The 144,179-nt window shown below is 38.4% G+C and overlaps 2 protein-coding genes across 8 annotated transcripts in view; one reads left to right on the plus strand and one right to left on the minus strand.

Moving 5' to 3' along the window:
* Nucleotides 1-1,940: 1,940 nt before the first annotated feature.
* PRDM6 (PR/SET domain 6) lies at nt 1,941-74,843 on the plus strand. Its single transcript, XM_074932528.1, has 7 exons — nt 1,941-2,466; nt 11,713-12,020; nt 50,254-50,381; nt 54,061-54,185; nt 57,264-57,606; nt 66,977-67,153; nt 74,177-74,843. The coding sequence occupies exons 1-7, from the start codon at nt 1,941-1,943 to the stop codon at nt 74,289-74,291; spliced, it is 1,722 nt and encodes a 573-aa protein (XP_074788629.1). The 3' UTR covers nt 74,292-74,843.
* A 40,304-nt stretch (nt 74,844-115,147) lies between these two features.
* Nucleotides 115,148-144,179, minus strand: part of CEP120 (centrosomal protein 120) — a 41,951-nt gene continuing 12,919 nt past the window's right edge. The window contains exons 9-20 of one of the 7 annotated variants that reach the window (XM_074931377.1): nt 143,317-143,494; nt 140,450-140,599; nt 137,040-137,222; nt 134,695-134,791; nt 134,453-134,605; nt 133,709-133,798; nt 133,126-133,218; nt 131,315-131,476; nt 128,028-128,150; nt 126,155-126,253; nt 118,522-118,667; nt 115,148-117,853 (exon numbers count right to left, since the gene is read on the minus strand). In XM_074931377.1, the coding sequence (XP_074787478.1) occupies nt 117,616-117,853; nt 118,522-118,667; nt 126,155-126,253; nt 128,028-128,150; nt 131,315-131,476; nt 133,126-133,218; nt 133,709-133,798; nt 134,453-134,605; nt 134,695-134,791; nt 137,040-137,222; nt 140,450-140,599; nt 143,317-143,494 (1,712 nt within the window). In that variant the 3' untranslated portion in view covers nt 115,148-117,615. Of the gene's footprint in view, nt 117,854-118,521; nt 118,668-126,154; nt 126,254-128,027; nt 128,151-129,857; nt 130,128-131,314; nt 131,477-133,125; nt 133,219-133,708; nt 133,799-134,452; nt 134,606-134,694; nt 134,792-137,039; nt 137,223-140,449; nt 140,600-143,316; nt 143,495-144,179 lie in introns of those variants that run through there. The other 6 variants (XM_074931374.1, XM_074931375.1, XM_074931373.1 and 3 more) reach the window with 6 other exon arrangements.

A 144,179-nucleotide genomic window follows, 5' to 3' on the forward strand; every position in this document is an offset into this window, starting at 1 on the left:
TGTGTATGTATTTTGTCTTAAATGCATGAGACAGTATGTACATGCGATATACGTGAGAAATCACACTTCTCTAGTTTTTCATACGGTATAAGAAAGAGGCTAAAAAGAACTGTTACATACTCACTGATATGTGAGCTCAACAGTTGATTAGCAGGGCTAAAAAAGCCAATTTTTAAGCAAAGTGGAGAGAAAAAGTCTCTAGAGATGAGGAGTTTCTCGCCACAGGTTGCATCACCGTCTGTATACCTCTTGCTCTGTTCTGTAACCGAGCACGGAAAGCAGGAGAGAGGCGTGCTGGTGTTCGAGGGGACATGGGCTGACGAGGGAGAAGTTGCAGGGCGGTGAGTTCCCTCGTCTGTGCTGGGACGTCCGGGGGCAGATCCCAGGTAGCCGAGGGGAACGGGAGACGGGTCGTCCCAGGAAACAAGTAAAGTAGGTGGGAGAATATCAGGACAGCGAAACGGGACAGGAAGGTCTCTAAAATCCACCTCAGCCCCCGAGGGGCAAAAGGCAATGAGGCAAGGCTGGATCCCGGCGGGGTGAGAGGCGCTCGCTGGCTTGGGCCGGCGCCGGCCGGGAGCTCCCGCCGCCGACCCGCAGCCCGGCTCTGGGGACCGCGCAGCGGCACCGATCCTGCTCGGGACTGCGCCGGGCCATTGCTCCCTTCCGCCAGGATAAAAGCTCATCTCTTCCCGAGGCGCTGTGCGCCCGGAGCTGGGGGGGGGGGGGGGGGGAGGAAGGGAGGGAGGGAGGGAGGGAGGGAGGGAGGGAGGGAGGGAGGGAGGGAGGGAGGGAGGGAGGGAGGGAGGGAGGGAGGGAGGGAGGGAGGGAGGGAGGGAGGGAGGGAAAGAAAGAAAGAAAGAAAGGGACACCTTTAAAAGTTGAGCAAGGAACAAAGTGGGGGAAGTTGCCAAAAAAAGGGCCCCGCGTTCAGGCTCACTGGTAACTTCCCGCTCCCCCCCCCTCCCTCTCGTACACACCACACACGCTTGTATTTTGCGCTGTCGTAAAACCCACGTGTCTAGCTCGGAGTCTGCCAGAGCCGAGCAAAGAGCCCGGCCGCCACTGCGATGCACAGCCACGGCAGAGGGAGCCTAGCGGCTCGGAGCTAGCCGGCCGCGGCACCTGGAAGAGGATCACCCTGCTTCCCCGCGGACAAAGACCAGAGAAGTCTCTCCTCTCAGCCCTCCTCCGGCTCGAAGGCTCCCGGAGCTGCCCACACCTCCGCACGCCGACCACGCAGCAGCTGCCGCCTGGGCACACATCGCTCAGGTAAGGGAGCTCCCGGCGAGGGGCGGCCACGGTCCCCCCGCCTCGCCCGGCACAGCCGGCCCGCCGGGGCCGCCGCGGGGTACCTCCGCCCGGGGGCAGGGTCCTGCCGCGCCGCGTCCTCCTCTTGTAAGCGCTGGTGTGGGAAGCAGCAGCTGCTGGAGAGAGAGGACGCGCGCTCGTGTGCATGGGGCTGAAGTTTCCCCCCTCCTCGTCCCAGTTGTCAACTTTGGGAGCCACTTGCTCCCGAGGAGACAGGGAAGGGAATGAAAGGGAAAGGCTCTGCGTGCGCCTGGGACGGGGTGGGCCGTGCGCCTTTTGGGGCGGCCGACTGTCTGCCCGCCGCCGCTTTCGTCCTGTCCGCGCCCGGGGGGAGACGGCGGGCAAAGAAAGCCTTGTCTCCCCGGCCAGCGCGTTTCTCGCGTGTCTGCCCCGGGGCTCTTCGGGACGAGGTTTTCTTCTGCCGAGCCTGGCAGGGGCAGGGGAGCGGGACGGAGACGTTCCCGCCGCCTATCCCGGAGAGCCGGCGCGGGAAGCCCGCGCGTGGGCCGGTGTGTCCCACCGTGGAGTGTCTCCCGTGAAGAGCGCCGCAGGGTCGGGGCGGCCCGGCCGGGGCGGGGTGGGGGTCTCACGTCTGCTGTCCCCTTCCTCTCCGCTCCACAGGCAGCGCAATGCTGAAGCCCGGCGACCCCGGCGGATCCGCGTTCCTGAAGGTGGATCCCGCCTACCTGCAGCACTGGCAGCAGCTTTTCCCGCAGAGCAGCCAGCTCAAGAGCAGCGGGGCTCTCGCCCAGCTCCAGCCGCCCGAGAGAGCCGAGCCTCCGGCTGACAGCCTTCGCCAGCGCCCTGCCTCCCTCTCCTCCGCCTCTTCCTCCTCTTCCTCGTCCACTCCGTCTTCCTCGTCCACCTCCTCCTGCGTCGCCGCGGCGGCCGCTTCCCTGGCCGGGCTCACCTCCCTGCCTGTGACCCAGCTCCCGGTCTTTGGACCGTTGCAGAGCTCCGAGCCCCCGGCCGGGGGAGCGTCCGCTCCCCTGCAGGGCAAGGACTTGTGCGGGGCCGGTAGCGGCGGCAGCAAATGCGGCGAGCGCGCTGCCGCTCGGTTCCGGTGCACGGCCGAGGAGCTGGACTACTACCTGTACGGGCAGCAGCGCATGGAGATCATCCCCTTGAATCAGCACACCAGTGACCCCAACAACCGTACGTATCGTGCCCCTTCTCGCAGTCCCTGGCCCCCCATCCTCCGCCCCTTCTCGCACCGGGCCAGCCTAGGGACGCTCTGAGCGACGGGACTGCAGTCGGTGCCTGCACCTCTCTCTCCATGAGGAGCATCCTCCGCCCTGCCCTTTCCTTCCTTGAGCTGCTTTTGCATTGTTCCCAGTGCGTTTGAGGTAACCCCTCGGTAATAGCTTTTCTTGTCGGAGCCCCAGGTCCTAGCCCGGAAGGCACACTTCACCGGGAAGGTTGGTGTGGGAGTATATTTATCGCGGGGTGCTGCTTAGGAAAATGGATTCAGAAATGGTTCGGAGCAACTTCCTATAGATCTGGTCCTTTCTCGATTTTCTTGTCTCGCTCTGGCTGCCTGGAAAGCCCGGGCTTCGCCGAATAGCCAGAAATCAATTACTCCTCCGAACTGGGCAGGGGAAAAGTTGCAGTTTTCATCAGAAGGACTAGGGCAAAGTTTTCCTCCCTCTTATCTCGGAGTACAGTTTTCCTTGCAGACCTCGTTAGCACCTCGCTGGGTTTAGTTTTTACCCCCACGGAAAAGCATGACATAGTCATTGAATAAGAAAAGCTAGTTTTCCAGACGAAAAAGGTCGTCTGCTTGAGTGTCAGAATTCACTTAGGACTTGGTGTTTAGAATACGTTTAATACTGCTGTTGCCAATTACAGAAGGTTTGGTGGTTTGTTTGGGTTTTTTTGTTGTTGTTTTTTGGGGGGGTTTTGTGTTTGTTTCTTTTTTCGGGGGGGGGGGGGCGGGAGGAAGGCGCCCCTATTATTAAACATCTGTGTCGACTACAAGTTTGTGATTTTAGAAATTGGTTCTGCCTGATTGTTGTTCCTGTATCTGTCCATACTGCACAACCAAGGAAATTCCCGGGGTGAAAATAACTAGATGAACTATATTAATTCATCAGATTTATTACTAACATTCAGAGCACACAGATCTGTCCCTGTTAAAACACTGGAAAATGGCTTTAGCGTGTGCATTTTTTCACATTGCTTCAAACACCCTCTCTTGTCATAAGTTTTCTTAAAATTCTTTGGTTTTGTGGTCCTTCCTCCTCCCCCCAAAATGTCTATTTAAGGAAGGCTGTTGAACAGACAGACAATACGCCAAACCAGCGATTCGTAAGCACACACCCAAGTAAAATGCAGATTCGTTTAATTTCATTTCAGATGCGCAGTTTGTTTTGAAAGTCTCCACGAAACTCTGTTGTGTATTAACTAAACTGAGTGAATGCTAGCATAGCCTTGATCACTGTACGTACAGTGAGAGCGAGAGGAAAGTTGACTCTGAGTTGGTGGGGACTTTCCCCCCTTTCTTAACACTGCAAATATTTCTCTATTGGATACCGACTTTGTTTTGAGCGACTCCCTCATGCTTAGTTTTACCCTGCAGTGAAATGTGTTAGTGTATTTTCTACTCTTGTGTGCAGAAAGCGTGATCTCGTAAATTACATGCACTTAATGGAATCTGAAATGCACTTTTAATCTCCATCCGAACCGTTCAGACAATACATGTTTTACTTCACGGAGGAGCTCTGTAAATCTACAAGCTAAAGGTTTTAAAAAGAGAAAGGAAGATTAAAAAGCGATTCGGGGCTGGGGGGTGGGGGAGTATTTTTAAGGAGTGAGTGGAATAATAGCACGCTGCAGAGTCTCAGGCGAATCTTCCCAACCGCGATATTGAAGGTGACGTCGAGAAAGCGAACGGGTCGCTTGCAGAAAGTAGGCTTGTGAATCGCGTCCGGCCCGGACGGGGCAGCGCCCACCGTCTGAAGGATGGGGCAGGGTGCTGTCTGCACAGTCTCTCCCTTTTTTTTTTTTTTTTTTTTTTTTTTTTCTTCTTCTTTCAGAAACGTGTAAAAAGTGTGAAACACTGAATTTGTTTACGAGGCGACTTTCGCTCCAGCGGTTATTAGTCGTCTCCGAGCAAAACTTTTAATCCGAGTGTTTCAACCTTCTGGGACCAGGTGCATTCGCTTTGGGCAACTCGTTTTTGTTTTTGTTTTTGTTTTTGTTTTTTTTTTTAAAAAAAAGCGAACTCTAAGTGAAGAAGGAGTACGGGAATTGCCGTCGGTTCCGTGCTACGCATTCCGCTCACTCGCACGGTCAGGGGCGCCGCCAAGGAAGCTGCAGGGCACCGGCCTGGCTCCCCTTGCGCGGCTCTCGGAGTGTCTCGGGGGTCACGCAAGGAGTCCGCGGGCAGACGGGTCTTTCATCCGCTTTGACTCCATCCCTCGCTCGCCGTTCTGCCCCGGAGGTGCCCGCCTGAGGGAAAGGAGATCGGGGTTGCGGGTGAGGCGAGGATCGATCGACTTTAGTCTGAGTTATACGTGCTTGCTGCACTTCTAGCTTCGGACAGCCTACCGAAAACCCGAGGCGGACGAACGGGAGCCTTGCGAGCAAGGGGGTTCTCCCCGGCCTGGCGCAGGCGCCCCCCCCCGCGGGGCCCGATCCCTTCCCGAGCGCGGGGCTCAGGGACGCCGCCTCGGCCTTGCCCGGCTGCAGCCTGCCGGTTTGGGGTTGGCGGCAGGCCCCCGGCTGCCGCTGTTTCTCGAGTTCTAATTCAGACGCACCGCCTGAGCAAACCAAGGGAGTGCCCCGTCTCCCCTTCTTTCCCGAATACCCACCCCTCACCCCCGAGCATCCCCTTGTTCTCCGGGACAAGCCGCGTCCTCGCCGCTCCCCGGGGCGGGTTCACCCGCTCGGGAGAGGTGTCCGCGAACCTCCCCGCGCCCCGGGCCGCCCAGCGGCCGCTGCCGCCTCCGCGCCGGGAAAGCCCGAGAGGCTGCGTCGGTCCCGGCTTTCCGCCGCCCCGCTAGGCCCGGCTCCCCAGCGCCCGGCCCGGCACGGCGCCGGGCGGCCGCCGCGGGAAGAGGGCTGGGCGGCGGGTTCCCCGTAGACACACGTCTCGATCGACGAGTATCAATGAATGCGGCGCGATTTTGGGAGAGGGAGGGGCGAGGGCCGCCAAGGAGCTGTGGATTAGGTGTCTGTATGTAACGGTTTTAAATTGAAAGGGGTTTCGTTGGGGGCGGGGTGCGAGGTGATACGCGACGGAGAAACAAATCCGTGGTTAGGACCCTGCAGTCTTTACTCCCAGTGAAGTAAAGGGGATTACGCTAAAGCCCTGATAATGTGGCAGGCGGCGGGGGACCGGTTTCTTCCTAGCTCCGAACCTGGAAAGATGAGGGTATTTCTGGGCGCTGGGGGAGGGGCGCTTGCTCGGCGAGGAGGAGATCTCCTAGGGTGAGTTTGAGGGGCGCGGGACCCGCTTGCTCTCGTGTAGGCTTTGCCCCTCGCCGCTGGGGAGAGGCTTTCGCAGTGCGAAGTCCGCGACGCGTCTTACCTTCACTCGAAAGCGCCAACCTGCCACTGTAATAAATATGCTGTGTAAAACTAAAGTGTCACACAAGCAAGCAGTTTGCACGCCTCTTCCCATTCAATTTACAGGGACACAGTGTATATATAACATGTTGTGAAGTGGATCGGTGTGGAGAATATTTTGATTTTTTTTCTCTAGGCTGCTGGTAACCCGTATGATTTAGCTATTTTACATCATTAGTTACCCAGCACCCTTAAACATAGCAGATAGCCATACATTAGATTGAGGTTAGAGAAGGTGGTGACTGTTTATTTAGGGTGATAAAATGGTCCATCAGCAGTAATCTCCATCGATATGTGCCACCAGGAGATGAAGGATGAGGGGACAAGCCACAATTAATTGCCCTATAGTTTTGTAGGAGAGAGTGGAGCCGGTGCGGACTGAACTTCGATCTCCTCTCCCAGAACCTATTCATCATCTCTACATTGTATATGGGGGTCTCTCAGGGGCAGGGGGTGGCAAGGTTTATCTACACGCAATATTCTCCTACCCTTCTCATACCTGACGCGGAAATTTAATTCATTCATACCTTCAATCGAAGGCAGAGAAAATCAAATCCACCTCTTCCAGCCCGCCCCCCACCCGCCCCGCAGAAATATCCCGAAAGCGGCTCCGCAAGTGGGGCGGTCTCCCCGAACCCCCGTCCCGCCCCGCGGCGCCCAGGCGGGCCCTCTCACACCGTCTTCCTTGGAGGAGCTGTCGCGGGGCGGGCCTGACCCCCCGGCCGGGGGCTCGGACCCCGCGGCGGCCCCTGCGCCGGTGCGGGAGCAACGGCCCGGCGGGGCGCGGCGGCGGCTCCGCTGCGCCTCCCCCGCGCCGCGGCGGCGGCTCGGCCCGGGCAGAGCGGGGAGGCGAGGCCGGGCGAGGCGAGGCCGGGCGAGGCGAGGGGGTAGAAGCCCGAGGAGGGGGTCGGGCCGGGAAGGGTCAGGCAGAGCCGGGCGGGGGCGGCCGGGAGTCGGTGCCGGCCGTGGGTCGCCGCCCGGCGGCGGCCGCTCGCAGCCCCCGCCGCGACCCTGCCCCCGGGGCGGCAGGCTGGGCTCGGCCCCACTCGCTGCCGCGCGGGTCGAGGACACGCGAACGAACGAGCAAGCGGGGCCCGAGGTAGGGAGTGCATATGTCTCTCGTTCCCCCGAACGCCTGCCTCAGGTCGGGCAGTCTGCGAGAAACGGCGGTTAATTTCGCCAAGGGAGGTTGATGCCAGCTCGTCGATGAGGAAACTGAGGCCCGAGGAACCTGTGATCCCCAGGAAAGCTCCGGCCCTCAGGAAACGAACGCGTATTGTCTCACCCAGCCCACCCTCCCTCCTAGCTGGGCACCGGGGCCCAGCCGCAGTGATTTATACTCGCAAGTGAGTAATACCGTGTGAAATGATGGCCAGTTACACTGGATACCTGCATGTTTGTGGTGAATTATGAAGCAGCGGGTCAGAGGCCACCCTTCTTTAATACCAGCAAACTGCAGGTATCCAGTATAACTGCACCTTTGAAGCATATTATTGCCGAGACAAAAATGTATTTCTTTCATTTATTGTTACAGCTGGTTTGCTGGTTAAAACACTATGTTGGACCCTACCTTTCACTGACATGCTTTCTCCTCTCAGATTTCCTTTAAAATATGCAGTAGTAGTGTTATTTAGGTTGGAGAGTGTTTAGAATCATATTTTGGGGGCAATGGCATGTCCTCTCGCTTTTGCTTGGGTTTAGTACTTTTAAGGATACTCACATGGAGTTACAGTACTGGCATTACACTGTGTTCATTTTTATGGAGGCAGATAAACGATAACATATTGCACTCCTCCCAAAAGAGCCATACCAAACAGCTCCACTAGGAAATAGGTTTGGTTTTGGGTTGGTTGTTTTTTGGTTCTTTTTTTTTTTTTTTTTTTTTTTTTTTTTTTTCCCTCACTTCTTCCTTGCCTTAATCCTCCCATCTATAGATCATGAAGGTATAAAGTGAGAAACTGATCTCCTTCCAAAGAGTCTGGCTGCATCTGGGCCTGCAACAGAACATTCCCACTGACCTTATCTTCTAAATCTCCTGATTTTATCAGGGGACACTCTGCTCTGGCTGTACTCTTCCTTGCTTTTTTAATTTTCAGCACATCCCTCAATTTTCTCACATTTCTCGCTTCTTCTTGATTTGGGGCTTGATTGATTCTATTACAGCCAGTGGAAGTATTAATTTCAGCAGTCCTTTGATGAGTCCTGTACTCACACAGCTGCTCTCTGAGGCCAAAATAAGAGGAAGGGCACAGTATGTCTCTCCTTGTTACTCTGCGTGGCAGTCCTCTGGAAAGCTCACATTTGTCCCACCACGTCCCCTTTATATGAACCTCCTGCACCTGTGTGGTTCTTAATACTTGCTTTCTAGTTTGGAGAATCCAGTGATATCAGTGGACCATAGTCCACTCTCCCTGTCAACCCCCTCCTCTTTTCCACGTATTAAGCAAGTTGGTGCATCGTATTAACACCCTACTTGACAGTATCCGTGAAGATGATGCCATTGATCTTTTCTGTGAGGCAGGGTAGTATGCAGGTCTTGAAATTCTTGCTTTTCCCCCCTATCTGATATTAAGAACTTCCTTCCCTTGTCTTCTGAGGCAGAGGAACCCATTACTTTACAGTGACTATCTTTAAAGGGGTTGGTATAACATTACTGAAAGTGTGCTTCTGTCAAAGCCTTCCATGTATCATTACATGAAAGTTAGTCACAGAACAGGAAAAGATGCATGGTAAATTTTTACTCAAGGCCTGGTAAAATACGTCTAGTAGGGCTTCCACTCCTTATAACATTTATGAGGCATTTAAAAAAAATTATTTGTACAATTGCTTAGTATTAAAGATAGACCCCTTGCCTCTCATCAACATGCCATAAGCCAAAACAGTTTCAGAAGATGTCCCATTTTCCAAATTTTCAGCTTTGGCAGGACAAAAGGAAAGGAACACAGCAGGAGATCAGATACTGCTGCTGCCAAGCATTAAGACCTTACCAGTGGTTTTGGATTGTGGAAAATAAATATCACCATGTGTGACTTTCTGTAAAAGTAAATGACAGTGACACAGGGTTCATTTATACCTCTTCTCAATTTCTTCATTTCTTTTGCTTGAAGAGGTAGAAATAAAATGATTTGTCCACACTCACGCGCACATATTGTCAGGACAAAATGAAGAAATCCTTGTTCTAGGCAGGTACTAAAAGCTGTATGCATGAAAATTTATGCATATATATGGTGGCAGGATGCAGGAAATCGACACTGAAATTGCCTGGCTGGAGTCATGAAAATGCTGTAGCATGTTTAAGTAAGTTGCTACAGAGGCACTGTGTCTCTAAGAGTCATTAATAATCAGGTATTAGGGAGGAGAGTTATGCTTCTAGAGGACAGGCAAAAAGTGCAAACAGGTTGGATTCAAGGGCCTGCCCTGGGTGCTAATTAACATCATGTTAGACATCCTCTCTTTAAGCCCTCAGTTTTCCCCTCAGATGTTTTCTTCATAGCTTGCACGGTAAGATGCTGGATTTGTTTAAAGCATACTCACATGCTGCCCCATTTGGGCTTGTTTTTTATTTTTCTTTTTTCCTATGTGAGGTCCTTTCCCTTCTGATTTCCAATGCCAGACTCCAGTGAAGGCCCTGAAATCTCTGAATATGTCAAAACCACAGGGTTTCTTGATAACTGGTTTTGAAGAGGAAAGAAAATATGTTGTGGTGATACCTCATTTTCCAAACTAGATATGGAAAAAACAACAACAACAAAATACCCTCGGCATGTACTTGCTGCCTTTTATTCATCATGTCTGGGAATGGCTGTAGGAATATCTGCTGCATAATAATCTTCTCTCAGGACTAGCCAGAAACCTTTTCCCTGGGGTCCTGCAAATCTTATCCTCTAGCCACCTCTAATTTATGTGGCTGAGCGAGCAAAACTCCTCTGCAATTGCGGCTTAACCCAGCAAAAGAGTCATTCTGCGACAGGGATTATATTGTTAAGGGCGGATTTTAACCCGCCAGCCAAAAGGCATTTTCTGGGCCAATCTAAGCACGGTTCCCACTAGGGGGCTTTGTTCTTCGCGGCCCTCCCACTGCGCGGCGGTGCCGGCAAGGGACCCCCCCCTCCGGCCCTCCTGCCCCGGCGCGGCATGCAAGGGATGGTGAGGGGCGACCTGCGCACGCCGGCCACCTTCCGCTGGGGCACCCATCAGAGTGACGCCCATCGCAGGGCTGGCTGGCTTGCTTTCTGCTAAAATCTGTAATCGATGTCACGGGTGGAGTACTTGCACAGACGAGCACCAAGTAGGGACGCATGCATTTCCTTCAACACTCGAAGGTGTAATGATTTTGAGGGAAATTAGCTTTCACGTGTAACTTTCAAATATTTTCGTATTGCTGAAGGCGTCATTTTTGTATGGTGCAATTTAAATGAGGACAACAGGAAACAGTACTTAGTGTGTCTAAAGTTGGAGAATGCAAATAGAGGCCATATTGAAAATGCAGCTTTTGTTATCCTTTAGCAGCTTTTACTGAACGTTTTCCTTCGAAGGCTCTGTAGGAAAGAGGCCTGCATAATACATACTATAACCACCTCGGAAAGAAGAACAGCTGAGTCAGTCCCCCGGAGGATTGAAACTGTGGTTACAGGCAATCTAGCAAGTCTAAATCTGTGGGTTAGACCAAGAAGCTCCTGCTTCTGTAGTGAAAACTGTGCTTTATTTTTATAAGAATGGATGTAGGTTGTAGAAAAGTATTAGGGGAAAGACAGGACTTCTACTATGACATAGTTGTGTTTTTTCCTTTGTATTTCTGGAATGAATTTAAATGAAAACTTTTACTGTGCTACAAAAGTGAAATATGCAGAAGACGGTAACCTATTTCAATAGATTTATTGTTATGTTAACTCAACATACCTCCAGAGAAATGGATTTCCTAAAGCATGAAATAGATTCCTGGAAGTTGTACACTCATGGCATGTGCAATGGTGTGCAGTGGAAACATTCAATCAAAATTTTTTTTTCTCAAAAAAGAAGAATCACAGCAGGCTCTTCCCAAAATAGAGAAACATAATTGGTTATTAAGAACTATTAGGGAAATTAACGTTTTTACAAACTGGTCTTTTTCATGGCAGTTACTCACAAAACCAGACATGCTGGTTTTGTTATTAGCCTCAGCTACACGTAGCAGGCAAAGAACATGCATTCCCATTCAATAAAAAATTTTCAAATGTGTGCTATGAATCAGTAATATTTGCTGCATAATTTCAATATAAAAATTAGATTCAGCTATAAGAGAGCAAATTTCCATGCACGCTCCCATCTGTCATTCATGAGGTTCTGCTATTTTATTTTCTAAACAGGAAGGCATGAACAGACTTTAATGTGAAAAGTAGAGCAAATATTCATTTAAAATAAGGATGAAGTTAAATCCCGTTTCAATTAAATCCTTAGGCTGAGCTGTGGTAAGGCAAATGAGGGGGACTTCTAAGGCGTTATGACTGTGTTTTAAAATGTCTCACTGAAACGTTTTAAATGTGCTATTTATACTAGCAAAAAAAAAAAAAGAACCTTAAAAACTGTGTTAAAATAAATGAGTCTTGGCAGGTCTGTGAACACACCGGGCTTGCAAAAAGTCTGCAGGGTTTCTGCTCAGCCTTTGGGATTTCTTTGCTGAGATTAGGAAAACCATCCTCAGCAACATGCAGAAGCAGACAGTGGGGATGGGTGCTGAGCTGCCATGAAATAATAGGAAGGGTAGAGGGATCTGCATGTTCTTGCCCGTGGCAGTGATCATGGTGGTGGCCAGCAGCACCGCATTGATAGTGGTTTTCCCCCTTTGCCCCACAGGATGTGACATGTGTGCCGATAATCGCAATGGCGAGTGCCCCATGCACGGGCCCCTCCACTCCCTGCGCCGTCTGGTGGGCACCAGCAGCGCTGCCGCAGCAGCCCCGCCGCCCGAGATCCCGGAGTGGCTCCGGGACCTGCCCCGGGAGGTGTGCCTGTGCACTAGCACAGTGCCTGGCCTGGCCTACGGCATTTGTGCGGCGCAGCGGATCCAGCAGGGCACCTGGATTGGGCCCTTCCAGGGAATCCTGCTCTTGCCGGAGAAGGTTCAAGCAGGAGCCATCAGGAACACTCAGCATCTCTGGGAAGTAAGTTACCAACTTTCTTTCCTTGTCAGATTTGATGATTTTGAAAGAGACATTGAGTGTAATTGTACGTAGTACTAACATGGTTCACTAGATGTAAAAAAAACCCACAATTTCCGTAAGCTGACCCAGCAGATTTGAAAATGTAGCCTGTGCAAGCAAAAGCCTAGCTGCACTGGAGGTAGCCAGAAAACCAGTGGACACCTCAAAGCTCCAATTGGTTTTAATAGAAAGAGCAGATTGTTACAGGTGCTGTAATGCAGAATTGAGAGACATGGCCAGAGAAGACTGAAGGTTACAACACAACGTGCTCTTCATATTTTGACCAGAGTAACAAGAGCTGATGGAGCTCTCAGGGCACAGTACCAGCTATATCATCTTAGTCTGAGCAGAACATGTGGGTTGAGATTGCATATTGCACCATCACTGTGTCCTACAGACAGTCCACAAAAGCTGTTGAAGCAAGTGCGGGAGCCCGTTCTACCACCCTGCTATTTGCACAGTGAAGCTATTAGTGCTTGTTCACAATTTAGTTCAACTCTGGTCCTGCACTGACCATGCATTCCTCTAATGATGCTTTCAAGTGTTTTTGTGTGAAAGCCACTTTCAGTTCTCTGAAGATATTATTTTTTTGTATTTGTCACCATCTTAGAAAGGGTAACTGATAATTGATATGAAACATTCAGACTGTGATAGTTTGGTTTATTTTGCGATAAACACTGACTGTGCTTTGGCAAAACAGATTATAAACCAGTCATTGTATTCCTTTGGCTGTACAGGGACATCCATGGCTGTTACTGTTCATGACCCATGTACGTTTTCTCCAGTGAAGCACTGGAGTTCTGTGCTTAGGTATAGTTTGTACGCAGATGCTGCCAGAGCATCTTGTGTTGATTTAGAAGGAAAAGACAGTATATGCTCATTTTACACATAGACTTGATAATTAATAAGGAACACATATAATACTTTTGTGTGTCAGTACTTCTTATCTCCAGAAACAGCCTAGTATTTTGCCAATAATTTCTTATTTGATTTATGTTGAAAAGTGTAATTTCTTAGTTCTGCTTAGTCCTCAGTAGATGCAGCTTCTTCTCACCTCAAGACTAACTGCTCAGGAGAGTCAGTAGAAACGTGCCCGCACATCTGCAAGTGACATTTACTCATCTAGACCAAATCCAAATCTTTAGAATATAAGGGGGTGTGCTTGCTGGTTAGAATCCTGACGAGACCATGAAGATGCAAAGAGTGCTTTTGCTGTCTTCAGTGGGTATACAGTAAAAGTTAAAGGATTTTTAAAAGATATTTGGTGTTATGGAGCCAAGATGTGTATAGCACTTGTTCACAGAAAACCTGTGAATGTTTAGGTTGTCAGAGCCTCGGGTCTTTTAATCATTATGTTCTATTTCTGGATACTACCTAATATGTGTGACTTCCTTCTATGAGTAGGAGCTCCTATGCGTTTCCTATATGCAAACAAATAATAAATAACACATTTTTGTCTCAAAGCATTTTTGTCTCAAAGTATTTACCCCAAAGAGTCATTGTGGGAAGTGGGAGATTTTCAAATTAAAGAGTAAAAGATCAGCCTCAGAACACACCTAAATGTGCTCAGTAAAACTGGATGACTTGCAATCATTCAGAGTTTTGTTGCTGACTTCAGTGGGGATGGAATTTCTCTTGTATATCAGATATTAATAATCAGACTTAAATCTGTGCCTACCAAAGCCCAGTGATTATAATGAGATCATTTTGGGATATGTTATTAATAAAATATTTTTTTATGGAACACTCTATAATGATGTTGGAGACTTTATTTGCATTGTTAAGAGGCAGTTTGTGGTTTAGACTGTGCTAATTAACAGAATATAACATAATGAAATAAATAAGATTTCCAGATTGTCAAATTACATAAAACATTAAAATTTAGCTAAAATAAATAGAGAATTTTACATTATCCTTAAGTATTTACAATATTATTTTAAAAAAATTATTATGAATCAGATTTATGCAAGTTAAATTGTAAATATTGATAGTACCTTTTTTAAATAGACAAGAATTTTTTAGTCTAATTTCAGATTAACACGAAAATTGTTTTGCAGCAATGAAAAAAAGGATAGTTGTTGGGGGGAAAGCCAAAAGCAAAGAATCAAAACATGTTAAGTAAAAATAAGAAATAGTATAGATATATGTTCCAGATTCAAGCCACTGATGGCTGTCAGCTGAGTTTTTGTGTGGGTTTGCTCTTCTGTTCTTAACACACAACACAGATTTCCTGTTGGCTAGCAAAATGAGTGTGTGTATTTTAAGTGAATTATCTTAAAAATAATAAGTAAACTTGGGTTTTTTGGGGGAGGTATTGTGGGCAGCTCACAGTCTCGGATTATTTTGTTAATGGCAAAAATTGCTAGCAAAGAATTGCATAGTCTAAGCTCTAGCAAAAAGTTTTGGCTGTTTCTCATTTGTTCTGTCTTTCAATTTGGTATGTTTTATCTATCAGAGAACCAATATTTAATAAAGAAGAAGTATAGCAAAAGAAAGTACTTAGAAAGTGTGTGTGATTTTACAAGGCTGACCTATGGCAATAAATCAATTGAAAGTATGTATCTGAATAATCTGTATTTTAGTCTGCATGGTATCGGAGTGTGGATTAAATCACTGTTAACATTAAAGGAATGTCTCATCATTGTCCCTTTATAAAGTTGTGGCTTTAGTTAATTGTCCCACTGATCTTTTCAAGATAGCTGTGAATACAAATATGTCCACAGATCACTTATTCAGCATTAGGTCTTGATGGACCTTACAGAGAGAATGTCTTTTTCTTAGTACTGTAAATTGCATTCTAATGTTTTTTTTTCTCTCAGCACTGCAAAGTAAAGTTGATACATACTGTTTGTTGTTTTCAGTGTACATCAGCTAAATAGAAGGGCTGTTGCAAAGACTTAAGCATAGTTACTGATTTGGTGGCGCTTTTTTAATTGTCTTTGTTGTGGGAAACATCAGAAGCACTGCATTTGATGTATAGTTCAATGCTATGGAAATATGCTTCAGTCTGTCTGCACAAGTGTTCCCACCATGCACTCAATGTTTGCTTTGTATGTAATCCATACAGCATAATGTAGAGAGATTCAGAGTAAATTACATACCATTCCATTACCTCACAACAGGCCTTGACACCTATGGGTGTTCATGAGAAATTATAGAGTTCTCTCACAATCAGCCAAGATAATTTTTTATAACTTACAGAAAGATCAGCCCTTCAGAAAGCCAAAAATATTAGTCATATTCAGCTGTAGTTCTTTTTTTTCCCCTTTGGCCCACTTCTATCCAATCCAGAGTTTGCTTGTATTTTATAAAAATACAATAAACTCTGATTTGTTTAAAACAAAAACAGGACTGGGTGTATTAAGTAAACACTCTCTTTGGTAATACAGGCATTTATTCCAGCACTGCTTGATAATATTTCAGATCTTTTTTATCTTTTTTTTTTTTTTTCCATTTTGAAGTAATGAGAACAATCCTTTTGTTATTACAAAGAAAACAGAGACTTTCTCAGCAATTAGGTCTTACTGATGAGAATGAGATAATTTTCCCCTAATGTGTTTTCTAATGAAGAAGTGAAAAGGCACATTTGATTCCAACATATATGAAAACATTATCTCAATTATTAATGTGTCCTTACTCCCTGGAGATAAATTAATCTGGTTACACATGGTTTCCCCTTTCTGTTTAACATCAAAATTTAATAAGAGTTGACTTACGGAATGTATATGATATACTCTTAAATTCTATTAGAATAAAATACAGAAGTTTAGAAAGGCTTATGGATTTTAGTAGTCAAAGTTTTTCAGGCTCCAAACTTTGGTTCTGTGTGATTCTGGAAACAGCTAAATTGTAAATGGCCTTTTCCCTTGCAAATGGAGTTTAGATGAAGAAACTTTTACTGACAGATATGTCAAAGGATAGAATCTTAGAGTTTGCTTTTCTTCATTCACCTGAAAACCAGATTGCTGTCTTTCCTGATTTCTTTTCGTCAGAGGTCAAATAGATTTTTCTTTCTTTGAATAGCCCAATAATGTCAAATATATTATCTCACTTTTTTCTAACTTGACTTAATTTAAGTTTTGCTTTTCTGGAAGAAATGTTTTTTTATATGTTAGGGTTTTTTTACAGGGATGAGCAAAATGTACATATAACATGGCATCCATTAGTAATTCCAAAATGTTAAACCTGTGTTACTGATTTTCCCCTTAAATGGACAGGATTAATTGGCACTACTAGGAAGTGTGGATGTCACTTTAATAAAGTACCATTTGGGTCCTTATTGGCCTTTTCGTGCCTCAACTGAAGTAAAATAAAACATTGCCTTTGACTTCATCTGGACGAAGAACAGGCATTTTGCTGGGACACATGCTGGCCAGAGTCTATGCAGCAGTACTGTACATTTCTGTACAAATTAATATGCAGAGAGAATCCTTACCTTTCAAATGAAACACTCATTCCAGTTATGGTGATAGATTTGTATTCAGATTCTCAAGGCTGTAGTTTTGGACTAAATTCGCTGTTATAGCAAAACACTGGGGGATAGAATTATGTGCATGCTGTAGTTCTATTAAAGTGAAAATTATGTTTCTCAGCAATCCATCATCTAGTATTCTAGACTGCTTGTCAGCCCTGTTTCAAATATGTCATGTTCATGAAATTCAAATAATTTTGTCTTGAAAAAAACCCTTAGTTATATTACTATTATATCTTAAATTATGCAGAGTAACAGCTGGTGCCATTCTCTTGTTTTGCCTTTTCTGAGGATTTTGTATTGTGTACCACCCTTGGATTTATTTTCTACAAAAAAGCACAATACTTTTTATTTTTATATGAATTTGAAGTTCACAGAGTGCCTCCTGGAAATATCCCTAATGTTCTCTTCAGTAGCTTGCTAAGCTGAAGTTTAGTAAGAGCACATTGAGCAACACAGCTTCTTTAATTATGTACCTTAGAAGAAAATTGCACTAAGCTGCTATAAAGCAACTGGCTTTATTAATATTTCTGTATCACATTTTTCCAGATAACTTTTCTAAGTTATAGATTCCTTATTTAGGGTCAATTTAAAGTTATTTTGATCTCAAATACAAAAGGCGTTTTGTGTTTGATAATTCTTGTTCTTAGAAAAGCTAAACTAAACCTGGATCTTTCTTTTAGAAACTCTGTGATTATTATAAGATTTCTTCACACCTTATCTTCATGTATCTCTGAGTCTTTGGTATGATTATTCCATGTACACCAGGTATCGATTTTATGCCTGAGCAGATAAATAAGCCTAAGCACACATGCAACAAGATATTTGGGACGGGGACTGATTCTCTGCTTATTTAACAAGGTGAAGTTTGGAATAAACTTTGGTGGGGAGTTGGTTATGGCCCCAGAATCTCAACAATGCTACTGAAAACAATAATTCCGTGGACTGCATAGAACATGCATGTGTTCGAACATATGCTATTCTCAGAAAAAAAAAAAAAAATTTCTAAGTTGCCAGATCATGCAGGGACTGTCTGTTTTTCCATGACATGTAATCTCACCTTGGAGATTTTATTATATAATATGCAAAAAATACTGAAATGGAACACAATAAATATAAAAGCTCATTTCTGCCCTTATTTGACCACTACCTTTCCATATTGCTCAAAAGTGATCCAATCACCAATATTAGAAACACTTGACCTTTCTTTTTTATTAGTTAGTAAAAGCAATTTCCATTGTTGGATGAAATCTAGTTTGTAAGGCCTGAAGTTACTCTTAATTTATGATACCATTAACAGTGAATTATTTCTATTGACTTTTGATACAAAGTGGGTGAATAAAGGCAGTATTTTAATGAGATATATGGATATCCAAAATGTGTTGCATACCTGATGCCCATAATACATTGGTTCTAGATTTGATAAACTGAAACTGGAGCATACACGTATCAGGTGCAGTGATGGTCAATATTTTGTAGAGCTGTCTCAATCACTGCTTTATGCACTTTGGTCCCCAAAGTTTCATGGCATCAGACATGCATGGACTTTAAAACGCAGACTTTTAAGTAACCCCTTAACATAAAAGCTGGGAAATTCAGACCAGGCTTTACTTTCTTTACACTCGTTTGGCACCTTTTTCAGATAAGTTACAGAATTCCATTATCCAAATTGTTACACATGTGTGACAGAGGTTGACCTTTAGTCATGTCAATCCTTTTTGTGTAGGCCTTGGGCTCCAGCCTAATGGCTCAAAGCCTGATTCACTCACTGTAATAAGGGCAGGAGGTCGAGCAATTGTCAGCTTGCCTGCTCGTACTCGTCTCAGAGCCTAGTTGAAGGCTGTTAACACAAAGCATTTCAAAGTGAATTTACAACCACCACTACTGACAGAGGCCAATCAGTACACCATAAATGTCAGGTTAGTGAGATTGAGCAGTAAGTAAAGTACTGGCAGCCCACTATTGGCTGAAATCAATTGCTTAAGGTTTAACTGAGAATAGCAATCCATGTATAACGATGTCTGTAGAACCAGCTTAACAGTGGAGAGCAAGTTGAAGAGACGATTAGGCACAATTCCCCACCAGCAACAGCCATGGAACCAAGCATTTCATTTGTTCTTCTTCCATACGAATGGTGCCTGTACTCATGTGATTCATGGTCAAAAAGTTGTTGCACCTGCCTCTTAGTTATAGAAATCAGATTATTCTTTTTATATATCAGGGAAAAAAGAAGAAAAGTAAAACAGTATACTGTCTTACCGGGACAAAGAAGGCTAGGAAATTCTTTAATGTATTAGTTCAGTAATACTCAATTATTTTTAGTCCTCGGTTCCAGAGGCTTTTTCATAAGGAAACTGTGTCTTTTTGCTGTTGACTTGTAACTGCAAACTATCACAGAATTCACTAATGAGTGATTATGTGCCTGATGGTCTGAATATCCATGAGATGTAGTTACCCACAAGACTGAATGTTTTTATCATTTTGTGTAGTGACAGCTTGGACAACAATTCATTTGGCTTTGAAAGCATCAGCATTAAAATGTAGGAATCCATTAAAATGCTGTATGCCAGGATTTATAAATTAGGCAATTTCCTTGATTATTGCAATCATTTACAAAATTGATTGTCCCAGTGTGGTATAGGCAGATTTCAGCAATGATCATTGACAACAGGCACATCCTCTTATATCTATACTCATTGTTCCCTAAAAGAAAAGCTACTCTACTACGAGGTTATTCTCCATCTCAAGGTCAATTATGCACTGAAAAAGTCTAGTAAAGTAGAAGATCACACATCTTTAAAGGACTACATCAGCTATTTATAGACTGTAATGATAGCCAGAACACTTATTTTTTTCTTGTGTCGTAATTTGTTTGTGGCGGCCAAGGCATTCACTTGAGTCTGTAGTGCATATTCTCTTTGTGATCCATTATTGAAAGGTAAATAATTTTGGCAAATTGCAGCTGTGAATATTTATTTGATTGAGGATTTAGAAGTCAATAATGTGTTTTATTTGTTATATCTTAAAGTTCTAATTAACCAATAGATATAGTGTATAGTAACTAGATTTGGGTCAATTATTTCTGCAAGACATAATAAAGACATTATGTCACAAAGCAAATACATTCTAGAAGTTTTCCTATATTAAAACAAATACAATAAAGCCACGAAATGTTAGCCACCAACCACAAAACTACAGTGCTTTCTACTTGTGTGAAAATAAACAATATATACAGTAAAAACCTATAAATGCTAAACCTTAAAATGCAGGTGATTATAGGAGATTCTTTTTGCAAACTGTAGGTGAGGTCCAGTTATAACTGGAAGCAAGCTAATTTGTGGTAGGCCTCATGGAGTTCATGAGCTTCCAGGACTAATATCCTGCAATTGTTAGTCTTTTCTCAGACAAGATAGCCATTGATGTCACTAGGAACTTTGATTTAATGAGGTCTTCAGGCATGACTGAATAGCACAGTATCACTTTAATCACAATTCTTAAATCCATTTTTTTCCGAGATAGACCAATCGTTCTTTCAGAACCACAGATCCACCTGTATATTGTCTGCTACTGTGATACAACAAGAGTAACATGCAGTTAACGTAAAGATACCCTTGTACAAATGCATTAGTTTGACCTAAAGATAATATTTTACTGTGAAGAAAGGGAGGACTGCATTGCCAGTGACTGTGTAGTGTTGCATTGTATTTAGTTAGATAAATATTAGCATCAAAGAAAAACATTTTTTTTGGTATCTTATAAAAAATCTGTGACACAAATTTATTGTTTGTACTACATTACATATTTGTTGCCTGGATTTAGCAAGAGGTATATAAACAATTCCATATTTTAACAGTAATTCAACCTGGTACTTTCTGCGTAGAGACCTACTGGTGTATAAGCAAGCAAATTTAGTGACCCCGGGCATTTCGAAAGATGTTTTCATTTCATCTGTGGAACTACAAAGTAGAGAAAAGTGGTTTTTTGATGAGTACAAAAACCTCCTACTGAAATAGAGGCCATATGAAGGCTCTGTTCTTCATATTGTTCACCTGTAACAGAGCCCTGAATTTGGAAATAAAGTAATGGTCAGTATTCGTTACAGTCCTAAACTGGAAAAAAAAAAAATCTGCATTAAGTGAAGTGTCATGTATAAAGCAAATTAAATAAGCAAATGTAGGGTTCACTGTTTTACCTAGGCTTATCTTCTAGTTGTGTAAAGGTCAGTATTAATTTTTTTTAAATGGTTTGTATGTAGTTTTTGCCTGATGCCAGGTCAGCTTCACCGAGGAAAGTAGGGTATTAGTTTTTATCAATCTGTCAAAGGAACTTTTATAGGAGTACAGATTGGTGAGTGATACTATTTTTAGACCACCATTTTACAAAAAGAGCTTACCACTGAGGTAAAAAGAATTTTTAAAAAGTGTTCTATTTTCTATATTTTATTCTATTGCTGTTTCTATTTTAAGTTGGCTCAAATTGTCTCCCCATTTCCATTGCTCCAGTAAAAAGAGATGAAAGAGATGCACATTTACTCAGAGAAAAATAGGAAGGACTCAGGTATATTCTTTTGATAGTTGCTAATAAAGTACATGTTCATTTCCAATTGGAGATGTGAAGTTTTTCTGAGCTCTGGGTTTGTGTTAATTTTATTGTGACCAGCAAGATTTCAGTGACAGCTGTGGTAGCAAGGGGACATTTGTCCACCTCTAAAAAAAAAAGAGTTGTCTTTCGGAGCAAACTTTCTGAGCAGAATTTGACATTTGCTGGAAAAAAAAAAAAACAAAAAAACAACCAACTTTTAAAAAATTTTGATCCTCATTCATGACACAGGGCCATTCTCCATTTTAGAGCAGGAAAACTGGTGTATAGATTGGTTAGGTGTCTAGATGGCATGCATTTGGAAAGTTCAGGAATGGTCACTAACATTTAATAAAAATAAATGTTTCTTTGCAACTAATGTAAAAATAGAATACTTAAGAAAAACTGATATTATTCTTAACAAGATGTTTTTTCGTGCAGAAAGGTGGAGGTTTCAGATTAGTTTCTGACGACCTCTCACAGAAATGTGCAAAAAGTTACACCAACTTACAAATTTCACTTAAAGCTTCTGTAACCCTTTGGGGCAGTTGTTGAAGTGTACAAAGCTAAAACCTCAGCTGTGTTTTCGGTGGTGTTCTCTTTTCATGGTCCCAAACCTGCAGATTGCTGAGTACTGTACCCTGGCTCTGGCATTTTGCTGGTGAGAGGTGTGTCCTGAGAAACTGAGGTCTTGTTTCTGTGTTGGGACCAAAACTTTTCACCCAGCTGAACCTCTTCTATTGTTCATATACCAACACAGTAGAGTTTCATTTGCTATAAACCTTACAACACATTTCAGAATCTCAGGTAAGGACTTTAGGAAGCTCAATTTCTGATGCAATTTTATCACAAAGATAACCAAGGGGAAGATGAACATTGACATTTCCTTAGACTACACACTTATTTTGGACATTTAGGAAGAAAATGGGTACCGCATTGATGTTCAAATATTTTCATCAATGTTGTGTCATCTGAATTTTATTCTCTTTTCTCTTCTGATCAAACCAGGATCACAAGGATACTTAGGATAAAATGTAGTTTTTTAGAAATATTAACTTGCTTGCTTTTTTTTTTTTCCCCCAGAATAGTACCTATTGCATCCCCAGTCTAGGGATTTGGTGAATTTCCAACATGAGAGTTCTCCACGAGAAATGGCATGGCCTGGGCTCAGGGGTATCTCTAGCCCACCATACGGCGGAACACACATTAGAGCAGGCTATCTGTCTGAGCTTGGGTGGGCTCAGACGGTAACTCTGGCTGAGTAGCTATTTGACCTTGGGGTCTGCCATTCCCAACAAAAGATGGCCGAGGGTCAGGCTGAGGTCTGCAGCTTCCCTTTCTTCTGAAGGCCACATTTGTCTGTCTCTTTTCTTAACCTTTGTGGGTTTTTGTTTATTTAATAAGATGTTAATTTTTATGCCCTAATTACCTGAGTGACATGTCCCAGAGGCAGTAGTATTGCAGAAGCTTTACTTCATTGTTTGAAATAGATTTTTCCTTTACTTTTGAAAGGCTAATTTGTGTTCAATTTCATTGTTTGCTGCCAAGCCAAATCAGATGGCTTCTTTTTTAAAGATATAACAGCTGTCATGTTGGATCACTTTAAGGACATTGTAGTGTCAATCTGTTTAATCCTTCATTCTGAGTTTGTATCCATAAGTATTCCATACTTACCTCTTCTGAAATCTTACAGATCCACATACTATATACTTTATGCTATTCATTCCCACTCTATGGACTGCATGTTGTGGTGGCTATATTTATCATCAGAAATAGCTAACAATGTCTCTCAGGATGCTATCAATCATAATTTGAAATCACAGTGATGGCCACTGAAGAAATTTGCACAAGGCCTTCTCTCCTTTCTGAAGCTGAGCAGCACACTGCTCCCATACTGCACCCAGACACTGGTTGATGGGTAGTTCAGGAAAAATGCTCCTTTCTCTGTCACATTTGTCTTTCACATCATCTGTTTTAAGGGATGAGAAACATCAAGAATTTAAAATTGCTGCTGCATCCATGGAGAAAACAGCCAGCTACTGTGAGAGTTAAGCCAAGGCAATTCCATGTCTTGGCAATAATTTATGACTAGAGCCAACCTAGTGAAGGTACGGACCACTGTGGAGTTTGTTTTACTATTTTTTACCTTTTCTTACTTTTGTTTTATAATTTGTATCTTTTTTCTTTTTTATTACGTTTAACTTTTATTTTTATTTTTTATTTAATTCTTTTTTTTATTATTTATTACTGTAAAAATTGCTTTTTGTGATTTCTGAAAAGGTATGGATTTGTCTCAGTGCTTTCTACAACATGGGCAAACTTGCTGGCATTTCCTTTCTGTGTGGAAGGCCATTTAATATATTTGGAGAATTAGCAGTAAATTTGCTGTTGGGACCATCCATTTCTAGTTCTATCTATCATCCCACATTAACTGTGGAAAAAATGTTTTCTTTGTTACAGGCAAAGCTGGACTGGATGTACATTAGTATTTTGATAGTTAATTCCATTGCTTTATTTAAATAATGCTACAGTTAGTCATTGCAACTTGATATTAAGTTACCTGGTAAAAGGAGTAACACTGAGAAATTTCTATGTAAGAAAGACTATGTAGTGCAGCAATCAAGGATCAGATTGGCACAGACTGAAAGTCTGACTTAATTTCTCCCTCCTTTATACTCTTTGAAGGTCTCACCATAAAATCAGAGAGCCGGATATCTTATCTTCCACTTTTCCTCAGCAAATTCATGTATCTGTGGAGGCTGAAAAAACAGACCTTTAGATCATAGAGAAAATTGGGGCAATAGACAGATGCAGGCTGCAAAAACAATGTGTTTGAAGGAGATGGAGAATAGGACAGTAAGGCAATATAGTGCCAATGAGTTTGGAGAAAGAGCCAAGGCTCTCTCAGACTATGAGTCTTGCAGAAGATTACCGCCATTCTTTCTCTTTGTTCTCAAAGATTACAGGTAATTTTACCACTCTCTCACAAACCAGCCTAGATTTGTCTCATGAGCATTACAGTGCTGATCTATCATTCAGTTTTAGAGCTGGCACTATCTAATGATGAGTTGTGGATATCCCATGGAAATTCACAAGCAAAACATTAAGAAATTATAGCATTTGGAACTAATAATTTTCTCCCTCATGATTTTATGGTTTTCTGCCCTGGATTTTTCCCACTCTTTTGTTGATCAATTTAAATATTTTATCTAGTTTAAGTTTTCAAAAACTTGCAAGTGCTACAGAAGGTAGCTTTCTAAATATTCTTGAGCTTGCAAAGCTTTTCTTAGAGATCTTTTAGTGTGTCCTTAGCACTGCACTAGGAAATATGATATGCGGTATCAGATTTCCTAGTGTCTACAAGGATGGACCATGGACAGGTACAACTGAGCACAAGGTTGCTATGTCTGTGGTCTAAACTGACCAGACAGAAGCCTGCTGCAGACTGGAAGCCATGTGGGAGTGTGTCTGCAAGGGAACGAGTCCTAGCAAGGTTAATTGTCTTATGGGCTGAAATTGGATTGTGCCTAGACAGTGTTTGTTATGATTAGCATGAGCTGGATATCTGTGCCTTCTGACATGGCTTTATCCTGTGCCTGCTGGGGAAGATTTTTGTGACTATTTGACCAACACCTTACTAGATTTTCTGAAAAAGTAAAGACAAGATAGGCTTCCACTTTGACTCCAGGTGCTTTATCCTAGCAGTAATACTGACAGGGCTTCTTAGTAGCTCCAAGACAATCATGAGCAAACTGTACAATTGCAAATACCAGAGAAGGTCTTACATACATGTGCTTTATAATAGGGCAGTTTTGCGCATACACACAAGCCAAGTCAGTACCAACATTTGCTAAAACTTCTCACAAGTCATATGATTGAATAGTTTCATATTAATGACTTGAAAACTCTAGTAACTAAACTTCACGATTTAAACAAAACAAAACAAAACAAACTGCTATGCTTTACTATGATCAGCTGGGTAATCTCTTGCATGACAGCTATAAATAGCACAAATGGAGGCCTAGGTGCTGTAAGCAATGTCACTGCATGATTCTGAGCTTTCATTTACTCCCTTCAACTCTATTTGGAACAGGTGGTGTCGAAGAGCTTACAGAAAGCATGGAGGGGCTTCCAAGATCAGGACTCCTGAGCTTTGTTCCAGTGTTAGGTTGCATGATTTTTTAGGTCTTTTCATTCTATGTTTCATGGTGATGGTACTTGCTAGTGAATAAGAAGACTCCAATGTTACTCTCCATTCCAGAAAAACAAAAATGGTAGGAGTTTCAAAGAGGACAAATATTTTAAATTCATACATCAGTCTCTTAAATTTTCTATCCTGGAGGAGTCTGTTGGAAAGGCCCATGGGTGTTATGGCATTTATCTCTCCAGCAGAAAGGTTACTGTAGCTATAAGTTGTAAAAAATTAATACTATCGTGTGTCTGAAATACCTGTGAAGAGTTACCTTGTGTATAGAGCTGACAACCAAAGAACTGTGGGAAAAGAGAAGAAAGTGCAAGGTGACTGTGGAGGTGATCACCTTCTGGAAAAAAAGCACATTTGAATGGAATTATTAATGGAGCTGAATATATTGTCTTAATTACAGAAGAGTTTTGATTTGACTTCTTTGTATGGACACCTACAAATAGAAAGAACCAAAAACATGGCAGACGGGCATTTCTCGTCAAGTGGATGAAATGGGATGGACAAAATACCATGGCTAGAAGCTGAAGTTAGACAAAATGCCTCTCAGAAGAAAGTGTAATTATGTTTTGCAGTACTTAAACATAATAATATCTTACTAGAAGAGGCAGGTGCCTTACTTTGACTCTTTAAAAAGTCATTATAGGTGCTGAGTTCTGCATCTTTGGGTTGGATGATCTGAGCCTTTGCCTTCATGGTCTGTGAAACTCCAAGCCCTTTGCTTTACCACCTGGGCCACATATGAGGAAAGCAAGACTGCCTTCATGATCTGTGAACCTCCAAACCCTTTGCTTTACCTCCTAGGCCATACATGAGGAGAGAAAGACTGCCTGCATCTTCCTTGTAGCACTTTGTGTAAAGGTCTCATCTTTAGTGGGGCACTTACCGTGAATTTATTCCCTCAGCTGTCCAGATAGATTCTGCTTTCTCTTCGCCTTTTTTTGTGGGGCCAGAGAATTGCTACAGGGACCTGGGCCAGGCGCAATGTTTTGACGTGGTGGTCTTTTGTTTCACAATAGCATATTTTTTCCCTGGGCATTTCCTGCCACCAGTCTTTCAGGTTTGTCATGATCTCTGCAGCTTCAGAAGTGGCCATCCTGGCTTGCTGGTTCCTCTGTGCATTTCTTCCCTTAGCAATTCCCTGTCATTATGGAAGCATCAGGTACTCATGGCACACTGGTCCTCTCCCTTTTTTCTGCGCCTTTTCCTGGATGGAAGCTAATGGCCTATGAAGTATAGCCTGGAGCAGATGATTGAACAGTCCCTTCTGGCTTTAAAATCCATGAAGCTATGAAGCCAACCAAGAAAAAAAATTACTGTCTCTGTGTAAATCTTATCAAAACTGAGCTCTGCTCATTCTCCCAAGTAAGAGTTTCTGTGCTTACAAATTCCTCTCAGCCTCCTATTCTGACAGAGTGCAGCACATCAGAGGAATTGTCTGATAAAGATGGGGAGAGAGGAGAGGGATTATTATAAAAGCCAGCCATGTGGCTTCTGCCCGGAAGTCTGCATATTTCCCTTATACGTGAAGTGGCATATACAGACTGCAGCTTAACCCAGAGCTCCAGAGAAGTAGTAATATGGAAAAAAGAGCAACAGTAACTGGATTTTCTTCCAATGATCCTATTTCAACAACACTGAATGGACATGCAATCATATACCACAACCCCCACAGCTGTCACTTTGGCAAACCTTTTGATAAATTGGATCTTGATATTTACAGAATCTATTAAAATACAGCCCATCATGTGTTTGTTTATATGTTGACAAGATGATGTACACCCTGCAGGTCAAGGGTGATGTGAACTGTTTTGGTGTTCTTGTCAAAGCAGCTAAAAAAAGAGCATTTAAATAATTTTTGTAGAATAGTTGTCTAAGAATGTAAGAGCAACATAGAGAATTCTTACTTTGAAAAAAAAATCTCTACTGATCTGACACAAAAATCTGAGTTTGTTATCAATCAAAAAGACTTTCCTACTTCTTCTCTAATATGTTAGAAAATTGGCAGCTCAGATAGAAAAACAAATAGCAAAACTAAACAGAAAAGAATTGATTTAACTACTTGGGTGGTTTATCCAGTACCATATAAAATTTTTCACTTGGGACTGTCACTTATTAAATGTATTTTTTAAACAAATGAGGCTACACAGCACATACAAAATCTTGCAGTATTTTGCTATAAAAATTCTAAGTCAGAATTATCTTCATGAGGATATCATATATCTATATCTATATCTATATCTATATATATCTTTGAACACCATTCATATGTGTCTGATTTTTATTTGCAGTTATGAAGAAAAAGTACTGTCTGAAATTAATTTATATCAATCTAGTTGTCCTTACAGATATGCCTTGTAATTCCAAATGTGGCTATATCAAGGGTGTTACCTGTGTAAAACTGTAGCCCAAACCCATACGCTGAAGGATTCCAGAGAATTCTCCCAGCTTCGTTGTATTGTTATTAGATTATATTCTCATGAATTTGGCTAAGAGCTAAGACAACTTATTGTAGAAAAATCTCTTTCAATCTTACGTTTTTATTGGTTTTTTTGGTACCTTGAAGTCACGTGCCTCAGAAATAAATAATTCCTATCCCAGCATAAAGCTAGCACATGGTCATTTTGGTGCCATAAAAGAAATCATGGAAGAGAGAAGATAAAGAAAATGAGTTTCCAGGGAATAAAATTTGTATGGTTTTTGTGGATTTGTTATGTGCACGTTGTCAAATTGTTGAGTTATCCAATTGTTTCCCTGTTTTAGAAAGTGCATTTGAGTGCATTTGGAATGCAGAATGCAGCTAGGATGAAAAGCCTTGAGAGAGAAGAAGGGTGTGTGAAGGTGAAGAAGAAAGAACGGGCAGATAAAGTGATGGAAAGGAAGAACTGAATCTAGGCAGTGTGAGAAAGGAGGAATCAAGAGTGTTGTGGGTGAGGAACACAAGGTGACTACTAGACGTGAGCTGTCCTGATATGTTGTGCTGAAGAAGTGGTAGTGCTGGCCCTCATGTTCCCTTTTGAGAAGAGGCACCTAAGAACAGCTCATGTTACCTTCAGATTACCTCCTCCTAAAGAGAACAGGCTGTGCTGGTTCAGCTCTGGTGAAAGCTTATTCCTGGGCCCTGGGGTCCCTCAGAAAGCTGCCCCTTGGATCAGGTCTGGGAAAGGAAGCAGAGCAGCCTATTCTTTTATTCATATGGAAGGGATGTTCAGGGCTTTTCTGAGATGAAACACTGCTAGATTGTTGTGTTTGGGTTTTGGTTTTTTTTTCCTTCTTCTTTTGTTATATATTTCTAAGACTGTTCTGGTGAAGAAAAGTGCTTATAACTTTGCTTCAAAATGAAAGCCAAGAGCCTCCTTCACATATTTGGGAACTTCTCTCTTCCTTTTTATTCCTTTAACTGGCCATAACCTTGCTCCAAAAACATTACTTTAAATATTTCCACCCACAACTTTTTTTCTTTTTTTTGACTTTTCTGTTGAGAATGCCAACAGTGAACCAGTTAGAACTAGTTGTGAGATTGCAGTCTACAGACACTTGTCCAGATGGAGCTGAGCCAATACCAGCAAAAGCAAAGTCATGGTCATCAGATGCTAGTGCCCTTTAGTCACACAGGGTATATCTACCCTCTACAATCAGGTGTTGGCCTGAGTTGTTTTTAAATGAGCTATTGCACCTGCATAGCACAATACAGGTAAATGTTCAATATTGTTAGCCTGGATGCACCATTGCATTGTGCCCAGGTATGACTCATTAGGCTGCATTTCATAATGTTAGTGAGGTTTGAGATTCTACTCCTGGTGCTACCCAAATTAGTGATCAAGGCTCTGAGTAGAGCCCAGTGATTAGAGTGAATACAAGACATTAGTGTTCTAGGAAGGAAAAAAGGTGTCCCAATTTGCTTGTTGTGCTGAGCTGTCTATTATGATGGTCTCTAATTAGATGCCACCAGATCTTTCAGGCACATGGTATGTGCAAACTTCAAATAAGAAAATCTGAAACTGGATTACTTTTTTTTTTTTTTAAGCCTATTTTTGAGTGTTAAGATCACAGCAGAAACATAAAAATTCATTATCAAATCAGTGACAAAACTTGTGCTTAATTTTCTGGAAGTTTATGTTAAATTTTGATGTGTAACATTTAAAGCACTTAAGCAGTACAGTATAAAGCAAATGAAGGATATGAATATGATTTGAAACTGAAGGTATATGCTAAAAAATCTAATTCTGTTAAACTTTATTTTATTCTATTTTGTTCTATTTTATTTTTATTTATAAACAGCTAATAAATGTTGCAGTGTGGTTTATACCCCTGTACTGGTACATGAATTACAGAAAAGTGTCACACTTGTATTACATTTTCCAGAGTTGCCAAGTTTGTCAGACTTAATGCTCTTTGGACAATGTTTCTGACACTTTAATTAATTATAATGGAAATATAACAAAATGCTCATGCCTTTAACTGTATTCTTTGGCAAGTATTACACTTTATGAAGAACTTCATAGCTCCAAAAAGGAAAGAATGCAATATATTAGTTAAATTTAAAAATTTTTATTAGTGGTTTGTTTAATGTGCTTTCTTATGTGGGAAACAGACTTTCAAGCAAGAAGAATATAAATAAGAACCAAAGAAATGTCTCATTCAGTGTCGTCTAATGGGCTCTCATGAGCCTTATGAACAGATTAGCTCCCATTCAGTGAGTGTGCTTAGAAATAAGGAAGTATGGTACAGGATTTAATCGCTGGTTATAGATACATAATCCTTGGTGTTAGGGTCAGATGTTAAAAAAAGGAAAATGGCCAAGTTGCCTACTCATACCTATGATTGCTTCCACCAGAGGCTACTAAGCTGTTGTCCATGGCTCCCTGGTGGTCTGCAGGCCCTTGCAAAACGTTCTGCAGATTACATGAGGACTGAGTTCAAAGGAGTCTCACTAGGTGGTATAATCATGAGCTGTATTTCAGCACCATCATGACAGATGCTTTCCCTGACACAAGACAGGACCTGCACCATGCCCTAGCATTCCACTAGGATTTCCACATATGCAGTTAAGGATGTCCGTGTGCTCATCAGACACTTGTTTGCAAATGTCATATTTGTGTATGTGGGCACTCAGTTTGCCCATGAAATGTTGCCACAGCTGAACACCGAATATAGAGTATGGGCACACCTTACTCCAACAGGGTAAAAACTGGCCTTTCTTGTAGCTGGTTGCACTGTATGGATAACAAAATGATGGCAAGAGTGACTAGACGACACTGTTACATAGTTTCATGCAATATTTTTTCTTGGTGCTTGTGTTCAGTCTTTGAAGGTACACTGTACTGTCTCCTGTGTTTCAGTTCCTGTTTATACTGCTGCAAGTACCAGGACTATTTTCTGTCTGATTAAATCTTTCTGACTAAACTTTGCTGGGGGACAAATTTGGTCCTTCATTTTGGACAAGACTGAACATAATTTGTATCTCAAAGACCTGATTTTGACAGCAATGATTTCCTCTTTGTTAAGAAAGAGATCTTCAAAGACTTCTGCCTTCGAAGAACTCAGAAGATACTCATGTCCACCATGGGACAAGGCTATGGTGTCAAAGGGTCTTCTGGGTGATCTGGTGTGGTGCCTTTGGAGAGAGCAGGTCAGCAAGGGGAGCCACAGCTGCTTTACTGGAAACCCACCTGCCCTACCAGTTCAACCTGGTTCTGCTGTGGAGTGATGGACTGTTTGGAGCCACTATCATCTTTCATGTGGAAACTATGCTTTCCCTTGACTCTTCACCTGGTAGAGGGAGAAGAGCCTCTGGTCTTAAAGCCTTTTTTGTCCACCATCTGATAAGGTAGAAATAGGCTCATGAGGCTCTATTATTTTATGCTGTCATTTGCAACATCAGGATTTTGCTGCAATGCAAACAGTGGTATGAAATTATTGTCAGGCTCCAAACATACCCATATTCTTGCCACTTGCATATTATCTCGAGGCATCCCATCCAGTCAAATCTTGAAATTAAAATTGAGTGGAAGTGTCATGCTTTTAGGTGTTTGGGGTTTTTTTCACTTTTAAGCATGTGTCTGAAAAGCTTTCCTAACACAGTAGTTTTGTGAGCAATACGGCAAAAACTGTTCTTTTTTTTTTTTTTTTTCTTTTGAGTTGCCCTGCTGGAATCATTTACTGGGTAGGAAAGGTCATTTTAAGGAAGCAGCTTTCAGCAGCATTACAAGCACAGCTCTCCTAAAAGCTGCTGTTGCTGCTGTTTATTGTACAAAAAAAAAAAAAAAAAAAAAGAAAAAAAGAAAGTAAAAAAGATTTATATTCCTCGCATCATTTCTCCTGATTGGTTGACAACATGCTTTCATAGTCCAGTCATAATGGAGCATAAGAATTTTTAAGACTGATATGATGCTATATATTTATTTATAAATGTATTTGTATAAAGAAGCTATTCTTGTTTTGCTAGTCAAAACTACACTACAACAGTCACACTCAAATGTTAAGATAATAAAAATGATTTGTATAATTTTTGGGTTTTTTGCTGAAAGAGCATGAGGAAGTGATAAATATAAAAGCAATACAAAAATGTCTGACTTCTTTGAGCACTAGCCTCAGTGAACTCCATCCAGGGTGTGGCAATTTATAGCAGATCATATTTGCACACTCAGTCTGGATATTCAATACCAGCAAGTATCTGGTCTAAGTCAGTTAACCTTGCTTATGATGTATTGCTATCTGACGGTGCCTGTTTCTTTCCATTGTCTCTACAAGGACATTGCATAATAGGGTTAGTTTAAATACTTAACCTTAGTTGGAAAATGTTATGTGAAACGAATCCTACTTTCAGATGACTAAAAAACTTCATTTTACACTGCATGTAAACAAAGAAATAATCAATAGTGCCCCAGTATTTACCATGTTTCCCCTACTGTAAATTCACAAAGAACATGTTACATTGCAGTCAAAGATGTGTCTGCACCTCTGGGCAGATACAAGCCAACTAGCTTTAATCAAGGTAATTATTTCAGCCTTATAAATAATGTAACTCCAGCAATAGTGAGCTTACCATGGGACCCAAAACTCATAGTAAAGCATTGTAAATAGCCTTAAGTATATCCCACAGTGCTGTGATTGCCCTGCTGTTGTGACCCAGATAACTAATTTACACCTAGAGAACAGATTTGTCTGCATTGGTCCCAGTCACTTTGATTGCAGTGTAGACGTGCTCTAAATCAGTAGATTTAATTTAATTTAATCTGTGATTACACTTCATATTTGTGAAAGCAGAACTGAGCTGGTGTCTTTTTCCGTGCAATGCATCTGATACATCTAATAAAGCAAAGACTGCTTAATTTAAACATTCTCTGTTTTGCAAACACAGAGCCACCAATATTTTTCCTGCATAACATTTATTCCAAACTGTAGCTATCAGAAGGTCAGAAGAAGTTCAAAATGACATGGTGGAGTTTCCCTATTTGAAAAAATGATCTGGTTATTGCCATAGCAAGTTATATTAATTTGTTTTGGTTGTGTGTTATAGGATTTTTATATTAATGCCATATTTTAAATGTATTTATAAAACAGTTGAGCTTTAACTATTGTAGTTCATACCCATGTTGTTTTATAACTGAGATATTTGCAAATTTACAGTTAAAATTATTTTGTCGGGGACCAAACATAGATGAATTTTAAAGGAAAAACTCTGGATAATTGCATCATGATGGATCTTTTGAGTCCTGTTTATTTCTGCTCCCAAAGATATTAAATCAATACAAATCTCAGGACTGATTCTGCGCAATATGTGAATGATGTATTTGATGAGGTTTGGATTTTTTTCTCATTTATGTGTGTAGTATATGTAGATGTACCATTAAAGTTGACAGAGTGTTTAAGCAGAGTTACAATGTTTTATGGTTTATTTCAGGTGTAAAATGTGATTTGCAATACATATCTTTTGTAATATTGCAGGTGAAAAGTACTGCAATCATTTGTTTTAAGTGAGGTAAGGAGTTCCTGTTCTTTCTCTACCATCACCACAACCATTTAAAAATCTGCCAGCTGTCTGCATTGCTGCTGGTTACTATTGTACTGGTTTTTAGAGGACTTACACCATAATTAAGAGTCTGAAGCTCTGCACTGTGAAATGTGATGCCTTTTGACACTATTTGTAGTCCTTGCATGGAATTTTTTGTGTTAAGAATTGCTCATGTCACTATGATTTTGAGTCTGATTCAGATCTCATTTACAATATTAAAAACTGTATTACAAGCCAAGGGTTGGTTTTTTTTTTAAAGTATTTGATGATTTTGAACATATTTAGGGAAATCACATTTTAGATTGATAAAATGTCACCAAAATGACATTTAAATTTGATAAATATTAAATGTATTTACAGTTGAACTATGTTATTACTAATTATTTGCCTGTAGTGACTGGAATTGATCTAATTCATGGTCATAACTAAACTGCTAGGAAGACAGTAATCCCTCCTTCGTTTTCACTAAATTTGATGTAATAGGTATGTAAGTTAAATCTCCTGGAATTTGGAAGAAGTGTCAAAAAAGTAAATGACAACAGGAAGTGTCATTTTTTCCTTTCAGGACTGTCAGATATTCTGTATAACACAGGATATCCTGTATACATAGTGAAGTCAAATATGAAAAGCATACAGGCCACACTCTTTTCTGTACTGTCGTGACAACTGTGCTTTTCCAAACATGCAACAGCTTAAATTTCCAGAGATTCAGAAAAACATCAACTGCAGCTGGACCTATTCTCTGTGCAGTTGGTCCAACACATGAGGCTTGTTGAGTGTGAGCAAACTGTGAACCGTGACTTTTCTGTCCAGCATTGTTACAGATTTCAACTTCTTGCTACTTCACGTTTCATGATGTGAATTCTAAAAGTAGTTATATGCTTTTGGAATGATGTTGAGAAGATTGTTGGATATGCAGATGGATATTAATGGGGATCAGCAAAGGTCACTGACCCAATCTATATCTCACTGTCGAGCAAAAGTTACGGGTTTTTTTGTATTTTTTGTCACCACCATACCTCTTCTCTACTTACACATCACAGGGCCAGCTATCCCAGGACACCATTCCTCCTGCATCTGCAGTGAGAGACTCCATTGTACATTTTGCTCTTCCATGTGCTGAACTTGCAGTGCTATCAGTGGCAGTGTTAAGTATGTAATAACTGAAAAATATTTAGAAATCTGTGTTATACACTGGCATCACTGTAGAAGTGGAGATTATTACAGAGTCAAAGTTTTGGGGACAAAAGACACACATCTATACTAAATCCAGGCTTCATTAGTCCTGCTCACTGAGCAACTAGCCTTTAAATTATGGAATGCTCTTGAATGTACCTCATTATTAAGCCTCTGGTAAGTGTCTTTTCCACTCAGTCAGTTTGTTTATTCATCCTTGATTCCAAGGATTTGCTCAATTTTCTAGTAAGTATAATATATTTCCTACCCAGATGCCACATGGGATTACTAGACAATTTACTTATCTGGACAAAATAAATGTCTTTCCTTTGAAGCCTGGAGTAACTCACATCCTTCTCTGCTCTCTACTGAAGACTGAAAAGTCTTTGAGAAAAAGAAGCAAAATCTTCCACAGTGACATATTATCATATTCTGGTGGATGATCCTGGGTATTTTTTGACAGGATGACTCAGCAGAGGCTAGAAACACAGTGCATTAACCTCTCCCATCTCACTCTTCCCATACTCCCAGTTTCTTGGAGAGTTTTTAGACAAATTTGAACAGGCTAAGATGACAGTCCTGGGATTGCAGCAGCTGTTTGGGCTGTCTCCGTATAGTGTCTTATCTAAAGTTGGCCATGACTCTGTAATAGCAGTGACTCCCTAATACTAAGGTACTTTTTCATCTTCTCTCACCTTTTACTGTGATTTTTGGCTGAAAACATTGGCCTCTTTAGTTTACTGTTGTTAGGTGGAGTAAGTTCAAGATATTAAGCAACCGAGGAGTCTGAGTTTAGGAATGTTTTCAAAATAACTATAAAATATTAAATTTATGTTATCCACAATATGTTGGAGGTCAGTTTGCCCTCAAAACATAATGTCTGACAATTGTGCTTTCTTAGTGTGGGTTAGAAAAAGAATATAGTAGACTTAGGAAAACATCATAACTTAAGAAGTGACACATTTCAACAAAGACATAAAACTGTAGGCAGTACAGAAAAGAAGCAAAACCTTAGAAAACCATTACTTCATTAGGACAAATATTTTATGTCTTTTAAAAGACTCCTTATTAAAAAGGGTGAGCTCTAGGACACTCATGTTTGCATGAAATAATAAATCTGCCATTTGAGAACAAGAAGTGCTTCTTTCTATGGATAAATTGATTTTTATTACAGCTTCATCAAATTCTTTGAAAATAGTTAATCTGAGTGGACAGTTAAGAGTCAGCACACAGTTATTTTTAATGTTCTCTCATCTTACAAGTGTAGTGGTCAAGCCAGTTAGGAAAGTCAGCACCATACAGTAAGTATGCAGTCTGTGAGGCATAAAAAAGAAGCTGAACAAGGGCTCATTTGCTTGCTTATCTAGAATATATTCCTCTTGAGAAACTTCTTACACAAAATATACAAATGTAGTCCTTTATTTCACACATTGCTTAGGTTCTCCTTCCCTTTTTTTAGTATGCCCTCCCCTTTCCCTTTGTGCTCAAATGGATGGGCTAATATATATGGCTTAAAGTTACCTACCTTCCCTATGGACTGTCAGACAGAGGATACTAACAGGCCAAGAAAGGGCTTAGATTGTAACTTGTCTGCATGTAGATTCAGGGTTTAATTTCTCCATGAAAGGGAGGGAGCTGGTAGAGCTCTGTACCCCACTGAGAAACCCAAGGCTTTTCTCTTCTAGCAGAGGGGAAGTGCAGCAATTCGTACATAGCTTGGGAAAACTGTGAAGTTGCACTCCCTATTAATCTCTTCGTATTTAAGCAGAGAATTTTTGTGATTATGCGTGAGGAAGAAACAACAGGCAAGGAGTGGGGAAAAGTTAAGCTTTCGTCGCATTTTCTGGGTCTCCCAATTCATTTAGTCTTATCTGTGTCTTTTAGATTGCAAGTTCTTAGGTGTCATGACTGTTTTTATGTATGCCTTTAATAGCCTATCACTGGTGTACAACAGATAACTAGTTACAAATTGTTGGGGTTTTCCAAGGAAACAGGTTCTTTTCCAGAGAATGCTGAGAAACTGAAACTGTTCGCATAAAAATATCAGTTTCGGAGAAACTTCTGATGAAAAAAACTTTGGGGAAAAGGGTTCAAAATCATCTAAACATGTTGTTCTTACATTTTCTAAACTGAAAGTTTGTTTCTCAGTTCAGAAATCCTTTCAGACTTAAAGTTCAGGAAGTTCTTATAATGAAACATTTTATTATGGTTTATAAAATCTTGGAATAATCCAAATGACTTATTTTAAAAAAAAAATCACCTTGCTCCAAAACATTTTTGTTATTTTTTTTGCTTTACAAACATTGTAAGATTTTGGCTATATCCAGTAAAGTAATTTTGCGTGTGGCTCTGCTAAATAGTGATTAACTTCCTCTTTGTGCTAGACTTTGAGGATGGTGGGAAAATAATCAAAGTAAGAACAGGTTTATTTTGCTTTGTTTTTAGATTTTAGACTTGGGGAAAAAAATAAAACTCATTTTGGATGAAAAATTTTACTGTTAAAATTTTTGATGTGGGTTGTAATCACTGGTTCTATTGGTTTCTAACTAATACATCAGCTTTGAGTTCCTTTGTAAAAAAGTCAGCGTTTAAGGCAGCGCTTGTTGCTCAAACTACTCTCTTATTTCTGAAATATACCCACTGCATCTGTGTTGGCCTACATAAGCTGTCTAAATATTTTCACTTAAAATTGTTTGGGACAAAAAATATGCCCTTTACCTAAAATTATTTTGTCACAGACAAGAGAGTTGCAAAAGGCTGGAAGGATAAAGGTAAGCTGCATAGTGTTAAAGATGAAACAGAAAAAATCAGAATTAAGTAGAGAAAAAGATGAAAACAAACCTTTGCAGTCAGTCTTTGGTTTTCGCTCTAGTGAGGCATTCTTGAGTGTTTTTCTCCTGCCTTAATAAAATCAGGGACAGAAAAAAGGAGCATGATGAGACAGTGGCTGGTGGGAGACTAGAGTCAAGTAAAGAGAATTTTGAATAATGGTGATCAGATATAGAAAAGAAAGTTGGAATTAATAGTAAGAAAAATGTTTCTTAATCTAGAAACTATGACAGAGGAGAACCATAATAGCATAAATGATATTTTCGTAACAAGGTGCTATACGGTCATGGAACAACATAACACACAGATCCACATATAATCATTTATAGAGCATATATATGTGTTGTATATAATTTTAGGAGTGACAGTGTTTGATTCATTCCAGGAACAAGGGAAAAGGCCTCCTGTTGAATTGCCAAAACTGTTATTGTCAGCATCTCCGTGTTGCTTGGACATCTCCAGTCCCAGTACTGTTTTTGTTAGATACCAGATAGCTTCTGAGAACTGACTGAAGCCCTGCAGAATGTAGCTTGGCTCCATGCTCTCCTTTCTTGGAGAGAGGATAATTTATATTTATTTGTAAATCTGTATCATTCTACCATTTTAAAAACTGAGTTCATGAGTTACATGTAGTTCAAATAAAGAGCAGGCTACAGCTTCACTGCTTATGTCTAGATCAAATTTGTCTGGACTGTACTTTTTATTGTCATGAATCTAGAAGGTGGATACCTAAAGGGAAAATGCTTTATTTTTGTTATCATTCACATAATTTTCCAAAATAAGTGCTTCTATTCTCATCCATTGAGGCTCTCAGTCCGGTTTTGATTTTCACAGAGTGAAGATGTGATGAGTGCATAGGCGGTTACTCAGATTTGCTGGTCATAGTCTGAGATTAATTGCAAAACATATGTTTGCAACAACAGAATCTATCAAACATTGATCTTTTTGCATGGCAGCAAATACAGAAATGAAAAGGATGAAGGAAAGCTTGAGCTGAAGAGTAGTTGGCACCTCTTGTGTTTCGTCAACCTCAATAGATAGGCAAAACATTGTAATGATGAATCCACCCTTTATTTACAGTATACACAATTCGTGACAGTGGCTTTTATAACTAAAAATTACACTTAATAAATATGAGAAGATACAGGTTTTCTTGATTACTTAAACCTAAATGTTTATTCAAGTGTTCATGAGAAGTTTGTCTTAATTTAAACAGAGCTAGGGCTGCTGAACGGATGCCATTTTTTTGATGTGGACTCAGTACACATGAAACAAGTTTTAGTAACATCCACACTCATTTAACCAGTAAATGTATTCTGCACAGTCTTTGCTTCAGCATGGTTTGCCTGCTGCAACCAGAATGAAACTGAAGTCGACTTTTCATAGGTAGACTGTATTTAGGGTTTTTATCCTTCATTTCATGCAATAAAATGATTGCTGGTTTTAATTAAAACAAAGCAGAAGAAACGTGTGCAAACATTGCTGCTGTAGTTCAGAACATTACTTGTATTTTCCCATTTGGTGTTGATGTTATGGAGAAGTTGGAGACACTAACACATTGTGGATATTGCTGCTGAGGAGAAGGGAAAAAGATAGGCTTGAAACACAGCCTGCAAGATGGCATAAAGCCAACACACTGAAAAATGGCAAACGTCACATTTAACAGCTGGACGCAGAAATATTTCTCTTTAATTTGGAAGGAGAAAATTTTTTTCACAGCAGGGCACTCTCAAAAGAGCACAACATCAAAGAGGGTGGGTCTCCCCAGTCAAACATCATCTGGCTCCAGTGATGGAGCAAAATGAATGAACTGTCAGGACTTTTTTCCAGTGTGTATGTTTTTGCCAAGTGAAAAGTAAAAGGTTCAGTGGCTTGTTCTGATCACAGACCAAATCCTGATAATGGAAAGCTGATTCCCTAAAGTCTTCCTCTGATCAGCTGACAGGCAATGTCTGAAGAAGACCCCAGATTGATTGATGGTCCACTTTGTATTGATGGCCCCTGCCACCCTTAGAGATAAGTGAGATATGCCAAATGCTTAACAGCTCTGGAGGGCTCTTGTGATTGTGACTCAAGCAATGTTCTAATCTAATGTTATAATCCTCACAGAAACAAACTCTCTTCCAAAGAAACTTAACATGATACTTACCAATACCAGACCTGCACTCTGGCAAGAAAAAAAACCACTTCACATTCTCCACTATGCATCCACTAGCAAGACCAGTACTAGTCTTTAATGCACCCTTTTCATCTGCTTCTTTACTCTGACTTCAGCCCCAGAGCAGTTGCAAACTAACCATCACCATGCTGGTTTCCTGACAGTCCTATGATCAAACAGATTTGAAGGAATAATACAGCATAGGCATTTTTCCAATATAAAAACATAGTGACACAGTTTGTATAGCCATTACTCACTTGTTTTATGAGGAATCTCAGGCATAGTTTATCATATACTTTATTACTTGACCTTTTAATCATCATCTGGGGAACTCTGCATTCCAGACATTCCAAAATATTCCAAATGAAGATCAGTGTACCTTATTATTTAATACTCAGAAAGAAATTAAGTATATTTTCTAAAATATGTCATTTTTACTGAAATTCCTCATTTATAGTGAGCCTTAATGGCGTATTTAAAAAACGACTGAGAGAAATATCTGTACAGAGTACGTACTGTAGTAGTAATTGGGTGCTCTACTGATATAGATGTTCTACACATACACTGTAAAGACAGTCCCTGCCCATATTTACTTTGAACTCAGAGTAAAGATAAACAAATACTACATAAAAAAAAGTATCAAACCCCCTGTTTTCTACAGCCACAGGATCAAGACACACAGTTTAAGTACTTGCTGTAAGTCATGCGACAAACCTTTTTTGGAGCTGAACCCATGTGAACTCATGTCTGAATAGAGATGATCTAATGCCATTTTAAATCCTGGAAAGTGTCTAAAACATACAGACAGGGCTGACAGGTAAGGCACAGAACTTAAGGAGATATGCTTTCCATCTGGAGCAGCAGAATATTCAGGGCCAGGGGAAACTTAAGTTTAGACATCTGAATATAACTTTGCACCCTAGTCCAGTGCCAAACCCTTATCGGTGGGTCACAACCATTGTGCTAGGCAGCAATGGTTTTGTCAGTGTTCTTGACACTGCTTGAAAGTGAGGTTTCTTCTGGACAGGCTTTCATTTCAGAGGGGTTTTTTTACATGTAACTTGTTTCCGAATTATGGTGTGGGTTTTTTTTCTGTTCCTTTTTTCTCATAGAATGTCCATGGACTGTGAGTCAGGAATTTCAGAGTAGAGTTCATTACTATCTTGTTAGCTGACAAAATAATCTCCAGAGGTTCCTTCCAATCCCAGTGATCCCACAGTTCCCTGAGATGCCCCTGACACCAAATGAGACCATAGCTTCTCATGGCACATGCAAAGGAAATAGGAGAATTCCGCTTCTCAAGAGAAGAAGTCTTGCTTAGAAAGTTAGAGCAAATTATATATACTTTTACCTGCCTAAAAATCAGACAGGCATGTAGGGTTCCAAAGTGTCAAGGTAAGTCCTATTGACTTCAGTGGCAGTTTTAAGTCTAACCTGCTGAAGGATTTTTGCCTGTTCTACTGTAGTATTGGGCGTGTGTCTGGAAGCTCTGTGCTTGAGAAGATAAGTACCTTTCTAAACTGGTTCTTAAAATGCTTAGGTTGATCTGGTATTGGAGCTTTAAAAAATCCTAAAGAAAAGAATGAGAAGACTCAAGTGCTTTAAAGTGAAAACAAACAAAAGCCCTGTTCTAGCAAGCTTCATTTACAGAATAGCTGTGCCATTTATTCTGTGCCCTACTTTAACATGTCTGAAAGTATTACTAAGTATTGAGGCCGGGATTTTTAAGTCTAAAACCTGCTACCTTCCTGGAAGTGCTAATTCACACATAGACACAGTTTTCTGCACAAAGCTACGAAAACACAGGTAGAAACCATGTTTTGAAAATGTGCTCAACAGAAATTACAGGAGTCAGGGATAAAAAACTCTTCTCCCCTTGTGCCATCAGCTTCCTCTTGGTCAGTAGTAAGGTAAACCCCAAGTCACATTGGAACAACAGACCTTCCTTTCTCTTCCTGCAACTTCCTTCCTTCTCACATATTAGAATCAGGGCACTTTAGAATTGTTTCCATTTATTAGTGACTTTTGGTCCTGAGTGATTTCTCTAAGGTCATTGAGTTAACAGTAAGTAACCTTAGGAGCTATGTACTCACTCGTTTCAGCTGCATTGCCTAGCTTGATGCTGAGTGATGAAATCTGCCAAAACTTGTTTTTGTACATGCTGCTTTGGAGTGCTGTGCTCTGTCACATTATGTTTGTGGTTAGCTATTTCACCCTTTTAATTCTTTGTCCAGCTTGTTGGCTGTATTGACTATATGGAAATAGGCTGAAAGAACATCTCAGCTGAATGACAGAGGACCCTTCTGGAATATTTGTTTGCTATAAAAAAAATGAAAAAAAAAAATTGAAAGAAACACTTTTTAATTTCACTTTGTAATTTGTAAAGATTTTGGGAAGCTGCAAGAAAATGGCCAAAGCTCTGTCATTACCTTGCAAAAGAGTTAGTCATGTTTTCAGAGGCACTGGGGGCAACAAAGATCACAACTGTCTTGATTCTCTGGCTCAGAATATTATTTTAGGAGCTTTATTACTGAGTAAGTTCAGTGAGGCTTTCCAGATGAGTGAGAGTTTTCAGCATCAGACCCTTACAGTCTTCTTGTAACTCCCTCCCTGATACGCATACTGGGATATACGTCTACCAGCCAACTAGTGTGAGAGTCTTCTGTTTGGCTTATTTCAGCTTTGATCATTTGCCTCCCTGTTTTTAAACAATCTTTTCCTTTTTAGTCTGTTTTTTTCCTGGTCTCTGGATACTGAGCATACATTGGCAACAATTTTTCTCTTCATGCTATATGTCCCACATAAATGATACTGCAAAGAATAACTTCAGTCTGTTGCCTCCCCATGATGTTCTGCTACTAAGGCTGCATGGGAATGCAGTGTGGTGAGCAGGGTGGAAATACCAACGCCAAGCAAACATGTATTCATTGCATAATGACCTGTGGTTAGAGTGCCACTGCTTTTTCTGCCCTATCACCGGACCTGTCAGTAGAGTGCAAAAGCTCACACTGAAGGGGCTGTGTTATGCCAGTGCATACTGGAAGAGCACCAGTCCTTTACAGACCTGTTTGCATGTGTTCAAAGTTCCTTCATGTGTGTTTTTTCTGCTCTATGTCTTCCTCTTTTTGCCCTGTGTTGAGTAACACTGGTTTGTGTTATGTGTAATTCTTCCCTATATTCCAGGACCTCCATGGGCTAGTGTCGAAACAAACCATTGAGACTTGACTTGAAAAAAAAAAAAAAAAAAATTAATGAAGTCTACATAATCAACAGGGCATTGCTGTCATGACACTTTATGGAATAAGGCCCCAGTCCTCCAACCACTTACACAGATGCTTGATTTCAGACATGAGTAGTCCCATTGAGATCAATGGGACTACAACATGTGCGTAAGTGTTTGCTGGACTGGGGTCTAAGTGAGAGATGAAGCCTTTCACCTAGCACAGACAGTTCAAAACAATGTTTATAGTTTCGTATGCTATAATCCTTTGAGAAACATTAAAACTAAATAGCTTTTAATATTAGTTGGCAAGTATTCTCTTTTATAAAATTTGCTAGATGATGCCTGCTAGATTAAAGAGAAGAAACATTAAGTAGATATTATAAGATGTACACTCCATATTAGATATGGCTCATTGTAGAAAATGTCTTTGAATAGTGTGAGCAGTTAAAGACCATTGACTGTCAGGATATATTTCTGTGCATTTTCACAGAGGTGTTGCATCCCAGGGAGATTATTGCCAACAAATGTTGGAGAACATTTTAGTCTAATTTTAACCAGTGAGGCCTTCTGGCATTTCCTCCTTGCTCATTTATTTCAGATTTCTATCCTCTTAATAGTTTATAACAGTTCATAATGCTTTAGTGCATTTTAAAACATTTGGAAAACTTCATGTTAATTCAAAGTAGAAAGAAATTGACACTATTTGTCATGTACTACAAAAATTGCAAAAGCAAAAATAATTCTTTAAATGAACTGTTGCATTTTATACATGGCAACAAAATATTATCCAGTTATTTAAAAAATAGAAACACTTTGAAGTAAATAACTAGTTACTGATGTAGATTTATTTCACATATATGTAAAGACTGTAGTAATTAGCTTTCATTATTTACATAATAATAAAAATAAAGCATTCTTTTTTCATCATAAGCCAACAAGCTTAGATGCTATCTGTAGCATATTTATAATTTTAGTTCTGATATCTGTACATATAGAATCTGAAGGCATATTTTAGGTGGCAAAACAAATCAGTTAGTCTTATCAAGCAACAGTGGAATATATGAGAAGCATTTATAACCAATGTCTTTCAGAAATAACATCCATACAGATGAATAGGGAACTTGTCCAAATGTTTTGACTTATACTATAATGAGATTCCTGACATGTATACTATTAATTTTTGGATACCGGTTTTATGTGTGTAGTTGGTTATTACAGATTCACTAACATTTATTAGGCAACAAAGTTAGAGTTATCACAATGTGATAAATAGACATTTCTTTATACTGCTTAAGAAAAATTTGCCTCTTTACTGTATAGGTATTCTAAAAGATAGTATGCTATTTACAAATTATTTCAGTATTTGAGATGTGGTCTTTGTAAAGGATGTGATTATATAATGTTATTATTATCTATCAACGTCAGTGTTTCTTTTTAGTTAAGCTACATTCGGAGACTTTTCCATGCATTGCATTGTGTTTGAGAGTTACGTTATATTTCATATTTTCTTTTATGTAAGGACACTAAGGCTTCTTAAAATGGTTTCTGAACAGCCTGACTTGGTCACCAAGATAGTGAATGAAAGCAGAAATATGTGAGGGCTAAATGCATGATTGTTTCTACACAACTTTCTCATTCAGTGTGTAAGAGGATGGAGATGCATATTCAGAAGGGGCCTCCTCCTCTAAATCAGGTGCCCAGCTCCTAATATTAAAGACAATCGAATTCTAAAAGCATTCATTCTTTAAACAATAGTTATTATCAAATATGAACCCACCTGTAGTTTGATTTTCAGCCTAAATTATGCTCCTTAAATGTAATCTACTCAGGGTATTTTGTCAGTTGTCACCTCTCAGTTCCTGCAGCATCTCCTGAACATTTCAAACTTTCTAGATAATGAGGTCCTTTGGCAGTGTGTTGATTTCAGAGGGAGCTAGGCACCAATGTACTACACAGAATCCAACCTAAATGAGTAAGTTATCAAGTCATGCATACAATCCAGTTTGCTTTCAGTTTGCCAAGATTAGAAATGCTAACAAATAAATAATGAATACATGTCATAATAAACACTAGAATCCATTGGCATTTTGCTTAACAATCACTGCCTTAGGCAAGTTGAATCCCTGAGTTTTACTGTGCACTTACCTGTGGGAGTTTCAGACCTTTTCAGAAAAGTGAATGTTTGCTATTTCTTCTGCTTTACCAAGGAACTAACCTTCCTTGTCATTTATTAAGATGACTGTAGAGCTCTGTTCTACCAGTCCTGCCATTGAACACTATCTCCCAGTCTATAAAAGCATATATGTATTCAACTTTACTTACAGTGCTAGTTTATTCTAGGGGATGAATACAATGCTGCAAAGCAAAAAAAAAAAAAAAAGGGGGGGGGGGGCGGGGGTGTGTGTGTGTAAGATAAAGAAATGCGTTTCCTTCAAAGAAAATAATCAAATAGTGGAACCAGTCTAAAGAGAACCATAGCAGACACGCAGATCCTGGGCCTTTTTGCCTGAAACTTTCTTCTCCACATATCCAAATGAACAAAGGGACAGAGAAACACAGCCTGAGAGGCTGAAGAGTTACGGACCCTAGAGAGGAAACTGAACCCCAATGTTTAGGATGCATCAGAAAGATTCTGTCAGGCAGTGGGTCTTCCTGGCTCTGACAAAGCAGGGCTGCTCTCTCTAGCTTCAAGAGTAGACTTTATAGTTCTAGTCACAGACTGTAATCTTCCATAACTGTACACCTTTTACAGACTGTCAGCTAAGTACTCAGGTTTATAAACATTGTTCTTTCTGGCATTGTTTTCAACTTCTGTTTAGGATACAGTCACCTGTAGAGGATGTAGCATTGTTATGTCAAAAGCAAGGTTTCATAGTAGTGAGGTTTGCCGAATGTAGAGATTATTCTGTTCGATATACAAACCAGTGAAGGCAGAAGCTTTCAATGTTGCTGAGGCTTGTAGGGTCACACATTGTTATAAGAAAGAACGTAACTTGTATGAATGCTACTATATCTGACAATTCAGTCTGTTTCATCAGACCAGACTGTTACAACCTTTTTCTCTGTATTTCCAGTAGTTTAGAGTACATCTGTGTTTTTCAAATGCACAATTGGTGATCATTAAATGTTTACTCATCAGAAGTAGTCCTTGCTATCTTGACTCTTCCCACTGAAGTCAAGGGTAGAACTTCTTGTGGGAGGAGAAGGCTAATGCTGATGATTTGAAAAACCTATGACCTTATGCAAAGGAAGTTAATGACAATAGCAGCAAACAGTAAAAAGCAAGATTATCAACTAATGCTAAGAATTAATTAATGCATGTTTTGTGGTTTTCTTCACATCTCTTTTTGATGTTTTGCAACATGAAAAATGGCTCTAATAGCTACTTTTACAATACAAATGTACATGCAAAGAAAAATTCCACTTTCAGGACCAGACTTTTCTCCCTCTGTCTGGAAGGAGAATGAGAGGTCAATTAAATAGTATGCTAATACCTTTTTTATTTGACTAAACGGAAAAATAAAATGCAGGCAGATTTTCTAGACACAATCCTTTAGCAGGCCATGGAAAGAGAACAAAGGAAAGCAACAGATAGAGAGGAAGGAACTCCAACAAACTAACAAGTTTTGCTCTCCCTGTCTCTTCTGTGAAATTGTTTTTAATAGCTTCATATCTTGGCTTTCTCTGCAGCTGTGCTATTACATTTAGGCTCCTTTATTCTGAAATTCTGTGGCTTCTGTACCAGAAACTGGAACAACAGTCTATTACTGGAATTACATTTGCCCCCATCTATCCAAGTGAGCAATACTGACTATGTCAGTACTGAAGTAATTGAGAGTTCTCAGAAGGCTCTTTAGCGCTCTGCCTTATCTATTAATACTACTTAAATCTTACATGGTCCTACCTAGACTTGGTATGTTGCCAGAGTGACAGATGTTCCAGCAACTGCTGTTTATTTTACTTAGTAATGGTTGTTCATGGATTTTAGAACATCACTTATATGAGATGTTGTTGCCACTATGTGTTGCTATTATCATTGTCATTATAAATTTCAGTATCTAGAGCCTCCAAATAATTATCAATAACTAATCCAACAGGTAATAAATCCAGTCCTTCATATTTAATTTATATTTGCACACTGTTACAAGATGAACCTGATCCGTATTAGTACCGTATTGGTATCCTGCCTGCTTTTTCCTGTATTTCCCTGTTGGAATGCGCGTGTAGGTCATGAGTATCGGTGATACCCTGTAAGAAATTTCATCATATACCTCATGTCTTTCTGTATTTATGTCTTGGGTGTTTGTAAGGAAAGAAATATTAAAAAAGGAAAAGAAATGACTTGAATTGTGTTGGTTATACTTTGGAATTACTTTCTTGGAAAATGAAACTCTTTCTGTTGTATTCTGAAGTCAAAGGATGAAATTTGTAGAATAATAATACGCTTCACATTCTAGTCTCTTGTTATGTAACATACCAGTGAACTACTAGTAAATAGTCAAGAACCTCTTAAGAAGTTAATTAACTATATAGGAACTGCTAAGGAGGAACACAAGTCATCTTAAATGAGAAGGTGAGTGTGGTCCTCTTTTTATCAGATTCTGGTCTCTGCCAGCAGTCTGGTGCATTCCTCAAAATTGGAACAGACCATAAAAAAGAAATCTTAAAGCTTTGAAACATTTAAAGAAAAGAAAAAACCACTTAAAACTCAGCAAAACCCCAGTATTTTGTGTCAAAAGAGGGAAAAGATCCAGTGAGAAGTTTAGGTAACACTTCCATGTGTAACCAAAGTTCCACTGCTTAGACCAATGACTGTTGTGAGATACAGAAAAAAAATACATGCATTCTCCATAGGGATTTGGAGAAATGGTATTTTGCTTTGCCATGAGGTCTTGCAATGTGCTAAAAGTTATGCCAGTTTAGATGGATGTAGTGATCTATTGAGGTAGTCACAGATTTTCAGTTACATCAGTTTATCACAAGATTCTGCAGTAGTTTTTAAAATAATACTGTGTAGTAACAGATGCAGACAAGTATGTATATCCATATAGTTTGCTATAATGCCTGGGGTCACAATTTATGCTACATTCTTGCTTTTCCTCTCATGGTAGGTCATGGTTTGCTCCCTCATGATAGTTTCTTCAGGCAATTATATACTAGTTGCCAGATTTAGGCAACTGCAAAATGAATAAGAAATGGTGCATGATGGTAATAGGAATAATAAGAACCACATTGGTTAAGTTTTTTCAGATTTTAACCTGCATTATGCAATTTGACAAATTAACAGAATCAATGAAGTGTTGCTATTTCCCTTCTAAGGTTAGGTTTTCTGCTTCCTTACAGCTGGTTTTCATTCCTTTAAGAGCAGGGATGAGAATGCTGTGGGATGGATTCTGACTATGCAGCTTAATCTGCAATGTCAGTAATATCTCCCCAGGAAAGGAAAGCATAGTGTCACTGGTGTACTCATCAGTACTTTCAAGAATAAAGCATTTGAAAATGTTTAGTCTTGCTTGTAGAGCAGTCCTTCCTACTCCAGGCCAAGGCCCGAGAAGGTTCCAGTCCTGCATTTTCATGGCAGGTTTTAATTTCTCTTGTCAGCTCATGACCGTCCATATACACAAAGTTTTGAGCAGGTCCCTGTGTCTAGATCTGGCTATCAGTACTGATTATGGCGGTCTTCTTTGTCTTGCCTGTTTCATATCATCTGGGGATTAGGAAGCTATCAGCTCTTTATTTATGGGAATTGTGTTTGCCTCACGTTAAGCCATATATTTTTATGTTAGTAAGCACCACGTAAATGAATAGATAATAAACACTGTGCTGGGACTGTTTGGATAGATATTGCCAAAATGGTCCCAGACAAGCAAGCACTGTTAGTCATTAATTTTTCCTTCTCTTCCTTTCTGTAGGCTGATTTCCTATAAAACTTTTTAATTTCCATTTTAAATTTTTATTGTTTAGCATATGTTGCTCATATATTCAACATACATTAACATGTTTACATAAGAATAAGTCCTTGTTGATAATCAACAAGCTACTATATATAAAAAATAAATTAAATCCCTCATACTGGAGCATTTGTTTGCCTCTGAGGACCCCTTCTGATTTCTCTGACTTTATTCCATCAGTCAATGCATGTTGGTGTAGCATCTTGCTTCTCCAACACAGGAGCATCTGGTCAGGCTCCACCTAGTCCTTGTCACAGTCACTCGGGAACAAATGATAAATATCTTTGTGGACACTTCCATGTCTCTCATTCTTTAACAATGGATATATTGTTCCTGATTGCTCCCAGTCCCTCTTGGTCAAAAGCAAAAGCAAGGCTGTCTCCTGAATTTGAGACTCTGATGTGGTGGAGTAAAGAACTAGATTCTGATTCCTGTGTACGTTCTTTTGTGCATTGTAGGAAACAAATAAATCAGAAATATTGAAAATAGTCACATAATTTCTGTGATTATTCTCTTGATATTGAAACAAAAATGCAAGATTTTTAATTTGCTTGCTCTAGAAATGTTCATTTCAATGTAATAAATGTGCTTCCCCTTTAATTAGCAGAATTAGTACTTTCAAGAAGACACTGATTTAGGCTCATGCAGTTTCAAAAGGGATAATATTTTTGGGGTAAGATCATTAAAGCAGATGGTGTCTGTGGAGGGGCAAAAGATCTGAAGAACAGGTTTGCTTCAGATAAGCACCTAACTGTTCAGATGCATTTCTGAAGTTGAACAAAGTAATTGTGTAACAGGTAAAAATCTTGTTAGACCATGTGCTTTTACTAAGAATAACACTTCCTAGATAATATTTTTATTAAACATGTATCTTTTAAACATGCATTAAACATGTATCTTTTAACTTCAGAGCCTTCACAGCAATTTTATTCTTTGACTTCAGAGGGACCATCCCTGAATAGAGACATACTACTGTCTTTTTTTTTAAATTACTGTAACTGGCTCAGGACTGATCTCTCATTTACTACTGCAAAAGTTATATGTCTCAAGGGAGCTTCTAAAGGCATCTTCAACTCTGTTTTTCCTTCTAGTCTCATTTGTTTTGGTGTTATGAATCTTATAACTCCCTAATGTATCATGTGAGGTTGCTGAAGTACATGCTCTTGCTGCAACTGAGATGTGAGGAAAGGAATACTTGTTTAGAGGTTACTACTGCCCCTTACTCAGATGTTCCAGCCATTTCAATGCAGGCTTTACATCCAGATTTTCTTGTCTGTCTGGCAGTTCATTATTTAAGGCCAGCCTGTCAAAATACGTTAAATATTCTTTGGGAAACATGGTCACATCTTTGAGACACCACAAATATGTTTAATACAAAAAGATTGGCTTGATAAAAGAAGCATGACAAACTTGCATCCCTCAAAATACTCTTCTGCTGTTCTGTGTAGATTTTTAAGAGCCTCAGTACATATAATGACAAATCTCATGGCAATAAATTCCTGGAAAAGGCACAGAGAGACATCAGCAGAGCAGTGAAAATGATTGCTGATGATTTGTTCTAACTACTTGACCTTGTGACATCTCCCCCAGATATATGACCAAGATGGGACACTGCAGCACTTTATTGATGGTGGAGAACCCAGTAAGTCAAGCTGGATGAGGTATATCCGATGTGCAAGGCACTGCGGGGAACAGAACTTAACTGTTGTTCAGTACAGGTAAAGTACATTTTGATTTACTCAATGCAACAAACTGAAAATATTTTTAGTGAAAAGGCAGATCGTAGCTGTCACCAGTACTATTGCCTTTGATTGCAAAGACAGTAGCAGAGCTTTTGTGGATGTGGTTGGGGCAATACAAAAGCTGCAGAGTGTAGTGAAGATGGGTTTAAGTTTGGTTGCCCTGAGCTGAAGCCATTGTAGTAAGCATGCTGGACCTGGAGCTCCTGGGAACAAGTACGGCCCTAGGCTGCTCGTGTGACTTCCACACCGCACAGAGCCGTCTGCATATTTTCAAACAGTCCGATCAGAAGCAGGCCAACACAAGCAATCTTCTGCCCTTAAAGGTGCCATGTGCTAGAGGAAGGGGAAGAATGGCAGGAGAGGAATTTTGAACCCAAAGGCTTTCTGAGAGTCCGTCATGAGACATGTGTACACCTAAAACTTACACACTGAGTGCACCTGCTAGCCAAGATTGCCAGTGCTTGTGCCTCCTTATGTCGCTGATTAGAGAAAGTCAAAATGTAAGAAAAATGTAAAGAAATTATGGTGTATTTTACTTTGTACTCACAAACAGATCCAGAAAACCTAGACAGTGCATTACATAAATACATGATCTCAGCTATAAACAAACCTTTTGCCTCAGAATCAGAAGCAACTGCTTGGCTTTATTAAATGTGGTAGGAAGCACATCAAAGAATGCCCTGGGCTTGCCAGTTGCAGGGAGCAGTCCTGATTTTTCCTAGTTGCTTTAGAGAGTGGAGTTTCTTTTCTTCAGGAAGAAAACTTATTTCAGGTACCTTTAAAATTAAAAATAAAACATACAAAAGCCAGCTAAAATGAAATACATATAAAGTTTGATTATCCCATAGGGTTCCAATTTAACAATGGTGAAATTGTTCAATTGCATTTTCAGCTTTTTTATTCTCTGGCCAGTTGACTAAATATTGCCACAGTTAAAAAAATAACAATCCTATTTATACATTACAAATCTTTTATTATACCCTTAAATATCTGATATCTAGAGCTAAAATCCCATTGGATTTTAAATAAACATGCTGGATAATGAATAAATATTGCTGCAATGAAAGAGTATTTTTGTAGGTATCTTGTGAACTATTTCTCAATGTGGTGGTGTGTGCACACGCATATATATATAAAAATAAGAAAAAAAATGAGTACACATATATAGATGACAAACTTAAATGAAAAGTGAGCATGAGAAAGTCATTACACATCTGTCAATATTAAGTGGATTTTACAACTCTCCTTTCAAGATGGAGTTTCTACTTAGAGTTTCCTCTGTTGATCTGTTTTCGATTACTTCAGATCTTTATAAAATGAACTACAAAAACACAATTTAAAAAACTGGCATCCATCACTAGTGACTGCATCCAAGTGTAAGAAAATAGAAAAGTTGGATACTGAAAAACCGGCCTAATTTTTATTGTACATGGACGTCCTCCTCACAGAAAGTCAGATGGTTTAAATTCATTCTGTTATGATTTGTAATATCTAAATGGAATTTTCTTCAAAGTGCTCTTGATTGATTGACCCTTAACTGAACGTTTTGTTTTTATTTTGAGGCTGACAATAATGTTTGTTGGCATGTGTTCTGCTTCAACTGCGTTGGGACGCCATGAAGCTATCTTTATGAGTCATCCAACCACAATACTAAATACATGTCAGCAAAGGAAATATTATCCGAAAAGGGAAAAATCCCTTTGATGTACTTCAGCATGCAGAGATTTCTGCGAGTTTTGGAAGCTCTGCACGCTTGTAAGGGATGGTGTACGCTTACACTTCTTTTTTCCCTGCCTACTCCAAGCCTCACAGACCACCCATTGCTCAAAAACAGTTCTGCTCTTTCAGCGGCAAAGTGTGTCATTTGGTTTTAGCACATTCATTTGCCGGGCTGCTGTGTTTATGTTAAGGGAAGCCAAACTGAGAGATGAAATGTTACAAGGGTGAAGTACAAAGTAGACTCAATTTTTCTCAAGTTAGGAGATGCTAGTAATTTATAGCATGGCTCTGATTTTCATTTTTTTGTGTGACAGTGGAAAGAATTAATGAAATGCACAGCTCTGGGAAGAAAGAGAGGGAGAAGAGAAGAGAAGGAGGAGAAAAGGAGAGAGGGAGACACAAAGGGGAGAGTTTTTGTCAGATATTCATGGAAGGGTAGGAAAACCGTTCTGCTTAGCTAGCAGTGCCCTCCTGAGACAGGGTGGCAGTAAGCGAGGAAAATAACAAGATAAATGAAATTTTTGCAGCTGCTAGTAAAATATTGAGAATCTGCACTTTTTTATTGATCTTTATGATCCTGTTGCCAAGAGCCACTTTGCGGTGACAAAATATGTTGACAAGTGCATATCTCACTGCCATGAAAAATGTGGTAAAAGATTCTCCTTATGTCTGCAGTGTTATACAAGGAACAAATTGCATCGCTACAGCCAATTCTTTATAGAAAGTCTAAATTTAAGGCCTACCAACCCTAAACACTTTTATCTTGAACTTCAGGCTAACGTTTGTAGCAATTCTTCACTCAGAAAACCGGTTGAGGCCTAACATTATTTTTTTTGGTCTATAGATGGTTTTCTGCCTTACATAAGCTGTTATAAAAAATGGTCATTTCTTGGTACTTTGACTGTATCATTTTGGTATGTAATTCTTCAGTGAGACTGGAGTGTTCTTGTATATATTGAATTTCTATCCATCTCACAGGAGTGTGTTTTTACTGTCCCATGTGAAGCCTAAGGGAAAGCTGCAACAAACTGATAACATTTTTCTTTTATCTTGTGCCTGATTCTAACCTTACACAGTTTTTGCCTGCATGTAAATCTGTTTGCTGAAGAAGTATCACTCTGAAGCTATTTACATCAGTGCAAGCTCAGAATAAGGTTCTTGCTTTTATGCTAGAGAATCTAGGATTTTTCCTTTTTTTTTTTTTTTCCCTCAACTCCCAGTTCAGTGGTCTAGGAATATCCACAGTCTTTTCCCACAGAGCAATGTGGTAAGATATCACATTTATGGTAAAACTAATCTATACTTCCTGAAGGATCATTGATGTTACCCTCATGTGCCATACAGGGGAAAATCTTATGGTTGCATGTGCAGATTAACCCCATTTTTTTATTTCCCTAAGCCAAAGTCTATTCTACTTAAACAACCCAAGATCTCTCTTTCTGGTGGTTTATTGCTGTAATGGAAGGCCACATCATGTGACTACAAATTTCTTGCTAAAAGAACTCACTCAAATGAAAGAACTGTGGTCTGTTTACCCCTAAAATATGTTAACTTTAGCTTAGATGACAAATGCTGAACTGTTTAAATGGCTGAACTTAGTAAACTTTGTGTACCACTCTGATGTTTGTACTGTGTGAAAAAATGTAACATACCTAAATTCACTTTAAAAGGCACATTGCAAGAAAATATCTGTCTTGTCATAAAATCTTAGTGTTTAAATTATGTTAGGTACAAAGTGCCTGTAAGCTCTTTGTTAGCTTGTGCTACAGGACAGAAGTTCTTCCCTAATGATAGATTTGATTTTTACTCAGTAATTTATTCATTTAGTTATCTGCAGAAATGCTTCCAAAACAATGCATTTATATTGCAATACTGTGTATAAGAGGAGAACATTCTATTCCTAAATTAGGTAATTTTTTATTTTTCTCTTGATTAGGTCAAATATATTCTATCGTGCTTGTATAGATATCCCGAGGGGCACTGAACTGTTGGTGTGGTACAATGACAGCTACACATCTTTCTTTGGAATTCCTCTCCAGTGCATTGCACAAGATGAAAATTGTAAGTTCTTCCTTGCATTTCTACCTGTGTAAACCAGAATTCCTATTTCATATCCAATCAGCTATATTCCTAGAGTATTTCAAGACATACTAAATTAAAGTATTATATGTTTAAGGTAAGCTTGATGTGTACAAAATAAAACCTGAAGCTGATACACTTAAGCTGTGCAAAATCATGGTATGGTTACCTAAATAAATTGAGGTGTTTGGAAGTGTGCAGATATGTGCAAATAAATAGCAGATTTCCCACCACAACAGCCCCACATAGCTTGGTAGTGTGTAGAATCACTCCTCCTTATAAGGGATTCATTCCTAGTCTATTCTTAACCAATTTGCTTTGCCCTCTCCATTGTTATCAGATCTATCACAGAACACTGTCTTGCCAAACCAGTAATGTATTGCAGGTCCACGAGGCCTCTGTTAGTGATTCGTCATTCTATTACCAGTGAGTATGCAGAGAAAAACTTTGTCTGACTGATTGTAGAGATGAGATTATTGTGGTTAAAAGGTAAAAGCCATTTCTTCTAAATATAAACTGAGTGTAAGTAGCTTGAAATTACAATGAACCTCCTGGCCATCCCCATTTCCATCCATTCTTCTATCCTTTCTCAATATTTTATTTTTAGTTTTCTAGGAATCATCACAAAATTAAACATGTAACATAACACAGACCCAGTGCAATCTAGTGTTGGATACCTTTGTCTGTAATGGGAATGGGTGATCCAATCATGCCCTTCAGTTTCACTGTGCGTGGAACTTGATTAGAGCTTGCATCAAAGACCTCTCTTCCATTTTGACAGGTGGTGGAAGAAACCAATAATGGATGCCTGATTGACTTTGATCTAAAGTAACCCTGTGGCTGACCATGCTTAATCAATTTAATCAATGTATTTTTTTGGTCAGGTACTTGGATACTTAAACTGCAGTGCTGGGATGAACTCGTGTCTTGTAACAACTTAAATACTGAACCATGCAGCAATAAAACAGCAAGATAACAGGGATTAAACTGTCAAAAATAAACATCCTTTCTCATTTTAAGTTTTCAAATCTGTTGGTCTTGAGAAAAGTTTAAAAGAAATATAATTACTTGCAATAATGTTTGCTGATAAAACTCATGCTTTGCAGTGTACAATATAGAAATATTTTTTTTTTCTTTCATGAGCTGAAGTTTACAAAACCTTTATTTGAAAAACAAAGCATTATGGCTAAAATCTCTAAATATTATCGTTTGCTATTTTGCTGTGAGAGAAACTACAGTTTCATTCAGAGATAATCTGACACGAGTTGATGAATATTATCTCTGAGCATTGAGCCAACTGCAGACTGGGTTACGTGCCACTTAAGCCCTCAGAGTAGACCTTCTGCTTATGTTCTGCATAGGGGTATTTTAACCCAGTACAAACTCTGCTTTTGTTACTTAGGTCTTTAATATCCTGATCTTACTGCTTCTGTGGACTTTTATGAACACAATTACAAAAAAAAAGGGTGCTTCTTGTGTGGGAGTATTGGGGCAAAATGAAAGTATACAAATTGTCCCTTGTACTGAAGAGACATAGATGATGCATTATAGGTCTGAAAACTTGTGATGGGCAGTCCCATCGATGTAACTCTACTTAGAAATCAGGTCCTCAGATACTCCAGAAAAGAATAGCTTAGGAAGGACCTCAACTTAAATAAATTAAATAGCATGTGATATTATAATATTGGAATCATTATGATTGATGAAGATATTAAAACATAACTCTGTGAAGTAACTTTCATTATTTAACATTTTATCAAAATATTAGTATGTATTACTTTTTAATTGTATATTAAATACTGGTGAAGGATTCCAGCTCACAACTGAAATGTAATTCTCATATTTGTTCTTAGAAATCTATCATCATGATTTACCTAAAAAAAGCTGCAGTTTCTAACCACCTGTTTAGTAGGTGCTATATACCTATGTGTGGATATGTACATACAAATACTTTGTGACAGCAGCTAAAGGTGTGAACATATGTAGACATAGACATATGCATACAATAGTTAATTTTAAAATCCTGATTAAAATATTATCTCCTGAGGTTGAGCATGACATTAGAAAACATGAGAAGGTACTGGACCCAGGTGACCTAAATTACATTTATTTTTGCATTGTGTTACAGTATTTCATTAGCCGACCCCTTTTTTCCATAGGACCCTTGCTTCATTCACTGCATTATCTAGATGGTACTCAAGGAGTGAGGCAGCTGTTCAACTTTCTTCTATACATTTGACCTTCTGCCTTCTTCATCATGCAACGTTCAAATTCAGCACTAAATCACTTTTTTGTGAGGACAGTATATTATATTTGTTGCTGAAATATCTGAGTGCCTCATAAGCCATAGTTAATTGATAATTTTCAGATCTTCATGGGACTAGAAAAAATTTTTGTTCATATTTTGTAGGTGGACAATTGATGCACAAAGATATCTCTGCCTATACTTTGTGTTGTCTTGTGTTGATCCAATTGTTATTATTAGCCTTAATCATATAAGACATAGTGGAGTCATTGGCTTTGTACTGTATTGGATGTGTGACTCTGTGAGATATAATACTATAATATCCTTAGTGGCTGCCCTTTAAAAGAATAAGAGAACTATTGCTGCAGTAGATATTTAAGCCCTGTTGTATCTCAAGGAGTGTAGGAGCAAGGATTTTTTTTTCCCATGCTCTCAGAATTCATGCTTCTCTGTGATATAACAATTGGACATGCTGACTGCAACATGCAGAGTCAGGGTATCAGAAGTGCAGCAGCACTTTCTTTCAGATGGAAATCCCATGTGCAATAAATGTATATCACGGTCAGGCTTCTCTGAGTCCTTTCAGTCTCAGACACCCCTTTACCTGAATTTTCATTTCAGTGTCACAGAATCAGCATCATCCATTTAGATCATTGTCTCATTCAAGACCATTTTTTGTGCATTGTTAAAATAAAGTTGTTTAATTCTAGTGTCAAGAAAATAGATGTTGGTAATTTTTTTGGTGTCTCCCAACACTGTATTAGTTTTAAAAAGGCATAAAAAGGATCTTATTTACTTTTCTTGTTTTCTCCCAGTGAATGTCCCTTCGACTGTAATGGAGGCCATGTCCAGACAAGACACCCTACAGCCATTTAATAAAAGTAGCAAACTATCCCCTGCCACTCCACAGCGATCCGTAGTATTTCCACAGACTCCGTGTAGCAGAAATTTTTCTCTCCTGGATAAGTCTGGGTCCATCGAGTCAGGATTTAACCAGATCAGTGTCAAAAACCAACGAGTTCTTGCAAGCCCAACTTCAACAAGCCAACTAAATTCTGAGTTCAGTGACTGGCATCTTTGGAAATGTGGGCAATGCTTTAAGACTTTCACCCAGCGGATCCTCTTACAGATGCATGTGTGTACGCAGAACCCTGACAGGTAAAGCCCAGGCTCTCTTTATTTCTGTATCTACTGATAGCCAGATCCACTGCTTTCTTCTTTTATCAAGCTGTTATCATTTCCAAAACCAAACCATTATTAGGATGAGCCTGTACGACATAATTCATCTTCAGCTGTGTGAAGTAAGCCGATAAAAACCATTGCTTGACTTCACTATTTGTAAAAACACTTGGTGCCTAAATGTGCAGATAAAAGAAAATAGCTAAGGATATAATCTTGTTTTTGGAATGGTTTGGTACATCTGATGGAGACAACAAAATAGAAGAAAAATATATGAATATCATAGCTGGAAAAATGAGTTCAAGATAATTAAAAGTCTCTATGTCTTCCAGAGATAATCTAACTTGCAGCTCAGTGGCTGTCACAGTCATTTCAGGGTTCACCTATAGTGTGCAATGTGTATGAACTTAATTAAGTACTAAGAGGTAATGAATTGGAATTTTTTGCTTAGTACTATTTTTCTTCAGAGCATACAAACCCATAAATCGTGCAAAGCTGTCAAAAGGAAATACCTACACCACTAGTGATGTGGAGGAAAACAGATGCCACTTATTCAATAAACTAATATCCACACAGAAGAAAAATGTTGACTAGATACCTCAGAGTCAAAGTTGGTTTGAAAGTTTGTCAATACAGAATTTTATGGCTGTGAACTGAGGATGAAATTTAGCTGAACAAGTGAATTAAAATTTCAGGTACTCTGACCGGTGGCACAGTAAATATAATGGAACCATTATTTATGAATCAAAGCTGGTTTATTTGACAATTTTGATAGCTGGCAGGACAAAAGACAAAAATCAAATTAATTCAATAAAAAAGGCTGCCAATTTTGTCTTCTTCAGCTGTGAAGAAAGTTTGAGCAGAACAACTGAATCCCTGGAAGGATGTTCCAAAACCAGCATTTAGTTGTTAATTACATTCAACAAAACACTACCGAAAAAGAGTCAACAGTGATTCTGTGCATGTGTTTGTATGCATGTCTATGTCTCTTTGTGTACCTGGTTATCTATGTGTACACATATGCTTGTGTGATTCTGTGAGTGTGAAGATACTGGAGCGTAAATCCAGCTTTTCAGGAAGAAATGTCAGGCATGCTAGGGGCAAACTAGATACTATGCAGATCTTCACAGAATTTAGAGAGTTGATAATACCATGAATGCAAATAAGCCCTTTCTGCATTTTCTGAATTTTATGTTGGCCTTAACAGAAACAAACACCATGCTAAGGAAGCTGAGGACACAACTGTCAATTTAAAGGCCACAATGTAGAATGTAGGTCCTGAAAGGTCCACTTTCCTAAGTTTCATGGAGTCTTATGTTTCCAGTATCAAAAAATCCTAAGCATATTGTCAAACATAAAATGCTGAGTCAGGGAGTCTAGAAGAGGGATGTTGTGAGGCTCCCTCACATGCTTTTTGAGTGATTCATCCAACAAGGTGTGACACCTTCATTTCAATCTTTCCTTCACTTGAGCCTGTGTCTTCCTTTATGAAGAACTAAGCTGCGGATAGTAACTAATGCAAGAAAAGTGTCCCCTAATGGGGCTGTTCTGTGCTCTAAGGTATAGTTAAAGATTCATTTTGCCAGAGAAATGAGGAAAAGTCTATCCTACAATTAGGTGTGTCATCTTGGAGGTGAGAGATTTTGGGTTTTATTTTTATTTATTTTCTCCAAAGTATGTTGTGTCAAATATTGCTTGGAACACAAGTTGGATCTTAAGTCTTCCCCCTTAGAAGTGAACACCCTCATTAGCAGGTTACTGATGCATGATGTCTTACTGTTTTGTCTCTCTTGTGCCTACCTAATTCGTCCATGCAGAATAGATTCGACAAGAAAATGTAGAGGTTTTTTAGCATAGTTGGAAAATTATCTAGATTAGAAGACAAGTTGTCTCTCCCAGGAGCAAAGAAAGCAAAGGGTGATTAGAGAAAGGACTCAGCAGGGTGAAGAGGAGGTAAGTAAAGACTCTGAGTTGTGTTGTATCCCAGAAGCTTTTACAAAGATTTGAAACATAACATCTAATGCCTTTTTCTCAGTATTGGTACTTGCTAATTTAGCTGATTTCCTCTTTGGCTTGTTGGATTTTGTTGATCCAGTTCTTAAGAAACTTTTTCTTTTCTTAAATAGAGAGAATGAAACCTTAAAGAGCTTGCAATATACACTTAGGATCAATCTGTAGCATAAATACTAGGTACTGAAGTGCTCTGTTCTGATACCCATGTTCCCTCTGTACTGAAAAATGGCTTACATCTCTATGTTTTCATAAAATAAATTGTGCAGACTCCTTGTGTAGGCTAGTTTTGTAAAGCCTTCTTTGTTCTTGTGAGGTGTGTCATCAACATAACTGCTGTAAAGTGTTTCCCGGTAGGTTTTTTTTACAGCATTATGTGGGATGTCAGTCACATGAATCGGTTTAAGCTCACTGTAATTCATTCACTGTTTGAAATTACCAGACCAGCAGTTACTGCAAGTCATAACTACCCTAGGATCTGGGTTCTTATAACCCTGGTTAGAATCATTACAGGTTGAGCTTATATCACAGGCAGCTTTTTGTCTTTTAGCAGGTGCAGGTATATCAGCTATTTAATGATACAGTGACTGGAAAAGGGTTGTCTTTTGTTTCGTAAACATATTGGATTTCTCCAGATAAAAAATTCCTGAAGTGTTGTACAAAACTTCCTTGAGACAAGAAAATAGGGAATGATTTGTGAAAGAGTACCTGCTTGCCAGACTTAAATACTGGGTGCAACTCTGGTTTGTATTTTCTCAATGATATCTGCAGCATTGCTCCAGCTGATAAACAGCTCCCCATTTATTGTCAGCAATTTGTGAGCACACCAGCCACTGTATCTTTGATGTGACTGAAGCAGCAAGGCCTGTCTTCTCTAGGAAATGACTTAGACTATCTGTTCTGACTTGGTGTTTGTTTTTCAACAATGCTGATTATCTACAGCATGAGGCAGAGAAAACATCTTTGAATCCCTACAGGAGTCCAATTCATGGACTGAAATTTGAGAAAAGCAGACTACTTGGGGCTTGAGAAATTAAAAAAATTAAATTACTTTAAAGCCACTGAAGATCGGAAAATATCTGGATGACAGCAGACAAAAAAAAGGCCAAAATACACTTAGTTCCATCATACAGTAAGAAAAACATGGTCCTATTTAACAGGCAGGTGATTTAATAATTAAAAATATTTTTAAAAAATGATAAATCCAGAATAGGAGAATTATTAAAATAATCTGCTGTGGTTTTTATTTTAGATTAAGATAAAGATTTTGATTTAAATTAAAATGAAATTTAAGTCTGGTTTTCTTGGAGTTTACTTTTCCCTTTCCACCGAGTTTTTTTTACCTTGTTGTATTTTGTAGGTCTCCTCTTTGAACTTAATTGTAATTAGAGCTGGATTTGGTATGGTAGGTGGAGATTTAAATATATCAAAATTTGAATTCTGTGACTTTCTGAGCCTTTGAGACTTTTTTTAAGCCTCGCCCAGGCAGAAGCTCTTTGAGGAACTATTTATTTTGTCTTCTGGTTTTTGTTTTGGGGATTTGTCTTGTTTTGTTTTTTTCTTCCCCCTGCTACAGAAGTTCCCAACAATCCTATTTGCGGGGGCTTCAGGAAGGGGTAACCAAAAGCCTTTGTTCACAGTGAAACATTTTTAGAGCAATATTTTAAAATTTTTTCTTTTTTTTTAACAGCAACCATTTTTCTGATAATGATGAAGTTTCTTTTGATTACATCTTTCTTCTTTCTCACTATGATCACTAGATTCAGGATGTATTTGTGCCGATGACTGTAGTTCCTAAAACCTGTCTGTGGCACATTTTCATATATAATGTGTATATCTCTCTGATATATATTCTCATTGATTGCCATGTATTTAAACTAATAATCTGAGCGAAAACCCACGCTATAAGTGTGTCTGTGGCTGATAGGTTGTGGATGTTATCTGGCCCTCACAATTGTTGTTTGCTCAAAAGATCTTGTACTCATGTTTTGCTGTAGCATTTCAATATTAAATTGTGAGGTTTTTTAAAAAAAAGGAGCTTGGAGTTTGAAGTTGCCAATTTAATAGATCCATTTCTCTAAAATCATGACTCAGCCCATTTTATGTTTATCTTTATCAGTTCTGTGTCTTTGACCTTGATGTTCTCCCCATTAATTAATTTAAACGTCTCCTAAACTAGACCTAAAAAAAGTAAATGTTGTAGGCAAGAGTTGTCTGTTTATAGAGTGCCTATGCAATATTGTTCAATTAAAGTAAACATCATGCTGAATTTAATGCTTGTTCCTGCATAATGTTTTCACAAAAATTTGCAAACTCCCAGTAGTCACTTAATACTAAATAAGGGTGTACAGAGCAGCACCTCTCCCCAACAGCTTCAGAAGTTTGAAAATGCTTCAAGTACTCTAACTTTCTGCTTTTGCTAGTTTCTCCACAAATAATTGTAGGAGGAAATCCCAGAACTCTCAGTGGGTCCAGCTCTGTCATCCCTGCTGCTGTGTGGTGCCTGAAGTGCTCGGGACAGTAGCTGTGTTTAAGAAGGGGAACAGCAAGGTCATAGGGGATGTGGAGTCTGGAGGTAGTGAATGCTTCTCTGTGCAAGCCACTAGTATCCTTGGGTGTCACTTTGTTCTCCAGCCTCTTAGTTCAACTTGTTAGAAGGTGGCATCCTTCCAAAATACCTTTACTTAAGGACAGTTCTTACCTAACTCCTCCGATTGCAGCTGCGCTCTTAGCGCTGTGTGTTGTATGAAGGCCTCACCTTGAAAGCTGATTCTGGCCCTATTTCAATGTGCCCTGATTTCATTTTTTTGCAGAGACTGTGGTATGACAGCTTTTCCCCTGTCACACCATGAAACCCGCATTTTGAGATCCTGACATCAATCAAATTGTTTTTTCCCTTCTTAGTCCTCAACAAGGAAAAATGCATTTTCAATTGCATGACAGTCTGTCTTCTTTCAGCTGGTGCTTTTCTAGCTTTTTCTAAGGGGAAAAAATTACAGCAATGTGCTATTTTGTCTATCTGATCTGACAGTGTTTAAATGATAGAGTTACAGGTATTCAGGAGCAGACCATTACAAGCAATTCTTCTAAGGATTGCTCTGGGATTCCACATGACCCTTGAAAACAGTAAATTCACTTCTGAAGAGGCCTCACTAAGAAACCTGTCCCTCATAAAGAAAAGCATTTGAAAATTCAGTGGAAAATAATTGTAAGATTTTTCAGGATTCTAATAATTCTGACAATTAATTATTTATGATGTAGAAAATAAGTTTAGATTGTCTGGATGAACTTTGGATTCACAAGTTGGAACATATATTGTTCTAGCAAAGGAACAGTACAAGACAAATAATGAAAGGCTATGTCACTTTTGCTAAATTAAAATCTAAAACGAACCAAACATAGAGTTGTCTGTCAGCAACTACTTCAGGTGCAAAGATACAGATTTTCCTATTGTTATCCCTTAATATGCTTTGTGCGTGTTTAAGGGTTCCCCATCCCCTGAACAAAGCATGAGCTTTGGTGAGGTTCAGTAAGCCTCACAGGAGCTTTGTACTGGTCCTATATGTGATGTAGTTCATGCAGAAAAAGTCAGCTACAAAAGTGAGAAAACAGTAACATGTGAAAAAACATCACCAAACAGCAAAATCATTTATGAGTTGTCTGAATTAGGAATAAAGTATTCTTGACTGGTTTATTTTTTGAAAATTAACTGAAAAACTTGGAAAAGCTCAAAATCTAAATAACTACAAAACATGCAGCTATTACATTACAGTTACTCCTCTCTGAATTTCACTTTAAATGGCCTGTATTCCTATAATGGGACATCATATAGTCAGGGACTGTAAAATTAGGGTCTCTAGAAAAAGCTGGTAGACTCTACATGTTAGTAAACCTATAGAGGTGATTGATGGTGTGTGGGGTAAATGACAACAACATAATTTTTCTAACAGAAGAATTTGCTTCTAGATAAGTAAACCCTTGCTTTAGGCTCAGACAGGAAGACAGACAACTAGAAAAATATGCAGCTAGGTGTTTAATGGAGAGCATTAGAACTGCTTTTGATGGCTGTCAGTACATCATTCTCATCTGCACACTGCTATACATCAGTTTAGCTGTTATTAAATGTAATCTAAAAATACTATATGAGAAGATTTTGATCAGGCTACATATAGAAGGGTCTACAAGATCCTTTGTAGAAAATGCAGTTATGAAGACTTTCAAAACTATGTTGTTTCTGGTACATGATAGCTGGAGAACAAATTTTTATAGAAAAAAATATTTCTTCAGATAGTCAGCATGTATTTTGAGGCCCTGCTACACCTGTTTCTTCTAAATGATTATTTTTGTGCTTGCAAATCTGCCTGTACGTCTGCAAAGGAATAGTTTAGTTATGTAGGCTTTTTATGAAGTGACTGACATCCATTTTGTTTGAACATTAATTTTCTGGAGCATCAGTACACATCTGGGCAGTGACACAGGTATGTTTATATTCATATGGATACCTTGGAGCTCAAGGAGGTACAATATGTCCTCCGTTATTCCAGTGGAAATGAGTTTTTCTGGGCCAGGACTACATTCAGTCTGGCAGCACATCTTTGACAACACAGCCTATGAAGACCACTGGTTTTGTCACTATGTACCTGTTCCTTCTGTCTACAAACCTCTGCTATAAAGAGGTCACCATCTTAATTCATTATCCCAGTGCAGACCAAAGTGACGGCAGAGACATAATGGCTACATCAAGGACAAGCCTGCTCTGCCTGTGTTAATTTACTCACTGAACCGAGTACTGCTTGTGTTCAGTCCTTCTGCACCACTTTCATTTTTTTTCAAAACAACATATTGATTTCATTTTCTGCCAAGAAAAATTTCTGAGCACAGTAAAATGGTTACCAGAGAACAAAATGATAACTTCAATACTTATTGAATGACTTTTTTTGCTCTTGGAAAAAATAGTAGTATCCAAAAGTTGTAAAAATTTAGCATATTTTAATCTGCAGTTATGCAAATTAGGTACAGCATTTTAAAACTGTTATAGTATTTCAATGCACTTATAGGCTCTTTTTAAAATTAGCTTTGTTTAATGTGTACCATGCATCTAGCTTGAAAAAATTACTTATTCTGCCCATTTTAATATTAGTCAGAGTCATCTGTATATAAACTGGAGAAATGCATCCCCTGCAAAGAGAAAGGTAACTTCTTCAATAGTTCTCCCAAGATATAGATGAATGGAAAAAATAGAGTTAAAGCGATCTAACAGTAGGTGATTTTTTGTAGGGCTCCTTTTCTTGAGCATCAGCTAGTGAAATATATTCTGAGTACACATATTTATATCCTTTGTAAACAAGAAATTTGTTTTGAGCCAGTGTAGGGGGTAAAACATTTTGCTTGGCATCACAATGTTCAGTTATAACGGGTTTGAAATTTTGACAATTTACAGACAAGTTACTGTATGTAACTTTTCATTGTATGAAATTAATCACATTGACTGTTAAAAAAATAAAAGATTAATTGGTTTTATGTAGTGTTGTATCATTTATTGTGGGAGCTGTTAAAAATAGATAACCAGAGGCTAATAGATGTTAATGATCCCTTTCACTATTAAAAAAAATCAATGTTTCTGGGATCCAGAATATCTTTATGTATTCTTTTCACTTTAAAGTGTTTGATGTAAAAATACCCAAATAAATAGATCTGCATTCACAAATCATCTTTGTTTTACCAGCACTTGAATTTTCATGGTGAGTTTGATAAATATTTATTTTCTGTGCAAATTAACTGTGCACTTCAAGGAAGAAGACTGGGCACACTATAACTTGTCTTCCAATAAGAGAAACAGATATTCAGTGTTTTTTTTTTCTTAAAACATTATTTTACATGTATTCTTATATTTTTTAAGGGCCACATCATCTAGGTTAAGTAACCTTCCCACAGCTTTTATATATTTCTTTCAGACTTGTTGGAAAGCAGTTAGATTTTCAAATGTAAATAATTAAAATTGTAAGATATTGAGTTATTGACCAATACTGAGCTATTAATCAAGCTAAAAAATTCTACAATCAGAGTTCAGTGCTCTGAAGCACTGTAAAATAATAGTATTTGTGTTCAGTGATGCAAGTAGCCACAATTAAGCAGTTCACTTGACAAATGAGATAGTTCACTTTATTTTGCACTTAATTGAATTATACATGCTTGGTCACCATTGTCTCTTTCCCTTTAGTTTTGGTTTCCAGCCATTTAAACATACACATTTATTAAAGAGAGAGCAATTAAGGTGGTGTTGTCCAATGGCTCTAGAAATGCAGACATCAAGAGCTGTGCCTTAAAATGTTGTGCAGGGTAAATATTTCATTAATATCCCTCTAGAAAAATTCTTAATTTTCTTAACAAAAATTCTGATGAACAGATAGGACTCTATCACTAACTTAAATCAAATGTGAAAAGGAAAAAACCCTGCAGGATGTTGATATTAAATCACTTTTACCAAACAGAAAGATACAGACATTGTTTCTTCACATTTTATTTTAGTTAGCAATGATATTTGCATTTCAGCAGTCCTTCCTTACCTTGCTGTCTTGTATCCTTTTCTTTCTGTTTGCAGTCTGTTTGTTATGATTCTGGATTTGTAACATATCAGTCAGTTTTGTTTGTTATGTTTGTTTTTAACAAACTGGTGTTCAAAACCTAAGTTCTGGGTTTAATTTCAAGATCACAAGAAAGATATTTTCAGTCTGGATGCGAAAAATGTGTTAATGAAATGCAAATATTTTCAATAGCAGTAAGAAAATAGGTAATTGTAACATGGTGGTTACTTTTATCAATGTGTCTCATCGAAAATGGTGATCTCAAAAAATCGAGATTCCTCCAAAGCAATATGAAGAATTTAATTGCTAACAGTCACAGAATCCAACTAAGATATAGATATAACAATCAGACATGCATTTGTAGTTAAGAGTGTAGCTGGCACCAAGAGACAGAGGATTTCATGAGTCTCTTAGCTCTGATGTATGAGGCGTTTTTTGTGACTAAGGAGTACCACGTTGAGTTTGGGAGAAATAAGGCAGGTATATGATGTGTAGTGAAGGCTCACTAGCTTGCTGAATGGTGTTTCGTGGGGAATGATGCCCATAGTCTCTTAGTCAGTTCCTGCATAAGCATTTCACATTTGCTAAAGAGATCACGAAGTTTTGGGTATGTGTCTCCTAAGAAAGCCCCACAGAAGTGCACCCGAAGTTCTCTTTGGAAATTACTGGGAAGACTAAATGTTCCTCTCCTTACGGTTTCCTGCTCACATCAATAGGAAGTACTAACAGCATGGCATTTCTGCTTCCCATTGCAGGCCCTACCAGTGTGGTCACTGCTCCCAGTCTTTCTCCCAACCTTCAGAGCTGAGGAACCATGTAGTTACGCACTCCAGTGACAGGCCTTTCAAGTGTGGCTACTGTGGTCGTGCCTTTGCTGGTGCCACAACACTCAACAATCACATCCGGACACACACTGGGGAAAAGCCCTTCAAGTAAGTACTTGAAGCCAGCAGCCTTTGCCAGCTGAGATTAGAGAGGAAAACTCATTGCTGCTGTTCACTAGCATCCCTTCTTCATGCGGAAACATGGTAGAGGTTCCCTTGAGAGCCAAGGCCAGACCACCAGATAAAAGTGCTAGTGGTGTGTCTAAAATCAAATTAAACCAGGCTTAGTTCTGGGTGCCTTGCAAGTCCTGAGTAATTTTCTGTCCTCTGATGAGAACTTGATTGTTTTAATTAATGGCACACTGCTGCCAGAGAACCATAGCTGAAAATGCATTCAAGACTGGGGCAGACTATGCTGTAAGAAAATTAATATGATTCTTTGATGTCTATATGCTGAGGTAGGTGGAGATTCACATAAAAGCTAATTTGGATGTGGTTAAATACAGGAGAGAAATATGCATCTTTTTTTAGTCTGCATAGAAAATTCAACTCTGGATTGTGTCCTAAATTTGGTAAGATCATAATAATAAATTGATAGTGTTCAGCTGTCCCAGATACAAGATAAAGAAATAAGTCACCTGGTCAAGATGATGTTTTTTAATTAAACAGTCTCCGCTTATTTCTGCAGTTTCTGTTTACTGAAATTAAAGCCAAGCACACACCTGAGTCTCAGAAATTTTCCCTCTGTGGTTACCTCCAGCCATTCACAGTTGATCCAGTTGGATTTTCTCTTCTGTTGTGCAAGGTTCTGCCTACCTAACAGGAGGTGTTCTCCAAGACAGAATACAAATTTTCCATATTTCTGTCTGTGTCTTTGCTGAACTGACTGGCACAAATGTTGTGGATATTTTACCATTTTGGAAGAAAAATAATGTATTGATATCAATGTATAATGTATTGATATCACTTCTTTCGGAAGCTACCTGATGTTCCTAGGAGGAATGGGAATACATGTAGAAGAAAGTGTGTGTCTCTCCCAGTTTTCCAAGGACTGCCTGTCATCCATCTACTTTTCTCAGTTTGTCCTTCTTTTCTATTACTGTTGTGCTGTGCTCCAGGTCTGGTTAATGTAAGAGAGCTCAGCCATGGGGCCTGTCAGAACCCCTCATAACAAACTCAGTAGAGATACCAGTAGAGATGCTTTGCCTCCATATATGGTTGAAAGGAAGCATGGCCTCCATACGTGTCTCTGTTGGGGACAAGGGGACAGAGCCAGGAACCAAATACTGCATATCCAGTGCAGAAGAGCTTGCATACCAGAAATCATGGCTAGGATAGGTGGCAAAACATGGAAACTCAGACCATCTAAACATAGACTCCTCTAGAGCCAGTCTGTTGAATGCTCAGAGACCATAGAAAGTCAGCCAAAAATAGGGTGAACAATCAGATTGATTTTATCTAGTCACTGTGTAAATAGATTTTAGTAATTAATGGAAGAGGTTTCTGGGTCAAAATGGAAAATAGATTTCTTTTAATGTTAAGGTGTTACTTATGTGTAACCTTGTTGACTTCACTTAATTTTTTTCGTTAACATCCTGTTTTTGTCATGTTTCCAATAGATCTGCTATTTTGTCCCATTTAGAGTCATTTTTTTTCCCCTTGGTTTAGTAATTTTTTTTCCTTTTTTTCCAAAATAGTCTTCACTACAGCACAATTTCATTTGTGAAAGGTTTAATGCATGTACTACAATTAACCGATGATCTGGGATTTGTTGGCTTCTTTTGCCCTGCTTATGCTGAAGTATTTAAGTATTCTGGGATGTATCAGCCCATTCTTAAAGCTTCAGGGTAGAGCAACAAAAAATGTGGATACTTTGTACTGCTTTTTTATCATATATGGCATAATTTCATTCTTGTAATGTTTTTATTTATCTTCTTCCTTAAACTCAAGAAGCAGCGGTACCAATTTCTCTCTGGAAGACTTGTTGAAGTATTTGCAGTAAGCTGATTAGTAATTTCACATGAAGCTAAAACTGGAGCTGCAGATCTTCCCATCCCTGCTAGTCAGATAAGGGGACACATACACCCGATCCTGCAAGCTGTTCAAAACGACAGATTCGCCTCCCATGCAGGATTGCTTGCAGTTGAGAGAGGAGAGGCAGAAAACTTATCCAGAAATTGATCCACACTCTCTGCCAGGGAAAAAAGAGATAGATGCAGCTCATCTTGATGTCTCATGACCATTTAGATCCTCCTTTGAAAAGGAGGGGTCCAAGACTTGGTGTTAAGTAAGCTTAGGAAAAAAACCCCAACAAATTCTAGTAAACAAGAACCATAAATCAGACAAACAAGATTTTGGTCTCTTGATCATGCAGTTTAGGTTTTAAATGTCTACAAAGGAATTTTGAAAGTACGCTTACCAAAAAAGTGCAAAATGTAAAATTCCGCTGAGGTAGGGGTTTTGTACCTCAAAAAAGTCTATATTTATGATAATGTACATACTTCTGTTGAATAATATTTTTACTATTATCAAGAACAACCATGCATGAATATTGCTAAATTACTTAAATTCTAGCAAAGTTATTTTTAAAATAACAGACATAATTTTAAAGGTATTACTAAGTTCAATTTCATAGGTGAAAATGGGCTGTTAGCTGGACAGTTAAGCTGCATCTACTGTGAATACAATCTCACTATTTCTAATGCAGTAACACAGTTATGTTTCTAAGTGGTACTTGGACAAATTACAGTGTGCATGGATTAAGCATACAATGTTGAACACTGAGTCTATGTCTGTATGGATATTATTTTCAGAAGGTGGTTTTAAAAATGGTGAACGTACATTGACAGTATTCTAAAATCTCTCAAATTAATTGTTATTTAAGAGGAAATCTGTGATTGGTTATAAAGCTTTTTCTGTGAGGACACTTTCTGTGTAGATCCTAGTTAACTCTGGACGTATGGTGGAAGACTTTTCTATTTGCTTTTCATTACAGATAGCAATGCTAAGTGAGGTTATCTGTAGCCAGAGCTTTAGCTACATTGCCTGGACTGCAGGTCCAGTTAGAAGGGATTTCTTTTCATGTCATCACAAGCTATCAAGTCAGCCTCAGCACTGTAAAGTTTTTGTGTATTCTTATCTTACTGAAGTCTCCACTATGGCTGCTAGTCTGGGAACAAAGCTCTTAAGTAAATTAAAAGGTAAGAGAAAAAGGAGAATTATTGGCCATCTCCATTTTCTTAAATCCAACACCCCCCAGTCTCTTCCATTTCAGCAAAATAAAGAATAGTTAAGGGACTTGCCTGCAGAATCAGGGTTACAGAAACATCTAACATTCAGGAGTCAACCAAAAGGAATTAGAGGAAAGATTCTTTCAGATTGGGATAACCCAGGTGTTTTTCATTGTTTCTTATTGAAATGCAAAATTGTGGATCATTCATTTCAGGTTGAATATAGATACACTCGCAGTGATATACCAGCTTTGACCTCTTTTTTGTTTCTTTTTTTTCTTTGTTTGTTTGTTTTTGTTGTTTGTTGTCTTTTTTTTTTTCTTTACTCAAATGAGTTTAAAATTTAGTGTTAAATGTAGAATGAAATCTTAAAATGTTTCTTTTGAAAATATCACATGAAGATATTTATGAAGATATTTTTTCCTAAAACAGACCCTCAGCATTTTCTTCACCCAAAGCCTTTCACAGATGTTGACATAAACTTTGGAATTAAACCCATGATGTCTATAATGCTCAATATCAATGCTTTGAAAGCACTGTCAAGCAAATAAGACCAAGTGACGATGAGGGCTATCTAACCAAATGCAGAAAACCCAGTAACTTAGAAATACCCAAAACCCATTGAAGTTCATGTTGTTTGTGAATTTATGAACCGTTTTGTTTACCACCCTCACCCAAGTAAATCCAATAGGGAAACTTTGTAGTAGAATGAAGTCTTGTGTTTGATGAGGTTGAATGTTGGAGTAGAAGATTGCTCCTTACAATTAAAATGAAGGCACACACACACTGGAAAAAAAGATAATATGGACTTAGTTTTCACTGATGGCATCTAATTGTGTGAGGACTTTTAAACTGCTTCTTTGGATCTACATTGTAGCAGGGGTGGCTTAAGTTACTCTTAAATGCCATCAGATGGTTTAAATGGAAGTTAAATGGCCTCTCAATTAATAGGTATCATTACTGCCAATATTTACATATACACTTGAGGCTTAACTAAAAATTCAGTGTATGTCTAATAGCCAGACTTGGGCTCAGCCCCATGGCTACTTTGTGAGTGGTTGCATGAGAGGTGGACTCTTTCCTTTCTGAGTGTTTTGGCTACTATTCAGCTTTCCAACACAACATTAAACATGTGTGGCTTGTAGTATAGAAACATGCACACAAAAGCGTGCACATGCATGCTCACCAGTCTCATGGACACAGATCATTGCAGTGGTTATTCTCCTACAACAGGTGGGAAAGGATGGTTGATAGAGGGAAAGAGAACATCAAAATTCAAAACAGGAAAGTATTCCTGCTTTTCCTCCCATGCCTACGTAGCATGAGATAGTTATGCTGATTGCTGTGACACTACTATCTTCACCTTTCCTACCAGTTTGTACCTGTCAACAACTTCTCCAGACCAGATTGAAAAAAGGAGTCAGGGACCTAATACATCTTGATGTCTGTAAGCCAGGTACTTATATATCCAAAACTGTAGTCCTGAAGACACCACCCACACACCCTTTGCAAGTGTCTAGAAAATACTAGGCACCTTGGGTACTATCTGAAAGTTACCTGGGCATGTGAGAAAGCCAGGTCAATTAGGTGTCTTGCTTTATTGTGACTTTTGCCCAGGGCTGAGTAGTGCAGACAGCACAGCTCAGCCAGCAGCAACTGTCCAAAGGGTAGATGAAAGGGTAGATGCTTGTAGCAAGAGATTTATTCTTTTCTGGTCTCTCTTTAGCATCCTTCTTTCCTGTGTCTATGTGAAAGTGTCCCAGAAAGGCCTGTAGCTGGGAAGTTAAAGCACTCTCATGGCAGAAGTTTGTGGAAAGAGGATGGGAACTTGCATTTTAAAGAAATACAGTCAGCCTTGTTCTGTGCTTTCAAGAGCAATGCAAGGTCTAGTCTCACAGGCAAACTCCAGAAAGGGTGAGGAGGTCTGCCACAGCTTCATGCTTAGTGGTTTTAATATGTAACTCTGTCTTTTGATCACCTTATAGTCTTTGTTTGATTGACATATGGCCCCTAGGCATCCTGATAGAGTATTTTTCACCTATTTGGCCAGGCACTTAGAAGTCGGGTGTTGCCACACTGGATTTTGTAGGTTATTTTGCAATTGTACCACTTACAGCTTTGTTAGGCAAGGATCCAAGCCTCCTGTTATTCAGCAAGCAAAGCACTTGTCTTTGTAGACATCAAAATAGCAAAACTATCAAGCTCAAGTAGAAGGCAATATCTCATTGCAGACTAAGTTAACCCCCCAGCCTTAAAATTGATTCTAATGCCTATGTGATAGATATATATATATGTATATAAAAATAATACAATATTTTGCAAGTTTGTCAGGCAATGAAAGGTAGTATATTTTGACACACTAATCCAGTAACTAATCAGTTTTCTAATAAACAATCAGCAGTACGCTAATGTGTCATCAGCAGTTCAGGAGCTCTGGAGAGCGGATGATCTGCACGTAGACATTAATGAATACCCCAAAAATCATTAAGTAATCAATACTTCTGAGTTATTTTCATTGAGCTGATAGGTCTGATACATTAAAGCTGACATTTTACATTTGTCAAGATCACAGTGCAGTTTTTAACAGTGGAACAGGCTGCTAAAAATATTCCGTGAAAGACAATCAAAGAAACACAACTTAAAAGTGTTGACATTTTAGATTGGTACAGTAGCTTGGATGAATGACTCTGTAATGTCTGTGCTGTATGTTTCTGAAGCAGAACTTTCTTACTAAAAATTACTAATTTGAAGAACATTACACAATCATGCATATGTGTAAATATATTTTTTTGTAAGCAGCTAGATCAGTGACAGTTCACTTTCTGTCACTCACATCAGCAAAGAGATAAAGATAATATGAATTAGCTGAACCCTTTGTTTTCCTCACTTTTCCTTTGAAGGTGAAGAATTCATTGTAGTGATGCTTTTATGATAATATTCTTTGAAGATAAAACATCACACAGCACCATTAAATCAAAGGTGGCTTTTGGAGCGAGTGCCATACAAGAAGAATCTGCTGCATCTGTATTTGAGACTCATCAAACACCCCTATCTAGTGTTCAGAATGCAAATTAAGAGGCCAGTATTTGGGAGATTAAATACAATGGATTCTCCTTCAGAACAGGGACAGGGGAATCATTCCAAGCTAGCAAACCCCTCATCCTTTTCCCTCCTAAATTCAATGGCTTTGTTCATTTGTTCACACATGATTTTTGTTGCGGACTGTGGATTGCTAAAGAGAGAACAGGGTAGAAAGAGAGGACATAAAAGACATTGAAGCAAACACTGGTGGCTGTTATGATTTCTTGCTCAATCCACAGATTTCTCAAATAGCGTGAATGTTTTCAGACAATTAAGTAACCACTATCTCTATGTGCCTATTTAAAATGAACCCCACTGCATGGTCAGATCACAGATAAACAATGATTTTTCTCTTGTTCTAGCACTGAATGATTATTGCTTTGTGATTTTTCTTCCTTCTATATGCAATTGTAGATTTTATATTAGCACAAGGTGAAATTCTATTTGTCATCAATTTCTCCTAGGGGTTACAGAGCAGAAAACTGCAAACAAGCTGCTTCTTTGATGGCTCACTCCTAAAAATCTCTTTTTGTTCTTTATCTATTTGAACTGACAGTGATCAGAGCTACAGCAGGACAGGCCTCTCTGGAGAAATCACCTTCCCCCTGTCTATTGACAGATTCCTCTGTTCTGAATCAGACAGGCCTTGTCCCATCATAGGCATCAAGGCCTTGGAAGTAGCCACCAATTAAACCTCTTGAGCCAGTAAAATCTGATGCCACTTTTGAGTGTCTGTTCTGATTAGGCAGGATGAGACAAAGCCTATCACCCCCCACCAGAGCAGCTCCCTGTTCTCAATTTTCTCTCTTGCCTTCACCAGGTGCGAGAGGTGTGAGAGGAGCTTCACACAAGCCACCCAGCTGAGTCGACACCAGAGGATGCCCAATGAGTGCAAGCCAATAACGGAGAGCACAGAATCAATTGAAGTGGATTAACTGATTGACTGGTTGGAATTAAACTGCAAGGAAAGTCATGATTAAATGTCATGGACACTTAAGCAAAACCAAAGATTTCCTCTGAGCAACTTTCAATCAGTCCCAGAAAACCAAAAGCAGTAATAAAATAAGTAAGATGTTAAGAGATATTGATCCTGGCGTGAAAGTGAGACCAGGAAAGAGATTATTTATTTATGACTAGGGATGAGTCTTATTTCAATTGACAAGTTACTTGGGACTGTTAACATTTCGAGTCCTGCCGTGTATTGCTTTAATTCTAAAAGCCTTTATAATTGTTATTTAATGCCAAAGTGAGGAATCTCAAGGGTTCTTCTGCCCATAGTTATGACTGAGAATGCACATGGACTTGTTTATTGTTGCACCTTTTTTTGTAGCATGACTCAAAGGACCCAGATGTAATCCGTATGTTTGGCTGGGCTGGGCTAAGTTGATTTTGACATGGCTATAATAGAGATTGCTGTGTGGGATGGGAAGTGATCAAGAGCTATAACTGGGTCAGTGTCAGCCTCCTCAGACCAAAGGCCATTTCATTTCCATAGTCTCATGCCTCACACTGTGTGCACTTTTTCGTACAAGTAGTTTCATTCAACAGCATTGTGTTGGCATAGATATTCGGGGGGGGGGGGGGGGGGGGGGGGGGGAAGTTAAAAAAAGGAATGTTGTATATCTGCAAATATACATTATATTAAGAAGCCAGTAGGAAAACTATGTTTAACTAAAGGAGCTCTCAAATTCAGTCTAATAGCTATGAAAGACAGAAGCAGTAGAAAGTATTTTAAACATTTAAGATTTCAGTCTACGTGTAAATCGTATTGCGAGGAACAAAAAAACAACGTGATGTTTTCTGTTTGGGTTATTGATTTAATGGCTTGTTGATTTCTAGAAAAACTGTTCAAGCTGTAGTCCATTGATATTTTTAGTCTTTCATCTTGGATCAAATTGAAAATGTTACTGTATGAGACGAAACTTTCAGCATACTTGGGCTAAGCTTCAAAACGACAGATAAATCTGAACTCAGATACTTTGTAAGTGACTTGGAGGCTTCATAGTATTCACTTCATGGAAAATTGCCGGGTACAGTTGTGAATGAAAAGAAGCCAAAATATCCTGACGTCGATGTGAAAATCTCAGATGTCATTACATTGGTTCAATTTAATAATTTATGTATTGGCTTTTTTCAAGCTTTTATCCTTGATGTATTCTTATTTCATGATTTTGTCTAATCAAAGAATGGTTTTCACTTTTAGAGACCAGAAGTGTTTGTTTATATATTGATTGTCTCAATGCTAGAACTGTAGTTTGATAAAAATGTATTTAAAAAAAAAAAAAAAAAAAAAAAAAGCAGCAAAACCTAAACAATTCTGAGGTCATGCTATATCATAAGGTAAAACTGCAAAATAAATTTGTGGAGATTATGGGGATTAAAACAGATTCATTCAGTTTTGCACCAAAACTGAAGTGCTGGTGGCTCATAAGGGCTCAGTTGATTATATTAAATATTTTAAAAACATTTATGGGGATGATTTTAAATATGTAGAGAATTAAGTATCCAGTTCTGTAAAGGGCTAGACAGAATCAGCTACAAATTTACTAACAGGTACAGACCATTTATGAACTCTGCAAAGAGCTCAAGCAGAAAAAAGAACATGCAGTAAAATTAAAAAACATTTAATATGAATTTAAAAGCTAAGACAACCTTACTTCAGGATGTTTGTTTATTATATTGCAGAAACTATACTGCAGAATCTGGAGTTTCCAAAGCTTTGCAGGGAATTACTTCAGGAGTTACTGTATTTGTGTTTGGCCATTAAAAATGTAACACATTGTGGAAAAAAAGATTTTTTTTTAAAAAATCATTGTTCTAGCAAGTACCAGATTATCTCATAAAGAGGCTTCGGCCCTGTGAGATTTTCAGCTCTGTTTCTCAGTGCAGAGATATGGGGAGTGAGCAATTCTGTTGTCACTTGTCTGATATTATCCTCTAAACTATGAGAGATTCTTAGCTACTATATAAATGTGCTTGTTTATTTGTTTGTTTGTTTGGTTGTTTTTTAGGTTCAAAGAATCATGGGAAGCTGGGTAGGAAGAATTGTAACTTAAAGGTGACTATTTCAACATTGCTTTTTTCCTAGCAAAGCTAATCAAACAGAAAAAACCCAAAATCTGATCCTAAACTTTGCAGACCCTCTTGCCTGGTTGTTCACATCTTCCCTTATTTGAGACTTAATGTAAAGTGACATCCTGGTGGGACACCAGCTTTTAGTTAACATTTGAACAGCAGCTGCAAATCTTTTCTGCAAGCAGGTAGATATTATCACCAAACAACAACAACAACAAAAAAGCAAATAAGCAGCAGAAATTTATAAATAGAGTAAGTGGGAAAAGAGATACGTCATGCTCTGATAAGCAAATGTGAACTATCTGATAGACCACTGACTTGTGCTGTTGTATTATCTAACTGTGTTCTCCTGTTCAGGGATGTTGTTAGTGGTAGTGCAGAGCACTCGGCCTCTTGCAGAAAGGGATTTATATTTGAATCCTATAATGCTAATAGCACGTAAGTATGTGCTTACAGATACTGCAAGTTCCCTGCTGAATATAGATAGGCTTACTCATATGTGTTTAATTAAACATGTGTCTAAATATTCTACTAAATAGGTGTGAAGTAAAAATCAATTATTTAAAGATTTTACTGGATTTTTTAAAAAATGCACGAGTAGGGTTTCTGCAGAACTTACTTTTTTTCTTTCTTGTGTAAATCACTATGTTGTGCCAGATGCCTAAGCACAGTTTCAGTTATTGTATTATTTTCTACATGGCACTTTCACAACAGATTTGGCAGTGTACAAAAACAGTTCAGTGAAAACCCATGGTTTTATAGTGGGTTGCTCTGAGTACAACATTTGGCATTCTGTTACAATATAGCAAATATAAAACTAACACGGAAAAGCTAAAATACATCCTAGGACTAAACAGAATCTAGTTCCTGTCTGCACTTCCCAAATGCTGAGTGAGTTTCCATTCATGTATCGACAAGAACAACCATACATTTAGGTCTATTATAAATACAGTATGTGTTTGCACACAGTAAACTGAAGCAGTAAGTGTAGTACAAATATCTTTAAATGTAGTGATTGTGTGCCTGCCATTTCAGAATTCTGAAGCACTTGGCATCTCTGTTTTGTAGTCTGGTAAATAAAAACAAGCGTGGTTTTTTTTTTATTATTTTTTTGTCCAACGCTGAACATGTTGGAAGTTGTATTTAAAAATTGTGCCTGGTTCTGATTTTTTTTTTTTTTTTCGGTGTGGAATTAAATTTTATACATTCATAAAGCTATTTCTTTCAGAAAGACATTAGGTCCTTTATGAACCTGCAGTTATAGATCCCAAATATGATCTTTTTTAGTACACTTTGATTGTCTTCCCATGAAAGAAAGCTGAGTTGGGAATAATGTAATGATTACAGCATATTATGTACTAGAAACTTACAAGTAATGATGTGTATATCTTTTATTTTGGTAACATCATCTCTCATTTTAATTACTATTTATTATTTGTATGGTGCCATTATGTTATGTGATGCTGTCTTATAGCTGACAAAATGATGTGATTTTGGATTAATAAATAGATGAAAGTCCAAAAGTAAGTCCTCATTGCTTTTGAGAGTCATCAATTGCTATGATTAAAAAAAAAAAAAAAAGATTACAATTAGAGAACCCTTCTGTTCCATCCAAGTCCTTTCTGTGGATAAGATTGCAAAAAAAAAAAAATAAATTCTGGGACTGCATGAAGTCTTTTTTTTAATATTTTGTCTAGATTTTGGAAGTTTTGACATCATCAAACCAATATGAAAAAGTACATAAATCCATCCAATAGATGTAGACTATGCTGAAGGGGTCCTCTGTTGTAATAAAACCAATAATGACACTCTGATTAGAAAGGTAAACAGCTTGCTTGCATTTTTTAAATATCATCAAATTACATCTTTTTTACTGTAAAGGACCAATTAAGTCATGCATGTAGCTGTATTCTTGTGATGTCAACTGTAAAGATTACATTCTGTTTAAATGAAAATAACAGGCACACATTTAAAAAGAGGATGAAGAAATGTAAATATATTTGATTAATAAAACATTTCTATTACCATATACTAAGCCTTTGTTTTATGTTAAGATTATGTATGGAATTTTGTGACTGTTATGCAGAATACTAAATATGCTTAAATATGTGTGCATTGAAGATAGTCTCAGATAATCACAATGACTTGCTGTGGATTTCACTGTGAACTTCGAAAAGAGGTTTTCAGCTCGAGTGTTGCAAACTGATTTACAGTGAGAAGAAAGATCAACTTCAGTTCTCTTGGTGACTGGGTTTCAATACTCCTATTGATGTAATGCTAAGGCCACAGTGCAGTCGTGTGCTCAAGCAATTTCTCAACAATATTTTGGAATTTGTTTGTATAGGTTTATGATGCAAATCATGCCATATTGTAACCAGGTTTTTCTATTCTGCTTACTAGAGTGTAGGTATTTTTTATGGTTGACAGCCCAAGTCTTGTTTAGTTACCTGAATCCTGATTTACTGGGATCACCATCTAGTGGACTAAGACAGAATTTCAAAACTGCAGTTTTGATGTCTGAGCTAATTTTTTAAAAATCATTCTAAAACCAAAGCTAAAAGCACTAACCACGCTCCACTGCAAGGGACCTTCAGTGCCTTTTTTAACATTATTTCTCTGCCATTGTGCATGTTAAAGAGCAACAATTAGTTCACTAAGCCACCCCTTGTTCCACTTGAAAAAATACCACTTGAGTATGAGAAAAATACATCAGTTTCTTTCATTTTTCAATTTATATGACCCTTTACATAAGCACCAGAACCACCACGGTAGAATAATTGTGCGAGACTACTGTACTTGAGAAAATACTCAGGTAAATTGGCCAGAAGACTGCCTGCTGGTTTGCAAGTAGCAGGGCGAGTCAATCATTCAAGGCAAGCTTCTATACATCCAAGGAAAATTATTTATAACAAGAAATTGTATTGAGTCACACTGTATGAGATTATATCACCAAACTCACGTAATCTGTCACGAGTTAATGAGACACAAATGTCTAAAGGTGGGTGGAGAAGTCCTTTGGCTGATGGCCCAGTCTATGATATAAAAGAGTCCTGGGGTTCATCTTCTTGCAACCCTTTGGGTGCATGATTTAGAAGGGGTGAGGCTCAGGTCTTCTAATATTTTTCTTTTAATCAATTTACACAACTGGTTTAGATGGGCTGAGGACTAGGAGTTTGCTGCTTCCTTACTTTTATCCCTCTATGTGTTCACAGAGATCTGGGGAAGAATCAATCCAGTATTAAAATATTCTAAGAGCAAGACAATATCAATTTTATTGTTTGGTTGTTGGGGTTTTTCAATCCAAATAAAGCGGACACTTGCTCCCAAACAAATATATAGAGATTAACAGTGTCCAAGTCAATGCCCACACTACTTAGGTAGCTTCCTTGACACCACTGAGCATTTGCCAGCTAAAACAAGTCCAGTGACTTCTTTACACCACAAACCCAGACTATACTTGAACTGATGACACACAGATGTGGAGCTGCACTTTAACCTCTAAGTATCAAATGTTGATTCTCCTAGCCCCAGAATCACTTTTCCTACTTGTTAAAGGACAGTCAGCAAAACATTCTGGCAACAAATGGTTAATCTCATCTTCTATAGTTGCAAGGGTTTTGATAGCCTTTTGGACTAGACTGATAATGCAGGGTGCTTAACATACCCAGTTGTCTGGTGAAATAGAAATACACACCAACCAATGTACCACAATAATTAGATACCTAAGAATAAGTTCTGTACAAGCCAATTCTTTCTCCGCAGTACTTCGTGGTGGCCATCCTGAGGTAAATCCCTAACCAGCTCGTCAAGAGATAGCTTCTTTGCTCTATATCTGCATAGGCATAAAACCAACTAAGATGACCACTGATAGCTGGACACAGCCACAGGTAGTTTCCCATCAATGTAAGTAAGGCCATCAAACTAACCTAGATATCCAAACATGACTGGAATTAGTCCACAAGGACATGGGGAGGGTAAAGGAACATATAGTCTTTCTTAAAAACGATCAAAATCTCTGCATTGAACTCAGTAGGTCTTGCCTTTGAAGACTGCGTTGAGAAAACTTTTTTTTTTTACTTTTTATTTTTATTACAGATAACATAACTTGAGAGACATTCACAGTCTTGGAAAGCCATATTAGTGAATCCTAGGCCATCCTTTGTAGCCATAGCTGGATCATTGTAGCCTTCTCTCAAATGTCATCATCTCCACCAACCCCAGCAGATGAGTCTTACCAGTACTTCCCCATGGATTTAAACTTGCTCCACTCTTTAGTCTTCTCCCCCTCCCATCTTGGCTCTAATCATTACCATCTATCATATCTTTATTTTTTGCTTCCCCTTTGACTTTGCTTCATTCAATCATTCTCCTCATCTCTAGAGTTTCTCCAAATAAGCTTGCAAATGACTAAGGAAAGAACTTGCAATTGTTTATCTTGGCACAAGAAGTTTCAGAAATACATTTTTTTTTCTATAATCTCAGCCTCAACAGAAAGAGTCAAACTATAATAGTCATGCAGAGCCTTCAACCTGGAATATTTTTTAGGGAGCCAAGAATGTTTTGGCCTACAGCACACACACTACTAGTGATCAAATACTCTTCTGGAAGCTATTTAGCTTTTTTATTTTTTTTTTTTCATTAGCCTTTTATCACAGCAATTATGTTCTGTTATTTTTTTTTTCCATGGCATAAAAGGTAATTAGAAGTCCAGTAAACTAAAATATTCATATAGAAAATACTTTATATCAAGTAAAAAAACAGCACAATTAAATGCATGCACTGAGCTATACTTGAGTCTGTATGTTTGTCTGAGTCTCTCTGCACTTTTTTTTTTTCTTTAAAACATAAAAAGCCAATTTCTTCTGCTTACACATAAGATCTTCAAGAATGGGGATAATATATTGCTGTAATACTGGACCGTATTTCTGTGCAATGAAATGCTGCAGTAGTGTCTGATCAGTCAGTGATAAGAACACCATGTAACTCCCATCGCAGGTTTTGAAATTGCTTATGTGATGAAGATATATGTTCCATGAATAGGGAGGCAGATACAACTGAAAACAGTATCTGATTCATTACCATTGGGTTGTTTAACTTGTTTTTATTTAATGAGCTAGTGATAGAAAGGAGGCTGAACTGTTCTTTAATGGAAGGTAAGCAGATCTGGGAAGTTTAAACTCTGAAGAAAGTTTAGAAGTATATTGTATCTGCTTTCCATCTTACTAGCTTTTCTTTGCTCTGTGTTAATAGTAGAGCTCCTAGAGAGAAATCTTCCAAGTACACATTTTCAATAAAGATTGTTCAGATTGTTTTAAATTTTTCTCTCCCAGAATTTACTCTCTAGAAATGTAGAGGGCTTGTTTGAAGGAAAAAAAAATAAAAAAAAAGATATTTATCTTCCATAAATTTTAGGAAAAGAATTTTTTTAAAGTATGTCCATAAAATGGACAGCTTTGTACATCATTCCTCTTCTCCAAGAGCTCTTTTTCATCCAAAAGGTGTTTTGAGAGATGCTTCCTGTCTAGGTCTAATTACCAGAGCAAAAAGTTATGAACATTTTCATACCACAAATCATGGCTCTCCATATAGTTGGTTCTTCTGTGTAGTCTTCGTAACATCGTTGGTTTTTAAATTATTGTTTTACTTTTCACTGTGACTGCAAAACTCATCTATCTCTTTCAGTCATGCATGTTCATATGGTCTTAATTCACCCCAAGTCAAGTCATAATGAAGGTACTGCACTGTGCAGTTTATCATATGTATTAACAAGTCATACTGTAGAGTGTGGAAGAATTTTAAGCCATGTGTAGCCGTTCTCTTCCCTCTCATCATCTAGTACCTTTCTGTTTCAGGATTTTCCTGTGTTTTATAAGGCTGCTGGCTAGCTCCCTTTCTGTCAGCAGCCTAAGCACAAGGGCTCTTATGTGCACAAAATCCTGGCAGACTCATGGCTACCTCAGTATGCTTCTAGAGTGTCTTCAGATTTCCTGGATATGCTGCCATTCCAATAAAGGACAGCATGGCCTCTTTTCTATTATTGGTTAATTAACTAAAACAAAGTTAAACAAACCCATGGCAGAGACCCAGATGTTGGTTTTATCTGCCTAATTCTTCCTTTCTACTGTGATACTTACTATCATCAAAGCCACACATTTCAGAAATTGCAGAACAGAAAGGGAATCTGCATCTGCAATTGTTTACATATGGCTAATCTTTGTGACATAATTTGGTTTGTATCCCTCTCACCTTTGAATGTGTCATTAACAGCACAGGTAAAATCACAAGAACCAATACAAATTACCAAGTTGAATTAGGATAAAAACTTTAACGAAATAGCATACCAAATATATGTTAATACAGTAAAGGCATTAAAAATTATCATTAATTTATGTTAGGACAAAGCAGAGGTGTCACTATACTAGAAAATCTTTTAATCCTTGCAGATTTTACATGTGTAGGAAATGAATTGTCTGTCAAAGTACCTTGGAGTGATGGCGCTTTTTTTTTTTTTTTTTTTTTTTGGGGGGGTGGGGGTGGGGGTGGGGGCTGTTTTTCACAACCTAGTCCACCTACTTAGTGAGGCTGAGATGAAGCAATCTATCCCCAAATCTGTCACAACCATAGCTGTAGTCATTTAAAATAACCAATCCAATCATCCAGCTCTTGATTGTTTGATGTTCTTTCTGGCTTTACACTTTTGATTAAGAGGCTCAGCAAAGAGGTGAAGTTGCAGAATAGCAAAGGGTTCCTTGACCTAAAGAACTTGAAGTCAGCAGGTCACTTATAGTGACTGTGATTTATTGAACAATAAACACACCCTCACCAAACACTTTTCTTTCCTCACTGGCCTATTTTTTCAAGCATCATATTCTTGTTCAGAGGATACATGCAGAGAACTTTCAGAAAGGTTATTCAATCCTGATATCAAATAAAATGTACCTGTGATTCTGCCTAACCATGATCATGTATTTTAATAAACTGACTCTCAGAAATGGGATAAACTAATGATAACAATCCATGCTACTGAAGATTTTTACCTTACTCTACTAAAACAAAAAAACCCACTAGATATCATTTTATTAAAAAATAAATATTCAGCTATGAGTCTTTCCTGGAGAAAATCACATGAAATTTTTGTCAGACAGTAAAGAGAATTTTCCTTGCATCAGATTTTGTTACTGAGGTCTTGTGCATAGTACAAGAACAAGAGGTTGTAACAAGGAAGAATAAGCATGCCTTTACAAGCTAAATACTTTTTTTTTTTTTTTGGTGGGGGCATAAAAAAAACCCAACAAACAAAACCAACAGGAAAAAATTCCTGATTGACTGGAAAGAAATGTTTTCACTACTTTCATTCTTGGAGATGTAGTATGATTTATAATGATTTTTAAAAATGGCTATTGAAGCACAAGTAAATTAATCACACTTTACTAAAGATCTAGGCCAGATTTAAGCAATCAAAACCTATGATGATTTTTATACTGGTTTTGTCTAACACATTTTTCTTAATAAGTGTCTCCTGTAGCGTAGAATCTTGTTGATTTACATAACTCATGGATGACAAGTACAAGCTCTTTTCCCTATGTATGTACAGATACACACTCAGGCATTCATTCTCTCTTTCTCCCTAATCTTTATTAAGTCTTTCTTCTTCAAAAGATACAAACTTTTCGTGAGAAGAAAATGGAAATGGAAGGGTAGAGGGTCATAAAGTTGAGTGTTCATATAAAAAATAAGGAAACTTTCTACCAGGAAATCTTACTGTCTAGTAAGTATCACAAACAGAATATGTATATATCACACATAATTTTTTCATTAAAATTACTTTTCAGATGTTTCATTTGTCTCTGAGTTCAACATACTGCATTTTGCCTTGCATTAAATCAAGGTAATTTTCCACATGATAGATCATCTGGCTGCTGTTCCTGCACACAGTACTACTTGGGACTTTTTGACAGTCTCTACCCTAAGTTTAAAATTAAATGTTTTGTAAAGAAATTAAAAATAAGCTTCTTCTAGCCAAGACCTCTCCAAGGGAGACAGATGACTTCTATTCTACTCTGAGAGGTTCCACCCAGCCCATGCTGCCTTGGAGAGGTCGATTGCACCCTCACTGCTCAGCTGACCTGCTTCAAGGTGTCTGTGTAAGTCTCACTAAGTTCTGATCCCTAATAGGGTGCAGAGCTGGCTAGATTCTTCCCTAAACATGAAACTTGCAAAGCAATTAAAACCACAGAAAGAGAAAACCCACATACTGCATTCCATCCCAAACTTCACTACATTTAAAATGGACTTGTATATAGAGATAAACAAAGAATGCCTTTAAATACCAATCATCTAATAAAGACAATCATGTTTTCAGCAAGAAACTACAAGGTTTGGAAGATCAGCCTTCCTATTTACTTGTTTGCTTGCAATGGTTTTAAATGAGTGCAGCTTGATGCAGAAAGCCAGGGACTGGCTCCATGTTTCATTCAGGGACTGTTTGTTTTCTGTGCCCACCCGTATCATTACAGATCTGCAGTGTCTGAGTGGAAATGTATCCACCACCAGTTCTGGGACCACTTGTGTGACATAATTTATGCTCGTAATGCTCTTCCATAGCACTCCTGTGTTTCCAAATGGTTAATGCTGCTGGGAGTAAATGATTTCTTTCCACGACGGCTCAAAGTGCCAGAAGGCAGGAGAAATTTAAACACAACTAAGGTCAACATTGTGAGTTTAGTTGGCCTCCACATCTAGCAACATAGTCATAAATTTCTTAGGCTTCTTATTTGAGAATTTAAAAGGCCCTATAGATTTGGCAAGTTTTCTATAACAATGCTTCTTCTATATGACTTATAAATGTTAGAAATCCCAGGAGATGCACTTTACATTGTATTTGATCAGAGGGTCATTGTGTGACCAAGCACTTTCCCAATTAGGTGCTGTTTCATTGCTGACTGCTACAATGTTGGCAACACCAAAATAAGGAAAGCAGCAAGGAATGGTTTCACTTCAGTTCCCTGTCTGCTTATTCCAGGTATTGTTTCTGCTTAGTAAAAGTAGTCTACTTAAACATCAGGTCTTTTTGTCCTTGGAGTTAGTTATTTTCACTTGTTGCCCCTGCTGGGTACACGTGTCTATAAGCCTTATGACTGACTTTGCAATACTTAAAACCCAGTATCATGTTAGAACACAGGCACTGTCATTGGCAGGAGGCAATCGGGCATCATTTCTGGTAGGGTCTCCTGATGGATGAGGATTATGAAAGAATCATGTCACATTCATGCTGGCAAGTCCCAACTCCAGCAGTCAAGTGTTGTATCTGTGTCAGTGCAGCACTCAGTCATTCAAACACTAGCTTCACAGTCACCAGACTGCAAATCAATGCAATCTGTATTACTGCACATCATGTAACTAATGATGTTGTTCTGTGGTGTCTGTGGTAAAAGGCAGCCTTCGGATGGCCAACAAATAACACTGGTTTAATTCTATCAAAGAACCCTTTATTATAGTAAGTCCATGCAAGCTCCTTTACCCCCAGTTGGATTTTTTTCCTCTTTAAAAAACATACTGTGGTTGAAGTTAGTGAAGAGTTTTCCTCAAGTTGTGTATTATGCAATATGGAAAGTATTTTTCAAAGGATCCACTATTGTTTGCTGTGAGTGACTTATCCCCCTAAGGATAGATAATGCCAGGCATTTGGTCAGCATAAAGAGTGCTCCAGTAGTTCTGTCAGTAAATATGACAGTAATGATTCCTTTCTCCCCCCCACAGAAGACAAATGGGGAACATGCTCCAAATATAGGTCAACCTTATTATTGCTACTATTAGTAGTTTATAACTGCCTTAGATAATGCTGTCTCAATTTCTGCTGGTCTATTCCTTTAAGGAGTGAAATCCCACAATTACCGAGCCAGCATCATGTTATTACCTAAGAGACAGAGAAGTTTAAAAAAAACCCCAAAACCTAAAATCCCTGATATCTCTCCTTCCCTCAGTCCCCTGTGCTTAGGTGCGAGAGAACTCTGAGCCATAGAGATATTTTTTGCAGTCACATCCCCAGACTTCCAGAGGCCTATGTGCAATGAAAAGGTTCAAACAACAGATATGGAAAAGCACAAAGATTGTTCAACCGCATGCATTAATTTCTTTCACCCCAATGGCATTGACTTCACTCTCAGCTTCATGAGTCACCATTTATGATCCTGGTAATTTACTGCCAATGGGCATGAGATATACCACAAAATCAATGAAAACGAAGGCAAATTCAGAACTAAGATCAGGGCCTGTAAGTCACTAATGTTCAAAAATGATGGAGTGAGAATTATTACATGGATTCCTATCAGCCCCAACTGTCCATGGTATAACTTGCCTGAGTGCAGCATGCACAGACTCTTTATTGTTCAGGACTCATGCTGCAGTCTCTGCTGAACCACCTGGCCTCCTTAGCACTTAAAGATGAACTGCAAATCAATTATGAAAATAGAGTTTAGTCCATATTTATGGGCTGAATGTCCCTGCTAGCCAGGCTCTAGGGGACATTCAGAACAGAAATACATTTCAACTGCTCCTTTAAATAATTTGTTTTCCTCTGTGAAATCCTCTTGGTAATTCTTGGTTCCCTGCAGATATTTCCGAATACATCATCCTGTGGTACTGCAAATACCACGAACCACAGGGTAATGCTAGTGGCACTTAAATATCTTATACCCATGAAAAGTATGTTCAGGAAATGCACTTTCACTGTAGAAAGGAAGGCACAACCACCCTCCATACTGGATGCTCCTACTTGTCATTCCATGAGCGTGGTCTGGAAAGACATTTGGGCCTTATTCACTGTTTATATCTTTTTCAGGTAGACTTTACAACATTAAGAAGTTACTTTCCATGAAAACCACATATTAGAAGTGTTGCCATTCTCTCTATTAGAATGAACTGAAGATCAAAATAGACAATTCTTGGATGTGTCCTTAGAAATGGAAAATCACCAGCTATAAGGCCAAATATTAGTATAGCTTCATCCCAACAGTGTTATTTGTCCTTGCCAGGAAACTTGTTCTCAAATAACCCCACTCTCTAAAAAACTTATGAAGGCTCATATTCGCTAAGGAAGACAGAAGCAAAGGAATGAATTAAGAAGATACAGTTCCCATTTTTGTAGCATTTCCCTGTTTTTTTGCTTACTCTTATTTGCTGCCTGAACTGCGCAAAGCACATTCAGACACCATCTGCCATGTGAAAGACTGTGTCAATCACTCTCTCATTTTCCTAACCCCAAGGTTCAGCTGGGGATTGCTCACAGAACAAAACATGGCAGCAAGGAAAGGAAGGATGTCTGATGATGGTGGGAATCTGATGCAAGAAAAGTGCTTGTTTCAGAAAGGGAGAAAGAATAAATAAGAAACAGATTAAGAAATAGAAATGGAAAAAAAATTGGACACCACCATTGAAAAGTGTAGGCAGTGGACTGGAAGAAAGCTCTTCTGTATGTGGGAAGAGTGAGAAAGGTGTACTGTTAGGGAAATTCTTTTAAAGCTAAGGTGATAGATGAAAATAATTTAAAACCCAGTTCAAAACTTCATTAATTTACTAGAGTCTAAAATAGTCCTTCAAACTGCATCAGGGATAGGTGCCCTGCATGTCATATGCCACAGTTTTAGTCCCATTCTTCATCTTCACCAGGGATGTCAAGGTGGAAAACCTACAGGAGAAGGATGAAGAAGGGAAAAAGGGGCTGTAAAGCCTGGACCACATTACACTTCAGGGTCAGATGGGTTACTGCTGAAGACACCTGACCTGGGAGCTGCATAGTGTTACCAGGTTCCTCAGGTTAGGCTGAGGCTTATCACAGAAAGGGTCTTGTTATTTTATCCCCTACAATGCCAGAGGATGAAAGATATTGAGAACTACTAATTCCAAATGTAAAGTAACATAAACCCACTACTTACAGTTAATAAGCAAATACTTTTACTTTTCTTTTTCTTTTCTTTTTAATCATTTGGATGCCAGCTCTCTTACAGAAGCTAACTGGATCTTTAAATTTGTCATAGTTTAAATAAAAAAAGAGAAAAATAGGGAAAAAAATGAAAGGTAAGTCCAGAGTCAAACAGTTATCACGGGTCATGGAACAGAAGGAACTTTTGTCACCCATTAGTTTTCCCTTGCAGGCCCTCTTTTAGGAAAAAAGCAATTCCTACTGACTTCATTGATGTTTTGTACATTCCCAGAGTTATTCAGCTGCACTCATTTGTCAGTAACACAGCAACAGTTCCTCACTCACATCCTTTAGTCCACCTTATTGAAAGCTATGTACATGTTTCACAAAATCACCTGATAACCCCAACAGCAATATTAGATTGGTTCATAAAGCTTCAGGACTCTGAGGGATGCTTGGATTTATATTCTGAGCCCTAACTGTAAGATCTCTATCCAATAATTTGACATTATTAGAAGATTTTCATAAGGGAAAACATGCTTTTGGCAAAACCACAACAAACCTTATCCTTTTGCCTTCATTCGAGGTTACTTTTCATATAAATTTGTTTGTTACAGAAACCAAGAAAAAAATAGAGAAAAATACTTTTTGAATATTTTCTTCCAAGTTTTGAGTAAAAAAAGATAAAAGGGAGTGGAAACAAATTATAATCAATATGTTTCATTTTGTACTCCAGAAAGGAAAATTACTCTGCTAAGAGACTATGCATGACCTTAAGCAATACCAGATGTGGTACAGAGAGAAGTATTAACTACTACTCACAGTTTAGAGTTTCTTTCAAGGCGGCTAAGAACAGGTACATTTGATGGGTGAAAGCATTATGCCAGAAGAAACCAGTTAATGAAGCAGAGTCAGACCTGTGAAAAAACAACTGCAACACAGAGCCCATGCAATTTGTAAAACGTTATCCTTTGGAATGACGATTCTGAACAAGAGATATATAGATGTCATTTTTCTCAGTCCTTCTAACTTTTGACCTAGCAAAAGGGAAGTCTAATACAATTCACTGAGGACATGACAGTGGCTGCATAAATCATTCCCCTCTTCAGTCCCAGTCAGACCAAGGGTGTGCTGTGTGGTAATCCACACATTTGCCAGGCAGGATCTGGAGAACTGACCCATCAAACTACACACAGTAGAGAACAGCAGGGAGAAAGCACTCACTGCAACCTGGGTCCCTAAAGGATTTCTACTGCCTGCAATCCCCCTTTCTGGGCAGGTACTGTGGGAGCCTACGTGAAGTGGTGCTGCATTCCTGTGGTGCTCAAGTGATATAGAAGCAAAATGCTAGCTGAACTGCTGCTGCCATGTTATTGCTATAGTTTTGTTTTAAAGACTGTTTACATGTGTCTGTATATTTTGATGATCTGGGAAGTGCTTCTGCAGTGCAAATACTAAATTACAGCCCCTATTGCATTGCATTATTTACATGTCATGCCATAGTCTTTGATTCTCACCTCAGATGGAAATCAACTCAGATGGTGGTTAGCGGCTGCTTCTGTCTGAAACACAGACTGTCACGGAAACCTTCTCTTGTGCCTGGGTATATAGAGAGGTGCTGGAAAGCTGTCTAAATTCTAATGTGTTTTATCTAGACAAAATAAAACCTCAAACCCAACCAAAACCCCCCAAATCAACCTCTTTGTTTAAATGGCAGACTTCCCTGGACAGATTTTCCTCTTTTCACTAGTTCTAGATTGTGTTATGAATACTACAAAAACAGACTCCAGGGAACAATCCTTCACAGACAGGCAGACAGGCTAAATGAGGTAAGGTTTTTGCCAGCTGTAATTTTTCTGATCTGTGATCTGTGCAGTATATTCTAAAAAGCCAAAAATATCCACATACTCTCAGAGGATAGGTCAGACCTAGCTGGAAGGCCAAGAAAACTCCACAGATTTCAACTGCAGAGCTGGCCAAGATAAGGGAGCTCAAGCATATTGGAGTTCCAGCTCTCAAATTCGGTTTCTTCAAAGCCCTTCTCTCTGCAGCTTGCTCATCTTTCCTCCTGTCCCATCCTTTGTGAGCCACTACAGACTCTTTTTATAAAAACCACCAAGCTCAGCAAAGCCTCTAACAGCTGCTGGGCATGGGAAGTAGTATGAAACTGAATGGTAATGCAAAATAAGAGTAACTAACTCAAACATGGCTAGCGAATAGCTTTTAAAACCAGTTGTATGACTTCCATAGGACAGCAGTCAGTGAACAAGTCTGCTCCAGTCCAAGGGCTTGACTCAACCTTAGTGGAAGTATGGACTCCAAGAGTTACACCAAGGGTGCACTTGGCTGTACATGCAAAGCCTTTTAAAGGCTCCTCTCATATTTCCTCTGTAATTTAAAAAATGCACCCCAGTGCATTTTAATACTGTTGCAGTAGGTCAGCAGCCCAGCAAAACACATGGAATCCCACTAAATGTAATGAATTGGAGTCACCATTCCCTACATATATATTTGTGACAGGCCCGTATTTGTGTGGTCCTGCTCATAGTCAGGGGAAAGTACTAAATAATTCCTGTGTATTCACATAACTTCACCGCCGCCAGAACTTGTTTACCCATTGACCACTCCCAGCATGTTACGTAGACTGCATTTCTTTCAAAAGGTTCATTTTCTGTCTTCTACCTCACAAGTACATTTGAGAAGTGATTATTTTTAATCATGCTTCTAAAGCTGCTATTATCATCTATTTATCTGTGGTTTTATTTAAAGAAAAATAGAGATCTTTATATAGGAAATCGTATCTGAATGGTATTCAAGATATTCAGCCTGAATCCTGCGGTCCTCATTCAGTCTTTATCCTGGCACAGCTCTTACTGAGGTCAATGGGCATTTAGCCTGAATAAAGACTAAAAACTGTGAGACGGGGCCCACTAGTATTAAAGATGGACAAATTAGTTTGGATAGACTAGTAATGAAAGAAAATCTCTGCTCAAAGCCTAGACTGAGCTGAAGCCTGTCCTTCATGTTTAGCTGTTGGTATACCTTTTGTGAATATTCATATTCATGGGTCCCTCCTTCCTGGACATAAGCATGTGTGAAATCCTGCAGTCATCCTTTCTTCCTGCCATGGTAGTTGTGTCACAGGAGAAGGCTTCCTCCCTGCAGGAGCTCAGCTCAGCAGACAGGCAATTCTGGGACATGGTCAAGGCAACTCTCACTGAGGGACCTGGGGCTGGTCTTCTGCTTGAGAAAATGTTGGTTTTTTTAAAAAAATAAATAAATTAAAGAGCCCCCAAAAAACAACCATCGGGATTTCTGCTAAATCGTGATTGAAATACACATCTCTTCCCCTTGCTGTTTCTGTTGTTTGTTTTTTTTTTTTTTCTCCACTCATCTGCTCACACACAGCTCTGGCATGCCCCTAGAGATGTCACCTCCAAGGTGCTCTCCAGAGGTCTGTCCATGCCTCTGCAACTTGGTACCTAGGGCATAAAATTTGCTTTCTTCTGGGTTGGGATGAGGGAGGGAGCTCTTCCTCCTTCAGCCAGGGCATAGGAGAGCTGTGGTGAAGCATCGCCAGTCTGTGCCAATGTGAGCTGGTGGGAGACTTTTCTGCCTAAAGCAGCACCGGCATGATGCTTTGCCCTTTGTGATTGTCTTTTGTGTATTCAGGAGGACATGTCTCTGCCCACACATGCTTATTCTAACTTTGAAATGGAGGGTTGAACCCTGAAACCTGCATTCACATGAGTACTCACCTTTATTCTCAGGAGTAGAGGTGAGACTACAATGTGCTTCTGCTGACAGCAGGACCATCCATGACAGAAAGATTTCTTCACAAAACTTAGAAGGTTCGGCTGAAATCTTGTTGTGAGAAGTCTAGCTGTATTTGGTGACCAAAAATGTTTAAACAGACCATTGAAAAAGCATCAGACCTTTGCGTATTTAGAAAAATGTAATCCACTATGGCCTGACTTATGCATTTTTCCTAAATGTTAAAGCTCTCTGTGTGCTTTACAGGTAAAAAAAAGACTTCCTCTGTTAATTTTCATGCTCTCCTGGTGGAGCAAAAGGACAGCAGATCATTTATGTAATTTCTAGTTAGAAAACTTCGTTTAAAAGTCTGATTTTGTGGTTGAGTGACTGAAGAACATTCATTAATAATTTTTAAGGTATTGGAGACAAGTACCATAAATTTGATTTTCAGATATTATGGATCTTTGGTGATAAAATTTAAAAACAAATAATAAAGCATTTCCTCCAGATTATTTAAACTGCAAACGCAAATGTACCTGCTATATATTAACACTGTCAGCCACCTAGGCATTACAGTGGATTTTTAATGTGTTTCATCAAAACACTTAAAGGCACTTTTTAGAATATATGACCCACTAAATAAAAAAACATAGAACGTAATCTTCAAGGCACACTGATTAATGCAAAATTGACTTGAACAAATGCAGCTTATGGCCATAGTCCAGGAAGCTCTCTTGGTGCTAAAGAATTTCATACAATAGTTTTCCATTTTCAAAATCACATCAATTTTTACTTACAACGTTTTGAAAACAGGTACAGCAACTTTCAATCAACTGCTCAGCAATAATTTTAAATTGTAGAAGTTTGAGTCATGGGAAGAGGACACTGCTTCAGAGTTGATTTCCTGGCTGTCATCAACTCCAGAGCTGTCAGTTGCTGTCCAGTATTGCCTGTGCAGAGATGGAGATGGAGGGGGCCAAATTATTCATTGCAAATAAGTTATGTGATTAATTTGTCTCTCTTTTTTTTTTTTTTTTCTGTTCTTGGACCAATACTGATTTCTCCAGATATCTTCTTGACAGATAATTCCAAAATATTTATGTGAGCAAAACTCAAAGTATAATTTGTGCATAAAATATCTGTATGTCAACTGATGCTAAATGAGTATATAACAGTAATCAAATCATATGAGATGCTTGCTGCCTTACATATGCAGCACCACATTGAGGAAAATATCTGTAATTATTTTCTGTAATTATTCCCCATATTAATCTTTGAATGTCTGCATTTAGTAGCAGACACCTGACTGCCAGGTATAATAACACAAGCAGATACAAATACTGTCTTTCTACCTACAACAAAGACTTAAATTGCAAAGAGCTTAGCCACCATACATACATTGGGAAAATACAGATAAATTTTTCCTGAGTAATGCCTCCTTGTAATAAGACTGTGTATGTACCCTGTGGTCAGTCCTGGGGCTTCAGTCTCAGCAGTGAAGTCACCAGCACTTCTGCAGGCTGCAGTGTGAGGTAAGATGGGTCTCAGCCAGGAGTGGCAATTGATTTCTTGTTTCCACTTGGGAAGGAAAAATTAACTGAAACAGGAAATAAGGGCACCTGCACTGTGTGTTGCCTGGAGCCTCACAGAAGCACCTTGTGATGACATCTGTGCAAGTGCTCACAGAAAGGATGTTTCTCTTCTTGCAAAGACAGCAAGAAGATCATTCAGTGTATGCATTATTTATGCTCTTTCCAGAGGCCTTGATAATGTTAGAGCAGTTTGAAGTGTAATTTTTCTCCCCACTCAATCTCTTCTTCCTCTCCTTTGGAGGAAACAAAGTCCTGATGAAGACATCCTTCTCAGAGCTTCTAAGAGGTCATGGCTGCCTGGTGACCTGCTGGTGGAAACCAGAGATAGGCAACATGGAGGTGTTATTTGAGGCGCCTCACCCATAAGTGGATCAAAAAGTATTAAAGCTCTTATGAAAGTTTTCACCACATACAAAGAAAAGAAAAACAGGAAATGAAAAGAGGAGCAGAGAGAATAAAAGTTCAGAAAAAGTTTTGAGGGTTCCAGCACCAATATTCTTTTTATAAGAAAAAAAAGGTTGAGTAATTTTTCATGAAAAGAAAAGCCTGTTTTATTGACTGATGAAAGCTTTATGATAGTTCTATGATCTGGTCTATAATTTCTAAATTGTTCCTGAACTTCTCCCTCTGGAGAGTCTCTGATGGCAGCCTGGGAATCTTGCAGCCTCAGAGTCTAACAATGCCGTGATCACAGCCAAGTCTCTGAAACAGGGATCGGGGGTAAAAGCACAGCTGTGTCTTGATCATTTAACCTGTACTGAACACACAGCCTAGAAAAAGATATGGGCAGCATGATGTTCTGCAGAGCCTTTGCCAAACAGGAATTCTCTTCCACTCTTGGTAAGTGGAATCACTACAAGGCGGATGTAGAATTTGGTCTTCCAGCAGACTGTTTCCCAGGCAAAGAAACAGACTTGTGTTTCCCATGTAAGGAAAGATGGACACAGTAGAGTGTTGATCTAGTTGAACCCCTCTAAGGTGAGGTTTGCAATACAGCTTAGGCTAACACTTTCCATGATCAAAGTAACATATATGCAGTTGGGGCTAATCAGAGCCATTATCTTGTGAAATAAAGGCTGTGGCTATTTAAGCAATTTCAAGAATGAAACTGGCTACTTTAAAACCAGTGGAAGAACATAATATGCAAGTAGTGTGTACACTGGAAGTGTAACAGCCTACAGGGTTCCTATGTCTGAGGACCAGGAAAGATTTATAACCTAAACTTTAAGTCTATAATGGAAGACCTGCCCTCACTGCGTCAGGACTTTTAAAAGACATGCAGTAAGGACATTTTCACCTCGCAGTGATTCACAGGTGCCTCTGGGGGACCACTGCAATAAACTGAAAGAACAACCACGCACAGAACCAAGGGTCATCCCATCAAAACTCCATTCTCAGCTGTGCTCACTCACAAGAAGCTGGAGTTGATGCAAGAGCTACAAAGCTCCTATTTGCACAAAATGTGTGGTTTAGATCTCCCCACCACGGTGACATACAAAAGTTTCCAAAGAAATTGCATGGAGGCCCCTATGTGGCTTCAGCAAAATGTGTAAGGGGCAAGAGAAGATAGAGATGATACATTTCCCTGCATTCTCCAGTAATAAGTCTCCAATCTGTGGGAAACCACTAGGAAGTTTTTGTGCACACATGGTGTGAGAATGAATGGATCTTTCTCATAATGAAAAGTTACTGCTTTTTGGTGTTGGGACAGTGACAGTTGGATGTGGTCTTCCAGTTTAGCCAGTGCTGTGTACTTTTTTCCTAGTGATTTCTGAGTTTTTCTGGGCTTTGCACTTGTGAAAAACTGGTAATGTTATGCATATTCTGCCCATTATTTTATACAGGGAGGTTAATGAGTGCATGCAACAGCACAACTATGGCCTCTGTGGGCTGTTGCTAGCTTAAACACCATTTGATCCAGCCCAAATAAAGTTGTTCTGTAGCATCTTGAACTATATGATGCAAAGACCCATTTTGTTCCACAAAGGAATTTACAAAGGGTGTGAGATTTCTGGGAGCCCTTGGGGCCCCTGGGGCATGACTGGTGCCAGGGTGCTGAAGCACACTCCAGCACAGATAAGGACTGAAAATTTCAGGGTAATGGGGTGTTTGGCCCCGAGGATGTAACCACTGAGGGATATTACTTCTCTTGTTCATCTCCACTGAGAAGTACAGCAGTGGGGTTGTGCTGCAGAAAAAGGTCAGGGCTGCCTTTCTGCCTCCCTGTCGTGTATGCACAGCACCAGCCTCTTCACACTGTTTTTGGCTACTCTGAGCTCAGTAAAGGGAACAGTCTCAGGCTAGGCAAGGGATTAATTTTTCCCAAGGCTTTTATTACCTTTCACCCTATAAACTAGTTTTCGTTTTCATGTAGGACTGTAGGCATGGATTTAAGACTCTTTTGGTGTGGCTTGATAAGTGCACAGGATGGTTCTTATGCTCAAGATAGCAGTCTTGAAACTCTCTCCAAACTTGGCATGGGCTGCTGCTGAGACACCTTTAGGTACATTATTTCAATGGGGAAAAATGAGCTGAAAGTAGCTAAACTTGTATAATGTTTTTCTTTCCTTCCCCTGCCCCCATTCCCTCCAAACCTTACATTCTTTTGCGTTGTTCAAGTTCCCCAGTGCTTTGTATGAGGATTCAGAAGTCTGGTTCTCTGGAAACAATTGTTATGTCAGCTGACATTAACACAGCAAGCGCTTTAACTATTTTTCCAACATATCCATCAAGTGCAATGGCCAAAACATTAATTCTCATTATGCTTCAACAAAGTTTCTCATTTTCCTCTAATTCTGTCACCAGCCTGCCTCCATGCAAGACTGCTTTACAAATATATCAAGTCATTTAACTAAAAGGACTTTGGGAAGCTTTATTTTTAGTGACTTTGTGCCTATAAATTTGTGAATGTTCTAGGCCATTTATGACACAAATTTAAACCCCTCCTGTCCTAAGTTAACAAAAACCATGTATACGTTAAATCAGACAAAAAATGTAAAATTATATATTGCTCTTGCTAGCTTGGAAACTAGGCATAACCCTCTAGGATCATCAGAAAATACACAGAAAAAAAATAGAGATGAACTTTATTGCTGCCTACATGCATAAGGTTGTGTGGTCTATACCTAAAGATTCATCAGCCTGTTTCAGAAGTCTCAGTTCTGAAGTTTTGCTCATTGAACAAAGGAAAACATTGTTCAAGGACATTGAAGAGGACGTTGTTCAAAAAAGTACAGAGGAAAAACAGATGTAGTGTTAATTTTTTTATTATTAAACAGTTACAGATATGTGTTATTTAATACTGAAGATAGGCAAGTCTAGTGTTTGAGAGCTCTAATGTTCAGAGCACTGACAGTGTTGTAACTGGGCTGATTTAAGGCCATAATGCATATGAAAACCTATCCACTAGTGAATAATGAATGTCCACTATAAGATATCACAGTTTCACAGTGGGCAGAAGCTAAAAAATAATACCAATAATATCTCAGATATTGTTATAACAATTGATAAATGTTCCCATTTTAGAACTATAAGGCAGTAAACATATTAAGCAGAGTCTGTGCTTGCTTTTTAAATGAAGCAGAGAGCCCCATCTGACTCACCAAACTGTGTTTTTACCTTAAATATCACCCCAAAAATTTACATAAGAAACACAGTTGAAGGAAGTAAGATGCTGGTCATGCCCCTAGAGAGAAGAATCACACCAGATTAACTCCCATGTCCTTTCTGGGTACACTGAAGAATTGTAAAATAAATTCCCACCAACATTAACAGAAGTAAGCATAGGTGATCAACCTCGTAAATCAAGAATAGAATAGACCCTATAATGTATAATATCTCGAGGTATTTATCACTTTGCTGAGGCAGGCAGGATTTGAACATGTCAATTGTTACAACTGTAATTCTGCACCCCCATGTCTGCGCAGCGGTGAGAGTGTGCCTGTGGCTGTGGGGAGGGTTTTCTCTCTGCTCCTCTTCATGCAGCCCTGGCACGGCTTAGACTGAGGGCTGGGAAGCACACTTTCCCATGGTCAGCAGAGACTAGCACAAATAGGACAAAGCGGTATGTCAGATTGCATTGCCTTTTTCGTTACTTCTGCAAGTGCACATCTAATTTTCTGTGCCTTTTGATCTGCTCACAATTTTCTCTAGGTTTCTTCCCAGCTCTGCAGGATTTTATTTCCTAAGGAGAAGGCATATTTAGGTTATTCTCAGTTCAGTCCCATATCATGATAGAAAAAGGACATAAGTCATGGCTGAATATATATTCAGAAAATTTCAAAACATTTGAAGTGGGATAAAATAAATCATCTTGAGGCAAATGACATACTAAAGTCTCCAATTCTGCTAATATATTCCAGAAATGCACAATGACTTTAAGAATACATTGCAACCTTCAGATTGTTAATGCATGTAAGTGTTCTGCAGGAAAAATGACATTTTGTGTTATCTGCAAAAAGCCCTCTTGAGTAAGAGTCCATATCTCCAGGTATTTCTTTTAAAGGGGAACAGTTTAATAAAAATAACAAAGCTAGAAACCAAGAACATTAACTTTCACTTTGCCTAGCTACATGCTAGTACTCTTGCTGTAATTATAACACAGAGGTCATTCCAAAGGAATTACCAGCCTTCAAATGATATGAGACAATTATTCTCCAGGGAGTCGGACAAATTTGTAAGACAAATACAGTTGAAATTTCAGACATCAATCTCTTTTTTACCATAGCATGGGAACAAGGGAGCTGTGAAATGTAATTTTACCCTAAGGGCCAACAAATGATCGCATTAAAATGATTTAAAAAAAAGACTTTACATCTATTATATCTTAGAAGTGAATGTAGCGTTAGATTTTTCTAAGGCTTCCTGTGAAAGACAGCATTTAATAGAATCTGTAAAAAACACTTTACAGATGCCCATGTTGCTCTCTAGCCTAGAGGCAAGCCATCTAGGCAGTCACTAAAGGCAGCCCCACATGCAGTGGCATAGGCGTTAGGTTCTGGGAGCCAGGTCCCACTCCCTGGGCAACCTCCTGGTTGCAGGGGCTTGGGTCAGACCCAACTGCACAACCGCCCAGCCACCGCTTACCTCTTCTTGCAGTAGCTCTGTACAGGGTGGGGGGTCCAGAAGCAGCTGTTTTAACATGCCCCAGTATTCCCCAAACTGAAGGAAGCTGAGCCAGCTTCATGCGCACCTGTGGCAAGAAGCTGTGCTGGATGGGAACCTTGTTTCCCTGGTCTTAACAACCGTGAGTGAAAAGTTTAGGGGGAAAAAACTTGCACCCATCTCAATAGTACCTTGAAGGGCTTTCAATGATCACCCCTGGGTGACTGTTAAACACAAGGACACTCGTTAATGCTGTACATTGTCTGAGGGTGTAGGAGAGGTAATACAACCCCAAAAGGTGGTAGCTGTGAACACACCGCTTTCTACGCTTTAATCCATCAACTTTACATTGCCTCCTACCACCTCGGTTTGACAATAACCCTGCACAGCTCAAGCCCATTCAGCAGACAAATTTGCGCTTAGTAGGACCCATCGCAAAAATTGGGTCTCCTCTCTCACAGGATCCATGTGCCCGGGCACACAACTACCAATATTTGTGTGCAGAAAACAGCAAACCCTCCTGCTCCTATTTTCATGGAGTCACTCAACCTATCTTCTGCATTTACACAGTACCAGTCCTTCCAGCATTGATTTGAGTGTGCTACTTATGTGAGCTGAGCAGAATTTAGCACTGTATGTGTGCCATAGTGCTGAAGTGGAAAATGGATATTAAGGAACTACTCTGGCTAAAGTTTTATTTACAGAAACCTATAACCGCCTCATTCTTCAGAGAAGTGCATTTCTCCAACTGCTATTACTCAAGAAAACAGTCTCCTTAGAAATTTTTACAGACAATAGATTGCTATGTGACCTTGCACAACTTGGCAATGCACTCTGCATGTTTTTAATTGTATTTAAATAGTACCATTAGTTATATTCATATGTGGAAGCTAAATTTTATCTTCACATCATTCTTGCATTACATATGCATTGTGTCCATGTGTGCCCATGTAGGTACAAGGTTTCTGCAGAATGGAATTGAGAATGGGTATATGAGTGTGTGAGGAAGGTGTGTATATTTGTGCACATACTTGCATCTTTTTTTTCCAAGGGTAGATTCCTGTCCCTGTGACACCTACTGTCAAGAGCTGCCTGAATGATCTCATTAGGTATAGCCTCTGCAAGTATTTAGGTTTACCTGCTGACTTCCACTGATTATAGAAGAACTCGTACCAAATGGAAGCTGACAAATTAATGAGAAATGCAAACACATCCTGGTTTAAGTGAGTGCGAACCAGCATCTGTCTGACTGATGAACAAGATTGACTGTGGAGAGCTGTACCGAGCTTCTTTGGTATTTCAGGTGGGGAAAGTGGTCAAAACATCATGTTTCCATTTACCAGATCAGATCATCTCATTCTACACTCACACCAGTTTTCTAAGGTACAGTAACTTTCCCAAGAGATATAGCAAATTGTTAGCAAAAAATAGAAAACCAGCATGATGAGTGGTAGGCATCTCAAAGTTGCCATGTGATGTCTCATCAGCAAACACTTTGTCCACCTTATTGTGGGAACACTGAGTGCCCCAGAAAGTTCCCAGAAGTATAAGTTATGAGTCCCTGATGCTACATAGTTTCCTAAGTTAGCTTTAAACTAACACGCTGTTGTATTATTAGACAGGCAAAAATGAAGGGAGTAACACAAGCCAGTAAAAAAACCCAGAAATGCATATACATAGTTTGTACATACATATATCTTTTATTTGACTTAAATTAGTTTTACCCCATGACACAGGTGCAAATCTTTCATTATTTGCCTCTTGTCTGCATTTTATTTTAAGGGCACAGGAAGTCCCATTTGCTGAATTTGTTGCTGGGACACTCAGCAGCCCCAAGGGCTGGGAGAAAAGTGATGGCCTCTTGGCTAAGAGAAGGACAAAATGAAAGTGAATGTCACTGTATGACAATGACAGAACACACGTAGACACCTGAAGGAGGTTTCACATGAGGTCTAGAGATATTAAAACAAAATTGTGTGAAGATTCCTGTGTATTAAAATCAAAGCTAAACTAAAACTGCATCTCACCATGTTCTCTTGCCCATGATAAATAAATTGCAAGTTTTAAATAAAAAACTGTGTCATGCCTTCTACTGTCTTGACTAGGAGGCATAGCTTCCTATAAATATGGAGGAAGTCTTTGCTCCTTACTCTTTTTATTATTATCTGATTTAGGAGAATCTTGAAGTATGTTATCTATCATTTTTGTTGCATGTAATCCTATTTCTTTATGACCATTGCACAGTGTCAGATTTTTCCATCACCTTTTACTCTATTCATATGAAATACCCTTTTGCCATGAGACTGATTGTGAGGGAGGGTTGGGGGAATTACCTAAAAGCTCTGGAAACATCAGTCTTACAATAGTCAGAGCCATCTATGTCCATAAGGACTCCAGAATTCAATAGAAAGGCAGCAGTTTAAAGCAACTGGTTTTATTTCTTTTTCTGGTAGAAAAAGAGGAAAAACTGAGAAGAGCCATTGAAAGATTGTTTTCACTGTAAATCAGTACAAACAGATTCAAGAACTGCTGTACTTGGATCAAGAGTGTATCTAACCTGTAGTCAGCCTAACAGTTTAATTTTCAAAACTTGGCTTCCAGTATTGGAAGCATGAGATCAAGCCAAGATACATTGGCAGAAAAAGGCTGGAGGTCAGAGCCAGTGTTGAATTACAGAGCCCAGAAGGTTTACGGAAGTATTTAGCAAAAATTGTATGCAAATGGTTTAGAAAAATCCTCTGCTTCTTGCTGGCTGCTTAAGGATCTGGCCTTGGCAGAAGAGCTGAAGAGCTCTCCTCCCACCATCCTGGTGGAGATATGGACAATCTGCATGTGGACAGGCAGGATGCTTAGTGCCCAAACTGATGTCCTCAAATTAAGCTTGAGAGTCTTTCTGGAAGGTGTACTTTAGCTAAGGCAAGTGTTCTCCAGCCAAAGAGGCTACTGGGCCCAATCCAAGCATAGCTAGATGAAATGTAAAACCCTCTGATAGACAAAAATTAGGTTGTGTGATCTAATGGTCCCTTCTGGAATGAAATATTCCACAAAAATTGGCATATTTAGTGCTTTTTTTTTTTTTTTTTTTCCTGTTTATCAGATGCGCTGATAAGTGGAATATTTCTACAAGAAATAGGAATAAATTATGAACACAGGATTTTGCCCATAGCAAAGCACGTTCCTCAGCTTTGTTCTTGTATCTGATATCCATTTAAAAGAACTTCACGGGGCCTGCAGGAATTGTGCTAATCAATGGGTAGTAAATTTCTGCTTTTAAACAGTTTTGTTGTCCCCATACCCAGTGCAGTTATCACTTATGTGAGGGCTTGCATGCAAATAAGTGGTTTTGGTATTCAGTTTCAGGAAAGCCCTGGAAGTAGGTTGCTATTGTTAAAGGTATAGTCCCAGTTCATTTCAGAGCAGAACAGAAATACAGATACCCAGCAAGATAAGCAGCTCCTAGGGGTCAAGGGAAACATATTTGCATCTCATTGAGATGCACTTACTTCTATTTGCTCACTCAGGAATACAGGCAAGTATGAAACTAATTACATTTGTCTTGTAACAGCATCTGCTGATTCATGATTGTTGCTTTCTATTTGTTTTTTCTACTTGGAAGCTTTTTCAGATTTCCTGCTCCTCTTTATACTCACTGAACTCATGCATTTAGTTTAAATAGGGGGAAAGGTACTTTTCAAAACCTACTTTTTCCCTCTAATGAAAGTCTTGAATTTGGTGCTGTATCTAATATTTGTAAGAGTGCATTCACTGTGCCGTGAAGAGAGACCTTATTAAATGCAGATGAGCTATCTTCTGCCAGAAATCCCATGGGAATCTCTCAGAAGTGCTGACATAGCTCAGATCAAGGTTTTTCTATGAGAAGTTCTTAAAATAACTCTGGGGACTCCCTGAAATAATTCAGTTGGGTTCCTTTGGCTGTGAGAGCTACCATATCAGGAAGTATTATTGTATATGGCTTATTTCTCTCCTCTGAGTTTGTTCTACTAGGCCTCTTAGCACTCATTTGCTTCCCAGTGTGATGTCCCTAGGACCCAAATTAATAGAGGAGGACCTTGCTGTACTCTCAACAATGGAAGAGGGCTTCTAGTTTTTTTTCCTATTGAAAAGACTGAACATTGCACAATGAAAGCCAGCTGCTGGTCTCAGCCATGCAAAATGAAGTCCTATTTGTATCCATGGATGTATACATGGAGATGTCCTGCAAACATTCTACCAGTATGAGCTACCAGGGTCTTATCCCATTCTTCCTTTTTTTTTTTTTTTTTTTTTTTTTTCCCTGAAATTACCCACATGGCACAAACCAGAAAGAAGAGTCTAAGGTTCAGATATCTGTGCTTCTTAAAGCAGAGAAAGTTCTACATAGGCTGGCAGCACTGAGCAAGCAGCCTGGCATCTGTCATCACACCGGGCCGTGTTACTCTGAGGAATGTAAACCACTGAGCATTTTGTTTCATGCCCAGTTTGGTGTGTAAAACAGGTTCTGTAAATGGTATGGTTTTCACACAGGGTGTCACCAAATATCTTGGGCTTTTGCCACTGACCACAGTATAAAGGGGCCTCCTAGGAACTCAAACAAGTGTCTGGGGGGATGAGGCACTGGCACTTGAGCTATAGACTTCTGCTGCAGTCTGAGGGAAAGTAATTTAACCACTCGACCTCCACTTCTCTGTCATAAAAAGCTTACCCTCCTCTGACCCTAGGCAGGATGCAAAAATATAACAGAGAGGAACTGCATACTATCAGCACAAATCAACAGCAGTGGGCTTTGAAAGCCAACATGTCGGCTGGAGCCATGCTGCTAAAAGTATGCCGGTGATTGCTGTGTGGTGGTATTGGTCTCATTGCATCCCTCACCGCACCTGTGCAATGCTCAGCATTGCTTCAGCAGCAGGGTCAGCTCTTGCTCTGAATTTTAAGGAGAAGATGCAAAGAATGCAAAACTAGTAACTTCCCTCTCCAGCAAATAGTTCTGCACTGAAGAGATAAAACCCAAGGCAAGAGCACCCTTCCATATGAATAATCAGTGCTGAGCCATGTTGGTCAATCTCTTAAAGCCAAAACCTTTTAGCCTAACAAAGAATAAATGAGACTGTCCCAGCAACACTCCATATGTTTAAAGCCAGCTGTGCATTTAAGTGGTTTCCTAAATAACAGGTCTTAAGGAGGCTGATAGTGGTTGAAAGATTCACTCGCTGATCACAAGCATTTTCTGCTAATGCAGTATTTCTTTTCTCCTTTAAAAACAGCATGTCTAATATTACATGAAAATTAGGTTTAAACTTCAGTGATGGGCTGACTGGCTGCCCACTGTTTTATACTGAAAAACACATTGCATGCTTACCTCCAGTACTATTCTCTCTAATTGATTCTTTCCTAAAGGTATTTCCCACTCCTCCACCTCCTTCCTTCGCTCTGATTAACAATCGTAGCATGATCTCATCAAGCCTCGACAAGTATTGATGGGCCGCAGTATCATGAGGCTAATAAAGTGTGTTACCCAGTATTTTCTGGTGACACATAAAAACTCCCTTATGAAAGACTCAGGAGACAGAATATAATATAAATGCCTTTCTAGCAACAGCAGAGTACCGCGGGCCCTGTGGCACCAGGTGTGAGTGCATTATTTAATGGAGCTCTGTGGGACAGCAGAGCCCAAGCACGTGGTGGTGGGAGGCAGGGGAGGGGGCAGTGGGGGCCCTGGGGGTAGGGACCCTGCTGTGCTGTGGCTGTGGTATGGGGACAGAGTTAGGCAGGTCCTGGAGCACACTGTGGAAAAGCAAAACCCCCCAGCACCCTTCCTGGGTGCTGACCCAGAACCTGAGCAAACCCCCCTGAGATCAGCACATCCCTGTGACTCTGTGCATTGTCTCCACTGGCTGTTGTTGTTTTCTTTATTAGCTCCACATTACTCTGTTAATATGAGAACATTATTAGAGTGTAATATCAAACATTCACTGTTTAAGTCCATTCCTTTAAAAAGGATGGGTGGAAACATATATCAGGTATTTTGCTCGGTTAACCTTCCTCCTATATATGATCATTCCCTCAGCATGTGTCAAACATTAAACAGTAAGGGTAAAAAGGCTAAATTATTTTCCTCTCTCTGCCACTTCATAACACAAGTGACAAGTCCATCAAAGCCACATGCTATGAGGGCAGCAGCGTCAGTTCAAGGCCATGAGCAAAGCCATGGTCACAGATCTGTAATTCTCTGCTGACCTCTCTGGACCCTCAGCTGCACTGGGAATGGTGGATGCTGGTACCCACCCTGCGGCAGGGTGATGGGGCAATCCTCCCAAAGACTGGGTGAGCAGCCAGCACCTCTGCAGGTGTTGTGTTTGCACCAGCCTCCCTGAGGTGATGTGTTTCTGGGTCATATCCTCATGGAGCCCTGGGGAAATCTGAGCTGAGCTGTCCCTGGACCCCCCACTTTGGGAGGGGCCTCACAGTTCCCCCTTGCAGGTAACCTCGAGCATCTCCCCTCCCTTCATTTGCAAGTGAACTGACTGCTCCTTATTTTTAAAAAGTGCAGATCCTGAAATTCCCATTGCTGAGTGGAAGGCAGAGGAGAATCACAGGATCAACAACTTGAGGGCTCACTGGGGCCACTCTTGTAACACAAGAAAAGAGAAAAAAAAATCGAACAAGAGGTGCAGCAACAAAGAAAATCCCTTTTGTACCTATCAATCCCTCTTTCCCCAGCCTCTGTGAATGCCTCACCTCCTGCACAGTCTCTGAATATAAACTCTGCTCAGCACACTCAGTGTAATCTTTTCACATCATAAAACTTATAATCCTCCTAAAGTGGTTTCCTAGGGTTTGAGGTATGATGCACTTATCAAATAACTGAAACAAATAAATCAGCTTATTTAGGCTGTGGTCAGTGTGTGTGTAGCTCTGTGTATGCAAGGAGGAAGCCAGCGCCATACCAGCATTTGTATACATTAGCAACAAAGCTGTCTGTGACAAGCTGTCCTCTGCACAACTAAATATTTAGTTGCGTATCATAAGTAACTTCTTAAGCGATTAAAGCGAGAGGGTGCTCTCTGTCTGCGCTTGGCATGGGGAGCCGGGGTGTCGAGGTGAACAGTGTGGCAGGCTGGGGATGCGAGCCCTTGGTGCAGGGTGAGGGTGCGGGAAGGGAGGATGCCCACGGCAGCCTCTGTGCACCCGTGGTGCTGGGTCCTGTGGCTCAGAGGTGCAGCTGTGCTGGTCAGGGACAAGCTCCGCTCCAGCCAGGGGTGCGTGGCTGGGCACACTCTGCTGACACTGGTCTCTGCCTAGAAACTGGCTCCAGGGTCCACGTGGCTTTCTCGCATAGTTGTACAGAGTTGAAGTTTTCAAATGTTTGTCTCTAGCTTTTATTGGTGTTAGTGCAAGGTTTATTTTTAACTGGGCCTGTATTTATGGGTTCCTACAGTCACATTTTTTTTGCATGTGCAGAATTAAACTAATGAAGCAATTTCATTATAGAATTATAGAATATATGCTTACTGTTCAATATAAATGTTAATAAAAACCTATTAGCTTGTAAAAATTAACTTTAAATGACAATAATCTAGGAAAGTTATCCTAAACTTGCTCCTTGTATGTTTCTCTGCATGTACAATAAACGCTTTCTTCAGTGTTCAAGCACCATCACAACATAGCTCACTTAAAATGCTGGGGTTGATGAAATACGGTTATGTGTTTAACAAAATATCTTGAATTTGATATTTTACCTAGGGAAAGAGAAGGAAACTAGCCTGCTTTAGGGACATGAGCCCAGATTTTGGATGTGGGTGTCCCTCCTCTGTCTGCTGCCTCCTGCCTCTTCTCCCTGGCTATTGCTTTCTGGAAGATATTCCCCTACCCTGAGGGGAAGATTCCAGAGGAAATTTGAACTATTTTCAAGAAAACTGACATAGTTTCTGTTGCAGTATGTGCCATGTGCTGGCAAAGGGCAGAGCAGAATCGGGCCATTGCCCCATGCAGATAAACCATGTGTAGGAAGAAGGTTGGAGAGGTCTGATGACAGTGGCTCACAAGAAGGGATGGGGCTCCCCTGCACCCTACAACATCTAGCACGTCATCTTGTCTCCCAACTGCCCCAAGGAGGGGAGCCTTTTCCCATCCCTCCTTCAGGCGCCCCAGCCTCCAAGGATGCTACAGCTGTGCCAGGGCCATCCTGGGAACCCGGGGTGCATTTTGCAAGGACTGGTGTGGGGTTTGGGCAGCAGCTTCCATGGAGAGGGAAGAAACACAGCCCTCCCTGTTCTTTGTAGAGGTCTTTGTTTACACCCTGGTGCTGGTCTGACAAAATGGTTTCAGCTACCAAAAAAAATGCCAAGAGTTTCTTCTGGTGTTGATGGCACGGAGAAATGTTTAAGGCCTTGCTTCCACAAAATGTTTCTCAGAGATTTTGTTACCTGCATCCAGGAAAGGAGCATGAGGAAAACAGCAGCACCATTACCTTCTTTTCTAGAACATACTGGGTTAATAAGAAGGTTAAAGCTGAAATAAATATTCACCAGAAAGTAATTTCAGTCTGCCATGGAAATAATCTACATTTATAAGTTATCTAAAGTAAAGTGAGCTGTACTAGCCTCCAGCAGCTCTGAAACCATTATGAATTATTGAGTAAGTCATCTTTTCTTTATTGTTATTGACATAATAAATATATTTGCTTGAAAACATCCGGAGCTGCATAGGCATAGAAGTATTTATGACCCTGTGCTCTTTACAGTACTGTTTTACAGGGTGCTGTCAACTGCGGAAACAGAAAGAGAGGGAAGGTCTCACCTCTGATGTTCTTGTTAGCAGATACAGTGCTTCAGCCAGCCTTATCTCTATAGGCCCTTGTCTTCACGTGCCACAAAATAAAATTTTAAAAAAGTATCAAGGTGCAAATGGCGCAGCTATATTTACTATTTTTAAAATGGTTAATTCATGAACCACCAACATGCAGTCCTGCAAAGTGAAATAATACTGCTTTTTATAACACAGAGAAGCTTAGGCTTTAAGGTGCCACCAGATAGCTCTGGCAGTCATAAAAAATTAGAGAGCTTGGGACTTAAATACACTGTCAAAATGACAAGAGATTTGTCAGGCAACACTGAAAATCCTTGCATGCAGCAGCTGGGGACAGGGACAGTGCCTGCAGCCACATCAGAAGCTGCCACTGGCAAAGACACTTTCCCAAGTGTTGGGTGGGATCTCCTGTGTTACAGCATGTGTTTCCACAGAGGAAGATCTGCCTGAATGACATTGAATCACTTGGTAAAAAATAACTGTGGTGGGAATTGCTGTGTTCAAGAGCATGCCCCCACACAGTGAAAGATGAATCAGTCCTGGCTGGGCACTTCTGCAGTTGAGATGTCATGGCTAAACCCTGTTTCTGCACCTGATGGGCACTTGGGCACCCCTGGGGCCGAATGCTGACATCTTCTGGGAGACTTCAGGTTCCCCTCTGGACACTCCAGGTTTCAAAGTACTTGGGGAAAAAATACTCCTTCTCCAGTAAAAGTTGCATTATATTTTTTGCTTTTCTCTTTAGGCAGTAAATATATCATCAGTGGCTCTTCAACTTCCCTATGTAAAAAAATCAGCAATCACTAGCTATGAATTCACAGGAGTGCTTGCTGTAAGTGAGAAAAAACAGCAGCATATTTTAAAGAGTGCTTCCCCCTGGAATGCAAGCTGAGACAAAGATTTAGCCTGTTTTTTTAATTTGTCTAGTGGAGCAACATGTCATACCTCGGACATTGACAACAAATCAGCCTTTATTCAAGTGTGAAAATTAAGGCATAAATTACTGGCTGCTTAGCTCTCAAAACAATGTCACATTACAAGAAATGTGATATTTTTAAGAGAAACAGGAAAAAATTTATCAAAGTTTTTGATCTACTAGATATAGATACTTGGTGTCTGCTTAAGTGCTTTCCATTCTTCCCATAAGCAAATTCTGGTTGAAGACTATATATCATTTTACTCTTGATCACTGCTAGTCTCAGTACCTCATTACAGCAGAGTACTTTCTGAAACTGAGCTATAGCTCAGATAAATGATTGTATAAAGTTTTAAATAAACATACAACATTTATGTTATGTTGTTTCACAGGGATGATTTATAGTCATTTTCTTCTTCCAGTCCTGAGCTCTGGACATAAAAGACACTGAGCTCTCTGCTGTTTATCCAAGCTAAATCCTCTGTTTGTTCTGCATAAGCGTTCTTGATTCTTTAATATATTGCAGGCTTTAACATCAGGTTTATTCCCTCTGGGATGGTGGAATTAGATACATTAACTGACAAAGATAAGGTACGGACCTTGTAGCTTAATAGCCATTAAAATAGATACTGTGATAACAAAAGTGGAGCTAGAAAAGGGAGTTGAGGTTGTGGTATTTTAAAATATGTATTTATGAGACTTAGATGAATAAATGCAAGACTTCAGAAATCTCCATAAGGAAGCCTTCAAATATGGTGGGATTTTGTTTGGTTGGTTTTTATTTCATAAGGATAAGAGAATCAGAAATGGAAGATATTGTGAACAAGATTACACATTGCCTGTCATGTCCTCAAATTGTTTTTTCTTACTAAAATGACATTACACAATCTGGATGCTAAGCCACTGAAACACTGCTCTGTGCTATAAAAGAAAATTAAGAAAGTACTGTAAAATAAAGCAAGTCTCTCTGCCTTAAGAAAATCTGTTTACCATGTTCCTTCTTTCATCAGCATATTTCAATACATATATATACATTCAAACCACATTGGAGTAGTCTGTTTACTTCATACTGCTATTCTTCATTGTAGTCCTTGTTCCTCTACTAAAAAAGCATACAAGACTAAATGCCTGTTTTCTCTTCTTTTGGGAGCTTAAATAGAACAAATTTTGAGCTAAGCCCACTGAAAATTGCTTTGTAGTTAAACTCAGCACTCATTCTTAATTTTTTGCGTAAAAACACAGCATTTAAAGACCTAATGCTTGACACAGAAGATTTTAAGAATTATAGTCTTTAATGTGACATATCCTAAATCATCTCTTACCACAGTATAAAAGTTAAGCTAAGATTTTAGAGGCCCTAAATGGACTTTCATTTTTTATTAAGTCAGGATTAACTGGTGTGTAAGTAACAGACTAGGCGCTTTCATTGCCAAAAATTATCTAACTAAAAGTTTGAATCTGGCAGTATAAACAGCAGCCCTGCCTGTACTCATACAAGCTTGTTATTTTGTTATACACAAGTTGGTATGTTGTCCATATTCTGTAACAGATTGCATTCGATAAAGCATGATATGCATTTTTATCTGAAACTTGAGTGGTAAAATAAGCAGCAAATAAAATAAAGACATAGGCAGTCTTATATATATATATATATATATATATATTCTACAAGCATTTGTTTTAGCTAAGGTACTTTCCTCCTTTTATAGTGGTGGGATATTTCCAGGAGTAATGGTGCAGATGTTGTGAATGACTTACTCAATGAGCATGAAAGGCAAGGCAGAAAACTCAAAAAACCTCACAGCTTTGTGAAAGACTGCTTGAGTATGCTGAAAAACTATCTTGAAAAAAACCCCTAAGCTTATTTTTTGTAGATGCTGCCTTTTTGAAAAGAAGTATCTGATCAAGATTGCTCTCAGTATAAAGTATATAAAGTAACATGTAATTTCCCTGCATATTTAATTACCAAATATTTTTGTTATTCGTTGTAAACAGATCACCCCAATTTATTTGTTTGCTGGTGAAATCTGCTAATCTCTTCATCATGTGTAAATGTGATAAAAGGGAAAGGAAAATAAAAATGGCAAGTGGGGCGAGAGTTCTCTCTTGTTGCTACACAGGAAGAGGTTTAGGTTTAGGATTTGTGGGTGGCAGCAGTAGTGTCTTCTCCCTGTGACAGCAAGTGCAGTAGAGCAAAGCTGCTGCTTCCTCCTCCTTCTTCTGCTGCTGCCCTCTGTGGCCTGGCAGCCACTGAGTTTTTGTGCTGATCTTGAGACCTGGGTGAAGAATTTGTGACCGTGTTGTGGGCACATCCACGTTTGGCATGGGGGTGTGGGAGTCCTGCTCAGCAGCAGTCAAGTGGTTTCACAGCATTCGAGAGTTACTTCACTAAGAGTGAAGAGCCTCCCCCCACCTTCGAGACTGATTTCCAACAGTGTGTCACGTTTGTTAGGATAACAGGGATTTGCTTTTATTAGTATTTCAATACTAATAAGTCACAAAATGATTTTCCCATAAAAGTTTTCACTAAAAACCTTGCAATTACTTATTTGCTCAATATATGGGATATGGCAAACAATGCTTGACCTTTTCTTTTCCAAACAGCTGTATCAAGCAGGCATTAACTAGCTATTCATCAAAATATCAGTATAATAAGGAATCACCTTCATCTTATCAAGAAGAGACAAAAGTAAACAGCACTGGCTCATACCACATACAGCCTTGTTTCGGGCAGGCCTAAAACTTCAAATTTTTGCCTTTTTTCTGCCTTTGCCAAGTCATTTTATGTAATTCATCTCTTCACAAGAAGATAAACTTAGCCATTCTTCGAAGGTTGCAGTCTTGGACTCCATTTATTTCCCTAAAAATTAGGGTTATACACAAGGATTGAAGTATTTTTGCTTTTATCTAAAGCTTTTGGATGAATTTGTAACTAGCCAGAAGAATGAAATCAGATACTAATTTATTTACTAAAAAAGAGCAAATAGTTTGTACTCATTTGCTGCAGAAGTATCCCAGAAGTTAATAACTACCCCTTTTAGGGCATTAAGATGATGTCCAGGACAGATAGTCTGAGTTTGAAGCAGTTTGTGAACCAGTTACACAAAAAGTGTTTCCTACATTGTTCTCATTTTACTGATAGGAAGTGGAGGCCCAGAGTCCTGTTCAAGATCATTCAATCCCCCAATAAACAAGATGGGCAGAAAACCCACAGACTTTGTGCCCAACACTCTGCCTACCAGTGGGAGCCCCTTCATGAGTGATTCAGGAAAGATTTTGCCATGTTGCACCAAGTACTGTGCAGGCTAGCTTTTAGTCAGGATGGCAAAGCATTGCTTTTCCCTTACACAGCATTAGAGAGATAATGCCTTCTAAACCTACTTACTCCTACTTAGGCTAGTACAAGTCACCTGCATTGATGACGATATATGTTAATGAAATAGGAATCAGAAGCATGAAAATGTTTATTCTCAGGTAAAACTTTAAGACCATTTTAATGGTTTGCTGTATATATGCAATAAGAAAACAGAGTCATGGAATAAAAAAAAAATCCATCTATACTGCAGATGATGTAGGATGGGACACGTAAAACTCACTATAGGGGCACATAAGCATGTTGCTGTGGCATGCAAGACCTTCCACAAATAGCAGTGCCCTCTCGTGAGATATACCTGCCACTTCCCTGTGGTAGTGGTGTAATCCTGCTTTTTGGCATGCTGCTTTTTTTTTTTTTTTAATTTATTTTAAGTTAACCCCATTTCTTCAGTTTAATAATTGGATTATTATCTGAAAAGTCAGGATAAATCAATAAGCTAGAGTATTTAAAACATCACATGCCTCCACGTTCAGGAAAACTGTAGTAAAACCCCATTATTGCTATGCAGGCATCAAAAATGTTATATAGTTCAAACAACATATCTTCTACATTGCCTGAGTGGTTTCTGGAGAAGCAGGTAGGTTCTGTGGTTTACACTAAATATACATTGATATTAATGAAAACATACCCACAGTATTGGCTTAAAGTGCAGGCTATAAGAACAAACTATTAAGCTGTCTTATTTATTTGGATGAGAAGTATCTTATGAACTTCATGCCTGGTATGAATGGGACTCAACCTCCATGTGCTCGCATCTGATTATAAAGCAAATAATAGTTTACGGTGCCTTTCAGCCCTGATCTGGATGACTTACTGTTTACAATATTAATATTGTCGCCAAAAATAGCCTTCTCAGGCAAACACACGAATGGTCTGGTGTCCTGTATAACCAACACTTCTTAACACGAGATCAATAAAATTATTTTCTGTACATCCAGAGGTGAAAAACAAAAAATCCCCCCCACTTATGCCAAGCTATTAGACAAATACAAAAGTGTTGAAGACATACCATTACCAGTTAAACCTAAATTCTACAAAACATTAGCTTGATTGCCTGATCAACTCAATACCCAATGATTTTGCTGCCCTATTAACATTTGTATTTGTAAACAAAACTTACAATAGTAATAGTAAATCACAGTCCTTCAACAACAATTTTTACTTTTTTTTTTCCCCCATAGTACAGTTAAAGCTACAAGCAGTGAGTGTACTGTAATGAAACATTATTAGGCTGTGAACTGTTCTACTAGACTCCATCTGCCCCAGCAAACTCACTCTAAATTTTGATGCCATATTATTTTGTCAATGCGGTTATGTCTTGGTAACTGCATCAAAACTCTCTGGTCAAACATTCAGTAACACTACACTTCCATAATCATCTACTCTCTGTGTATATTGTTAGAACAAAACTTTTTGTAGTAAAACGTAAATTGTTTAAAATGCTGTCAAACTGCTACAAGTATTTCACTTGGAATAAAGAGAGTACTGCACTACAAAGCAGTGGGTGTCACTTTTCCAAAGTATTATTAATGGAGACTATTTTAGTCTTCAGTGATGGGGAAAGACAGGCTGTAGCATTTCTTCAAGTTAAGAATAGAAAATAACTGTACTTGCAAGAATCCAATTACTCTGCAGTAAAGTTGCCATGGGGTTACTGTACAATTATACATCAGAAAGTCAGTAAATTATTTTTCTATAGTCTCTCAAAGTTGACTTTTTTTTCTTTTTGTTCTGAATGCCAAACTCCTGACTGCTTCTCCACCACAGAGACTTCATATCTGGATAGCCGACATCTGTAAAAACATTTCTAATGAAAACACCACTAATATAACCCCCTGGAGAAACAAATGAAATGAGATCTAAGTAGGCAGCCGCCTTTCTACAGTTCTGTCTTTAACAACAGCAGGGCTAGTGCTTCCTATCCAAGCCTTGACACAGGTCATGATCATTTAGGCACAGTAGTAGCAAAATAAATAATTGTGTAAATATGTAATAACTGGTATAAATACTTCAGTAGCACTTAAAAGATATGATAAAGGACTTCTGTCTTTAGTTGTGCATTAAGGTTTATCTTGGTGAATGGAAGGAAGAAGCATTTAAACTGCAGTGAAGGAGAACTATAGATTGAATAATTGAAAGCTCAGGGCCAGACATAACATTGTTTCTTTTCTGCAACAGCAGTTTTGAAAGTGTATTAGTGTTAAATGTGTTGGATAACTGCTAAAATATTATAGAAACAGTGCTTATAGCTTCATCCCAGAAAACAATATACTGGAAAGATCAATAATGTAACTATGTATTTAAATAATCCAGATTCAAAGCAAAACAGTGCCATCTTATTATTTTAAAAAAAGGTTCTTATCTTTTCATAATGCGTTCTGCTGCTTAAGTAAATAATAATTTAAAGACAATTTTTCTGATAAACAGTCTAACAATTAGAAGGTAAAAAAGGTCCCTTTTTACATAACAGTTCTCAAAATCTTAGCTAATGCTCCATATCAAGGTGTATAGACATATTATACCCAGATTTGCTGCCTTACTTTTAAACCTGTACTAAATCTGAGGCAACTCTTTGGTTCAGTAATAGCAAGCGCCCACCACTGTAAAAATAATAAGCACATACAGAGACAGGAGGGAATCCTCTGCCTAAAGATTATCAGAAAAAAACCCCAGTGTTTCTAATTGGCCTTATTTTTAGATGGGCCTTTAGACTGGATTGGACAGATACAGGATATAATTGAAGTTTCCTTGTTCAAAGCCAGCTGCAAGTTCTGGGCCTGAATCGTAAGGCAGATGAAAGCTGGAACTGATTCGGCACAGAACTGACAAAGAACAGGCCTTCCCCTTCCATTTACTATTTTTTATGGACATTTAGGTTCACAGAAATGTATTGGTGAGAGTACTTGTTTTGAAATAATTCCATGAACATCCCTAGTGAAATCTGGGTGCACTAAAATCAACAGCAGGAGTTTGCCTGAATGTGAAGGACAGCCTAGCTGTTTCTCCTCACCCCCTTTCTAAAGCGTACAGAACCAGGACTGTTTCAAACAGCCTTTTAATGCTGGGTAAATTAAGATAAGGTCCTTGTCTCACACATCTGTTTCAAATGGCATTTCTTTTACTATGAAGAGAGATTAAGATAAAAATGTCAAGGTATTTTTTATTAAAAACCAGTATTTGGTCTTTCTACTAAATAGCTATAACCTTTAAAATTGTTTTGAGGCAACAAAAAGGTAAACAGAATCCAACATTAAAATATTATTTTTACAAATAGTGATATTGAGCTAATCTCTGCTATAGATATCTACTATAAATACAGATTTTGTTTCTAGAGTACTTCAGACGGAAGCACGGACAAATTGTGCTGGAAGAAAAACGAAACTGAAACATAAAAGTACCATTCATGTTCTCATTCTAGTACAAACAATGAACACTATGAGTAATGAATATGTAACAAAAAAAAAGTTTTTTTAATAATCACAAAACTCATGCTTCTCTCCTTTTAAGTAGTGATCTTTCAAATGACAAAATGGACCCAAATAGCTTAAAAAAACAGGCTTATAAATGTTCAATTTTTTGATTTACTGGAAAGAAAACTCACCTGAGTAGCTTCCTTTTAAACCCCATGGCAACATAACTGCTGTTTTCTTACGTGTCATGGAAGAGACTCAATTAGAAGTTAAAAAGGGAAATCAACTTTGAAAGTGAACTTTGTTTTACTCAAGCACTAAATACTGACATATTACTGGAAACTGTAAACAAAAATGCGTTTATTTTTCGACTATGTATTTAAACAAAAAATCCTTAACAGTTACTTGAAATTTGGATTTTATTTAATAAAGTAACAGACTTGAAAAGTCATAGAACACTCGTTCAAAAAAATCACATTACAAAACTTTAGTCAACACAATCTTTGTGATCTTTAAGGCTAAAGCACCCTCCAGCGTTCGAATAAGAAACTACACTTCTAGCAAGTGAGCAAGCATTTGAAGAAAAATTGCATGAGCGTCTTCCAGTCATAAGAGAGGGTCCCTGATTCATTTACCGTAATTGCATACAATCACTCATTAGTGATATGAGAACGCCATGGTGTAAAAAATTTGTAAAATTGCTTTTCATGGATTTGTATTGGATTTATGAAGCATTATTTGCTTTGCTGGTGGAGAGGGATCTCTTTAAGCACACAAATTTGGAAGATACAGTAGAATGAGCAAAGTATTACAAAGCCATTTCTTACAAAGTCTGGTATTGATGTGATAATTCCTCACAGAATATGATCTCCCTGTTTAAATAGCTTGTTTATAACTTTTCTAAGGAGCCTAAACAAATAGTTTATTTAACAGGATACATGCCACAGAAGGGAGGAGGAAAAACAATGCACCTAGATACATATAGGAAAAAAACATTTTATAATTAATGCCATACAAAACAAGAAGGTCACATGTATACAGCCACATCCACGGAAGTTCGCTGATTTTGTGTAAAAAAAAAAAGTAATATTTGCATTGGTATCTTTGTTCATTCTGAAAGTAACAAATCCTAAGATGTTTTCAGTACTTAACATTCAAACAGAAACACTAGTGCCTACAGGAAGACAAAAATGCCTATTGAAAGGACAGTGTTGTAAGTTAATGTTATTAGCTAGATCCACACAAATGAATTTAAAATTACTGAAACAGAATGAAGGCTGTAAACCAACACTTTATCAACAGTGATTATGCACAAACTAACATCTATTGTGGATTTCTCTTCTGGTATTTAACACCTTGAGACTAGACCCTGTTCATACTTCCACAATCAAACAAAACCTTACATACAGTTTAAGTGGCAATGAGATAACAGGCTTCAAAATATATATTAAGTAACTGCAAACAGGTCTTGATCAAAGCAAACATCTTTACTTAGAAAAGCTCTTTTTTAATGCATGTGTATACATAAAATGTATAAAGTCACTGGTGCTTCAAGTATTTTTCCTCATCAGGGATGGATGTAAGAATGCATTTATCTTTCTGAACCAGGTCTTTACCCTCTTGCGTTCACCCTTACAAATCTATGTGCAAAACTGCTAAAGTAACAAAGGGATTTTCATCCTGCACAATCAGGTTAGTTATTAATATTGTACCAGTTTCACAAGGTTTGAGAGTTTTTCCCCTCCACACTCAAAACCTTGCCTCTTATTTACTACAGAATTTAGTTAGGTTTGCTACAACTGGAGAAGCAAAAATTGATTACCTTGTGATTTAGCAAAAAAGGACATTTGGTTGGTGCTGCACTTTGGTTCAGAATTAAGTTATGTCAGGGAAAACATATGATGCCACTTTTCCCTAGTATAGCTGAAGAGGTTTTTTTAACAATTGAAAGTAATTATGATGATATTGACCAAAAATCTTAGAACGAGTATGAAAAATATTACAAATAAACCTAGCCAGAGTGATGCAAAAAGAAGCAGAAAACATTTCAGAAGGAAGTACACAAGATAAATATATTTACATATATATACACAAGTATGAAAACATTTAAAAACAGCCATCACCCCTGTAAAACTTACAAACTGTGCTTCACTTCACATGTTGTAAATATTTACACTGACTTTGAAAAGAGCTAACAATACTGTGCAAAATTAAGCATGACCTTACCTATTTTGCAAAGTAGCACAGGTTTATAAAAATCATTCAGTCTGTTCAAATTTCGAGTCTTAACTTTTTCTGTGCTTTTATTTAGCAATGTTCCTTTTTGCAATAGCTTCTTTGATTTGACGATCAAGTTCACTTACAATATGGTCTTCATGATTATATACTCCTGTTCTCAACAGGGTATCCCTCTCTTCTATCAGACGAGAGAGATAATTATCCATGTTCTCATTTAATTTTCTAGAATGAAGACTATCCACTTTCCCAGCAGAATTATCTCTAACATCCTGCAATTGCTTTCTCTCTTCTTGTTGCTTTAGCCTGACGTTGATAGAATGGAAAGAATCAGAACACCACCAATACTGAAAACTTTTCTGATTATTTTCATACTAAGTCTTTAGGTTGTTTATCTACTGAAGTACTCAGTAAAATACAGAGGTAACAAATTATCCTCTCTCTAGGGAAAAACAACTATAAGTAAAATAAATGTTTATACAATACTCAAATTTTAACCTTTTCTATATGCATATGTAACTATAATACTTGCTACCAAGGCTCCTATTTTGATAATGCAAACAGTACTCAAATTAAAAGGGTTCAACAGAGAAGTACTACAGTTTTTGAAGGACAACATTAGGTAGATTTAAAATTTTAATGTGTTCAAAATATTAACAGTACATACCTCTTTCTTAAATGCAGTAGTTATCCTTAGAACTGAAAGTTTAATACAGAAAAAAGCCTGGTGCTGTACAACTATGAGCATAACATAAGAAACAGTGGTCTTAAACATAAGATTTTCTATGCTGCAGTACTGTCGCATTTTAGAAATGTGCAATCTTTAACTAAGGGACACTGAACTGTGTTCTTTCACTTCATTGACAGCCAATTATAATCTTGGTTTAACTCAATCTTCTCTTATTTTGAGGCAAATGGCAAGAAAAGAGAGGGGATGAGGGGAAAAAAAAAGAATATTAGAAATGCTTTTATACCTGTTAAGTTCATTTCTGATATCCTCCAGTTCTTGTCGCTCTGTTTTCCCCAGCTCTTTTTCTTCTGCTGCTAAATAGCGCAACCTCATGTGCTCCAGTTCTTGTTGTTGCTTTTTAAGGTGAGCCATTGCATTTTCTTGTTCACGCTCATGTGGGAAGGAGTAAAGACACAACTCAGTTGACTATGTGATGGCAGTAAAAGTGCTAATTAGAGTGACAAGCATAACTTTAGGAATGAAGTCATGACAATTAAGACTCCAGCAGTACTAGAAATGAAGAAATTAAACAGAATGTCTTAGTTTTTGATCTCTCTAATGCAGCAAGACCAGTGACTATCAAAACTGCAGTAAACCAATCTGTCAAGGCTGGATAAACTGAAGCTCAGTCACAGATATCTTCCCATTAACAAAATAGCAAAATGTTACAAACCCTTTTACAAACTCTAGTTTAAGCTGGTAAACACGAAACTGATAGTTGTGGAACTGTTCATGACCCTGAGATTTATTCCTTTGCTACATAGTATTTAAATTATAACTTTTTTGATAAATCAAAACCAGAAAAATGTTAAATAGCTGCAGGAAACTTCCATCATCAGCCCCATAGTGCCTAGTGTCAAAGCTTCAGTTGCAATTTGCGGTTAAAAATAAGCCATGAAGACAAAACTCTGCTGAGGTTTCCTTTTACATTTGTCTAACTCTGCACAAAACCTTCGATAATTTATCTTGTGGATTTAACCCAATTAATCTAGCCATTCTAAAAATTTAGGGTTGAGCTTTATATAGACAGTGTAAGAAAATTATGATTTGACCACTTTTTGACATTAAAGTGTCTTAATGAGAAGTGCAGTCCTCTCTCCACATGTTTTCCTCACAGCCATTTTCCATATGGCCTTGTGCACTAACTCAATGCAGTCAGTCTTACACTCTGAGACAGTAGACCTGAGGTAAAATGGCGTTTCTTCTTGTATTTAAAAGGCAGGAGATTACACAAACATCCTGGATCTAGACATATTGTGAAGTGCAAGGCTACCTTTGTGATTTTGATATTGCTTTCATCTGAAATATTTGATTGGTAATATAATCAGTTTTTATATTTACTATAGGGGTAAAAAAAAAAATTCATTATACAGTAACCCAACAATTTCTGGAAGAGTCTAGTCAGGCACTTTCCTGAATCTCAGTTCCCAACATCTTATGCAGTCCCTGTGGATGATCAAGAAGTGATAAGAAAATCTGAATTTCACAAGGAATTAGTACAAACAAAGACTCTAATTGTTAATGTGAATAGGCAGTGCAATAGAGAAGTACTTGACAAGAAATTCTAGCATGTATGTAACCCCAAAATACTTTATTTTTGTACTAAATACAATACAGCAGCCAGGCAAATTAAACGTTAGAACTGCACTGAGACAGGCCAGAAAGCCTGAAGAACAACTTGTTAAAGGGTTATGTACTAAAAGCAGAAGCAGGAAACCTGCCAGAGTCTACAGCTGACAGATGACTGAAGCGTAAAAAAACACTTGTGGAAGACAGGGCCCTAAGTTCTTCCTTACCCATCAAGAGTTCATTGCAGAAAAACATGTGAGAAGCACTGTTTTTTAATGTGGGCCAGGTTTGAAGAACAGTCTCAGACTGAAGTAGAATAGAATTCTACACTTAGATACAGCAAATATTAACAAGTCACTGCAGCCAGTGGAAAGACATAGGCAAGACATAACTGTGTGCTGGCCATAAGAAGCATATGGGAATACAAGCTTCATGACAAGTTGAGATGTTACTATTGGAGACAGAAAAGTTCAATGATCCAAAAGTTTCTGCTGTTCAGCAACATGCTCAAAATGGCAATCCAATAGCAAAAAAGGCATTTTAAAAAAACTCAAAGAAAAAGTATATATCAGAAGTACATATAATGAAGATTAATAGAACAAAGTCCGAAGCTCAATCAGACCAGGAAGATGGAATATTTACTCCTAATGCTTTCCTATTGATCAGAAGGGATCTCATTTAATATCTTGGTCCTTTATGCCCTCACTCATATAGTTAGTTTCAGAACCCTAAGTTTTTTTGATTAAGAAACACCTTCAGTGGTATTTAATAAAACCAAGAAAAGGACAAAAGAGAGAATGACACAAAAGCCAATGAGAGATGTAGGAAAAACAAGGCTTTCCTGAAAAATCCTCAGTTCCTGTTCCTTTAGATGTTTTTCTCTAGGAGAATGTCTATTACAAAATATTTTTTTTACAAATCAGTGTCATTAATGAGCATGCTTGTTGCTCATGATAATACCCTTAAGACTTGTAGGGATGTAAGTTTGAATATAGAGTGTGCTGAATTGTTTCCTCAACAGAGGAGAAAGACTTTTATCAGTACATTTTGTCTCCAAGTTAGTATTGAGTAGGACTTCCTTTCATATAATTGTGACTAGAAATTTAATTTGATTACTAGTACAATGGTGATGTAAACATGACAAATATTAGGCATTTCCCATTTGGGAGGGCTGAGAGAAAAGATTAGATTAATTTTAGCCCTGTAACAGTGAAAGTCAAGAATGTGTAGCATGCCATGCCATGCCCCTGAATGAATTTAAGCACAATATTAATATAAAAATATAAAAATCAACATTTTCTGAGGCAAGATTTCCGTACCATTCAGTTTAAGACAGCCCAGCTTGGAAAAAAAGACACGAAAGCAGGTGAGAAGGGATTTTGTAGATTCTTTTACGATGGAACCTGTGTGTATTTTAAGTTACACACATTGTACTCTGATTTTCAAATGTCTTTCCCAACATTAGTCTTTGACTCCTTTAAAAGTCTGTCATAACAATTTGCAGGGTGCACAACAGCAAACTTGCTCTATGTACACCATTCGTAGCAAAGCAACGGAAGCCCATTTTCTCATAATCCATCATTACAAGAAGATGGCAAAGAATTTACAACAGTTGTTTGATAAGTGAGGCATGCTGATTTTCAATTAGTTTATATACAGTTTTATTATGATATGTTGAGGGACCATAAGAAGACTGTCTTTTGTTATGGTGAGAGAGAACGAAAGATTTCTTATTCATCACAATGATGAAACTGGTGCCACTTTCTCAGAGTAATTCAGGTATTGAATCCAGTTTTTCCATCGCAGTTTAATAATCAGGTATTAAATCAGTTTTTCCACCACAGTTTAATAATCCATTGGATTGGACAAGAAGCACTTTTGTTTTATAAAAAAGCAGAGAAGGAACAAATCTCTATTGCATAGTAGTACTTGAAACATAGCAGAATCTATTGTAAGATCGTCCAAAATAAAAAACCAATAAAACATTTCTGCACGTTTACGGTACCAATAAAGCAAAGTCCAGCATTTCTAAACTCACTCGTAACATCTCCATTTTATTCTGTCTATACTTAAAAAGTTATAACTGAATACAAAGTATTTTTGGGGCGTATCTCAGTGCACACATGTTTATACATACATATGCACAATTTAAAATTCTCAGTCAAGACTTTGACACACTTATTGTACCCAGTCAGGCTGTTTTAAGCCTCAGCAAGATCTATTAGAATTTTAACTTTAGAATTTTGCATTTTTAAATTCAGGTAAGGAAACACTCCAGAATCATCAGCTGCTAGACTAAAGGCAACTTTGTGGATAGAAGGTAAGGCCCACTAAAAACTCAGAACACTTGGAAACTCTCCTCATGCATTTAATTATCATCAGCCATTATCCCATAGTAAGGAATCCACAGATGAACCAAGAATATCATGTGCATATTACTCTGAAAATTATTTTTGCAATATACTTTTATTTGGCCCAGGTACCTTCTTCTCCACTTTCTCAGCACTGCTATTTATGCTATTCCTTTTGCTCATTTTATTTCTTTTTCTCCCCAGTGTGTAAAACTTAGCACCAATATTCCTTTCTCTTATTTTGTAATTTTACCATTCTCCTCTTACATACCCATAAACACAACAAAACCAATCCAAACAAAGCCACATACTAGTTATCAGATCATTTCCTTCAATATTTTACTACTTCATTAGTTTGCATCTAATGTAGCGCTTGAGACATGGAATACAGATTTAGGAGCTTGCATGGTGGGAACTTCAATCATGTTTTAAAACCTACAGTACTACAGGAATACCAGCACGTTTTGAAACCTATATACTACAGGAATAAAAATTAACCAGTAATAAAAAACCCTCAAAATTTCAGTTATAATCAGATCATAAAATAATCCCTATATGCCACCAGGTGCTCTGGTTAAGAGGCTCTTCAATCAAGGGAGCAGAATCTTTATTTTGCCATAGCTGCCTATAAATCCAAAAGGCAGATGTAAACATACATACACTAGACTAAACAATGGCTAAATAGCAGCCACTATTCACTCTCCCACTCACACATACCATGCAAGTCTGTGGGAAAAAACTTACGATTGAAGCTAAGGAACTCAAGTGAAGTTTTCTGAAAATAACCCAGAGCTGACAAGTCAGTAGGAGGGCCTGGATGGTTTCAAGACACAGTTTTTAACCAAGACTTGGACCTCCCAACTGTTTTTTATTTAAAAAAAAAAAAAGGCATTAAAAACCCCCAAAGATTTACATCCCATCCTTGGCTAAATTACTTATAAATTAATCAAATTAATTACTGAATGGATAATCAAGATACTGGACAAGATATAGTGAATGTCTGCCAGCCAATACAGTCTATGCTACTTTAAACAATTGCATCAGTCCTGATTTTAACAGATCTGTAGGACACAAACACATTAGAAGAGTTTAAAAATATTTCTTCCAGAACACTGAATAATGTATGCATGTACATTTTGAGATTTTGCATTTCTAGATTATACCAGAGATCACCAACTGCTGAAAACTTTGTCAGCTTTGATTTTTGTTTTGATACAGTTTCTTACCCTCAAACAGACACTGAATTCAGCATTTAAGATCTCTGTAAGCATGTATGCAATTTTGCATAAATGGTTTGGTTGCTCTCAGAAATAATGCTCACATACATAAAAACTATGGAAGTCTCATTTGTGTAATACTGAGATCTCCCAGTCAGCAAACTCTGAAAGACAGTTTTTGAAATCTCTGGAAATGATAAAATCTACCTGGGTACACAGATAAGTAGCTAATTTGTTGACATTTTTGTCTTCTTAAAACTGAACAGGGGTATAATAAATGAAGTATTAATACAGACTTGCACTGACTAACAAAGAGAAGAAAAGTAATCTGGATGAAGTTTATTTTCACTCAGCTCTAAAAACTGTGTTTAAATTCAGCTAACTTCTGTATTTTGTTAAGCACAGGTAAGTATGATGTATATGTGTCCTCATGACTTCCGCTCTTTTTTTTGGTTACTACTGGCAGTGTGTTTAGCATTCAAAATCCTAGACATGGAGAAGTTTAGAGCATTTTCTATTAATAGTTCCACACTCTTCTAAGTTATGTACTGCATATCATATTCTGCAAAATATAAAACCATCACAGATGTGTGCTAAGAACTAGTTCCAAAGTAAAAGGAAACTTTTTAATTAAGGAAACATTGACTTTTATGGTTACAAATCAGAAGAGCATTTTACTAAATGCTCAGCCTGTAGATTATGCTTCTTTAATTCACAAATTAACTGTACCAGGTCACCTCTGAGTAATGGAAATCTCTGTTTAAACATTTTTTTGGCAATAGGCACAAAGCATTAGATCTCGTTTCCAAGACTTACCAGCTGGGTTTTGTCATTAACATTTATTAACAATCTAAGATATGGCTTTCAGCGTCTAATCCTCACTACACAAATGTTTTGTATAGTTCTCTAGAGAGCTTTGGTGTGACAAATTACTGGCACAGATTACAGCCCTGTGATAATTCACCAGAGGCAATGCAAAATTAACATGGTACTAATCCAATTTAAACAAGAAATTGGTCAAACTATGCACAATTGCACAAATCATCTGAACTAAAGAAAATCTAGAATTCCTGAAGCAACAGTTTCCAAATTTATACTTAAAACACAGTAAATGATCTTTTGATCATCTCTGCTTCAACTGTTATTTGGTTTTTTAAAATCACTTAAATCCCTTATCAATAGACTGAGCATAAGATGAAACACAGGAGTATAGGAACCACAAGAAACTACTTTGAAAGCATTTGTTCTGTAGTAGAAAAGTTGTAAGTAGCATAATTCAATGTACATAACTTATTTTATGGTTCAGACTTTCAGCAAGAGGGTCAGCTGAAATCATCTATTTATGTTACTAAAATAAGATTGTCAGGTCTATGGTGATGAAATTTATAACAAAAACATAATAGTGATATACACAAGTGTTAAGATGGTGAGCAGCAATCTTCTCTTATGCTACACAAATCTTTAAATATGGTAGTAAGAAAAAACCAGCCCTGATGTTTTATTACCGCTGCAGAAATCTTAATCAGAGATATTAGATTTATATACTTCCTTTTATCATCTTGTCAAGCATAGATGTTTCAGAAATTGGAGATGATAATTCATAACTCCTTTTAACGCTAGGAAAAAAGGACCAATTTCGAGACAACATATAAAGATGAGCTTTTAATTACTAACAGTGATTATGCAGCACATTCACTCTCTTCAAAAAGAAATACAGATTAAAAAAGGTAGTTATCAATTACGATAGGGTGGTCTTAGCTTACTACTCTCCAGAAACTCAATACTCTAGGCAGTAGGAATGAAGTAGAAACTACAATCTTTAAAAAACCCAAATGCACCACTTATCCTTAAGCAGGAAGTAGATGTGTATAGTGGTAATAAAAACCTTTTACTAAACTTGAATTCTGAAGTTTTATGTCTATGTCAAGGTTTGTTCAGCAACAGGGATTAATGATTTACTAATTTGTTTCTCAAGGCCAATGGAAACGCTTGCCATTCTGAACTATACTGTTTAGCTAATGTTTACTGTAATTCATGAAAGACAGGCAATGTCAAAAAACACAGGGGCGTATGGGTTCAGTGAGGATGAAGCTGCTATTCCTGCAAGTTAAAACAGAGTATTTTCAAGTCACATGCCTAGATACATATATATATATATACACACACACACACACACGAGCTCTGTTACAATACAGTAGTAAGGAAGAACATGCCAAATTAGTATAAGATTAGGATTTCAAAAAGCGGAAGGTTTCATTTCCAGTTTAAATCTTCTGCAAGTTTACTTCGTTTACAGCATTCAGCAAATCTTAAGCAATTGTTTCTAAAATCTAAGATTTGTTTCTCACCTTTACTCTTCACTGTTTTACAATTAAAATAAAGAACAGTTAGGACTGTAACTGACCAAGGTGGCTGGGACAGTAACAAAATATTTTCTCTGGAAGTGCTGTCTATGCATTATTGGGAATTAGATTAATAAAAATTTTTCTTTTTTGAATCATGCCTGCTTTTAGCTATGTCAACCTTCTGTGCAGACCTCAGCCTTGGCCTTTCCTGAGTTCACAGTCAACCCAAATCAATCTTGCTGTTCTCAGTTTTGTAAAAAGCACAGCTCAGATCTTTAATTTTGAAAGACAAACACTAATGAAGTGAAAATTGCCAGCAGTTAACAGTAATTTTAATTAGCTTCCATCACTACATTAACTTGGTTGTCTCATATGACAAAAGAAAACCTGCATACCTGTTTTAACCTGGCAAGTTCTTTCAAAGCCCTTGTCCATTGTTGTTTGTAGTGGAGCTTTGACTTGGTAGCTGACTCTAACTTTCTTTCAAGTTCAGCCTAAAGGCAATTAAAATCATATCAGCCAAAGCAATAACAGCAGTAACAATCACTGAAAGATGTATATATACAAAGGGTCTGGTTTAAGAAAAGTGTTTATGTAGTGTAACATACAACATCTTCTAAAGCTGTTATGTAACATAACATAAATATTATGGCACATGAACATTTTCTTGTTTAAAATATAGCCTTATTTTTATTGGATAGCTGTCTACACAAAAAGAAAAAGATTTGTTTTTAGCACTAAATCTGCTGATGTAACCTTTAAATTTAATATTTTCAAATTAGCAACCCTTTCCGCCTTTTTCTTTTTTCAGAGTAAGATTATAAACACTAATTTAACAGAAACATTGATGGATAAATCTTGCCTTTAAAAGGTGTGTAGATCTTTTTTCCTGCAGCCTGTGGAAGATACATGCTACATACTTTTCTCTGAAATAGACATCTGTTCAAATCATTATTTAAAAGCTAAAAGCTATTTATCTAGTATGAATCTTTGATCTTACTACCTGAATAAATATTTTTAAAGTATTACACACACAAAAAAAATCATTGCATTCTGTGCAAATAAAATTTAGCATTAAAAGGCAAATGAACAGTTATGAAGCACATGGAACACAGCAACCTGAAAAGTGAAGGATTTGTAATTACTCTGAGGTAGTGATACTTTCTTTTAATCAGACAAAAATAATTTACTATTTTTCCTGGTTTTGGCTAGGATAGAGCTTATTTTTCTTCTTAGTAGCTAGAATAGTGCTGTGTTTTGGAATTATTATGGTATGTGGTATGAGAAGAATGTTGATAATATATTGAAATTTTCAGTTTTTGCTAAGAAATCAAGATATTTCCATCTTCCCACGTGCAGGTGTATAAGAAGCTGGGAGGGAGCACAGCCAGAGCACAGACACAAATTGGCTGATGAAATATATCACATCATGTAATGCCATGCTCAGCATACGGATAAGGGCTGGCTGAGCAGTTCATGGTCGCACTTCTGGGATTGGGGTTTTGGGAACTCCTCTGGGATTGGGCTGGGCATTGATTGGCAGGTGGTGAGCAACTGCACTGTGCATTACCCATTTGTATTTTCTATCATTATTATTATATTTTATTTCAATTCAATTATTAACCTGCTTTTATCTCAACCTAGAAGTCCCCGTTTACCCCTCCAATTCTTCCTCCTATTCCCCAGGGTCGGGGAGGGTGAGTGAGCAGCTGTGTGGTTTGGCTGCTGACGGAGTTTAAACCATGAAGATCTTAAAACACTTTTTTTAAAAAAGGAAATGTAAAAAGACTTAAGATGAGAGTTTAAAAAGTCTGTAGAGACCGAAACATATTTTGAATCCTTTGCTTGCATTATTCTAAGTTACTCAAGCATACACTAACATGAAGACAGGACATATAACCATGAGAGCACTTTGTGCCAAGAAGTCTGATCAAAATTTTTTCAGCTTATTCAGTCAATTTGACACAAATCCCACCATAATTCTAAGCATAAAATGGCCATATCTGTGGTTTTAATTAAGCAAAATATCATCTGCTGAAGGCATGTATGGTTTCTAAGAAATCAGCTCATGGCATTGATTCCATTCCACTGATAAGTAACAAAATCTGTTGGCCTTTCTTGTGTCTAAACATTTAAAGTCCGAAGAAATTGCTGGAAAGTGTAAAACAAAAAGACAAATTAACTAGTCATGCAAGATTAATCTACATCTCCCACACCAGTGGATGGATCATTGTGACAGTTTTTAAAAACTAGAAAAATCCAAGATACCTTTTCTAAAGTAAGAAGATTGATTTCTGATTGTAGCTGGATTTCTGGTTTGCTACTTTGCTGTTCTTTATATTGCTGGAACTCCTTCTCCAAAATTTTATGCTTACTTTCTGCTTCATTAAGCTACATTGAAGATATCAAGACATAATACAAGTTAGCAGAAAAACCCATTCCCAAAGAATTAGGTTAGAGAACTTAAGTTACTCCTTAGTCCCTGTGACAAACATCTTACTCCCAATTATCTGATAAAAAACAGACACTGAAAGCTACACATCCATAATTAATGATTTCTTGATGATGCCATACATCAATGTTTTAATAGCAAGAATTTTAAAGAGGATCTTTGCTCAGTACTGGAAAGAAAAAAACAAGTCTGTCCTCATATACAGAAGATGCAAGATTTATAAATATTGCTGTTCACATTTCTAAAAGGACTTGCAGAAGAAACACAGAAAACAAAACTATTTAGATTTACACACATCTTTTAAAGAAAGCCAAACAGTGTTATCTACTACATGAAGTTTTATTACTTACTCAATTTCAGCAGCATAACTTGTTTAAGAATGTCTGGAAGAGGAAACAACTAATACTTTGTACAGGCAAATAATGATTTAGAAGAAAGGCCAAAGTAGAAAGATTTCAGTGACTAATGACTTAATGCTATGTACCTCTGCCCTCACTGTGTACTTCCAGTTTCATGTTTATAAAGAGACTGCACTTTGCTTTTCATCTTAAAATGGATAATTTGAAAAACGATGCCGATACACAATTACTTTGCTACAAAGAAACTAAGCAATTTAAATGTTTAACAGCTTTTTTTATTGTACTATATTAAAAAATATCAAGAATTTTTAGAAGATGTTTTCTAAGCGTAATTTATGTACTTCTTCAGTTAAATATTATTCAACTATAAATACCTTTTATACCTTTATAAATACCTAACTGATGCATTCCATCACAGAGTACCACTCCAAGTGCTGCATGTGTATTTATGTCCAACTAGTTAATGCAAGTATTGCTATGAATTGTACACAACAGCTTAGATTACTGGGTGAAAATGCTTCAGAGAATTAATTTCTGTTTCAAAACTTACAGCTTCTTCTATTAGTACATCAATATTTCTTTGGATCTCATAATTTGGTCACCTCTATTTTAGTTCCAAAATTTTGCTTTCAGCATGTACTAGTTTTACAGAATTGATGTAAGAAAGCAAAGATGTTTATTAATGAGTCATACAAAAATGTAGTTTAACACAGTTACTTTTCACATAAAACTGCAATAGCCAACTTTGACAAATGATACTATTGTTCACCACTTTTCCATTTTTAACAATTTCTTTTTAAAGCAGACATGAAAACATGATGCCTATGACAAAGAGAGTAACTAATTTCTTTAACTGTGAAAAACAGCAGCTCTACCTAGAGCTTCTATAATAACGGGTTCTGCAGGGAACGATCCTACAGTGAGACTCCAAAGTAAACAAACAAACCCCCACCCTAATCCCAGCAAAACAAACAAAAAAGCTTGTTTTATGCTGAATATGTGGTAACAACCATCTCATATTGAAGCATGAGAGAGATTTGATACAGCAGGAACAACACAGAGAAAGACAGCCAGGACTATCAGCTGGAAGGAACGGCCTTCACACAAAGAAAGACAAAACATAACAGGACTTATATTTGGAAGACAGTATGACACAGTATGACAGACACCTAAGCAACTGGGAACAGTATGTGGCACAGGCACTACAGGATTCTTCATAATTATTAAGCAACGAGCTTAAAGTGAACAAAAAGACATTTTTAAATATACAACACATAATTAAATTTTAGAACTCACTGCCACAGGATGTTCCAATGCTAGAAATACTTTTTAAAAGGGATCAGATGAGTTCATGAAGAATACTTTCACTGATGACTAGTTTAATATGAAATGTGTTCTCTGGCTGAGGGTACATGTAACTCTTGATGGTATTGCTGGATATACCAAAAATGTATTTTCTCATTGTTCCATTTCTCATTTTCTTGCCCACTACATCCAACCACTGGAGCATCAGGATGCTGAGCTAACTGGACCTTTGGTCAGTTAAGTACAGCTGTTCTGAACAGGAAAAATAAAGTGATTGTGATGGTATTGCAACCTAGCTAAAAAAAGTCAGTGGGGGTCAAAATAATTAATTTGAAAGGACTCCTAAGTAGTGGTATTTGGCTGCTTGAGCCTGAAGAACTATTGGTTATCTTGTCTGGACTGAGACAGCATTGGTGGCTACCAACCACACATCTATGATGCAGAAGTGATCCACTTACCACTTTGAAGTGGATTGCATTCTGAAGTTTGAAACTGCTCATTTCAGTTCAATGATTATTCAGTAGAACACCAAAGACTAGAAGCATTTTTTGTATTAGCCATATTTAAAAAGTTCACTGTACTGTGGTTAACATATGCTGATGTGAAAGTATGTACGTTAATACTAGTATTTAACATGAAACTAAAAAACCCACAAAAACCCAGCACAACTCCTAATACAGACATATGCCTTTGACTGGTACAGTTCTTCAACTAGTAAAAGCTATTTCAGGATTATCACTATCACATATTAGAAATGAAAAGCACCAAAGCAAGTAATTAATCTACATAATCTAAGCACTTAGAAAAACACTTAGGCATTACTAAAATTTAATCTACTTAAAGTGTCTAATATTGTAACTGCTCAAAAAAGCTAGTACTAACTTTTAAATTTTACAAGAAAAACACCGAGACTAGCCTTGTTCTTAGTGCAAAAACTAGCTTACAGGACAAAAGAATGTGGTCTTAAGTTTTCTCAGTTTAATGAAAAGACTACTTTCAGAATAGAAGATCACAGTAACGATTCCCCCACCTGGCCCAATAAGGATAACAAATATTCTTTTGCAATGAAAGAATAAAACAAACTGCATAGTCAAGCTACCTAGATGTTTTCCTAGATGTTAACTGCTAACAATTTAAGTTACTGAAATGTAGACTTCTACTGAAGCTATAGATGTAATGTATACTTGTAATTGCATTGTTTAAAAAAATTGAGCGTTTAAAAAAACCCCAGCCAGACAATGCATTGCAAACTGGCCCTACTACTGAGCAAGACTGACAGATAGATTCCAGCATGTAGCTCACTGAAAAACTGAGATAAAATGTTTATTTAAAAGTTGCCAGAATGTGCCTGCCTCAAACCACTGCTCAAATTAGTATACTTGTTTTTTAAAATGTTTAATTAAGTAAATGGTTGAGACATAAAATTTAAGTGTACTTACCTGCTGCTGTAAGCGAAGCTTGTCTTCTTCCAGCTGTTTGATTTTTGACCTTTCTAGCTCAACCTGGTGTGCACATTCTTCCCCGGCTCGCCGCACAGAGTCCTGTAGCTCCTGCAGATTTCGCTCATGCTCTGACTGCAACTCCTTCTTTACTCTCTGAAGCTTAAAAGTGAGACATATTTACATTAATCCACAGGTGCAAAAGCTTTAAGAACCTTTCTTATAACTGCTACTACTAGTCATGCCAGAAAAAAACTGTTACCCATTTTAGATATTAAACAACAGAAATTCTATTGTTATCTATGTTTGCTACATACTCTTTTATTGGCTTTCTGTTTAACTAATGACATGCAAATTACTGTATCTGGGCTACAAATATAATCTATCATAGAAAGGAGCTATCTGTATTTCTACTGTACTCTCTAGATGGGATTGCTAAAGACAAATTTTATGTCCATCTTTCTACTAGAAACTAAAAAGCTAAAATCCCTTCACTGCAGAAACTGAAGTCACAGCTACAATCAAGATGCCTTTAGATTAGTAAGGCTGCATGCTTCAAACTGAGCATATAGAGAGAATTTCTCACTGAGCAAATCAGGAAAACAGTCCTTGACATGTCTGAACTTTCTAGAAAGATATTACTGGCCCAGATAACTGCTAAATGAATAGAAACCTCTCCAAACCACCCATTTCTCAAACTGAGTAATTGCTAAATGAAGCCTACATTACTTTGTCTAGACACTTTTGGAACCCACTGATTTTTATCTCTAAACCCTCAGGTCAGAATCTCACTAAATTTAGAGAAAGTTTTGAGACAAACATGTATGTTTGCAAAACAAATACTTTTTATTTTATTTTTATTTGAATTTTTATTTAATCTTTTACTCAGATTGAAATGCATTTGGCCAAATCTAATCAGAAGACTTTTTGCATAGATGTTAAAGGTAAAGTCTGACAATATTTATAGCACAAACTGCATCTTGAGGGGTATGGATAGCCTGAGTTTAGAACAGGACACAGGCTCAACCAGCCAGTCCCTGTGTTGGGAGCTTTAACTCTGTTCACAAACAGGAGGGATTGATAAGATAAAAGGATTAGTCTGAGCTACAGAACAAAAGAGAGTTTGTCAGACTGCTAAATCATCATGGCAGTTTACCTATATAATTTCGAGTTTGTTCTGAAGTACAAAAAAGGTAGTTTATTTTCTTTCTTTCTTTCTCTTTTCATAAGACTAGCTTCCCCGAGGACTCACACCCCATTTTCTCATCTTGGAGGTGTTCAGTGAGATTTAGAAACAGTGGTAGCTACTGGTTTCTCCCACATCTTCTTTGGCCCTGTCACTATGAAAAAATACAAAATAGGAACTCTATCAAATTGCTGGATAACAAAACCTGGACAATTGCAGTTTCTTCTTGTCATCTTGTCCTATTTCAATGGTTAACCTAGCAATTACTGAAGTAAGGCATTCTTGTAAACATGTACAATGTTCACCTGACAGTACTAAAATTAAAACTAAGATATGCTAATGTTACATAAATGTCTCTACTGACACTAATTCTGTTAAGAATAGAAAATCTACAGTTTTGTAATTTTAGCAACCCATTTATGTTATCTGAATTTCCATTTCAGTAAAAAAGTGTAGTTGTAACAAAACTTGCTTTAAATTATTAGTGCTCCTCTAAGTACCAGTATGAATGCAGCTATTTCAGTTCTTATACACTGGTCACAACTGTCTCTATATGAAAACTCAACAAAACTTATAGAAATAGCTCATTCAATTGCATTGTTTAAAACGACCAAAACCTTTTTACCTCTGATTCAGCACTAAAAAGCTGTCGTTCTCGCTTATCTAGATCTCTCAGCGTTTTCTGAAGTTGTTCTTCCAAAACAGTATATTCTGCTACCTAAAAAACAGAAGGCTTTTTTTTTCAGTAAAAATAATGTTTTAAGCAGCTGAAGAATATACTCTTGTTGTGGTTTAAAACATTAATTTTTGTTTGGAAATTTACGTATAAAACAGATCTGCAGCTCTTATTGAAGACATCACAATGGAGGGCCTTTCTTTTCAACACAATAAAGGCTAACAGGTTACCATGCACAGCTAGTCTGTAGAAGAGCTTTTTGATCATGCAAGTGCAAGGCAATTAGAGGTAAAAAGCCCCCAAAGTAAGCAAGCTAACCTAACCTAAAGGATTTCTAACAAGTATTCTATGATTAAGGACTACTTTTTATTTTTTGCACTACTGTAGACTAGATGCATGCATACCAGTAGGTGGGAAGACTTACCACAGATACTTTGTTCTACTTTATAGTTAAAAAGTACCTTGACAAATTTTATAGTGATATGAAATTTATAATGAAACTTTCAGCAAGCATAAGAACAAATTTCCTTACCTTTTTCTTCACTAATGCTTCTCTCTCTCTATCTCTTTTCTTCCATTCTTCTGCAAGTGCTTGCATATGGGCCATTTCCTTCTTTTTAAGCTTTTAAAAGCGAAAAAAAGAACAAAAGCCCCAAAACAGAAACCAAACCAAAATTGCTTGGAAGTGCAACTTTAAAGGAGAGAGTTCTAACTTAACTAAGCCTTGAAACAAAAGAATTAAAAACTAAGTTTTGTACACTGACTTATATAACTGAAGGTATGATTCTGATAGTGAAAGATATTTTCTACCCTTAAGTACAGAATAAAAAGTAAGCCCAAGTTTGAGAAATCCTAAGAAACAGACACTAGATTCTCAGTAACTTTTGAAAAGAAGCATGTGACTCTAAGAACACCTAGAATGACTTCAAGAGTAGAAACACAGCAATGGATTTTGGCTAAGAATAAAAGAAATGCATGTATAATAATTTCAATCTTGAGTATCTATCGTACTTCATAAACAGTAAGGGAAAGTTGTGAAGGGGGTATTCTATTTTACTTCCTACCACCTACTTCAGTCCCCTAACAGAAAAGGCATTCACCTTCTTCCTTACGATTATGGAAGACACATCTGAAGTTTTAATATTCTGTACAAGCAATATTTAGTTCTTACTTGAAACAGTAGCAAAGTTGAAGAAAAATTTTTTATAAAAATCTCAATCTGCTCAAGTTTCTCTAGCAGTCATGCAGTTTAGAAAAGAAACAGAAAAAGCAAAACCTGATTTTCAAAAATGTCCTCTTGCATTTCCTTCCACATTTCTAACTCCAGTGCTGCTTTGTATTCAAGAGTTTCTCGAGGTTCTGGATGGCTTTTGGGGGTACAACGAGGCTGAGTGTGAGCGACATGATGTTGTTGACCAGCACCTACACACTGACATAGTAACAGTGGATTTTTAACTGGAAACCCAACTCTTCAATGAAGTGTTCAAGGAAAAAGGTTAAGATGTATGTAAAATTTACTTGAGAAGAATCTGACACCAGAACTTCTTGCATTTTCACAAGCCCATAGTCTTCCAAAGTGATAGCATATGAAAGATCTGCAATTCTGTTGCCTGACCTATAAATAGCATTAGAATGTTATTTTAATGAAAACTGTCTTAAAACTACAGAAAATTGTAAGACAACACACAAAACAACAATGTTAAAGGCTAAAAGGTTCTGTGTAAGCTCAGAGACTTTGAACAGTTGCCTAGATGAGAGCCCAAACATGCTCTCCCATGTACATTAACTCAGAGATTGATTTATACACCTACAGTAAGCTGACTTTTAACAGATAACTTGTCATTGGGAATCTCTTTAAGTAACAGCTTACTGTAATCAACACATCCCTATAATAAGAGAATGATCCAAAATTTTACCTGCAGTATTAAATCATTCTAACAAATATACCTGTTGAATAGAGGTATTTCTGCTGACTTTGTTCTAAGATACTCAATGAAATTCATTAGTCTTGATTTTTTAAATGTTAACAGTAACTTTCTAGTTATCCACAGTATAATAAGTCACTCAGCATATTATACATGGCAAGCCATCCTTGGATCACTAAAAACACATTTCTGGAAACTTCAGCACAGAGAACTGACAACTTTAAATTCACTTACAGGTAAAGTATCTAACTGCACTTGTACAGTTAAAAAATGTCTAGATAACAGATTTTAATAAGCTAATTTGAAATTAGTTGCAGTTTTTGCTACGTAGAACAGTTTGTCTCTGGCTGTCTCATCTGTAATCACAGACAAAATGTAGTAAACAAAGGTAGTTTTCTGCACAGAAAAATACTAAGAGAAGGAATATGCACAAATCATGTAATTCAAAGTTATCACTAGTCTAACAAAAAAGTATACTATAGTTTAGGCCTGTAGTTTGTCAGAAACAAAACTATCAGTTCAGTTATAATTACTCAATGATGCAAAGGCAACTACACAATCACCTGAAGCCTGGAAGCTGCAGAATTTTGTATCAAGTAATCTGTAACAAAAAGCTACAGGAATTAACCATAGCTGTAGTTTTCACAGAAATTCTCTTTCAACAAGTATAAAAAGACAACACTACAATATCTTCACAAAGGTGCAATCTTCCATACAGTTATTTGCACAGGGAAAAAGTTAACATAAATTAATGCATTAAACTCTTAGAACTTTCTATCAGTCACTGATTAAGAAAAAACGAGATTCAAGGTAGTGTACCTCAGAAATCCGAGTAATTAAGTTACTTTTTATCCTGATCTGTTAAACTGTTACACCAACAAGAGCAAAGCTAGAAAGGTATCAGGGCAGCAAAAACGCAGAGACCCAATCACATTTTGAGAATGCCATCTAGTGGTTACTAAATTTTGTGCAAAATCAAGTTTCATTTTAACAAACTTACTATTGGTGAAAACGTGAACTTTAATGAACAGTGAGGTCATAAAGTAACTACAGAATCATGCCATGCTGGCTTTCATACAAAAAAGTTTAAACAGTCAGAGATCATTTTTCTGCTCCCAAACTGACAGGAAGTTATCAGTCTTTGTGTCAGTAACCTGAAGTTTCCTGTGTGTCAAATATAGCATGTTTGAATTATCTATAGGATTAGATGTTTAAAACTGACCTCAGTCTTAATAGCAATTATATTTATTTCTAAAGCCATAATCAAGTTCCACTATCACACAGAAAAAGATGAGGGTCTAAGACACTGACACAGTTTGTGTCTTCAACAAGGACACAGAACAGAAATAACTATAAATTAAGTATCTCTATATACATAAAGAACATCACTCCTCTGTGTTGTTCTTCATACAGAATATTAACTAATAACACTGCTCTTTCTGATGTATACAAGATCAAATCCCTGCTACTATCACAGGATACAATCCTGGAACACAAAACCTCTCCACTCTGTGGATATATCTGCCCTCCTAACCTCCACTGAAGTCTAAAACCATACTATGGTCAAACAGTCTTAACTATTTTCCAGAGTATCAGCAGCTTTTTGTAATTATTAAGTAACTTCAGAAAGTGCCTCAGTAACATTTTTGCCAATTACTTATTTCTTTGATTTGTGAAGCTTATCCAAGATCATGATTATATAACAGCTTATTACAATGACTGTGGTAGTGGTGTGGGGTTGCACAATATACCTGTGGCAATTTAACTTTTAATCTCTTGGATGCTATTCCCATTGCCATATTGCAATACTCAGCAGCCTGTTTATCAATTTGAAAAGTTAAACAGAAAGAGCTTGCCCTTTTTCAGGGAAATACTATACAAACAATTCTTCAAAACATGCTACAAAGTGGGTTGGGTTTTTTTTTAAAATAGTTTTACCCTTGTGCTGCTGTGACACTGACTGTTTCATTACAAGTCTGACGCCAGCATTGTTCACCATTACCACCCAAGAACCGAATTTTTTCTGAAGCCAAAACATTTGAAAGCTGAAGTCTGGCCACTCCTAGAAGTAAGTCTTTAGCTGTTTTATCCTTGTGCCATAATTCAACTAGCAGAGGTAATCTGAAACAAAGAAGTGATTTTAGTGTCAGGCATGAACACAAAAAAGAGAAAGCATTCCAATTCATTTGGGAAAAGGATGTCATATTCTTCAAGTAACTTCCCAAATCAGTGATAGTCACAATTGTCAAAAAATGACATTGGTTTACTGCCTCTCACAGAGGTATGAGACTAACTGACTGGTATCTTCTCTATCACTTACTCACTTTGGTCAGATGCTCATTCCTTTCTCCAGTTACTAGAAAGAACAATACTGCAGTGAAAGTGATTAAATGAATAATCTTAACAGACCTAGATGATCTTCATTTATAAATACCTATAAATAAATTTTAGTCACTGCCACTTATAGAATACTGCACTTCTTTCAAAATACCACTATTTTGATGTTTCTTTATTCCACAAATTAATCTGTTAATGAAAGCTGGTGGGACTACTGGGAAAATTATACCACAGTGCTCAACTTGGTAGATGAGCTTCCTAGGTACCTGATTATTTTCAAAGACATTAGATAGTCATCATGTATTAAAAACAAAAACAAACCCCTTATCTATTTCATTTGAAGTAATGCTTTATTAAAACTATGCTATCAACCTTTAATTTAACAACTTACAGGAACAGCACATTTCTGTAAACAATGATGTCTGCATACATACTCAAAACATAAAGCCAAGAATTTTAGAGTCCCTCACTTTAAATGAAAGTAACAGAGAAACTGGAAGAGCAGTGTATTAAATATTCACGGACACTAACACTTGAATTCTTTACTAAGTTCTGAAACTGATAATCTTAAGTAGAGATGTATAGATCCTGGAATGTGTGGCAGGTTACTTCCTGACACAGCTGGTGAGTGAACTGACCAGAGAAGGTGCCCTGCTGGATCTCCTCTTTGTGAACAGAGAAGGGCTGGTGGATGACGTGGCGGTTGGAGGCCAACTAGGGCACAGCAATCACAAAATAATAGAGTTCTCTATTTTGAGAGGGGGAAGTAGAACTGACATCCTCGACTTCCAAAGAGCTGACTTTAACTTGTTTAGGCAGCTGCTTGACAGAATCCCTTGGGAGATGGTCCTGAAGGGTATATGGGTCCAGGAATACCGGACACTCTTTAGGAAGAAAGTCTTAATGGCTTGGGAGCAGGTGGCCTCCAGGTGCTTTAAAAGAAGCCAGCACCAGAGAAGACCACCCTGGCTAAACAGGGACCTTTGGCTGCAACTCAGGGAGAAAAGGAGAGTTTACAGACTTTGGAAGAAGGGGCTAGCCACACACAGTGATTACAGAGAGGCTGTGAGGCTATGCAGGGTGGAAATCAGGAGGGCTAAAGCCCAGCTGGAAATTAATCTGGCTTTAGCAGTCAAGGACAATAAGAAATGTTTCTGTAAGTATGTCAGTAGCAAAAGAAAGACCAAGGAGAGCCTCCATCCCCTGCTAGATGCAGGAGGAAATATGGTAACAAGAGATGAGGGAAAAGCTGAGATGCTTAATGTCTATTTTGGCTCAGTCTTTAATAACAAGATTAGTCATACTGAGGGAATCCAGTCTCCTCAGCCAGAACACAGAGACTGGGAGAAAAACCCCCACTACCCAGGAGGAGACAGTGAGTGACCTTCTGCATCACACAGACACACACAAGTCCATGGGACCAGATGGGATACACCCGAGGGTGCTGAAGGAGCTGGCTGGGGTGCTCACCAAGTCACTTTCCATCATTTACCAGCAGTCCTGGCTGACCAGGGAGGTACCGACTGATTGGAAATTGACCAATGTGACACCCATCTATAAGAAGGGTCGGAAGGATGATCTGGGAAATTACAGGCCTGTCAGCTTGACTTCAGTACCCAGGAAGTATGGAGCAGCTCATCCTAAACATCATCATGCAACACATGGGGGACAACCAGATGCTCAGGCCCAGTTGCATGGGTTTATGAAAGTCAGGTCCTGCTTGACAAACCTGATCTCCTTATACAACAGGGTGACCTGATTATTGGATGAAGGCTGTGGATGTTGTCTACCTTGACTTCAGTAAGGCATGTGACACCGTTTCCTACAGCATTCTCCTGGCAAAACTGGCTGCTCACGGCTTAGATGGGCACACGCTTTGCTGGGTAAAAAACTGTCTGGATGGCCGGGCCCAAAGAGTTGTGGTGAACGGAGTTAAATCCAGTTGGCGGCCGGTCACGAGTGGTGTCCCCCAGGGCTCGGTGTTGGGGCCACTCCTGTTTAACATCTTTATTGATGATCTAGACGAGGGGATTGAGTGCACCCTCAGTCAGTTTGCAGATGACCCCAAGTTGGGTGGGAGTGTTGATCTGCTCGAGGGTAGGGAGGCTCTGCAGAGAGACCTGGACAGGCTGGAGCCATGGGCTGAGGCCAACTGGAGGAGTTTCCATAAGGCCAAATGCCGGGGGCTGCCCTTGGGCCACAACAACCCCCAGCAGCGCTACAGGCTTGGGGAGGAGTGGCTGGAGAGCTGCCAGTCAGAGAGGGACCTGGGGGTGTTGACTGACAGCCGGCTGAACAGGAGCCAGCAGTGTGCCCAGGTGGCCAAGAAGGCCAATGGCATCCTGGCTTGTGTCAGCAATAGCGTGGCCAGCAGGGACAGGGAAAGGATCTGACCCCTGTACTCGGCACTGCTGAGGCTGCACCTCGATTCCTGTGTTCAGTTTTGGGCCCCTCACTACAAAAAGGACATTGAATGACTCGAGCGTGTCCAGAGAAGGGCAACGAAGCTGGTGCAGGGTCTGGAGCACAGGTCGTACGAGGAGCGGCTGAGGGAACTGGGGGTGTTTAGTCTGGAGAAGAGGAGGCTGAGGGGAGACCTCATCGCCCTCTACAACTCCCTGAAAGGAGGTTGCAGAGAGCTGGGGATGAGTCTCTTGAACCAAGTAACAAGCAACAGGACAAGAGGGAATGGCCTCAAGTTGCACCAGGGAAGGTTTAGACTGGATATTAGGAAGCATTTCTTTCCAGAAGGGGTTGTTGTGTGTTGGAATGGGCTGCCCAGGGAGGTGGTGGAGTCCCCATCCCTGGAGGGGTTTAAGAGTCGGGTCAACATAGTGCTGAGGGATATGGTGTAGTTGAGAATGACCTGTGTTATGTTAACACTTGGACTAGATGATCTTCAAGGACTTTTCCAACCTAGATGATTCTGTGAAAAAGTCTGAACTTGCAACTTCACTTACAACAAAAGATAGAAAAAGTGTAATTAAGATAAAAAGAATGCAAATTACCACCTTACGAATGTATCTTGAAGCTGATGAGGTACAGTTGCAAAGTCAAATGCACAGTAGGACTGTGGGAGAAACACTTCCATGTTCTTTCTAACTTCTATAGGTGGGCTTGTCATAATAGGTGCTGCACTGCCAAAAAATGGATACGAGTACCTAAAAAAAACCCCAAAATAGTCAAGTAATTATGTAAGACATTTTTTTATACCTTATACATCTTTTACTGAGGCATGATGTGTATTAGAGTTAGCAAAACTTTCACAAGTAGGTCCAACATTAGAATTTAGTTTTCAAATATTTGTGTTTTCACTTATTTCAGCCCTCATCCAGCTTCATTCATATTTGCTCTTGACAAAAAAGCTGTAATAACCTCTATGTTCACAGGCATATGAATTAATATTTTATTAAAATTCTGAAATTATTACACAAAGTGAGCATAGAAGAAATTAATATTATATTCAGAAGCAGATTGCTACTTGAGACCATTTATAACTGAATTTACAGCTAAGACTGGTCTAACACACAATAACTGACATCAACATAACAAGGTGTCAGAAGTGTTTGAAAATTTCAGTCACATTTAAAGAATTCAGACTTTAATTCCCACAGTTTAATTCACCCAAAGTCAAATCATTTTACCAATATGATTTACAATGTGGCCTGAAACTACTCTACTGGCATGATTCAGTGTATGATTAACTACAAAGGGAGGGCCAAGAAACTCTTCAACTCTCCTTAGCTCAAAATGATGATGTCAGCTGCCAGCTAAGTTACTAATAAAATAAATGCTGCATCCAATGCTGTCCCTTATAAAATTCCATACTTCAACTGTTCATGTAGAACTGTTTAAAGAGCTTTAGTTCTCAATGAAATAATGCTTCAAATATACAGTGAAAGGCTGTTTTTCACCCTGCAACTTTTCTTAGTTTTTATCTGTTTGAATGTTTCTCATCTTTAGTTTCCTGTTATACATATACATTTCTGACTGTAAAAACTGAAGTGCATGAAACAACAGAACTTATTTCTTGTCACTGTTCTGGAACAAATTGTCTTAGGGGGAGCAGCTGAAGCAACTAGGGTTGTTCAGTCTGGAGGAGAGGAGGCTGAGGGGAGACCTTATCACCCTCTACAACTACCTGAAAGGAGGGTGCAGAGAGCTGGGGATGGGTCTTTTTAACCAAGTAATAAGTGACAGAACAAGAGCTAATGGTCTCAAGCTGTGACAGGGGAGGTTTAGACTGGATATTAGGAAGCATTTCTTTCCAGAAGGGGTTGTTGTGTGTTGGAATGGGCTGCCCAGGGAGGTGGTGGAGTCCCCATCCCTGGAGGTGTTTAAGAGGCAGGTCAACATAGCACTGAGGGATATGGTGTGGTTGGGAACTGTCAGTGTTAGGTTAATGGTTGGACTGGATGATCTTGAAGGTCTTTCCCAACCTAGATGATGCTGTGAAATGATTTTTTGCAATGTGTGAAAAAAATTTTATGTGATGAATTTCCACCCATTGTATGTTGTTTGCCCCATACTATTTAGTGATATATTCTGTACAGAAAACTATTAAATGATGAAATCTAATATTGGTTGTGTTTCAAAATATTCCACCTCTACACCTCAACCCCTTTTCACCCTAGTTCAAACAAAGCTTAAGCTCTAAGAATCATTAACATGTACAGACTTCCCGCTGATCAGTTTAAAACTGTATCATACCAAACTCTGTCAGAGCAACAAATGCCAAGCAAATGCAGGTGCACCTCCACAGCCACAAATATTCAGCCCTCTCAGAACAAATCACTATTCAGTAATATGCTTCATCATGTGCACCGCAAGGGCCCTAATGGAAACTAGAAGGCAAACTGTAAAAAAGTCTATAAACCAGAGAATTCACATATGCCATCAGTAACTAGTATTCCACAAGTAGGAATTTATAATTTTTTCAAACAATAAAATCATCCCTGTATCTACAAACTCTTGATCCTAAACTCTAAGAAAAACCTAGAACAAAACAAACAAGTTGATAAAAGAAAGTTTCATTCATCACTAGCAATGTTAAAAAACCAGCCAAAACCTAACCTGCATACAGATAGAGGTTTCAACACCTTTTTAATTGGTACTACACCTTTTTAGTTCTTGTTTCTCCAACTTCACATTCATGTACTAACATCTGCTTATTCTCCACAAGTGCTCCTATACTTTCATGTTGACAACAAACTAATCTCTAAGCAATTCTAGATTAGCACTTGTAGTTCTCTACTTTTGCTTCAGGCACAACACTCATGTATCCAAAAAGCTTGTCTTTATTCTAACTCCACAAATTAATGTAACAAAAGGTACTACTTCTCCCTACTAATCCTTTCTTCTTGCATGCAATGACTATCAATAAACCCTGATACTACCTCTCAGAATAATAATGCATTTACTACATTGGTTCTAGAATGTGCTTCCTTTAGATTCATTGTCACACAGAAACCAGATGATCTGTCTCTTACTGAAACACTATAAAGAGTTCTTGATGAAGACATGGAAAGCTACAGAAATCACTCCTCTGATCAGCTTAAAGGCAGGTAGAAAGTAAAAAGACAAGTAACCCTCCTTTTCCTCTACAGACTGAATGAGGATCTGTATTGTCTGAGCTCAGATATTCAAGTGAGTTTTAATACAAATCACAGCACAGGTGATGTGTTACATACTATCTTTAACACTCAGAAGTTTAGTGTTGAGCCACATGAACATTCTGAAGTATTTCACTACTGAAAATCAGCTACATAAAAGGCATCAGGTGGCATACTGCCAGCAATCATTCAGATTACGAAGTCTTTGTATTGAAATTCAAGATAACAGTTACTGCAAAGAATAAGATCAACAAAAAAATTTGTACCTTAAAATGCAATTTATTGGAAAACCAACTTCCAGACCATGTATACTTCGTAAGTCTATTGAAAAGCAAAAATGATGAGAGGCTGCTGGAATGACAATTTTCTGTGCTGACACAGGCTCAGAAGAACTGGATGTACCCACAGGATTAGGATGAGATGCAGTTACCGGACCACTACCAGCTGAAAACACAGAAGAGAATTTGTGCACATTTTTAATAATTTGTTTGTTAAACGCAAGTATAGAGAGATTGCTTCCCCCAGAGATTTCAATTCATTGTAATATAAGCTAATGCTATGAAAATTAGCCACTCTGTTACTGCTGCCACAGAAAAAGCACCAAAACCCAATATACTTGAAATCTTCTTAAAAGACTCTGTAATTTTCCCTTTTTTTTATAAATCTTCAAAGCTATGTAAGTAACTCATTGAAGAGAAGTTTAGACTAAGAACCAAGACACTAAAATTTTACAAGAATGCTGTAAGACTTCAGTTTCAACAGTTTAGACAACTGTTCCTAGCCAACTTGATAGGCATGAATAATGGTGGGCTTACAAAAAAAATCCCCACCTTTTGTAGTAACTTGTTTGCTTTGAATTAACTAACCTTTTTAGCTTGGGACTGAAAAAGACAGAGCACCAGGTCAGTTACAGTGCTCATGTAAGGCAGCATCAAGTATTGGTCTGAAGAAGAAGTTTAGCTATTAAATAAACTAGAATGCTCTAGGTAGGTCTGTAAAAGCACACCTGCTTATGTCCTTTGATCAGAACCCACCTACTGTGACATCCATTTTACAATTTAGGAAGCAGAAGTTGCAGTGAGTGTCTGTCTAAATGCATACAGGCTTCTCAAGTCTTTGCACTGGGACC

The sequence above is a fragment of the Athene noctua genome, chromosome Z, assembly GCF_965140245.1.
Source record: "Athene noctua chromosome Z, bAthNoc1.hap1.1, whole genome shotgun sequence".
Classification (NCBI taxonomy): Eukaryota; Metazoa; Chordata; class Aves; order Strigiformes; family Strigidae; genus Athene; species Athene noctua.

Bases quoted from the DNA above. Each gene is read 5' to 3' on its own strand.
- PRDM6 (XM_074932528.1), top strand. From the start codon at position 1,941: ATGCTGAAGCCCGGCGACCCCGGCGGATCCGCGTTCCTGAAGGTGGAT. The intron at 50,382-54,060 runs GTAAAGTACATT...TCTCTTGATTAG, and splicing joins TTAACTGTTGTTCAGTACAG to GTCAAATATATTCTATCGTG. The intron at 67,154-74,176 runs GTAAGTACTTGA...TGCCTTCACCAG, and splicing joins ACTGGGGAAAAGCCCTTCAA to GTGCGAGAGGTGTGAGAGGA.